General features: G+C 43.6%; 2 protein-coding genes across 5 annotated transcripts; both read left to right on the forward strand.

The window, feature by feature from the left end:
* Positions 1-19,199: 19,199 nt before the first annotated feature.
* Positions 19,200-63,573, forward strand: RAB8B (RAB8B, member RAS oncogene family). Of its 2 annotated transcripts, none has more exons than XM_044980227.1 (8): positions 19,200-19,466; positions 45,743-45,803; positions 51,713-51,773; positions 52,970-53,047; positions 54,119-54,208; positions 55,243-55,308; positions 57,797-57,847; positions 59,330-63,573. In XM_044980227.1, the coding sequence occupies exons 1-8, from the start codon at positions 19,343-19,345 to the stop codon at positions 59,420-59,422; spliced, it is 624 nt and encodes a 207-aa protein (XP_044836162.1). In that variant the 5' UTR covers positions 19,200-19,342; the 3' UTR covers positions 59,423-63,573. The 2 variants fall into 2 exon arrangements, with proteins under 2 accessions (XP_044836162.1, XP_044836163.1); XM_044980228.1 differs by lacking the exon at positions 19,200-19,466 and adding an exon at positions 41,148-41,199.
* An 11,463-nt stretch (positions 63,574-75,036) lies between these two features.
* On the forward strand, positions 75,037-96,038 carry APH1B (aph-1 homolog B, gamma-secretase subunit). Of its 3 annotated transcripts, none has more exons than XM_044978639.1 (6): positions 75,041-75,287; positions 76,707-76,877; positions 78,901-78,974; positions 80,315-80,437; positions 93,532-93,659; positions 94,228-96,038. In XM_044978639.1, exons 1-6 carry the CDS (start codon positions 75,175-75,177, stop codon positions 94,393-94,395), a joined length of 777 nt encoding a protein of 258 aa, XP_044834574.1. In that variant the 5' UTR covers positions 75,041-75,174; the 3' UTR covers positions 94,396-96,038. The 3 variants fall into 3 exon arrangements, with proteins under 3 accessions (XP_044834576.1, XP_044834574.1, XP_044834575.1); XM_044978640.1 differs by lacking the exon at positions 75,041-75,287 and adding an exon at positions 75,440-75,743; XM_044978641.1 differs by lacking the exon at positions 80,315-80,437 and having other exon boundaries at positions 75,037-75,287.
* The last annotated feature ends 8,542 nt before the right edge of the window (positions 96,039-104,580 follow it).

Here is a 104,580-nt window from a genome sequence, read left to right on the forward strand (position 1 = left end):
TTTCGGGAGGAGGATTATAAAATCCTTCGACCAAGACAATACCTTCATTATCCATAACACAACAAAGGAATGACAAAGAATTTGAAATATCCTCCTTTTCCCCTCCTACATTACCATTCCCTTCTTATAATTTTTCTCCTGCTAGGACAGTCTAATGCTATATGAAGATTTTTGAGTTAGCGTTTACCTTAAAAATACAGGTTTTTAGGGAAGGAGAGGCTCAGCGGCATGGTCCAAAAGCAGGATGTCCACACCACAGTTGACCTGGTTCTCTATTTTGAGTTTATTTGGAGCTTCATTTTGTAGTGTTCACTGCTTACTGTGTGAAAGTGTGAGTGCCTGCCACTGTCGGCTCAGTGCTCAGAATGTCTCCGTAGATCCTTCTATGCACCCCCTTAAAAACATGCATCCAACGTAGTGGGTATTCACCCACAAAAGCTCATGCTGTTAGTCTATAAGGTGCCACAGGACTCTTTGCTGCTTTTACAGATCCAGACTAACACGGCTACCCCTCTGATACTTAAAAGCAAAGACTACAGCTACAATTCAAACGTTAAAAAAATAAAATACAAGTTTATTTTGTTACAGAATAGGAACAGGAAATTAAAGATGTTGAACAGCAACTGTGTAAAGAGATAACTTGAAAGATTCCTGAAGACGGACTGGAAACATAAAGGCCCAGTATAATAGTAGGTATGTTTAGGAAAAGATGACTGAAAACTTTTTGTTGTCTAACAGCTGAAGCTGAGCTTCTCTAAACACATGCATCATAGTGTCCTTTTTCTGGACTATCCCTTTTTGCATAGAATCCTTTTCCACTGCCTTCTGGAGCTGGGATATTTTTCTGGTGTTTGCTCCCTGGTGTTGTCAGTGTAGTTAGGGTGACGTAGTGTCCGTGTAGACCAGGCGTAGGCAACCTATGGCGCGCATGCCGAAGGCAGCACCAGGGCCGCCCGGGGGGGGGGGGGCAAGTGGGGCAATTTGCCCTGGGCTCTGCACGGGCCCCCAAGAGAACAGCTGAGGCTCCCGCCTCCGCCCCTCTCCTGGAGCCTTAGCGCATCAAGCGGCGTCCTCAGCGCCGCTGCGTGACTCCGCCGGGGCCCCTGAGCCCCGCCCCGCTCAGAGCCGCGTGGTCAGGGGGCGGGGCTGCGAGCTCCAGGCTGAGATCAGCTCCCTCCACTTGGCGTGGAGCTCGCAGCCCCGCCCCCTCACCACGCGGCTCTGAGCGGGGCGGGGCTCAGGCCTGGCCGGAGACACGCTGTAGCTGTTCAGCGACGCGCTGAGGCTCCGGGTGAGGAGGGAGCCGGGGGTAAGAGGCTGGGGCCACGGGGGTTGGCTAAGGGGCACGGAGTCCTGGGGACAGTCAGGGCACAGGAAGGGGGCGGAGGTTGGGGGGGCGGTCAGGCGGCAGGGAATGGGGGGGTTGGATTGTGGGCGTTCTGGGGTGGGTGGATAGGGGTTGGGGCAGACAGGGAGCAGGGGTGGGGTCCTAGGGTGGTGTGGGGGGTCTCTGGGAGATGGTCAGGGGACAAGGAGCAGGATGGGTCAGGGATTCTAAGGGGGGCAGTTGGGGGCAGGAAGTGGGTGGGGATCGGATAGGGGGCAGGGCCATGCTGTTTGGGAGGCACAGCCTTCCCTACCCTAAAGCTCATTCAGCAGTTTGAGGCTTGCAGAAGAGCCAAGCTGTTAGCTTTTCCATTAGGGCTACCATCCCTTTCACTTCTCAAATGCCAAATTCTAGTCTATATGTAATTTCAGTGCCATAAGGAGATTCATGGCAGGGGAGGGTAGCTTCATTTAAAATTAGCCACTGGGGGGAGGGATCACATGAGAAGAGCAATATCCTTCCCAACCCTACCAAGGGAGACCCCCCCCCCTTCATTCCCTGAGGCTTCAGAGGGGTTAATTCAGTGGTTCTCAAACTTTTGTCCTGGTGACCCTTTCACATAGCAAACCTCTGAGTGCGACCTGCCCCCCCTTATAAATTGAAAACATTTTTTAATATATTTATCACTATTATAAATGCTGGAGGCAAAGCGGGGTTTGAGGTGGAGGCTGACAGCTCACGACCCCCAGTAATAACCTCGTGACCCCCTGAGGGGTCCTGACCTCCAGTTTGAGAACCCCTGGATTAATTTAATTTTAGCACCCTGTGTCCATTCACATGCATGTGCTATTTTGAGCATTTCAGTTTTGACAACATAGGCTCATCCCAGATTCTGGAACAAGCTCAAATGCTCAGTTCGTGGAGTATGTACATAAGCTATACTAAAGACAAACCCACAGTAACCATCTCCAGTTTGTGAGGGACCACATGGAGCCAGTCTCTAGGAAACAGATAAATACATGGAGATTAAGTCCATTAATAGCTATTAGCCAGGATGGGTAAGGAATGGTGTCCCTAGCCTCTGTTTCTCAGAGAGTGGAGATGGATGGCAGGAGCAAGATCACTTGATCATTACCTGATAGGTTCACTCCCTCTGGGGCACTTGGCATTGGCCATTGTCAGTAGACAGGATACTGGGCAGGATGGCCTTTGGTTTGACCCAGTATGGCTGTTTTTATGTTCTAACCTAAATGAACCCAAAGTTATGGAGACAGATATGAGTCAAGGAAGCCAGCAGAGTATCAGAAACCTGGAAAAATCTCTGCCTGGATGGGCTCAGGTGTTTGGTTACAAGCTGAGGTGGTTCAAAAGTTTTGGATTTTTTTTTAAGCAGAATTTTTTTATTGTTGCTTTAAACAATCAAACACAGCAAGCAGCAAATATTTGGCCACACACTTCTGAAACCTCAAACCATGTTCAGGTTTTGGCAGACTAATTTCAGCTTTTCAATCAAAAAAACCACAACAAATTTTGAAGGAAAGCAGACATTGGCTGTGATTTTTTTCTGCTTTTAAAAAACCCCTAGTTTTCGATCCAGAAAAAGTTTTGATGGAAAATATTTGTCCAACCCTTTTAATGAGCTTTAGTGCCTTTTAGTGCTAGCTGATGCTGAGAACCAGTGATACCTTGTAAAGAAGTTTTCTTAAAACTGGGTTTGTGCCGAAATGCGGAAGGTTTATTTTTCCCAGGGGCGCCCGTGGGGGGAGCAAGTGGGGCAATTTGCCGTGGGCCCTGCAAGGGCCCCCAGGAGAATATAGCATTGCAATTTTTTTATAGAAGGGGCCCCCAAAATTTATTTGCCCCAGGCCCCCAGAATTCTCTGGGCGGCCCTGGGCAGCACGCGAGCTGATTTTCAGTGGCACTCACACTGCCCGGGTCCTGGCCACCAGTCCAGGGGACTCTGCATTTTAATTTAATTTTAAATGAAGCTTCTTAAACATTTTAAAAATCTTATTTACTTTACATACAACAATAGTTTAGTTATATATTATAGACTTACAGAAAGAGACCTTCTAAAAATGCTAAAATGTATTACTGGCACGTGAGACCTTAAATTAGAGTGAATAAATTAAGACTCAGCACTCCACTTCTGAAAGGTTGCCGACCCCTGGTGTAGACACTGCCTTACTTACACTGGCTGTTGGCTGTCATTCTTGTCAGTTTCAGGGCTACCTCTGGCTAAGAGCTGCATGGGGCTCCTAGCTGGAGCTGTGAAATTGACTAGAATATCAGTTTCACAGCTGGAAGGCTCCTGGTGTGAAATTGAGTGGTGTTCACAGCAAACTCTCCTGGTGAGGACATGCACGACCAGCAGAAGGAGGGTAGTGTGGGCACCAGCAGATGATTAAATTACTGCTGTGGCTGTAGCAGATTGGCCTAAATTAAGTCAACCTAATATTGTACTGTAGACAAATCCCTCGAAAGAAATGCGTATTGACTGATAATTAAAATAACTTCACAATAATAATTTAATTTCTAATAGCTTGTTTAGAAGAGGGAAATGTATAGGTGTAACTAGATTGATGTTACAGGCAGATTTCCACACTGTAGATCTAAGTTCAATTAATACTTAAGTTCTTCTTCGAGTGATTGCTCATGTCCATTCCACAACATGTGTGCCTGCTCACCATGTGCACCGGTGCCGGAAGCTTTTCCTCTAGCAGTACCCGTAGGGAAGCACCCCTAGCGACCCCTGGAGTAGCGCCACCATGGCGTGGTGTAAGGGATGCTGCGCGCTTCCCCCACCTTCAGTTCCTTCTTGCTACCAGTGACGGTGCTTCAGAATTGCTGTGCTCGAGCTCTTCTCTGTGGCTTTCCCTGGTTGGACTGTCATTTAGTTCTGTAGATAGTTAGTACCTATAGTTTTAAAAAAAAGAAGTATAGATAGTAAAGTAGAAGAACCGCGCCCGGGTCAGGGCATGCCCTGTGCCCCAGGCTTTAAGTCGTGCGATACTTGTAAACGGCCTATGCCCATAAGCAACCCTCACACTAGCTGCTTACACTGTCTTGGGGAAACCCACATCAGTGCTGATAATTTAAGCCTCGGACCAAGAAGGAGCAGGATATACAGCTCCGAGCTATATTGATGGAGTTAGCCCTCACTCCGACACCGCAACGCCGCTCAGAGTTGGCACCGAGCACTGTAGCATCGATGCGCAGCAGCCATGTGGTACCTTCCACCCGGCAGCACTGCTCCCCATCCACGGGACACTAAGAAGATCCTCTTCGTCAAGGCACCAGGGCTGGGCTGAGGGTGAGACTAGACCCACACCAGGCAGCTCTCGATCCCCCTCAGCCTCGCGGCCTCTGACTCAGGCAGAGCGGAGTAGCCCAGCCCACTCTGAGCCAACCTCCCAGATGCCAGTGGCCACACATGGGTGTCCTCCACGCCGGTGGCCCTGCAGGCAGCTCGAGATGTAATGTCTCTCCCGGTACTGGCTGCACTGACCCCAGCAGCTCCCTGGTCCAGAGGCAAGCCCACCACCCGGGCGGTACCAGTCGCAGGAAGGTTCCCGAAGCCACTCTTCACCGAGTGACCACCTGCTCGCAGCCTGCACCCCTCTCCGTCAACCCCCACCCGATTGTTTGGCTGAGTGCTGAGCAACAGGGAATCGAGGCACCGCTCCGCATCTAGGGAGCGCAGGCCTCAAGGTCAGAGCATGCCCCGCTGGGACTGAGACCGACAGCACTGGAGGTCGCTAACTCCGAGAAGCCACCATAGCTCCTCGCGGTACTGATGTCAACACCGCTCATGCTCTTCGCCCTGGTCAAGGTCCCCAGCACGGCACCACTCCCGCAGCCCCAGGTGTAGATCGCCGGCAATGGGCCACCGCAGATCCGCCCGATGGAGCCATTCACGGAGCAGCCATTACAGATGGCACTCCCACTCCTCTACACTGGACTCCCGGTCTCGAGCCCAGCACCACTCATGACGCCGCTACTCGTCCCCATCCTGGGATAGCAGTTATTCGTATGCCAACCTAGCCTCCCCTTGGAGCCGGCAGTCAGCGGTCCACACGAGTCTGGCAGGGCAGCCTGCCCCGATGGTGCTGCAGCAAGTGCAATGGCACCAGGCTCCTTGGCCAGCGCCCTGGTACCAGTGGACCCCATAGGCCCCGACGTAGCCCCCACAGGTGGCTCGCTTGGTAGCCGGGGCTTCAGACAGACCATCAGCCTCCCTCTCTCAACCCCCCAGGCCCCTCCTCAAGACCCCCCAGGTAGGCGGAGCGCTCCTCCCTGGCCCTGCAGTCAAAAGGGGACCAAGCGCCAGGGACTGCGGCACCGGTGGGAACGCAAAGCACCACGCCTCCATCCTCATCATCCCCAGATGAGGCCATCACGGCACCTCCTCCTCCTCCTGTTCCCCAGGAGGACACAAAAGCCCATCAAGAGCTCCTAAAGAGGGTGGCCTCAAGCCTCAATCTACAGGCTGAAAAGGTGGAGGAGCCTTCGGACTCCCTCTTTGATGTTCTCTCAGCCACAGTGCCAGCCAGGGTGGCCCTCCCTCTCCATAGAGGGGTGGCAAAAATCTCCACTGCCCTGTGGCAAACCCCGTCTTCCTTGCCCCCCATCTCTAAAATGGCAGAGCATAAATATTTTGTGCCCGCTAAGGGGCACGAATATCTCTACACTCACCCAGCCACCAACTCCCCTGGTGGTTGAGGTGGTCAACCATAAAGAGCGCCAAGCCCAGCCTGCTCCCACCCCTAAGAATAAGGACTCAAGGAGGCTGGACTTGTTTGGTAGAAAGCTTTATTCCTCTTCAGGCTTCCAGCTGAGAGTGGCAAACCACCAAGCCCTGCTGGACAGGCATAATTTTAATCTATGGGTCTCAGTGCCAAAGTTTACGGACTCTCTCCATCAATGTGATAGGAAGGACTATAACACCCTTCAGGTGGTGGTGCCTGCGGAGTTCAGGTACAAAGGATTCTACTCCCACTATTTCCTTATCCTGAAGGCCAAAGGGGGCCTCAGGCCCATCCTGGACCTGCGAGGCCTAAACCAGTACATAGTAAAACTCAAGTGCCGCATGGTCTCCCTGGCCTCCATTATTCTCTCCCTGGATCCCAGAGACTGGTACGCCGCCCTCGATCTCCAGGACGTGTACTTCCACATTCACATATCTGAGGGCCACAGGCGTTTCCTCCACTTTGGGGTAGGACAGGAACACTATCAGTTCACCATCCTCTCATTTGGCCTCTTGACGGCACCCAGAGTCTTCACAAAGTGTATGTCTGTGATAGCAGCCTACCTCAGATGTCGCGGGGTCCAGATCTTCCCCTATCTCGACAACTGGCTGGTCAAAGGCAGCTCCAGCCAGGTCTCAGGTACAGGACGACGTAACACTCCTCCTGTCCAAATATACCACACTGGGGCTGCTGGTAAACAACATCAAATCCACGTTGGTACTGGTTCAACAAATAGAGTTAATTGGTGCAATTCTCAATGTGACATTGGCCAGAGCTTCCCTCCTGCTGGACAGGTTCGAAACCTTGAGGGATCTCATAAGGGCAATCACGAGGTTCCCTGTGACAACTGCCAGGGCATGCCTCCAACTCCTGGGTCACATGGCAATATGCACGTACGTATGCCATGCCAGGCTCAGAATGCGGCCCCTTCAGCTCTGGCTGACCTCGATGTTCTCCCAGTCCAGAGACATGTTGGACAAAGTCCTCACTGTCCCCGAATCCATACTAGCCTCCCTCCTTGGTGGACCTCCCTGGACAACATGCTCCAAGGGGTCCCATTCAGGAGCTGCTCCCCCACCATAGAATTGATGTCCGATGCGTCAGACTTGAGGTGGGGAGCCCAGCTGAGAGACCTCCATACCCAAGGCCAGTGGTCCACACAGGAACTAGACCTGCACATAAAAGTCAAAGAACTCCAAGCGGTCCGTCTGGCTTGTGTGGCCTTCCACTTGTGCCTATGGGCAGTGTGGTCAGAGTTCTCACAGACAACACGGCCTTGATGTTCTACATGAACAGGCAACGCAGGGCCTGCTCCACAGCCCTCTGCCAGGAAGCCCTCTGGCTGTGGAATTTCTGCCCACAATATCGCCCACATTATCAACTTGGAAGCCCACCACTTACTGGGCATCCAGAACTCTTGAGCGGATCGCCTGAGCCAGGACTTCTCCTCCCAGCACGAGTGGTCGCTCCACCTGGAGGTGGCTCATATGATCTTCCGAATGTGGGGCACTCCCCAAGTGAACCTCTTCACAATCAGGCAGAACCGCCGGTGCCCCCGGTTCTGCTCTAGGAGGGGCCTGGGCAAAGGCGCGATTTCCAACGCCTTCCTTCTGTCCTGGTTGGGTCAGCTGCTATATGCCTTTCCCCCAGTTCCGTTGATCAGCAGGGTCCCGGAAAAAATCAAGACGGACAAGGTTCGTGTCCTCATGATTGCCCAGGCATTGCCCAGACAACATTGGTACAGGACTCTTACAACCCTGTCCATTGCCCGCCCGTGGCCGCTGCCAGCCTGCCCAGACCTTCTCTCTCAGGACCAAGGTCGCCTCCTCCATCCCAACCTTGCAGCCCTCCACCTCACGGCGTGGCTGTTCAATGGTTAGATCGAGAGGAAAGGACCTGCTTGGAGGGTGTACGACGAGTCCTACTGGAAAGCAGGAGGCCCTCCACGCGTCAGGCTTACCTGGCAAAATGGTCAAGGTTCTCACGATGGGCCGCCAATCGCGGTGTCTCACCAGTGGCTGCCCCACTCCAGTTAATACTGGATTACCTCCTTCATCTCCGAGCCCAAGGCCTAGTGCACTCGTCCATCAAGGTGCATCTGGCAGCCATATCAGCCTTTCACCCGCCTGTGCAAGGCCACACAGTATTTTCTCACACCATGACCGGTCGATTCCTTAAGGGCTTGGATCGCCTCTTTCCTTACATTTGGCCCCGTTCCACAGGGGGCCCTGAACTTGGTTCTGGCCAGGCTGACAGGACCTCTGTTTGAGCCGCTTGCCACATGCTCATGGTCCCACCTTTCTTGTGGCAATCACATCTGCTAGGAGTGTCTCGGAGCTCCGGGATCGCTAGGGGTGCTCCCATATAGGTACTGCTAGGGGAAAAACTTCCGGCACTGGTGCACGTGCAAGCACGCACACCTACTGTGGAATGGACATAAGCAACACATCTTGAAGAACACCAGTTACGGAAAAGGTAACTGTCTTTTCACTTAAATGGCATGTTTGATCTGGAGATTCTGCTGGCCTGGGGTCTTATCTGTATTACAAGTTGAAGCAGTTTAAGAAAAATCTGTTTTTAGATTGATTTTAAGTGGACTCTTAAATGGATTTTAACTTGTTATATTGATTTAGCTTAAATTGACAAGGAAATTTTAAGCAGTTTTAAAATTATTTGAGTGTCCAGGCAAAGTTAGCATTGATTTAACTGAATTGATTTAGTAGCACACCAAAGATAGCACTGGTTTAACTAAACTGATTCAGTAGCACACACACACATGCAATTTGTAGCATTTATAAGATTCAAAGTAATGCTTTTCCTTCTTGGGGTATGGGCAGATTGAAACGTGTGCATATTTAATTAACTTTGCATTGCATTACTAAATGAGTCGATGTAACACCTTCTTAGATAGAGTTCTCTTAATAAGCATATGAAAAGAGTTCACACTTGCCCATCGTTTGTGTAATGAAGAGCACATCTCTGCTTAAAGACCAAAAAATTAAGAATACAGATAAATCCATTTGCAAGTAACAACAGGCCTTACAGAAGGCACTGTCACAAGGCCTAGAATGAATCCAGAAGCACCTAGATGCAATGCAGGACCTGCTTACTACAACTGAGAAAAAGATGGCAGATTATTTTGAAGTAATAGATGTAACAATTTCAGGTGATGGCTACCAACTTGTTTTAACTCATAATAGCATCTTCCCAAAACAGTCATTCTTAAGTGCAGAATACTACTATATTTAGTTAGTAGAGTCCAAAAGCTGGAGAACAAAGCTCATAATGATGTGCAGGTAGAAGGTGTTCGTGGAAGGTTGAAGCAGTTCTGGGACCTGTGGATTCCACAAGTGTTTAAAATAACAGCATCTAGAAGGGTTCCAGAGCTACTCGTTTATTTCAAACCATTCTGTTGGTGTTTAAATCTTATAGTCTTACAACAAAGAATTAAAAGCTCCCAGAATTTCTGACCCCTTGAGCAAAAGATCTTGATTTTCTGAGTTTTGCCACTACTGAACAAGTTCTGCATTCAGTGGGCCTAGTGGTTTTGTATCCAGTCAGGCTTTCCCTTGAACAAAGAGGAAAGAGATTTTTGAAAATTGGGAAGTGATGGTATTTGCCAACCAAGACAGTAGAAATGGGAATGAAAGTTGAATTAGATGCATTACTCTCATAAGGATTTCAGATAATTCGAGTATGTGCAGACCAGTTACAAACATTTTGTATTTTTCCTCTGTACCTAAAATCATTTATTTAGATTTTATATTTGTGACATTTTATATTATATTAGTGAGCATCAAAGGACTATTTTGCTATGCACATCTTTCATGCCTTTCATCCAAGGATCCCCACCCCAGTGCTTTACAAACCATCTGTACTTCATTAAATCTTACAACAGTTCTTTGAGGAAGGTAAGGGCTACATATGTATTACTTCATCCCTGATGAGTTGTTGCCATCTCTTGGGTGGGATTTAGCAGCTGTTTAACAGTACAAAAAGATAAGGGTTAACTTAAAACTATTTATAACCAGATGATATGACCAGGGGAATTTAGTTTAAAGTTGAAATTGACTAGGGTTAATATATGATTTGGGGTTTAAGAAAGACTGCATTACCATTTCTTCAACCTACAAATCAGCACTACAGACAATCTTTTCTATTTTGTTCCTGTGGAAGTGTAACTCTTTAGATGGCTCATAATATTAACTTTCTTCTACCTCCCACCATCCCTAAAAACAAAACAAAAAAACCCTGTAGGCTCCCATTAGTAGATAGAAATTTATCTGTCAAACACAAATAAAATTTTCTGTCATTACTCACATTTGTCTAGCATGTGACGCACAACATTTTTTAAAAAAATGTAATGCTATAGCAAAGATTGGGTTTGAAAGAGTGAAATTTTTATAGGGCAAATGTCACAGTAGTTGTTAAGGCCTAACAGTCTTAAGAGCCTTGTGAAGTTTACAGTTTGTACAGTCGCAGTTTTTACATACTAAACAAAGGCAGGAAAAAATGTAAATATCAGTGAGTTTTCACATCTTGTTTTTAAGATAATTTTTAAGTTGGTGATTAAATAAACATCTGTCTTGCCAGTCTAGCAAACTGGCACTTTTCCCATTCAGAACTGAGTACAATATTGCAAAGCACCGCAGTAATTAAAGAATGAAGTAATTTGCATTATTTTTCTATAAAACTACTCTTGAGTAGCAGATGGTGAACACAAACGTGTTGCTCCAGAGACAAATGAAAACCTATCTGTTCCATAAAAGCCTCAGTGACTCTCTTCGTTGCTGAACTAAGCTGATGTGGTAATCTTTAAAAAGGCCCTAATTAGGCTATGTAGCCACTCAGGCCTCAGAAAATAAAGTAAATGGAAAATGTTTCAGTGATTAGTTTTTCATTAGTAGTTTCCCCTAATCTGATGGTTCATGCTAGTCTGAAATAATTAATCTATTTGGTTTTATTGCTTCAGTGCCAGATTAGGCTGTCATCATTTATAATCTTAAATTTTGTAATAAATAGCCTAAGAGCCCATCTTAATAACACACACACAGCCCACTACCATTGATGTAGAAAGAAAAAAACTAAGCAACCATATTCCAGAATTTCAGTTTGAACAATGCTAAGCATTACAAGTGTGAAAAAAATCTTGTATTGCTCCATTGTCTTGGCTCTGCAGATGATATCCTGATCTCCCTGAGGTGTTCGTCAGCTGAACAGACTGAGATTTCTGCTCCACTTGTTGACATGATATCCAGTTGTGGAGGTCATATAATGTTAATCCTAATATAGTAAACCAAAGATTAGTTCCAAGTTCTTGTTGAAACAGACTTCCAACTTGTAGAGAATTTGAAACCAGATTTGTAATTGGATTTGTGTTCATAGTATGTAACTAGTACATCTTGCTCCCATGTCAGGAATCTTACCATGCTTAAACCTTTATTTAACAAGAAAGGTTTGGAATCATGCTGATTCCATTTGTTTCTTCAAGACTACTTATTAATGTATTTCATTGTTTGGGGCAGCTCCTGATTATATTTTATCCAAATGCAGCAGTCCATATTTTTGTAGGTGGCCAATTAATAGAATGTTTTGGCCCTGTTTTAAGACCCGTACGTTGATTCCCCCATCAAATTATGGTTTAATTTCAAAGAGTGATTATAATGTTTGATGCACATGATGTATGTCAGCTACCTATGTATGACTGAACCCCATGCATCTGAAGTTCTTTACTTAGTTCAAAGTCAGCAGGTATGAGCTTTTCCTAATGTACATTTGTGAGAAAGGACCTTTAGCAACTATGGGCCAGGTCCTAGCCCTGTAATCTTGGTGCAGTTGGGACACTTGTCACACACATTGGCCCTAGACTACCTGTTAGGGAGGGTTTTCCCCATCCTCTCCCCCACATTTCTGGAACCCCTCTTCTCCCCGCAAAGGACTTGAGAATCTGTATGCGATGAGGGGTCATGGATGAACATCATCTCCACCAGTACTGTGGAAGGCCTACTCAGAGGTTAGTACAGATTAACTATTGAGCAGAATATCCTTTAAGAAGGGTACCAGGCACCACTGCTTTGTCAGCAGGGCCCCACTGGAGCCATAGTTACAGGAACGTGAGGGAGAGCTCATACGGGATTGGAAGGGAAACCTGGGGTCTTTAAGGCCAGACTCTTCCCCTCCAGTTAAGGGGCAATCCTTAACTGAATTATTTGGAGCAAACTGTCCCAAAACCATTTCCTGTAGGATTTCCCATGGGAGAGAACAATCTGTCCCAATGATTTACAATTGTACAGCTCCCTCTTTCTTTTCATAGGGCTCACTTTGTTACAGCTTTTGAAACTAAATTAAAGCAGTAGTTCTTTCCTATTGCTGTCAGTTGTTTTTATAGTTTTGTTTATTTTGATAGAAACCTGTGACATCCTGTGAAGGACACTGTAGAAGTGCATAATTATGCTGACTCACTCCAGAACATTACAGATAGCAAGTGAAAGAAAAAAATACTGACATATTAACGGTACTTAAAAGACTTTGGGGGAAAAAAATCTATGTTACAATTCTTATCTCACTTTACACAAATATATCACCATTTAAGGTGGCTAAGTGAAACATTTACTGCCAAAATTAAATAAGCTTTCACCAGATCTCTTTTTGCACCGCAAAATTTTATGTGCATATAACTGAAGTATTATGTCCTCATTTATTTGTGGATATAGCTTCTATCACTTGAACATCTAACTACCTGATTATGCCCACAAATTTAATTTAGATATTTAGATTTCCAAGTGGCAGAAATTGTGGATGCAAAATTGACCCTAGTACCTCACAAGATGAAGCCGTATGATCCCAGGTGGCAGCCAATTATCCAAGTGTCATTAAACCCTGAGTTCTTGTGTCTCCATGTACAAACCTCATATCCCTGGGAAGTGTAATCAGAGCACTTACAAAAAAAGAACAAAGGTTAGTATGTTGACAAGTCATCATGCTTACCAGTAGTATCAGAGATATATAGGTATTGAAAGAACTGATAAACCCCATGTTCTTGGTGCGCATTTTTGATACTGTACATGTTGGTATCTTTATGGGATGCCTCAGCTCAGAAGTGAAATTTCTACTCTGCAGTTTCTGGGTTTCTAATTTTTTTCTAAATTCTAATGTTTATGAAAGGTAATACACACCCAAAACACTGATATGTGCCTGAAACCTTTGCATCACCTTAAAAACAATTTTTGTGGAGGATTGTCCTATACAGATAAAAACAAATATCTGATGCAGTACTTTTTAAAGTTTATATACAGGCCGTTGGTGAAACATTGCTATACACAGATATATCCACAGCTATTTAAAACAGTATTGTTGTGCATTGTAGGGTTTACAAGCAGTCAGTATAATGTTTGTATACATAGGAACTCTAGGTACATAGCAGTTATGCAGGTGCTCAGATACCAGAGTGATGACTGTGTTATAAAAATAAAATTAGATAATTGATGCAGAATTGCTAGGAGAGTCTGTATGAATGTAATTTTTCATGCCCAAACCAAATACGCTTTATAGAAGGAAGCCATGGGTTCTATAAGTAAGTGTAGGTATCTAAATGTATTTACCCAAACCACAAAGTCTGCAGTTGGCTCACTTCTGCCACTGGATGCAAAGAAAGCCTTTCATATGATGAAATGGACACATCTGTTTGCAGTGCTCCATCACATGGTATTCAAAGATGCATTAGTTAAAAATAAGCTTGATAGTAACTGAAAGTCACTGCCACCTCACAGATATTTTGTGTCAATGTGAGATGTATGCTGATCCCTGTCCTGGGTCTAGTGCTAAGGGATCCATATTACCAGGAAAATCTCGTAGGGAGATTAAGGCTTGAATAGTCATGGAGTGTGAACTCTCCATTTTTTAGGTGGTTCCACAGACACATTTGCAGCACAGGGCCACCACTAGACTCTATGATACTACACATATTCTGAAAAGAGAGGGATAGCTTGTGTCTTCACAGCTACCAAATCATGAACATCCACCACAGCTAATGCCACTGACATAAAATTATTTGAGGTGTTGGTAACATTACACTCAAGGGAAGGGCAGATGCAGTTGGAGCAGGGCAGAAGCCCCCATGTTCACCATTTCTAACATTTCTCCTGATGGCAGTGGAGCAACCCGGCAGTGACAGCCTCTGAAATTAATCCCTCCTGGGGGTGGGAAGGAGGGAGAGAGTCTAGGGCCTGGTCTACACTAGGCGTTTAAATCGGTTTTAGGAGCCTAAAACCGATTTAACGCCACAACCGTCCACACTAGGAGGCACCTTATATCGATTTTAATGGCTCTTTAAATCGGTTTCTGTACTCCTGCCCGACGAGAGGAGTAGCGCTAATATCGGTATTAACATATCGGAATAGGGTTAGTGTGGCCGCAATCGACGGTATTGGCCTCCGGGAGCTATCCCACAGTGCACCACTGACCGCTCTGGACAGCATTCTCAACTCGGATGCACTGGCCAGGTAGACAGGAAAAGCCCCGCGAACTTTTGAAATTCATTTCCTGCTTCGACAGCGTGGAGAGCTCATCATCACAGGTGACCACGCACAGCTCATCAGCACAGTTAACAATGCAGTCTCCTGAGAATCGAAAAAGAGCCCCAGCATGGACCGCTCGGGAGGTAATGGATCTGATCGCTATATGGGGAGAGGATTCAGTGCTAACAGAACTGCGTTCCAAAAGACGAAATGAAAAAGTATTTGAAAGAATTTCTAAGTCTATGACGGATAAAGGCCACAGCAGGGACTCCGTGCAGTGCAGAGTGAAAGTTAAGGAGCTCAGACAAGCCTACCAGAAAACCAAAGAAGCAAACGGAAGGTCCGGGGCAGGTCGAAAAACATGCCGCTTCTATGATGACCTGCATGCAATTTTAGGGGGCTGCGCCACAAGTACCCCACCCCTGACCGTGGATTCCGAGGTGGGGGTTGTAATCTCTGCCATGTCAGACGGGGAAGATGAAGAGGAAGAAGAAGAGGAAGACCTCGCAGAGAGCACACAGCACTCCGTGACCCCCAGCAGCCAGGAGCTTTTTATCACCCTGACGGAATTACCCTGCTCCCAGCCCTCACAAGCAACTATTCCAGAGAATGACGCCATGGAAGGGAGCTCTGGTGAGTGTACCTTTGCAAATAGCAAACAGTGTTTTTTAAGCAAGCCTTTTTTAATGATTGATTTGCCCTGAGGACTTGGGACGCATTCGCAGACAGTATAGTTACTTAGAAAAGTTTGTTAACATGTCCGGGGATTGAGAGGACATCCTCCAGGGACATCTCGATGAAGCGCTCCTGTAGGTACTCCAGAAGCCTTTGCAGAAGGTTTCTGGGCAAGGCATCCTTGTTCCGCCCACCATGGTAGGACACTTTACCATGCCATGCATGTAGCAAGTAATCAGGTATCATTGCGTGGCAAAGCATAGCGGCGTATGGTCCCGGTGACTGCTGGCATTCAAGAAGCATGCGCTCTTTATCTTGTTCTGTTATCCTCAGCAAAGTGATATCGTTCAGGATAACCTGGTTAGAAATCAGGAATTTAAGTAAGGGGGGGTGGCCATTTTTCTACTGGGTTCATGGAATGCAGCAGCTTAAAAAAAACACTTTCCTGCACGTAGCGAAGCGGGGGGAGGGGAGGAGTGAAATGCCGATGATCTTTTCTGTTTGGTCACCGGCGAGGCGATCTTCCCCAAGCTACCGGACAAGCAGTGGGTGGTGGGGAGGGGGAAGGTTGTTGATTAGCAGGGAGCTAGCGTGGTATTAGCCATGCGTTGGGGGGGGAGGGGTAAATCACTGAGACAGTGGCTTACCATGGCCGCATGCAAGCTGAATCCTGATGCCTGGACCTGTGTCTGAGATCTGTAACCCAAGAGTTGCAAGCAGGCACTATTAAGATGAAAAATGCGACCTTGTAGGGAAATCACATGTGCTATGTAAGGTGAATAGTGCTTTTCACTGTGAAAGAGTATAACCATTGTTCTGTAAAATGTATCTTTCTAAATATTTATCTCCCTCATGCAGCTGCAAATATTTCAAGCGTCCCTCCTCCATCCCAAAGGCTAGCACAGATAAGGCGGAGGAAAAAGAAGACGCGAGATGAGATGTTCTCGGATATTATGGAAGTTACACGCAATGAAAGAGCTCATCTGAATGAGTGGAAGGACGTGGTTTCAAATTACAGGAAAGAGGCCAGTGAACGTGAGGACAGGAGGGATGAACGTGAGGACAGGAGGGACAACCGAGATGAGAGGTGGCGGCAGGAAGACCGGCAGGAAAATCAGCGGTGGCGGCAGGAAGATCAGCGGTGGCGGGATGCAACTCTGGGGCTGCTGCGTGATCAAACTGACATGCTCCGGCGTCTTGTGGAGCTTCAGGAACGGCAGCAGGATCACAGAGTGCCGCTGCAGCCCCTGTATAACCACCCTCCCCCCTCACCATGTTCCTTAGCCTCCTCACCCAGACGTGTAAGAACGCGTGGGGGGAGGCTCCGTGCACCCGCCCACTCCACCCCCGTGGACAGCCCAACCAGAAGGATGTCGTTACTCTGAATTTTATTTTTTTAATGGCCTTCTCCATCCCTCCTTTCCTCCTCCCAAAGCACACCCTTACTTCTCTCCCTCTTTTTATAATGAATCAATAAAGAATTCATGCTTTTTAAATGAGAGTGACTTTATTTGCATAAGTAAGCTGTACTCGAAGGGGGAGGGGGAGTTGCTTACAGGGACTGAGTCAATCAAGGGGGTTGGGTGTTCATCAACAAACACAGCAGTCACACTGTACCCTGGCCATTGATGAAGCTCGTTTTCAAAGCTTCTCTGATGCGCACCGCTTCCTGGTGTGCTCTTCTAATCTCCCTGGTGTCTGGCTGCGCGTAATCAGCGGCCAGGTGATTTGCCTCAGCCTCCCACCCCGCCATAAAGGTCTCCCCCTTACTCTCACAGAGATTGTGGAGAATACAGCAAGCAGCAATAACATAGGGGACATTGGTTTGGCTGAGGTCTGAGCGAGTCAGTAATGTGCGCCAGCGCGCCTTTAAACGGCCAAATGCACATTCCACCACCATTCTGCACTTGCTCAGCCTGTAATTGAACAGATCCTGACCACTGTCCAGGCTGCCTGTGTATGGCTTCATGAGCCATGGCATCAAGGGGTAGGCTGGGTCCCCCAGGATAACGACAGGCATTTCAACATCCCCAACTGTTATTTTCTGGTCTGGGAAGTAAGTCCCTTGCTGCAGCCGTTTAAACAGAGTAGTGCTTCTGAATACGCGAGCGTCATGAACCCTCCCTGGCCATCCCGCGTGGATGTTTGTGAAACGTCCCTTGTGATCCACCAGTGCTTGCAGCACCATTGAAAAGTACCCCTTCCGGTTTACGTACTGGGTGCCCTGGTGCTGCGGTGCCAAGATAGGGATATGGGTTCCATCTATCGCCCCCCCCACAGTTAGGGAATCCCATTGCAGCAAAGCCATCCACTATGGCCTGCACGTTTCCCAGAGTCACAACCTTTCGTAGCAGCAGCTTAGTGATTGCTTTGGCTACTTGCATCACAGCAGCCCCCACAGTAGATTTTCCAACTCCAAATTGATTCCCGACTGACCGGTAGCTGTCTGGCGTTGCAAGCTTCCACAGGGCTATCGCCACTCGCTTCTCTACTGTGAGGGCTGCTCTCATCTTGGTATTATGGCGTTTCAGGGCAGGGGCAAGCAAGTCACAAAGTTCCATGAAAGTGCCCTTACGCATGCAAAAGTTTCGCAGCCACTGGGAATCGTCCCACACCTGCAACACAATGCGGTCCCACCAGTCAGTGCTTGTTTCCTGGGCCCAAAATCGGCGTTCAATGGATAGAATCTGCCCCATTACCATCAGGATCTCCAAAGCGCCGGGGCCCGCGGTTTGAGATAATTCTGTGTCCACGTCCTCAACACTGTCATCGCCACGCTGCCGTATCCGCCTCTTACTCGCCTCGGTTCGAAGGTCCTGGTTCAGCATATACTGCACGAGAGTGCGCGAGGTGTTTAAAACATCCACGATTGCGGTATTGAGCTGAGCAGGGTCCATGCTTGCTGTGCTATGGCGTCTGCACGGTTCACCAAGCAAAAAAGGCGCGAAACGGTTGTCTGCCGCTGTCAGGGAGGGAGGGAGGGGTGAGGCTGTACCCAGAACCAACCGCGACAATGATTTTTGCCCCATCAGGCACTGGGATCTCAACCCGGAAATGCCAAGGGGCGGGGGAGGCTGCGGGAACTATGGGATAGCTACGGGATAGCTACCCACAGTGCAACGCTCCAGAAATCGACGCTAGCCTCGGACCATGGACGCACACCACCGATTTAATGTGTTTAGTGTGGCCGCGCACACTCGATTTTATAAAATCTGTTTTACAAAACCGGTTTATGCAAATTCGGAATAGTCCCGTAGTGTAGACGTACCCTAGGTCAGGGGTAGGCAACCTATGGCACGGGAGCTGAAGGCAGCACATGAGCTGCTTTTCAGTGGCACTCGCACTGCCCGGGTCCTGGCCACCGGTCCAGGGGACTCTGCATTTTAATTTAATTTTAAATGAAGCTTCTTAAACATTTTAAAAATCTTATTTACTTTACATACAATAGTTTAATTATATATTATAGACATAGAAAGAGACCTTCTAATAACATTAAAATGTATTACTGGCACATGAAACCTTAAATTAGAGTGAATAAATGAGGACTCGGCACACCACTTCTGAAAGGTATTTCAAGCTGATGTTTAGGCAAGGTCGTCTGGCAACTAGGTAACATTCATTAGAACTAATTCAGTTAATGAGTTAGGCGATATTAAATTGCAGGGCTCGTTCCCTGCCCCAGAGCCACTCAGCTCAGCACATCCAGGCTCCTTACATCACCGGGGCCTTGCCCCAGCACCTCTGGCCGCAAGGCGCCTCGTTGAAGCAGTGCCTGTCCTCCTCCTCCCCGTAAAGTGAGCGAGTTTTCACACTACACGGCCCTTCCCAGGCAGCCTCCCGCTCCAGCATTAAGAGCCACTGCTCCCTGTTCCGGAAATGAGTCTGGGCGGCCTTTGCTCGGGAGACTACATAGCCCATCAGCCCCGTGCGCACTTCCGGCGCGTAGTGATGAGTCTCGGGGCGTTGCCGGGGGTGATTGGATGCCGGCTTTGGCGCGTCAGTGTTGTGGGCGGGGAGTGGTGGTGGAGTTTCCCCCTCCCCAGCTCCCGGTAAACCAGAGCCTTGGCTGAGCGAAGATGGCGAAGACCTACGACTATCTCTTCAAGCTGCTGTTGATCGGCGACTCGGGCGTGGGCAAGACCTGCCTGCTGTTCCGCTTCAGCGAGGACGCCTTCAACACCACCTTCATCTCCACTATCGGTGAGGGGCTGGGCGGGAAACGGAGCCGCGGGCTGCCCCGGACCCCCCCCCCCCCCGATCACTTCCCGAGCGGAGCGGAGCCGGGCCGGGCGGGGAAAGGGACACGGGCTGCCTAGGCACCCCCCGATCACCCGTCGTGAGGGGCTGGGCTGGTGAGAGGAGCCCGAACGCGGAGAGCGGGGATGGGGCTGCCACCCCTCACCGTTGTCCTCTTCCTCCTGGTGAGGGGCTTCGCGGAGTGGCGGGGGAACCGGAGCGGCAAGGGAGGGCGGTTGGCTGCCCGAATGCCGCCTGCCCCCGTTACCGCTGTGGGGGCTGGGCAGAGAGAGTCGAGTGGGAGGGGAAGCGGCCCGGGGTTTCCCTCTTGGCGCTGGTTCCCCGCGGGGACAGGCGGGTTCGTGCTGGCCCGGCCGTCGGGCTCGCTGTCATGGAGCGAGCGAGTGCCCGTGAGGTGGGTCTCCGCCTCGCTCGGAGCCAGTCAAGTGCGGGGGAAGCCGGGTCCTTCTGCCCTCAGGGGGGTCGGGGGAGATATGCCAGCCAGGGGCACTTCCTCTGGCGCCGTGGAGCCTTCTGGTCGGGCCGTCCCCTCTCCACGGCATCCCGCAAGCTCGCCTGGCTGTGGCCGCCGGGGGCTCTGCCTGTCGGCGGGAGGCAAGAGGGAGTGAAACTTCCCCCCCTTCCCTAGTCCCCGTTTTTTGGCTCAGCTGCTCAGCCCCTTCTCGGCCGCCTCCTCGGAGCTGGCTCTAGGCTGCGGTTCGCATTATCTCTGGCGAAGTGCATTACCGTGGGCTGCCTTGCTCATCTCCGGCTGCGGCTTCGAGATCGCTATGTGCATTTCCCCCTTGTTTAGCAACTTGACAAGTCATTAGGGAGGTGCCCTTTGCTGAGCTCTCAGCCCAAACCTTGTAGCAGTGACTGGCAGTCTGCTCAAAACATTGAACTTTGCTTGCTTCGTTGTTAAATCAGGAAAATAAGACTTAGGAGTCCTGATCAATGACTAGGGCTCCTGTGTTTGTGTAGCACCTAGCACAATGAACAAAAACTCCCCATACCCCTAAGGAGTTAAATTCTGAGGACAAATTCTGGGCTCTCTAAATGGAGTGGAGACCATAATGGATAAATATAAACTATCCTAGTTCAGTCTTGCAGGAAAACAAATATCTACACCTTCTCCCCCCCCCCCCCCAAAAAAAAACAGTTTCTCTGACACTTACAGTCCTAACTCTTTCTTCAATGTGATCATCCAGTTTTGAATGTAAAATGTTTTCATGTGACTTGAGAAATGACCAACTGTTGACAGTTGTACAAACTCCCTGGACCGTCTTGGTCTCCCAGTAATGGAAATCACTTTAATGGGTTATGATGTTGTAGAAATGCTCTTTAAAATATTGACCGAAGACTGAACTGAAAACAAAATCCAGAACATGACACTAATGGATTTGGGGGAGGCCTTTTCTAGGCTGTTCAGGAGCTGTTCTCATAACTGTTTCCCTGTTGCTTGCTAAATTCTTTGTGATGTGCATATGCAAGTTATCAGGAAATGGAAGAAAACTCAAACTGCTTAAACTGGGTATTGCTCAAGTTGTATTAAAAAACAAACAAACCCCAAAACCTGCTTGATTACAGGGAGTAAACAATGTTAGCAATTAGTAGTCATAGTTGAAGGTGAGTTGATTTTATTAGTTATGGGTAATATTAATAATTGTCTTAGACTTTAGTTCCATAAAAGTAGAGTACATATGAATGTGTATATTGAGTTCCTGAGATTTGGAGTGGCGTTTCTTGTGATTAAAGTTACTGTTTTTTATGTAATGAAGATACTGCCTTGAGAAGTTTTTTCTTTTTTTTAATAAAAGCAGATACTTTTTCAACAGTAGTGTCCTTAAAAACTACTGAGCTATGCATGACTTATCTAATACAACAGACTCTTATGTTAAACATTTTCACATTGACTGTCAGTTTTAAATTGAACAAAGAGAATTTTTATAAGACCTTTACTGTATTAGATGTAAATATGGTGTTACTGAAATATTAGGCTTATGTCCCAATCCTCCAAACACTTAAATTCATGCTTAACTTTATTAATATAAGTAGTCTGATACTACTTGCATGATGAAAGCAAAGATATGCATAATATCTTTACAACTGAAGATTAAATCTTTATGCACATTGCTAGTGCTTGGCAAGATGAAATCCATGCTCATCTGAAAGATTAAAACTTTTTATTTACTGGAGACATAAATAAAGGTGATCTGGAGTGGAGAAACAAAGTTTGTACTCCTTGTGTTTTGTGAATAAAGACAACCTGAAATGTTTTCTACTCTAATGATTCATGTTCTGTTATCCTGGAGACTTGATGTACTGCTGGTGTTATGAGATGCTGGCTATGGAGGAAGTGAATTCTGACTAAGATAGGAGGTAGCCTGAAAGATATTTTTTAGTTAGGATTAATTAACTACCGTTTGGGAGAAAAGATGTCTCTTTTAAAGATTAACACTCTCCCCTTCAGTTAAGGACTGAGAGCAGATAATCAACATCAGAGTCCCAAGAAATCTCCAGAGAAGACTAGACTTTTTTTTTTTTTTTTAGGGGAGGGAGGTTAAAACAAAGCACAAAGGTTATATATTTTTTAAATTCTTTGTGAGGAAGGTAAAAAATTCCTCGTTTCTTCTGCAGCCATCTTCAGAATGTAATCTAAGCAATTCTGTTGACCAATAACAGTTTGATTAGTAAAAGGAGCAAAGAGTCCTGTGGCACCTTATAGACTAACAGACATATTGGAGCATGAGCTTCTCTGGGTGAATACCCACTTCGTCGGATGGCTTTTCTGAAGGTTTTTTTCATTGTGTATTCAGTTGAATAAGAAGGTTTGGTCATAGAAATGTTATTAACAAGCAGCATACTCACCTCCGAAAAACCCATGCACAGGTTAGACACTGAACATATTTTTGTGTTTATAGTTACAGAAAGAACTGGATAAAGTAAATTGAACTGCATTCAGAATTCTCTCACAACCTTTCCTGGTTATACTTCATGGCCTTCTGCTTAGTTCCTTAAAGCTTAAGTGCAATTTCATTGGTCTGCTTTGGATTTTAAAGATACTTTGTATATATGACACTACTTTTCTCTATCTTGCCTACCTCAGCTTAATGTGTTCTTTCCCTCCCTGTTTTTTATTTTGTGTTTTAAAAGGATACTAACTTTAAGTCTCATCAATTTGACAAAGTTACGGGTAGTTTTAAGATCTGCCTCGACTACCCAGTTGATTGGGCTTTTACAATCTCATTTTCCTATTTTTTGTAATTGTTTCCTCCCCTGTTGGTTTATGGAAGACCTCACAGAGGGAAACTGAGTTACTCTAGGGGAAACTGACTATGCAAAGTGCTGACAAATGCCCAAGCAGAATGCTTCATTTTGTGCAGTCTTTCTCTAATCTCAATTGTAGGTCAGTGTTCTAACACCTGAGTGTATGCCGTGTGGTTTTTGCTTGTTTGTTTGTTTAGAACAGTGGTGGGCAACCTGCAGGCTGCATGCAGCCCGTCAGGGTAAGCCGCTGGCAGGCTACCAGACTGTTTGTTTGCACAGCTGCCTGCAGCTCCCAATGGCCGCAGTTCGCCATTCCCAGCCAATGGGAGCTGCGAGGAAGCAGTGTGGGCCTGACCACCGCTTCCCTCAGCTCTCATTGGCCAGGAATGGCGAGCCATGGCCATTGAGAGCTGTGGGCGACTGTGCAAATGTAAACATACGGTCTGGTGGCCTGCCAGCAGCTTACCATGATGGGTTGTAGGTTGCCCACCACTGGTTGAGAACAATGTCCAGACTTCTACTTAAATGGATGGTATCTTCTTAAAAGCTTGCTGTCTGATTTAACTTAATCAGTTCTACAATGCTAAATAACACATCATACATGTAGTGCTGGCCATCCTGAAGGCTCTTGAGTGCAGTGTATAATAAATTGAATTATTTCTCCCATGATTAAAATGCAGCTATTTCAAGGGTGGAACAATACAATGCTGTATGTAAATGGGAGTAAGTTGGGTAAAATGTAGCTACAGGAATTGAAGCTGTCAGAATACTGGCTTCACATGACCTCCAGAAGATGGTATCTCCAACAACATGGTGTCCTAGCATCCATGTTGTGCATGGAATCTACCATAATTTGGAGCACCATCTAATACTACTTGGTGGCACCCTTAGTAGAAATGGGATATGTCTACACTTTGAGCTGGGGGTGTCAGTCCCAGCTCAAGGAGACATACTTGAGCTAGTTCTTATCAGAATGTAGCTGCTATCTGCCCTGAGTGCAAGCCTGCAAGCTGGGAATCACACACACACACCCCTCCTGCTTTGAGTGTAGACATACCCTTACTTAGTCTCTGTTCAAGGACTGAGCTGGAGCTGACTTAATTTTTTAGATCTGACACATCTTGTCTTTTTACTGTATGAATTACCCTTATGCTAGTCCCCATTTGTGCAGGGGTGGGCAGAAGAGGGTTTGGTGAGGTGTTTTGTGTGTGGATTTTTGGTTTTGACTGCATTGTGTTACTCTTTTTAAATTTTTCTTTTCAGCCTCAGATCCATTCCTAGCTATGGAATTCTGCCTTCTCTGTGTCATAGCAGCTTAGGCCTTCCTAGTGCTGTTGCAAGACATTTCTCTGGTTGCTCCTACTGTTTCCTAATCACGACTTAGCAATTTCAGTCACCACCGCATTGGAAGTTATTCGGTCCGATTTTTTTTTTTAAAGTAGCTGAGAAGAAGGTGGGGAATGTGGTAATCCGTCAATTTCATTTCTACCAATTGTAGAATTGAATCACCACTGAAGTTATATGCTTGTGTCCTTGCTGTCTTTGTATGGGCCTTTCAAGACTGAAGGTGCTCTGTTGATGTGCCCAACCCTTGGTTTTATGGATTCCTCTCTCTCTTTCTCCTGCCCACACTGGTGATGGGGTGGGAGGAGGGGAATATACCTCATGCTGAATACAGGTGTTTGCCTGGATGCTTGCAACTTGTGCCCCATATTTCTTGGCTCCCCCCCTTTTTTTCTCTCCCTGACTACAATTGTGTTCATGCTGTCTCTTTACTTAGCTACCTTTTTGTCTTTCTACCTCTTAGAAAGAGGTCCCTTTTCCTCAGTTACTCTAATCATTAGTAGGGCTCCACTCTTCACATCTTAAAAACTTTTTCCTGCAGGGGAAACTCATTGCTAACATGGACTTGTCACTACTACTTCCTTGAGTGGAAACTCTTGCTTTCATACAGAACTAAAAGGGAAGTAAAACTCAGTCAAATAAATTGAGCCAGTTTGCTCAGCCCAACAAGTCAATATAGAAACTTAAATTCCTGTTAAAGCTGATAAAAAGATAATTTATCCAAAATATAGAATATGTAGTTTGCTGGTCCAATTACTGATTCTAGAGTCTGGGCCCTAAAGTGCATACAGTCCTGTTACATAATTTACTTGTGCACAGTATTGAATGACAGTCTAATAGTCTGAAATTCTCTAGCTTGCTGTTTGAGTAGTGCTGGCCAGCAGAACGGGATCCATTTTATTTAGAGTTAGAAAGCTTATTCTTTAGATTTCTCTGGGTTCCTTTCACTCTTTTGTATAACTGGATTTCCACGAGAATAGTAGGTCATCTTTCTCTTGTTTAATAGTGATTACTGATTGCAAAATAAAGTTTTTTACTTTTTATCCAAGATATCAACATGTGGCAAAAAATCATCCAGAGTGTACAGTATCTGATGGTTAGAACCAATTGCCTCACTTTTTTTCTTGGGCTTCATGCTTTAAAAACAGGGCCATCCAGAAAAAATTAAGCACATGTATGCTGACTTTAGCTTGTCAAATTAGTTTAATTCAAAGTATACAAAACTATCCACTTCTTCCTAGAATGAAACTTCAGCCCCTGTAATAGCCTTTAATAGAAACTATTTCAACACATTTTATTGTTAAATTATACCAGACTGAATATTCTAGTACAAGTTAGTGAGGCAGAGTTATGTAAAGAGAGAGTGAATTGTCATAGGCCAAAAAGAGGAAGTGCTGAAGCTTTAATGAAGAGGAAAATTTCAGTTGGGCTATTCTTGATGGCCAGGAGCTTTAGATGGAAAGTTAGACATTGCTGGTGAGATGGTGGAAAGAGACAGTGATGGAAGAACAGGGAAATAATATTCAGGAGTGAGTTGGTGGCAAGAACTTGTAGCTTCTCTTTAAAATTAGGGTTTTTGAAATGAAGGAGACACTGAAACTGTCTGGAGGGGGTGACAAGGTGGTGCTGTTTTTGCATTAGTAAGCTATGTGTGCAGGAGTCCTGAGGAGTAGGACTTGAAGACTGGTCAAAGTGTGAGGAGGTGAAGGCTTGCTTGTGAGAAACAAACAACATTACTGGGGTAGGTTTCAGAGTAGCAGCCGTGTTAGTCTGTATCCGCAAAAAGAACAGGAGTACTTGTGGCACCTTAAAGACTAACAAATTTATTGAAGCATGAGCTTTCGTGAGCTACAGCTCACTTCTTCACGAAAGCTCATGCTTCAATAAATTTGTTAGTCTTTAAGGTGCCACAAGTACTCCTGTTCTTATTACTGGGGTAGTAACAGGCAAATATGTGGCAAGAGGAAGATTCAGAATGATGCTTCAGAGACAAATGTGAGGCCTGAGTCAGCAGGAAAGATGACATTGTGTTGTTTAGGAGACTTCTCTTCGTCAAGAGAAACAGTCTTCCGTGTACATTATAGGTGAATAAACATATTGAGGTTCATAGAGTATTTCACTTGAGCTTTGAATGTTCCACATTGTACATTAATCAGTACAGGGGACATCTTAGGTTGCAATCCTTTTTTATTATTAAAATGACACTACTTTCCCTTTCTATGCTCTACAATAAGAGCAAATCAATGTTGAGTGAAATTGCTTGGTTTGTATTAAAAATAATATTGCCGCTTGGTCTTTGCGTGTTACCCTCAAATAACATGACAGATGTCTAACTGTTTTATCCCCATTTTTAACTGGCAGATGGAGCTGTCTTGGTTATGTGTTGCCTGATTATTTGACCAACAGAGGGGCAGATTGAAGTAGTGCTGGTAGCCTGCTCTGAATAAACAGTTTTTGTTTAAGAATAGATTAACACTTAATGAATTTAGGAACAAATGTGAAACTTGTAGGTTGTTAGCATATGCTATCAGGAAAGTATTGTAAAGCATTAAAAAAGTGATTACTATTATCTAGGCTCCTTAAGTCTTGTTCCTGTTTTAATAACAGTTGAAAATAACAGTTCTGCAGTTTGTCACTTTAAGCTGTCTTTTTAGTGGTGGTATTTGTCTTGACCTGGCTTTCTTTCTTAAAAGTTGGCTGAAGTTCATACTATGATTCACATAGTGAAGAACACATTCTGTGTTTAAAGTGAGGTATTGCTTGATTTTAATCTTTGAGATTGCAGTACAAATTAATATTTATGTAAACATGTAAAATCTCCCGTTGAAGCCTCCATGGATGAACTGTCACTTAACTTTTATCTTCAAAATGTTTCAGTGTTAGATGAGTTCTCACTTGGGGTAAATTGGGAGTAACGCCATTATTTTTAAGAAGTTACATAAGTGTAAAGCTTGTGTGTGAATATAGAGTTGAGCCTCCTTCATTTTAGCTTCTTGACTTTGAACTCAAAATCAAAAAACCCAGATCCTCACATTGGAAGGAGTTCTTTCTTGTCCTTGGAGAATGTAGTAAGGGACTTTGTGGTCCTGGGGTGTGTGTGTGTGTGTATTTTTCCCTAGAGCTTTCTAACAACAGATAACCCTGTTGCATAATGGCCTGTAGGAAGCTTTCATGAACAGCTGTCAAATTCTATACAATCAGATCTCAATTTAAAAAACAATAACAAAAAAACCCTCACAGTTGTAAAGATCACTCCTTCGTTTCTCCCAAGTTGAAACAGCAGAGTATAAAATGACTGGTATTAGTTGCTCAGTGTGTATCAGCAGGCAAAATGCTAACAATGTTAGGAACCGTTAGGAAAGGATAGATAGAAAATATCATACATGCATTATGCATGCAGTTCTGGTCATCCCATCTCAAAAAAGGTATATCAGAATTGGAAAAAGTATAGAGAATGGTATCAGAAATGATTAGGGGTATGGAGGGGAGAGATAAATAGTCCCAGTCTTTTTAATCTTAGAAAAGAGATGTCTATAAAATCATGAATGTTGTGGAGAAAGTGAATAAGGAAGAGTTTTTTACCCATCCACATAACACAGCAACCAGAGGTCACCCAATGAAATTAGTAGGCGGCAAGCTTAAAACAAACATTAGAAAATACTCCTCCTCACAATGCAGAGTCAACGTGTGGAACTCATTGCCAGAGGATGTTGTGAAGGCTAAAAAGTATTACTGGGTTAAGAAATAATTAGATTGGCTATTAGCCAAGAGGGTCAGGGATGCAATCCCATGCTTTGGGTGTTCCTAAATCTCTGACTGCTAAAAGCTGGGACTGAATGACGGGATGGAGGGATCTCTTTCCCTCTGAAGCATCTGGCATTGGCCACTGTTCTCAGAAGATGGGAAACTAGGCTAGATGGACTATTGCTCTGACTCAGTATGACCATTCTTATGTTCTTAACAAGTGTTATTGGGAATCCATTGCTGTTGGAAACTGTGTAATTGATAAGAGTGAAGTCAGTTTCACTCTGTTGTGGCTTTGGCAAGATCTGAGCGAGGTAAAGATGCAGGATTTGATGTTCATTGGGGTTAGTAACCAAAAATGGAGGCCATGAGGGAGTGGTAAAGTAGCAGATATGCCTCGCACAAACCTCTCGCAAGAACTAATGTTTCCATTGGTGGTAGGGATTAGAAAACGTCATCTTCCTGCCAAAAGGGGTTGGAAGGCTGTACAATTCTCACACTGATTAGCTGAAGGCTACAAAAAATAAGTGGTGAAACCCTGGCTCCATAATTTAACTTCCATTGACTTCAATAAAGCAGGATTTCACCTATAGTCTCCAAGGTCAATCCTGATGTGATTCCCAACAACTAGGTTGTATGGCTTTGCTTTTTTACATGAATGGTTTATCTGTATACCCTAGTAGGACACTCTGATGATCATAGGGCTCAGTTAAGGTTTCCAGTGACATGTTCAGCTCTTGGAGATGCAGTGAAAAATGGAGCTACTCCTTTAAAAGGCTGTTGGAGCTAATTAAGTACTGTATTTAATTGTAATACATTTTCAAACAGGCTTATTCCTTTAAACTTCAAGAGATTTGGTGACATGGGTATCTTTCACCCTGACTTGCAGGCTTTCTTTGGGTTACAGTTGTCAGGTAAACTTTGATCATCAGTAGAACTTTAATTCACATTTTGTGAAGATAAACCAGAGAAATAGCTTGTTCAGTGTGATACTGAAACATAAAAGGGATGAGGTTTCCTCTGAACATCTTCACATATTAGTATAAATGGACACAAATCTGATATTAGGAATGGCAATATACAAAAACCTGTAGGAGAAAACTTCAATCTCCCTGGACACACAATAGCAGATTTAAAGGTAGCCATCCTGCAGCAAAAAAACTTCAAAGGACCAGACTTCAAAGGGAAACTGCTGAGCATCCGAAGAAGTGAGCTTTAGCTCACGAAAGCTCATGCTAAAATAAATTTGTTAGTCTTTAAGGTGCCACAAGTACTCCTGTTTTTTTTGCTGAGCTTCAGTTCATCTGCAAATTTGACACCATCAGATCAGGATTAAACAAAGACTGTGAATGGCTATCCAACTACAAAAGCAGTTTCTCCTCCCTTGGTGTTCACACCTCAACTGCTAGAAGAGGGCCTCATCCTCCCTGATTGAACTAACCTCGTTATCTCTAGTCTGGTTCTTGTTTGCATATATATACCTGCCTCTGGAAATTTCCACTACATGCATATGACGAAGTGGGTATTCACCCACAAAAGCTTATGCTCCAATACGTCTGTTAGTCTGTAAGGTGCCACAGGACTCTTTGCTGCTTTTACAGATTCAGACTAACATGGCTACCCCTCTGATAGTTCACATATTAGCTGGCTCCAAGTTGTGGATGTCTTTTATCCTTTGGGAATAAGCTTTTGTGGGCTAAAACCCACTTCATCAGATGGGAGTTGCCTTACCAAGTGGGGGATCAGTGCTAATGAGCCAATTCAATTGAGGTGGAAGTGGCTTATTCTCAGCAGTTGACAAGAAGGGGTGAATACCAAGGGAGGAAAAATCACTTTTGTAGTGCTAATGAGGCCAGTGTAATCAAGGTATCCCATTTCAAACAGTTCACAAGAAGGTGTGAGTATCAGCAGAGGGAAATTTGTTTTTGTAGTGACCCATCCACTCCCAGTCTTTATTCAGGCCTAATTTGATGGTGTCCAGTTTGCAAATTAATTCCAGTTCTGCAGTTTCTCGTTGGAGTCTTTCTGAAGTTCTTTTGTTGAAGACTTGCCACTTTTAAGTGTGTTGTTGAGTGTCCAGAGAGATTGAAGTGTTCTCCTACTGGTTTTTTAATGTTATAATTCCTGATGTCTGATTTGTGTCCATTTATTCTTTTGTGTAGAGCAGGGGTAGGCAACCTATGGCATGTGTGCCAAACACGGCACGTGAGCTGATTTTTTTTCAATGGCACTCTCATTGCCAGGGTCCTGGCCACCGGTCCAGGGGGCTCTGCATTTTAATTTAATTTTAAATGAAGCTTCTTAAACGTTTAAAAAACCTTATTTACTTTACATACAACAATAGTTTAGTTATATATTATAGACTTATAGAAAGAGACAGTCTAAAAATGTTAAAATGTATTACTGGTACGTGAAACCTTAAATTAGAGTGAATAAATGAAGACTTGGCACAGCACTTCTGAAAGATTGACTCCTGGTGTAGAGACTGTCTGGTTTGGCCAGTGTACATGGCAGAGGGGCATTGCTGGCACATGATGGCATATATCCCATTGGTAGATGTGCAAGTGAACGAGCCTTTGGTGGTGTGGCTGATGTAGTTAGGGCCTATGATGGTGTCCCTTGAATAGATATGCAGACAGAGTTGGCAGAGGGTTGGTTGCAGGGATTGTTTCCTGGTTTAGTGTTTTTGTTGTGTGGTGTATAGTTGCTGGTGAGTATTTGCTTCAGGTTGGGGGGGCTGTCTAACCAATTTAACCATTTTGTTGTGCCACCTGTGGTGTTCCAGGATCACTTTACTATAACAAGTTTAATTACAATATGTGATGAACCTTTGGCCTCTTTTCAGGTAGCATTTTGTCTTCTGAGGTCCTAATTTTATTTGAGCCTTATTAAAAATCCTCGTAAAAAGTCCTTGTCAGGAATCTATCAATATGTTTTCTTATGACTGTATATATTTTCGTATATTTCTTAGACAAGAGCTTGACCTTTACAAATGTGGGATATAGAATAATAAGATTTTCATACCCTCAGTTTGACATACTTTATAACCTCAGCTAAGCCAATAGGTGGTTTGGATGGTTCTTCTCTTTATATTGCCCTCATCTACCTGCTTCAGTAACTTTTATTTAAAACTAAAACAAAAACCTAACAGCTCAGAACCAGACATAGGCAGGATTGTTACTGTGAAACTAAAGTTCCCATGGAAATAGTCTCTAAACATTCCCCTGCAGAGTTTGCAAACTCTGCAACTTGGTAGGAGAATATGAGATCCAGAAGTGAAATTAACTAGATAAAACTGAAACATTATGCTGTCTTCATCCTCCCAACTGAGTAAAAAATATAAATGTTGAAGAATTAATTTCTGATTGTAATAATCAGAAACCGTGTGGGTAACATAGGCAAAGAAAACGAGGCGTCCTTGTGGCACCTTAGAGACTAACATGTATTTGGGCATAAGCTTTCATGGGCTAGAACCCACTTCATCAGATGTATGAAGTAAAAGATACAGGAGCAGGTATAAATACATGAAAGGATGTGGGTTGCTTTACCAAGTGTTAAATCAGTCTGAGATAAATCAATTAACAAGGACTCCTGGTTTTTTTTGCTGATACAGACTAACATGACTACCACTGAAACCATAGGCAAAGAAAACAGCTTTTCAAAATGACTTTTAGCCTGTGCTTTTCAAATGTGTCACTTTACTGCTGAGGGAGGAAGCAGACAGGGAATAGGAAGAGTGGACTGGACTTGCAAGCAGTTCTGTTACCAAAAGGTGCTTCGGAGCAATTCTACTTGAGTACTTGCCTAAAAAATGTAAAACAAAGGCTGGTATCTCTGCAGTGATCCTGACTTCAGCTGGCTAGAGGGTGTAGTCAAATTAACTGGTGACTTGGGGTCCAATATATGCCATTCTGATGCAAGAGGCCAGTTCTTGTCATGCCCACTAAAGGATGTGGTTAAATCCTTGATTCAGAAAGCTTTAAAGTTTCTCTGACGCAAAAGTAATTTTCTACAGAATTAAACTTCAAGGCCAGTGTCCTGTGTTCAAGACCTAAAATTTCATGTGCTGCATGCCATCCTGTTTACGCAATGGGCTTTTCTCAGAGTGGAATCTTCATACATTTTATTGAGAGGTCACTTGCATGCATGATTATATTTGAACAATACATTAACTGTTTGAAGCAAGCTGGTTGACTTTGGAATGTTTTATGAAAATTGCATGTCGCATTTTGTAGGGACTACTTCTCTTAATGTTTAAGTTAGTGATGCCATCTTAAAGGGTATTGAGCTAAAAACAATACACCCAAAACAAGCAATCACTTATTTGTTGCTAATGCTTTCGTAAATTATTACAACATAAAAATTTCAGGCTGAGATGACTTCTCCAGTTGCTGTTTGATTACTCTGTTTTGCTCATGAAAATAGACAGCGAAAACAGATTAGCTGCTTTTCCTTTTATAATGCACTAGCATAATGTTGCGGTACCTCAGTTGCAGACACTATGGGGAGTTGTTCAGAGGCCAGAAATCCTGTTTTTCATATGAAACTTCTATTCTGTACATGTTTGTTAAACCACCCTTACCCTAAAACATGTTTTAAAAAGTGTTGCTGAAGGGGGACAGTGAACTTTGACTCATGTCGAGCAAAGTTACAACCAAATGAAAGTTCCTACTGATATTGTGGCTTGCAATTTGAAAGCTGGACTCAGCTTGCTTTCAGTGTCTCAAATTATTTAGTGCAAAGGTCACTCCAAGGTATGGTGTGTGAGCTCTGCTTTCTGCCAAAAGACCTTTTTGGAGAGGTTTCCCTGGCTATGCTCCTTGCTTGGTAACTGAATTTGCTTCTGGATGGGCCTCTCCTGTTCCTCATAGTAGAACACTTGGTACATGCATTCCTTTTGGTAGTGGTCCTGACAGGATCACTGATGTAAATAAGAAGCTGAGCCATGAGACAGTCCACTGAACACTAGATTTGAGATCATGGTATTCTGACCAGTTTATGCTGTAGGTCACTGACATGTAAAAGACTAACAGTTTCCAAGTATACCTTAGGGGAAAATCCTAGTTCTGTGCTGATGGTTATAGACTTAACACAGAAAGTATGTCACTTCCCTTCACTGAAGATAGATTTTTTCCTTTTTCAAACCATAGTAGGATAGCTTCTCTTAGCCAAGGAGACAGGTGCTAGAGGAAGCTACGGCTAGCTTTACTCCATTGTAAGCATTGGTCTGATCTGGTTAATGAGTCTCAAGTGCTTCAGAGTAGGGAATCTTTTCATATTCTACATACACATACCTGCATTCTTTGTCATCTTATCTGAATTGGCCTTAACTATATCTATTTTATGTCTTCCCCCTACTCCACCTTTAACCTTTTTCTCCATGAAGTGGAAAGTTTTATAGTATCTTGCAAGGTGAGATAAATGTGGCTGAATGGGAGGTAGGCTGCCCTCATGGAAAAACTAGTCCACTGAGGGGTTCAAGGCACTGAACCATGGCCATGATCAGGGCTCTTGAAATATCAGCTTCATCAGGCCTCTCTTGTGTTGGCTAGGTGGTAGCTGCTCCATCCACCATCATGTGGGAACCCAGAGTTTTTTTTGTCCTGATTTTCTTGCTGCCCAAGCTCAAAGTGAGATGAAGGGGAGGGAGTGCCTAAAGTTGCTCTTGGCTGACTAGTGCTGATTGTCATTTTAAAGAGCATTTTACTGAGTCCTCCAGAGTATAGAAGTAACAACTATTCTTTTAAAACAAAATACAAGGGGAAAAAACCACCAAAAACATGGGTCCCTAACTTTCAAAAGGCTGAATAACTGGTTGCATTTGTGTCTCAAATGTCTTGCAGATGTTTGGGAGTAAACCCAAATGTTAAAGTTCAAAAGGATTAGACTTTGTTCTTCTGCATTCAGCACTGTATGACGCTAAGATGTTGCAAGTGCACTCCACCCTCACTGTTATACTCTGACCATGCCTCCCATGCTGTAACTTTCTTACATGCCATTTCATTACTCAAAGCCCTGTTAGGATCTAATATAAATGCAATTTTTGTGAGGAGACTTTATTTTATTTTATAGGCCCAGTATATCTTGTGTCCGATAATGAGGCAGAGTAAGATGTTCCCTAAAACTTTCCTTTTAATACAACTTAGTTGATGCTTCTGAGAATGTATCAAAACTAGGGTAATATATATCTGCTTCAGAGAGTCTAAATTGGAGCAGGCATGTACTCTTTCCTTACAGATTTCCCTTTAAGGAAATGAAGCAGACATCCTCAGCTCTTTAGAAATGGTGTGAGGAGTGCATGTAGCAAGTAATGCATTCTTGAATATCTTGTTGTCCAGAGAGCAACACAACTGGCTGTCTGGTGCTTGGAATCTGATTGGAAGGTATTAGAACTTCTTCTTCGAGTGATTGCTCCTATCCATTCCATTGTAGGTGTGCGCGCCGCGCGTGCACGGCTCTTCGGAACATTTTTAGCCTAGCAACTCCGGCGGGCCGGCTGGCGCCCCCTGGAGTGGCGCCGCCATGGCGGCGCATATATACCCCAGCCGGCCCGTCCGCTCCTCAGTTCCGTGCTTGGAATCTGATTGGAAGGTATTAGAACTTTTCAACTGTCTCCCAAAAGACTCGTGTGTGTATAATCATGCAGATACATCTGCACATGATTAGTACTCCTGCACTGAGCAAGGCATGTAAATTAGAATCTGCTTAGGGTTTAGCGTTGCTTACTTGCAACTCTTCAAAGTATAATTAAAAGCAAATGTCACTGGCAGCAGTTTGTTCTGAGATTCATGCTTTAGTAATATGTTGAAAGAACAGGAGTACTTGTGGCACCTTAAAGACTAACAAATTTATTTTAGCATGAGCTTTCATGGGCTGCAGCTCACTTCTTCGGATGCATAGAATGGAACACACAGACGGGATATTTATACATACAGAGAACATGAAAAGGTGGAAGTATGCATACCAACAGGCAGAGTCTAATCAATTGAGATGAGCTATCGTCAGCAGGAGGAAAAAAAACTTTTTGAAGTGATAATTAAGATGGCCTATAGAAGGTGTGAGGAGAACTTAACATAGGGAAATAGATTCAATTGGTGTAATGACCCAACCATTCTCAGTCTTTGTTTAGGCCACAGTTAATAGTATCTAGTTTGCATATTAATTCAAGTTCAGCAGTTTCTCTTTGGAGTCTGTTTTTGAAGTTTTTTTGTTGCACAATTGCCACCTTCAAGTCTGTCACTGAGTGGTTAGAGAGGTTGAAGTGTTCTCCCACTGGTTTTTGAATGTTATGATTCCTGATGTCAGATTTGTGTCCATTTATTCTTTTGCGTAGAGACTGTCCGGTTTGGCCAATGTACATGGCAGAGGGGCATTGCTGGCACATGATGGCATATATCACGTTGGTAGATGTGCAGGTGTACGAGCCCCTGATGGCGTGTCCGATGTGATTAGGTCCTATGATGGTGTCACTTGAATGGATATGTGGACAGAGCTGGCATCGGGCTTTGTTGCAAGGATAGGTTCCTGGGTTAGTGTTTATGTTGTATGGTGTGCGGTTGCTGGAGAGTATTTGCTTCAGGTTGGGAGGCTGTCTATAAGCGAGGACTGGCCTGTCTCGCAAGATCTGTGAGAGTGAGGGATCATCTTTAAGGATAGGTTGTAAATCTTTGATGATGCGCTGGAGAGGTTTTAGTTGGGGGCTGTAGGTGATGGCTAGTGGTGTTCTGTTATTTTCTTTTTTAGGCCTGTCCTGTAGTAGGTGGCTTCTGGGTACTCTTCTGGCTCTGTCAATCTGTTTTTTCACTTCAGCAGGTGGGTATTGTAGGTTTAAGAATGCTTGATAGAGATCTTGTAGGTGTTTATCTCTGTCTGAGGGATTGGAGCAAATACGGTTGTATCTTAGAGCTTGGCTGTAGACAATGGATCGTGTGGTGTGTCCGGGATGGAAGCTGGAGGCATGTAAGTAAGTATAGCGGTCAGTGGGTTTCCGGTATAGGGTGGTATTTATGTGACCATCGTTTATTAGCACAGTAGTGTCTAGGAAGTGGACCGCTTGTGTGGATTGGTCTAGGCTGAGGTTGATGGTGGGATGGAAATTGTTAAAATCACAGTGGAATTCCTCGAGGGCTTCTTTTCCATGAGTCCAGATGATGAAGATGTCATCAATGTAGCGCAGGTAGAGTAGGGGCGTTAGGGAACGAGAGTTAAGGAAGCGTTGTTCTAAGTCAGCCATGAAGATGTTGGCATACTGAGGGGCCATGCGGGTACCCATAGCAGTGCCACTGACTTGAAGATATATATTGTCCCCAAATGTGAAATAGTTGTGGGTGAGGACAAAATCACAAAGTTCAGCCACCAGGTTAGCCGTGATATTATCGGGGATACTGTTCCTGATGGCTTGTAGTCCATCTTTGTGTGGAATGTTAGTGTAGAGGGCCTCCACATCCATAGTGGCCAGAATGGTGTTTTCTGGAAGATCACTGATGGATTGTAGTTTCCTCAGGAAGTCAGTGGTGTCTCGAAGATAGCTGGGAGTGCTGGTAGCATAGGGCCTGAGGAGAGAGTCCACATAGCCAGACAATCCTGCTGTTAAAGTACCAATGCTTGAGATGATGGGGCGTCCAGGATTTCCAGGTTTATGGATCTTGGGTAGCAAATAGAATACACCTGGTCGGGGTTCCAGGCATGTGTCTGTATAGCTCTGTTCCTGTGCTTTCTCAGGGAGTTTGTTGAGCAGATGGTGTAGTTTCTTTTGGTAATCATCAGTGGGATCAGAGGGTAATGGCTTGTAGAATGTGGAGTTAGAGAGCTGCCTAGCAGCCTCTTGTTCATATTCCGACCTATTCATGATGACGACAGCACCTCCTTTGTCAGCCTGTTTGATTATGATGTCAGAGTTGTTCTTGAGGCTGTTGATGGCATTGTGTTCAGCACGGCTTAGGTTATGGGGCAAGTGATGTTGCTTTTCCACAATTTCAGCCCGTGCACGGTGACGGAAGCAATCTATGTAGAAGTCTAGTCTGTTGTTTCGACCCTCAGGAGGAGTCCATGTAGAATCCTTTTTATTATAGCGTTGGTAGGAAGGATTCTGTGGGTTAGTATGTAGTTCAGAGGTGTGTTGGAAGTATTCTTTGAGTCGGAGACGGCGAAAGTAGGATTCTAGGTCACCGCAAAACTGTATCATATTCGTGGATCTGGAAGGACAAAAGGAGAGTCCCCGAGATAGGACAGATTCTTCTGCTGGGCTAAGAGAATAGCTGGAAAGATTAACAATATTGTTGGGTGGGTTAAGGGAGCTACTGTTGTGGCTCCTTGTGCCATGTAGCAGTTTAGACAGTTTAGTGTCCTTTTTCTTTTGTAGAGAAGCAAAGTTTTTGTTGTAAATGGCTTGTCTAGTTTTTGTAAAGTTTGTCCATGAGGAAGTTTGTGTAGAAGGTTGGTTTTTCATCAGAATATCTAGTTTAGAGAGTTCAGTCTTAATCTTCCCCTGTTTGCTGTATAGGATGTTGATCAGGTGGTTTCGCAGTTTCTTTGAGAGTGTGTGGCACAATCTGTCAGCATAGTCTGTGTGATATGTAGATTGTAATGGATTTTTTACCTTTACTGCTGAACTTGAATTAATATGCAAACTAGATACTATTAACTGTGGCCTAAACAAAGACTGGGAATGGTTGGGTCATTACACCAATTGAATCTATTTCCCTATGTTAAGTTCTCACACTTCTATGGGCCATCTTAATTATCACTTCAAAAAGTTTTTTTTCCTCCTGCTGACGATAGCTCATCTCAATTGATTAGACTCTGCCTGTTGGTATGCATACTTCCACCTTTTCATGTTCTCTGTATGTATAAATATCCCCTGTCTGTGTGTTCCATTCTATGCATCCGAAGAAGTGAGCTGCAGCTCACGAAAGCTCATGCTAAAATAAATTTGTTAGTCTTTAAGGTGCCACAAGTACTCCTGTTCTTTTTGCGGATACAGACTAACACGGCTGCTACTCTGAAACCTAGTAATATGTTGGAGTGTGCTATAATCTTGCAGAATTCAAACCTGCCCACTTAAGAATCAGCAAAAAATATTAACTGTATTGTGAACATACTTTGACTTTCAGAAGAATCTAAACTATCATTAGTATTACTGCTGAATAGCACTGATTTATGTGCACATCTAACAATTGCTTGCTGTCACGAAAAGGCAGAACCTGTAATGAGCATATGTCCTCGAAGTATTTTTTTCATCAAGAATTCTACAACAATATTCTGTCTCCAATCTATTGTGATCTTAAAAGTGAAGAGTGGGAAGAGAACATACTTGATTATCTTTGAACAGCTGACTTAGACAAAATCCACAACCTCATTTCTATCACTGCCACTGTAGTAGGTTGATAGACCCTCAGTAGCCCCAGGGCCGGCTCCAGACACCAGCTTATCAAGCAGGTGCTTGGGGCGGCAACTCCGGAGCGGGGTGGCACTTTCAGGTATTTGGCGGCAATTCGGCAGAGGGTCCCTCACTCCCACTCGAAGCGAAGGACCTCCCGCTGAATTGCTGTAGATCGTGATTGTGGCTTTTTTTTTTTTTTGGCTGCTTGGGGCGGCAAAACCCCTGGAGCCAGCCCTGGTAGCCCTCTTCCCAGCTAATTTCCTTAGAGGTCTAGATTGGTAGATTTATGGTGTTCACATGCTAAAGTAGTGGGTGACCTTTTTTAAATAAAGAAATAAAACCTAAATAGGTTAGGCTGGGTAGCTTTTTGCTTCTCCTTAAAGTAGGCCCAAAGCTTAGATCTACCTTTAAAAGTTGTTTAATTTTACATTGCCAGTATTGTACTACAAGTGGTAGAGTTCTTCAGCTGTAACTTGATGCCATACAAAAGCTGGGGGTAGAACCCTTCAGGGTGCTGTGTTTGTGCATGTACCTTTTCTCGTACTGTGCTCTGGTTCTGAGCAGGCCCATACAACAAGCTAATAATCTTGCTCTCCTGAAAAGCTCCAAGACTTTTTTGTAAATTTCACTCTGGCTGCTTACAAGAGCCAAAGGAACACAAGAAAGCTATGCTAGTTGCACCATGTTCCCCCCCCCCATCTCCCTCCCCTCCCCCCAGTAAAAATATGCTGACTTAAAGTGCAAATACTCTAAACTTAAAATTAAGTGAAAACTTCCAATTTTGAATGGAAATGCAACTCACTAGAGCCCAAATTCTGTCTGAAGCCTTAAGATGGGACTCTGGCAAGTCAGGATCTAAGTCTCAAATCCCAGTGGCCCGTGAGCCTCCTCAATGTGGTCCGCGGGGCTCCAGCAGTTTTGGGGCCAGGTCTCTCCGTTGGCCCCACCTGCTGCCCCCAGGCACTCCCCCTCAGGAGCCCCAGCAGTGCAGTGGAGCTGAGCGGCATGTGCTTGCTCACTCCAGTGGCTGCCAGCCCCTCCGTGCAGCCCAGGGACAGGGCAGGGCTGTGCCTCCATGTGCTGCCTCTGTCCCGAGCGCCCCTGCGGCCAATGGGACGTTGCTGGGGCGGTGCCTGGGGGCAGAAGTGCGTGGAGGCCACCTGGCCTGCCCTGCCTTGGAGCCCCAGGTAAGGGTCGCACCCCCAACCCCCTTCCAGAGCCCACACTCCCTCCCCACATACCCCCTTCCCCCACACACCCCCAGCCCCCAAACTCCCTCCCAGAGCCCAACCTCTCACTCCTGCACCCAAACTCCCTCCCAGAGCCTGCACCCCAATCCTCTACCCCAGACCTCCTTCCCCACCCAAACTCTGGCCCAGAGCCTTAGGCAGGTGGGGGATGGAGTTTTTTTTGGAGGGAACGGGTTCTGGGTGGCATGAATGACATTGGCTCTCTGGGAGGATTTGAGGACTGGCACTGGCCCTAAGGTAAATTGAGTTTGAGACCCCTGATCTAAGTGGTAAGGAAATCTTGTGTGTTCAGGAGCTTGTACAGCTTTTTAAAAAAATCACTCAAGGCTTGCTGCCTTCCAGTCAAACAGCAGTGGATATTTCTCCTCTTGTTAATGGTTCTGATTTCCTGTTTCAGTAAGTCTTACAAACTTGCTGGTGTAGGTATCCCTTGTTTGCTGTTACTGCAGTTTCTCCTCCTGTTGTGTTCCTCTGGGTGGCCCAAAAGTGACTGCTTGTCCTATTTATTAACAGGAGACGGCAAGCCTTGTCTTCCTCTGCCTTCTCAACCCTGTCCTAAAAACACAAAACACACACTTGAGGGCAAGGCTATACAAAGACCAGAGACCCCTGAGGGGTGAAACAGTGTTAACTTGGAGGCTGCTGTGTGGACTTGGATCATAGTGCTGTCACATCCCTTAAAGGGGAAGGCAGCTTTCTATTTTGAGACTCGGTTCCCCTCTTGTAATTTCCCATTTATTGCGGCCCATATTCTCTGGTAATAGGCAGTAGAGCATTGCTGCCCTTCATACTGGGGAAACTCCCACTGAAAAGTCCTCTTAGTTTTTCTGGTCTATAGTCTGTCAATTGACATTTTCAGAAAAATAAGGAGAGAATGGTCTGAGAATGTATAACAAGAATCCTAATAGAATTGTCAAACTGCCTATTTAAAAGGCTGGGGTTGCATTTATATGTACATCTCATGCGTGACGATCTAATGGATTTTACTTGGAGAAGCAATGATATGAAGTCCATAACCAACTTCTAATATTAGCTGTGCATGGGATGTTAATTCAGCACTAAACCTACACATTGTTAATCTGTGGAAATCCCAAAGGGAAGTTCTTAACTGAGTTTCTAGTCTAGCCATGATGGCCATCCTAAATGTTCCATGATACACCTATTATGTAACAGCAGTATATTGAGTTACACTAGCTACTTGACTGGAACTGCTGTTGCTGCAGCTGGAGTTCACAGGAGCATCCTGTAAAAGCTGTACCCAGAGGCACTAGCAGTTCATGGCGAACAGCTAATAACAGGACTTGATAGATATTTAACCTAACTTCCCTTCCCTTTCCACTACAGTGGCTGTGTGTGTTTATGCAGTTGAGGTCCTCACCCAAAAACAAATAAAATGCCATCCTCACGTATGCTGTAGTTCAGATATGCTGTTGGTTGTCACTGTTGAAGGCTTTTATTTCTCTTAAACGAAGGATGCTTTCATAGTCCTTTCTGACCAGGCAGCTTGGAAATAGTTACCGCTCTAAATAGCTGTGTCATATTCTGCCATTTACAATTTTGCTATATACTAGGATTCTGAGCAAGCACTGTGCAGTAGTTGAGCCTTGAATATTTAATCAGTAAATCAAAAACTGGTTCCTCACTGCTTCCATGCAGATGGTTGGCAGTTACATGGACACTTGTTTCTGCTACACCAACTTGCCAAGAAGTAAGTATTGGCTCTTTAAATATCTAACACATTAGGTGCTAGGAGTTTCTTGGGCATGTATCCCACTGCTAGAAATGGGAAGCATTGTGACTGTTTACACTATGTAGCGTGTAGGTCAGCATACACCATGACAGATGGGTGCAGTTTCCCTGCATCATTGAAGGTTCCATTTCCTGACAATACTGACTTCCTATAAAGACTGCACCAAATAGTAAATGCGTGATTACTAAATGTGAATACTCTGTAGATTTGTTGAAATAGGAAACTAAGGATTAAATCAGCTTGAGTAAAGAGCAGACTGAAAACTGATGTGGCGTTTTCACAGGATATGCTCCAGCTGCTGTGATGCTAATGGTGAACTATATGAAATATTAGCATGAGCTACTAGATCGTTAGCTTTGATCCACAAAAATGTAAAACCTCAAATGTTGCATGTTGCTCCCCTGTGACTTTTCTGGAGGGGGTGTGTGAACTTCTTCTGATTTTTCTTTTTGATTATTTGAGGACTGGGCTCCTGCAGTTCCTCTTGCTGCGTGCAGATCTAAGGCAGGTGCTAACCTAGAAAAGGTTTGCCGTCTGTACTAGCAAACCTTGCTAGTGTAGCTGCAGCTTAAACTGATTCCCTGAGTGAAATAAGCTATACTGGCACAAGCACTTTTATGCTGGGGTAATAACTGCACCTTCATTAGGGCTTTAGTTGCTATAAAAATCATACCCCAAATGACATTACTATACTAGTAAGTTTATAGTGTAGACCTGGTCTACTGTACTTGGAGTGTGTCTGCAGTATCAAGTGGAAACAAGAGTTCGGCCTTTGTCATTTAAGGGGTTACATTCTCCCAGTCATGGGATTTGACTAGCACTTCAGAGTTATCTTTCATGTAATAGTAATGACAAATTAATACAAAGCCTTCTCCACTCCAATTAACTTATTGAATAGAAAGAGTTGGATTGAGGCTGGCTGTTTTTGTTTCACTGCCTTACCCCCGTTGAAAGCGTTACACAACTTCTTTAAAGATAAACTGCAAAGGAAAAAGAATTGTACCCCCTTGTTTGGTTGTGGAAATATATCTGTGATTCAGCTTGATGCTATCAAAGTCAACCAGGCCCCCAAATCTTGTATAATTCCCCCAAAGGAAGGAAAGGGATGTTACCACATTGCCTGAAACTTGGGCTGAACTTGGGCTCAGTGGATCAAGATATCTACTTTTCTAATCCCTTACTTGGGATAAATATGATGGCATGGAATCCCAAAGTAATATCAATCCTCACTCTTCTCTGCTCCAAATCTGAAAGGCTTGTCCAGAGGTGTTGGATTTTCTTCTAGTTAAGTTTTGGCTGGCCTGTGTGGTAGGGAGCTTATTATTCCTGCAATAAATACCCTGTTCTACAGGAAAAGTTGATATGCCTAGCTCTGATGGAGTTCTTCATCTGCCAATCTCAAAGCACTTTCCAAAGATCATTAACCCTATTTGACAGAAGGAGAATAACAGGCCTGGAGGTGAAGACTTGCCCAAGATCACCCAGCAGAGCAGTGGCATGTGTATACCAAACATGTTTTTCTTTAAGGCTGTGTAACATTACATATTGTATTTTAGAGCTGAAGCTGTTATGTGCCCCCTTTCAGTTGCAGCATTGCTTTGTTTATCTCTGGTTACAGTTTAAAAAAGTGTAGGGAATCTTCCAAAGAGGTTTTTTTTATTTCCAGTGGATGGAAGTGTGTGTGTGTGTCTGTAAATCTGCTGTTACTGAAATGAAAATGTGGTTTGTTTTTTTTTAAGTGTTGGTATGTCAGCTATGAAATGTTGTTAGAGCCTCAGCTATGTTACGCCATCACCTGACTTCAGTAACCAAAGTGCTGCACATGCTTAGCTATGCAGTGTATACAGCAGGAAGTGGTAGCACATGTCACTAGATCGACACTAAATGGGTGCAGCTCACCACTTCCTGTTACTGTAGTGAAGAACAAAGGAAATGTCAGTGTCTAGTTCACTTTAGCCTCTCAGAATGCTGCAGTCACTTATTTGATTTTTTTTTTCACTTTTCATTGTAATTGTGAGGCTCATGGTTTTTCTCACTACCTGTTGTTCCTTGTTTTTAGATTAACATTTTTCACTTTTGTGCAGATACATTTAACATGGTCTTTTTTTTTTTTTTTGGATTCTGTGGAGCTGTTCTGTGCCAAGAAATCCTGAGTTTTAGAGTAGGTCAGATTATGGTTGTATAAAGCTTTTCATAGTACATGGGGAAAATACTAACCATAAGAGAATATCCAGTGTTCACCAGAGTGGATTAGGGCACACAGTGTGCTTGGTTTGCACGGGTAACATATGCCATTCCTCAGGAAACCTGCCCCTTCTGGGGCTTTATTTGAAACATCTTAAACTCAGTTCTTGTTGGTGTGGTGTTTTGTTTCTTGTGCATTGTGAACTAATGATTTTAAACCACACTAGTTTCAGAACCTTTTTTTTTTTCTTTGCATGACCATTGTTATAATTAGCATTAAAACTTCAGGCCTAGAGATGATGAATAAGGAACTCTTAAAACCCTCTGACTTAAATTGCTATAGTCCATAATATTCTTTTTTTAGAAGAGAAGTGGATATTGCATTTGTGTGTTCAGTTTTACTAAAACATTTAAATTTAAATTCCAGCATCTGTGAAGGGCTTTGCAATGGCATTCAGAATGTTTCCAAATGTAGAAACTTTTTGAATTTTTTTAAAATCCATTCATAGTTTTAACATGGTGGGTTTTTTTTTCCTCTCCTCTGTTGCTGTAAACACACATCTCTCCAATAAACAAGAGACTCTGATTATAGAAACTAACAGGGTGCAGGGGACACAGTGCCATCAAATGTTAAGTGAAAATGTATATCTTTTCTAATTTCAGTTATAGTAGTCTTGGGTGTAACTTATAAGGACATGAAAATCAGTAACAGGAGTGCCCCACTAAATTGACATAAAAGTGAAGTTCATGAACTTCACTAACTTTGAAACTTGTTAATGAATCATGAATAACTTAAAAAAAAAATCTGGAGTTGACTATAACTAGAGTCATTACATTAAGTTAAAACACTTATCAGTAAAAGTTCATACAGTATCAAAATATTAATGTGGTGTTTGTAGTGACAACATACATTCTTACAAACTAGTGTTGCTTTAAATTTCATATCCTCACTTCATTGCACCTGATATTGGACAGCTGAAATTTGATGGCATCTTCATTAAATCAAAATGTTTCCACCTCCTGAGTGTGTAAGTCAAAGTTCAAGTGATTCATGCATTTGTATACTGATGTGTCCTCTTCAAACTCAATTGCAATATAAAAAATGCTGTCACTTCCTGTTTTTAGCTGTATATAAGCCCTTGATGCTAGAAACAGAATTTTCTTCACTAAATGTAGTTGTCCATTAAATGGCTCTTGTCAAATGTATGTTAGAGGAAAATCCATGTGGATCATAGACCATGATTAAATGTTGGTAATTTATTTAGGAAAAGAAATGGGGCCATGATTTTCAAAATGTATTGGTAATCTAGGGACTGTAGCAGACTTAAAAGAATTCTGACTTACAAATGATGGGTGCTTGGTGCTATCAGAAAAATCAAGCTATCTTAAGTTATCAAGTTGGACATCCAAAAACCAAGATGCCCAAATCACTAATCAGTTTGGAAATCATGGTCTTAATGTCTAGATCTGTTTTCATAATTACATTCTCAAACTCTAATAGGTGATCTTGAAAATTCTGCCCATAAGTTATATTGGAGTTACTGCCAGTTTTACTCAGTGAATGCAACTTATTTTATTTTTGTAACTACAGAACTAAATGTAACATTTCCTTACTACATTTGTGAGGTTGACTTAAGTTAGAAAACAAGACGTAGGGTAAAATTTTGAAAAGTGAGCGTTGAGTGCTTTTATATACTGTGTGTGTGTGTAAAATCCATGAAATGTGTATAATATATAAATATCCATGATCTATTGCAATAGGCCTCATTTATGGACCAGCCTATATATTTGGTCTGCAGATAAAAGTAACACTTTTTTTCCTTTGTTTGGCTATGAAGTGCCTTTCCCCTCTATTGCAGCTTCTGATTTGAAAGTTTGGGCTTATTTCATTCTAAAGTAGCCACTAATGTTAGAAGGCCAGTTTGAGGTACTGTAAGGCCTAATTTTTCAGCAGTGTTGAGCACCCAGGACTCCCATGGTCTCTGGTTAAACTTCAGGGTAGTTAAAACTTCTGACAGTGGGCCTTTCTAATTGGGCACCCAAAATTAGTGGCTACTTCTGAAAGCTTTGGTCCTACAGTATAAATAAGTAGAAGGATCTTGGGGTGAGATCTTGAACTGGTGTAAACTAGCATATCACCATTAACTTCAGTGTCTGGTTTTCTGTACAAATTCAGCGTAGTAATTTTAAGAGCAACAGCTTCAAACTCTTTACTGCTTGCCTACCATGACCCGTACTTTATTTCAGAGCAATCAATAACAAATTGAATATTTATTTCCTTTTGTCATTAAACTTAATATGTTTTTCTCTTTGCCAGGAATTGATTTTAAAATCAGAACAATAGAACTAGATGGAAAGAAAATTAAGCTACAAATATGGTAAGTATTGCAATACAATTAATAAAATTAATACAATTAAATAAAATAAGTTTTCAGTCAGGCTAAATTACTCATGGGCAGTACAGTGTGATAGTGATGGAGAAGCTGTAAAACTGGTGGTAAGCTCTACACGATAGCTATTGCCACCTTGTTCTTGGAGCAAAGGTTCTCATAGCATTTGTGCGTGTGCGAACACATTGAGTCAGTTGTCTTTTTAGTTATGACTATGAATGCTCCTGATAAAAAGGGAAGTTGTTAAAACTGCATTTAAAGGGTTTTGCTACTCCAGAGGCAAGAGAGATCCTAACTGCATCATCATAGACAAAGTAGCGAGAGCTGCTAGGGTTTTTTTTTTTGTTGTATTGGTGCCTGGAGTCAGACTGCATAATGGGAAATGAGGATTGTCTAAAGTTCTTGTGTTGTGGGGGAAGGAAGGACTGGTGTCCACCAGTGTTGGTCTCATGCCATCTCAGGGAATTGTCAGATGGGTGCCGGCAGACTTCTAACAGATGATCCCTGGAAAATGCTACAACAGTTTTTCCCACTTAAAATAGCAGGGGCTTGCTGATATATTTTAAGGGGGGCAAAGCTGGAATGAGCCCTTTCTGACACTTGGTTTAACACAATGATACTCAGACTGAGGCTTGTGAGCCGCAAGTGGCTTTTTAATGTGTTGCCTGTGGCTCTTTGTAGCACATGATATTCAAACACTGTGACTTTAATTATTAACCAGTCACGGTGCTTTTACTATGTTGTTAACTTAATGCAAGTTGATAATGTAATTAGTTATATTATTCTCACAGAAAATAAGTTATATAGTATTATAGAAAATGAAACCGTTAATTCACACTACTGTGTCTCTCTTGGGTAATGTTGATGGCTAATTTAGCTCCCGAAACACTGATTTCTGAGTGTCAGTGGTTTAACATTTGCATGTAATCAAAAATCATAATCACTAAATAGCTAAACCTTCTTTTATCTGTTGGTGTCCAACTGTTATCCATATCCATACAGTGTTGAGAAATCAGCCAGCAGACTTCCACAGACATCTGGGATTTAGCTGTCTCTGGATGCGATTGACATTCATAGACTTCCTGATCTCACTAGTCAGAACTGGTCTTATCCTCAGATGGCCAGATTCTTTGAAGCAGCATCCAAGATACTATACTGACTGCTATCCTATGGTGATTGGTTCTAATACTTAATTTTGCATTAAATTGGCCTATCCTATATTTGTTTTTAGTAACTTCTTGGGGCACATGTTTTTGTTTAATACAGGGCTAAAATGTATAAAATCTGCCTCAGAAGAATTGCTTACACTTGTTACTGTAAGCAGGGCCATGCAGTACTGAGCCTCAGTTGACTGATGCTGTGTCAGTTTCTTAACTGAAAATTTGATTTCTCCTTTTACTATTTCCCAGAGTGGATTTGATTTAAATCACTAGTCAGGAAGACTTGATTTAATCATGGATTTCTACATAAAAGTGCATTCTTGCTGGTTGTTATAACCTTAATACATATTCTTCACAACTCGGAGATGTAGGCTTCGTTTTTAGAAGGTACACGGTACATTTTTTTAAGGGATTTTTTGGAAAACTTTTCAGATTAGTTTTACAGCTATATCAGAAAATGAATGAATGGTTATTTCATTTGCTAAAGGTAATTGAAGCAGATATTTATGAAGTCACTGGGAGGTGAACTATCTCCAATTCAACAGACTAATCATTAATATTTGGAGGCTTTTCTTGCCATGCTTTATTAGGAGGACAACGTCACCAGACAGACATGTAAATTGTTTTATTTAACTAAAACAACGTTATGTATTCTGGATTTTTTTCTTCAACAGCAAACATACAATTTTAACAAAACAGGCATATTAATTTTTGAATTTAGTAAACATTCAAGTTTTTTAAAATGAGGGTTTTTTTGTTAATTGTTTTTAACTAAGATAGTCGATAGTTTAAAAAAAAATCATTTAACTAGGACAGCCAGGTCAACATGAGAAACTTAAAATATTGGCTTCTACAGCTAACTCAGTCATCTTCACCTTCATTTTCCTGTTTGTTCATAATCTGAAAAAGAAAAACAAGCTTTCCTGCTTTTTTCAGGTCCCATAGGATTTCTCAATTTGGAATGAATTAGTCCAAAGGAAGAAAATATTTTTTCTCCACCAGCAGAAGAAGCTGCTGCTGTTAAAAGTGAGATTATCACTTCAACAGTCTCTGAATCCAAGTACTTAAGTCATTTCCACCAGTTTACTGGTGTGACTTTCTTTTAAACATCAGCAAACATGTATTTCTTGAATGGTTCACCTTTAGCTCAGAAGTTTATTATAGTTGGCATTATGGAGGGATGATTGCTGGATGTCCATGTCATAGCCAACTCCTCTTCTTCAGCAGTTAAGGTTTGACCCTGGTACCGAGTATTGAGAATATTTGCAAGAAAATGAACTTCACTACAAAAGGTTTTTTTTTCTCTTAATTAATTAGCCTGTTAGAGTTGGTAGGACAACTTCCACCTTTTCATGTTCTCTGTATGTGTATATATAGCTCCTGTGACAAGGTGGCCAATGTAGTATGGTGGGTCCTGCACTTTTCTTGGCGGAGGGCTAAGATGCCACCCCTTGCTCCCTGCTCTTGAGGCACCGAGGGCCCCACTAGTGGCCCAGGAAGGTGGTAAAGGAGCGAAGCAGGGGACAGGTCTGGGGTTGCTCCTTACTCTGAGCCCCGTCGCCTCTCAACCCCTGCGGGTTCTTACCCTCTTCCCCCTTGGGTGGGGTACCTTTGGCCCTTAAATACTGGGGGAGGGAGTCTCCCTCCCCTGCTGGTGCAGGGTCTCTCTTACTCCAGTTTTCTGATCTTCCAAGTCTTACAGCACACCTCCAATCCTCTCTCCTTCCTCCTTCTCCCCTGACTGCCTGAAGCAGGGGGTTTTATTAAGTTACTAACAGGGCCTTAATTGACTACAGGTGCTCCAATTAACCTGTAGCAACCCTCCCTAGTCTACAGGGAACCATGCCTTCATTAGCCTAGGGCTTTTGTACTTCTCCTCTACCACTCTCCCACTGCTCCCTGGCCCTCCTGTATCACTCCTCACTATATGTTCCATTCTATGCATCTAATGAAGTGGGCTGTAGCCCATGAAAGCTTATGCTCAACTAAATTTGGTAGTCTCTAAGGTGCCACAAGTATTCCTGTTCTTTTTGCGGATACAGACTAACATAGCTGCTACTCTGAAAGCTGGAGATAGTGCTTGTCCCATTCATTTTTTTAATGTTTGTAATTTAACTCTGTCACTGCATATTTCTCTTTTTAAGATCTCACTCAGTTCCTTCCAAATTTAAACAGCGTCAGCAATAAAACAGCTATTTCCCTGCATTTTGGTCAAGCCTACAGAAATAGGCTTCAGGGTACTCAGCATGTGTTCAACATTTCTCTTGAGCCCAATGTTGAGAACTTTGGCTGTGACAGTGCCATCTATTTTTTCACAATTTTGTTCACGCACTGTCGTCATATTAGGCCAGTTCTTGATATAGTGCTCAAAACCGTCCACTACTGTGTTTCATCACATGTCTTGTGGGAGAATTAGCTTGGTTCCTCCCACTTTTTTCAGAGCAGCTGCTGCAAAGTGGTTGTTACAGAAGCATTTTGCAATTTCAACAACATTGGCCTTTATTTCTGGAATACTGAAGTCTTTGGCTAGGAGGTGCATCAAATAGCAGCGCAACCATATGTTAGCTTGGGACTCTCTTCACTCTCTTCTAAATAATTTCTTCTCATCTTGGATACATTTGCAGCATTGTCTGTGACCAAGCTGTGTACTAGACATTTGATTATTTTTTTCCAGTTTGTTATAGCTTTTACTGCTACTTTTTGTAAGTATTCTGCTGTGTGTGCATTTCATGATGCATCGATTGATTGATTCTGTAAGGAAAACATTCTCTTCTTATGTTATTACACAAGCACATACAACACGATCATTGTGGACGTTGCTCCACCCATCAAGACTCAGGTTAACAATTTCACCCTCTAGACCTTTTGCACACTGCTCGATTTCTCTTTCATACACTTTATCCAGCAATTTGCCTGCGACATCTACTCTGTTGGGTGAACCGTATCCTGATCTTAATGACTGAACCATGTTAATGAAGTGTGGGTTCTCAATCATACGGAAAGGAGAGTTTGTTGCATAAACAAACCGGGCAATTTTTTCATCAGTTACCCTTTTTTGTAATCTGCTGGTTCTTATCACAAACTTATCTATGGTTGTTTCTGGATGATGGAGTTTTTGTTTTTCTTTTTGCTACAGGTGATATACTGTGGCTATGTGACATACATGATGTGACTGAAACACTATCATTGGCCGATAACTCTGAAACTATAGAAAATGATGGTGATCTTGAAGGTGGATAGTCTTCAGAATCCTGTATGTTGAGGATGGATTCTCCTAAACAAAATAAGTCAATGTAGTTAGTTAATTATTACCATATTGCTCATTTAGTATTACTTACTCGTTGCATTCACTGACACTCAGTACTACTTTAAAGGTGAAATTGTGAAAGGAAGATCTGCCTATTTCAGCTATTTATTTTTTATCATAACTGCATCTAAAATGATAGTACCAAAGAGTAACAACTATATTTTTTTGCTCAGACATGATGATTCAAGGATAGTCCAGAAGGAAGACAGGCAGTCCTTAAGAAAGAAGTATGAAATAAAAAAATTTACCAACCTGAAGATCCTGCATGTTCAGACATGTTCCTTTCATCATCTCCAACACAGCTTCCTCCTGAGAAGGAACACTTCTCATGATGTTGTTTCATTCGAGCAACTGGCCTTGCGTTTCTTTGTTGCACTGTTTTGCATTTTGCAGGCATGTCTTACCCACAGGTAGAGGAACTTCATTAAAATATTCCCAAACTGGGTCTCTCTTACGGATTGCTGCCATTATCAGTCTTCCCCTCTAGTGAGGGAATGGTATGGTAGATCTCAAATCAATGAAGGCTACACTCAGAACTCAAGACTTCTGGCATATGCTGCCCAAATAGTTTCATTTTTGTTTCTACTGCCTGTCCCTCCTTTCTCACATTTATCTCCAGACTTCTTGTCCTTGTCCAGATTTATTCCGCCCCCAACACTCAAAGTTCAATGAGTAGAAGAAACGTTGCACCTTTAGAGAGAGGTAAAGGATTGACTCTGTACACAAATTTGCAGAGGGACAATAGGGTTGAGGTCTGTTATTTCTCACCTCTATATATTATTTATTTAATTAGTTAACATGCTTGTTAACAACAGCAAAAAATGTTTTCTCTCTGGAGACACAAATCCACAGTTTGAGAACTGTAAAACTAAGCATCTCTGATGGTATCTTCTAGACTGAGCTCTGAGTCCCATGGGTAGATAGAAAGATTAATTTAAATAATCTATACAGAAGCCCTTGAAACCCCATAAGATTGGGTCCCTAATCCATGAACTATTGGAACTCATTTATACAAATTTTCTTCAACATTACATGAATATATTGTCTCTTACTACAGAATTAGAATTTATAATCCCTATTCCATGATGAGATATCTTTGAGCTATAATGTATCTTAATTAAAACTATCTTTAGAGAAGTTTTTTCCTCAAAAAGCATTTTATCCAAAAAATCCAGTTTAAAAAAAAATCTTTTTTTTTCTTATCCACTCTTTCCCCTCATAAATATCAATCTTAGTATAGTGGTTTGTTGGTAACTTTTTGAGCACAAAGGAGAAAGATATACTTATTTAACTTTTTAAAGGGTACTTTTCTTTTTATCTAGGAGTATCAACACATTCATTACCTTTTTGTTTTTTATGAACTCTGAAAGTAGTGAAAACAAGGTTTAAAAACAATAAACAAACAAGTGTCTATTTTCACCAAATTCTAGGGATACAGCAGGTCAGGAGAGATTCCGCACAATCACAACAGCATACTACAGAGGAGCCATGGTGAGTGAGTGTTCAGAGTGTATCTGTTCAGGTGTGACTAAAATCATAATTAGTTTGCTTCCTTAGGTTTAAAGGGTTCAAGCTGTCTTGCTGGAGAGAAATTATAACTCAAAGGTAGGGGATAACAGATTATTTCGGGACCATTGCTGTTTTCTGTGAAGTCTTTTTCTCCAGTTTTCTGCCCCTCCATCTTGTATATAGTCACAATCTCTCTGTGGACATATAAAAGGCTTAATTCACCAAGTTTTGTTTGAGAATCTTGTTTTTATACAATCACAACACTTTCCTTGTCTCAAGTGATAGCAGGATAGGTGATATGTCTGCTAATATTAAAAGTGCATTTGACTGAGTTGGTTTTCCTGCTGTGTCCCCCCTTCAGCTGCTCTAGAATGCAGCAGCTAGATTCAGACATGATCAAGTATATACTGTCTCTAGTGCAACTGCTACTGATTCTAGTTAGTCAACTATTTGACTTCTGAATAGTTCCTTACATTTTGACACACCATACGTGACAGAGCTATGCACAACATACCATCACTGAGACATCCTAGGTCAGGCATTAGTGCAGTTGTCTGGTTTTACTTACTTTACTGCCACCATATTATAGGGAGATGCACGTGCATACACACAGCTATGGAAGAGCAGACTTGCTTTGACAGCATTCAGCATCAGCCTTGCTGTGAAACTCTACTCATTTGTTAAGTAGAGCTACTTGCCCCAGGCAAGCAGAATCTTACAAAAGCTTTTCCCAGGCCCTTTGAGAGGTGGGCTGATGCATAATGAGCACTGAAATACATGTTGTAAACATGGCTTACTTAAGACAAACAGGATATCAGGTCATGATTACTTTATGGTGATCACAACCTTTCTTTCTAGTAAGACCAACTGCTGGCTGCCTTTTAGTTATAGAATTTACAAATTCTTGCTGATCATAGTTTAGCTAGTTGTAACTTAATATTAAGAGCATAATTATGCTATGTTTAAAAACAATTGGTGACAATTAATGGATATTTATTGGGTCAAGACCATTCAAAATTTAATCTAAGTGAGATCATATAAAATCTTCAGAAAGGGCCATTAATTATAAAGGTACATGTGGCTTACTGACATTTTAGGAGTTTTAACCACAAACAAGCAATGTGTACATCAAATCTAAACTAATATTAAGATTAGCTTGTTTTTGTTTTTACCCATAGGGAATTATGCTGGTATATGACATCACAAATGAGAAGTCTTTTGACAACATTAAAAACTGGATAAGGAACATAGAAGAGGTAGGTGATTGGGGAAAATAAGCTGCATCTGTTGATACTCTCTAACTTCTCCAAAGCAATAACCAACATCCGAGCAATTTTCTTTTCTTTCAAGGGAGGGGTGTATATGTGTACCCAAGTTAGAATGGATGTAAACCAGAGCAGTCGTCCTTGAGCACAGGGTGGCTTTCTGGTTTACCATGGGCTGGAAAGAGGAAAGTTTAGAGACTTTCATTCAAAAATGATCATGCAAAGCAAGGATTTCAAAACCACTTGCATCCAGTGGGTGCCTTTACCTTAACCTTTGCTTTGAAGAGATGAGAAGGCGAACTCTTTTCAGTATCTCTTGTTGAAGTTGAGAAATGCCTAACACTACTTTGGTAGTGTTAAGTGTAGATTTACCTGCTTGTGTGCATTCAATACCTGGTTGTCCAAATTTTGGCTTTGGTCTTATGTTAAACTTCAGTTGTGTGTGTTGGTTTTCCCTCACCTTGTAAGTTATTTGAATAGCAAATACATTGACCATACTTGAATCTGAAGGCAGTGCTAAACAAATTGGGAATAGGAAGCCTTGAGCATTAGATCCAAGCAAAATAAGGCTTAATCTGGTGGTGACAGAAATTTATTCTACTTGCTCTCAAGAAAAGAAACCTGCCACCATTCTCTGGTTACGTTTAACTGTTGGACCTTGCAAAGAAGGGACTTTCCCAAGGAGACTTCTAATACCATCACATCAGACTGGTCACTGGTGACAAGGGTTAGAAAAGCCTTCCACTCTAGTCAAGAATGGAAGCACACTGATCTAATCAGGCAATTTGTGACCATTTTGCAAGCCAGTAAACATCAGTCTTGTTTTAATAACTTCATTTTGAAGTCAAGCAAAGCATCTACATGCTGATGCCCTAGACATTCAAAATTAAGAAAAATACTTGATTAAGCCTTTCAAAAAGTTTATTCTTCTCTTTCCCCACTGATGCCCTTATTAGGGTTTTATTAGAGCTCTTATTGTCTAATGTGAGGATCTGTTTCTGATAGGTGAAGATTTATCTTTAACTCTATGCTGCTTTTACAAGAGCTTATTTTTCCCTTCAGCATGCCTCTTCAGATGTGGAAAGAATGATTTTGGGTAATAAATGTGATATGAATGAAAAGAGACAAGTCTCAAAAGAAAAAGGAGAGAAGGTAAATTTTTGGACTACTAAATTCTTTAGTAAAGAATTCTTTTTCTCTGATCTACTGTTCCTAATGATGCTGCTTCTTCTACTCTACTTTTAGCAACACCAAACAAAATGAGTCTTGAACTCCTTTATTCTTTAGAATCTTCTACTCATCCTAGGATGTCAACCTATTTTTAAGATGGTACTTAATATATGGACTCCAATTGAGCTTCAGTACTCGTCTCAAGTGATATGTTCTAAATGTTGGCCTTCCCTATGATAACACAATTCTTTCCTTTTGAGGGAACCTGAAAAGGATGATGATCAGGATGTCATTTAATTGCATTGTGGTTGATCATTCTCTGAATCAGACTTTTTTGCAATTGCTAATTATGAATGTTAAATTAGCCATACTAAGGGTAAAGTTAGTAGTTTTGATGTTCTGGGACACTTTCTAAGGATCCTGAAGTAAGGCTGCACACATGAAATTATAGTTTACACAATCCAAGTATTGTGATACTGGCTAGGGGTCACTAGTAGGATTATCTACACCTGCATATGAATGTCTTAATAGTAGTCTGACTTTTTTTCTTAATTAAACTTTTGGTATAGATAGGAAAAGTCCTTTTTAACTTGAGTGATTTCCATACAATAATTCAAAAAAGCTACAGAATAGACAAGATTTACATCCGGTTCTGCCTCTGGGAGTATTCTGTGGTGGGGATACAATTCAGTGCCGCTACATCCATTTACACCAGCAGAAGGTCTGGTCCACCATGTTCAGAAAACCCTTAAGCTATTCTCTCAATTTCTGTAGGAGCTATTCAAACGTCTATAGCAACTGTTGATTTAGTCCTTCATTAAATGCTACACAGCTCTTCAGTAAAAAGGTAATGTTAACATTTTTCCAGGACAAAGAAAGTAAATTTGGGATTATGATATAAACTTGGTTACACCCTTAATGGAGCCACTGCTCCATTATTAGCTGACCTAAAAATGTCTTGTCACTTTGCAAATTTAATTTATAAATACCAAAACTTTTTAAAACCTGTCTTCCAGTTAGCAATAGATTATGGAATCAAGTTTCTGGAGACAAGTGCAAAATCCAGCATAAATGTGGAAGAGGTAAGATTGGAATTACATTTTTTTTTTTTTGGGGGTCAACTTAAATACTGTTGCCTAGTGTTGCTTGCAATGTGATTTCTAACTATTAGCTTTTCTGACCTGATGCATAATGTGGTATTGACCACTTTGCTCTTGTGTCTTCATGTGCTGTCAATTTTGCTTTATTTGAGTATGTCCTTGTAGCATCCAAATCACCAGATGTCTTCTGGTAATATTTCTACATTTGTAGATGGGTGTTAATAGTGACTTTTTATTAATGTTGCGGATAGTATAGTCGTACACTTACTAGTAACTAAAAGGTGTCTAGATACTTAAATTGTGCATGGTTTTTGGAACAGACTTCTACGTTTATACAGTGTATAAAATGTACTAGGGTACAGTAGGGTCTTGGACTCTAGGTGCTACCACAGTACACTAGTATTTTCTCTTTCCTAGAGAGAGATTTCATATTATTATTGGATATACGCCGTACATATGCATCTTCTCCCTGTCGTTTGCCAAGAGGACCAAATATATCTTGGCTAGCAGTTGGTCTGCTGACTAAGTTGAAAGAGTAGCTCAAAGTATGTCAGGCTGTCATATAGCTTCACTTACTATAATATTTTCCTACTTTTAAATTATGATTGCCGTCCTGCAGGACAACTATATATTTTTTGCTGCAAATAGAGTTATGAGCTGAACTCACTGAGTGGACCACACCAGCACAGATATCCTCTTCCTGTAAAGGTCTGAGGAAAGGAAATGAAGCTTGGGTCTGTCAATGCTGAATTGCCAGAGAATCCCACACAGCAGTGATTATATAGACCCACACAAAATAACTTATTTTCCTCTTTTAGGTAATTTTAAGACAGTAAGGACTCCAAGAGTAGTTGCTTTGATGCTTTCTTTAGGGAGGATTAAGCTATCCGTTCATTCCAGGTGTCTAGTCATTAACAGATCTGTACGTTTAAGCCACTAGTCATGACATATAGAAATCTTTTTAGAGTGTTTTTTAAAACTAATATTGGTTGAAGGTTTAAAAAAAACATAGGAGGCAGGACAGCTGGTAAATTCTCTCTTCTGGAGGCCACTGTGTTCTAAAAGCTTTCCAAAGTATATGAAAAGGGAGGGCGCACTTTTTTGTTTAAGGCTTCAATAAGCATTGAGTTAATTTCCACAATTGTAAACATGTGCATTTTTAAAAATAGCTCAACTGATATAGGATACCACTAAAGTAATTTTGTAAATTGAGAAATCAGTGTATATAGTTTATAGCTAGAATAGATTTCTGTTTTCATTGTCCTGCATTGGGGATAGTGTTTGACCTATTTAAGGTTATCACTATACCAGTGCTTTTTTGTTTGTAATGGTCTTCAGAATTGTGAGAATAAAAGTAACATTAAATAGTGGATAATAAGGAGTGGACTTTAGATAAAAGCATATCCCTTATTCCAGTTGTTCACCCACTGTGGTATTTTTTTGCTGCTTAATTGTCAGGAGCATCCTGCAATTTCATCATTATTCCTACTCTGCATAATTTAAATGCAGGGAATACATTGGCACCGAGAGCCAGAGTGCCAAGCTAGCTGCCTGAGTAACTTTTTAGAATTTTCATGTTTTTCCTCTCATCTTTATTACATAGCTGGCCTAGACATGTCAGACTCAAATATAATGTGTAAATCTTGAATCTTATTTCCAACCACTTAACTTCTAGAGGTAATACTTAATTCTGTTAATAAGTGAATCATGTATGGAACTCAGTTTGTGTTGTCACTTTTTTTCTCCTTTATAAATGCATGCTTCCTCTCCTCAGCTCCCTGATACATAATCACTCCCATTCTTTCCCTTGAGAACCTTGTCTCCAGTTCTAAGCCCTTCCCTGAAATTCCACTTTCCTTTTGGTCCCTGAGAATTCAAATTCTCTCAAGGATTTCTGTTGCCTTAAAAAATAGACTCTGGCCATCACTCAACTTTTGTATCCGTGTCTGATTAGCCCAACTTTCAAACACAGCATGGCACATACAAGCCAAAGTGGTTTTTGGTTGTGGGAGCAGGAGGTGGGTTGGCTGGGAACCCATGCACGAGCATTGGCAGGGACAAAAGGAAATGGAGCTTTGAATTTTCTGTTACAGGCTAACTTTTGAGCTTTTCCACCTTGAATGGTGCTTCTGAAAGGCTAGATTCTAACCACAGCACTCAACTTGATACGATGTGGCACATGCTGCATGTTTGAATTTGGACTCTGGCCCTGAGTCTTTGCAAAGCAGTCTAATGTACAACAGTGGTCTGCCTCAGCAGAAGAGCTGCTCAACAACAGAAGATGAGGTGAAGGTTGCTGACCTAAACACCAGATTATAAAACAACTATTGACGAATGAGAGTATCCATTGCACACTTAGTGCTTTTGATATAATTTTTTTAATATTGCATATTTTGTAGACCACTGTTACTAAACGTGTTAGACCATTCAGTCTATTTTGTCTCTAATGTTCCCTTCTCCTTGGTTTCAGGCATTCTTCACACTTGCACGGGATATAATGACAAAACTCAACAGAAAAATGGTTTGTACCTTTTACTTTGCAGTATGTTAACTTTTATGCATGGTGCAGGCTGTTACAAGGACAGTGTTAAAACATTCAGTTTTATACTTCTAGGAAAACCTACTGTTTCTACGGTAATCTAACCAGCAGCTTTGTGACTGGCAAAAGAAGCAGTCTCTGCATAGACTTGTGATTACAAGTGAAGGCAGGCAATGCTGCTCTTACTGTTCAGCACTTGTGATTAAATTCTCTTCAAAACTATGTAGAGAACTTCAAAGTTGCACAGAAACTTTCTTTAAATGAGAAATGCCAGAGTTAAGGTTCCACTCTGCCCTCTTGTGTGCATTCATTATAGCAGTCTCTATTGCATGATCACACATTTCTCAGATACAACTCATTTGCTCTTTCTGTTGCTAAGACTAGGGGACTATGCAAAATATATTATATTGTACAAGTTTCTAGTATGGTGCTATTCTAATAAATAGCATATTTTTTCCCTTCAGGAAGTGTTCATTTTCCTTCTCGTACACAAGTAGCTGACCCTCTTTTGCTCACTTTCAAAAAAATAGAAAACACCTTCAGGCAGATATCATGCCTGAAAAGCTTTGTTAAAAGAAACTGTTTGCAAAACTACATGCATTTGACAATGAGCTATTTAATATGGAAAATGTTTACCCTTAAAGTTTCAGCTATAGTTTGCTTTAATGACTCTTGAACATGAGAGCTTCAGAATTGACCCTAAATTTACATGATCAGTAAGAAGTGCCCCTCTCTATATGGGAGGGGTAGGATACATAGAACAATGATTAGTCATCATTACCGATTTCTAAAAAAAGGCTTGTCCAAATGTCCTATGGGTAAACTACTTAAGTGACAAATTACTGAAAATTGAAATCAGTGGACAAGAATTTAGCTATGCAAATCCTATTAATGTTATGCAAACTATTTTTGCAAACTTTGTTGTTCAGATATCTTCCCTTGTTAAACAAAACTTCAGAAGAACAAAAAATGTTGTAGTGTGATAAATTCTGTGGATCCCATAGCAGTCTACATCTTGTGTACAGATTATATAGAGGATCTCTTTACCCACCATTAAACAACCATCTCCTGCTAAGAGGTGCATAGTAGTTGTTGAATTTATATTTATAAATCTTAGAACACGAAGTGAACACTTAGACTTTAAAAGTCCTAAACTGTGCTGCAGGCTTCACGTAAATCATAAAGGTGGTCCTTGTCCCACTAAACTGTCTTACGAACTCAGTTGGTTATTCTTTCAGGCTGGGATTTCCATATGGATGCATTAATAATGTGGTAATTTTGAGTTTCCAAACTATCCAGCTCCCAAGAGATTGTCAGTTACCCAATAAAAGTGCCCCTCTGCTTACAAAAAAAACAGTAAACGCCAATATTTCACTTATGCTTTGGAGGCTGGGGAGTGAAAGAGAAGGGGGAATGCTAAGGCTGCTTTTCTCCATTCATAACATAGTTGTTTTGTTTTTTCAGAATGACAACAGTTCACCAGGGGCTGGTGGGCCGGTGAAAATAACTGAAAATCGATCGAAGAAGAGCAGCTTCTTTCGATGCACGCTACTTTGATGAACTCCTAATGATAGACTGCAGCACACTTAGAAGAACCTTTTCTGCTTCTTTGAAAGCACAGGGTCACAAAGCCTCAGAAATTATACCACCAAGCTGCTGCTGAGAGCTTCAATGAACATTGACTGCGTTAAACAAAATACCAAGTGGATTTTGCTCACTAAGCCCATTGACCTGTCAGGCTCCTTTTTCTCAAATGTGGAAGCAATGAAGTGGAGACACACAAATGCAGGATTTAATTTTCTTCATTACTTTCTGTTTTAATGCCTGTTGCAAAAGCTGCTACATTTCTTTTAACTTTGCACATCCATATTAGCCTTTTATTGCCTGTTACCGCACAATCTAACACTTGTGTTTGCACAGGTTATTGTCCCGTAAGCAAGTTCTTTAACAGATTTGTGCATTCTTTTAAAAATTTATTTTAAAAAGCGAGAAGGAATAGATTAAATCACCTCTTCATTAGTCTTTTCTCTACACATGTGATCATGTCTGCCATATGGATATGTTTAACGTAATGGCGCTTATTAAAACAAGTTGGCATTTAAGAACTTGTATAGGTTTTTATTCAGTTTTTCTCACAAATGCACAAATCCATTCATACAGAAACTACTGCGTCTTCTGTTCCGAATGTAGGCTGTTTCTCTTCTGTTGGTTTTTACCAAACTTAAGAGAATCTTTTTAGAGCAGAGTTGTCTTCTAAATAGACCTAGTTTTTGTTTAATTTGTTGAATGCACCCTTAAAGCATGTGAATGAACCCCAGTGGTCATTCATTTTTCACCTAGTTTTCTTCTGTTAGCCCAACTCATCTGCTCCTTTTGTTTTTGTTCTTGTTTCTGATGACACTTTAGTTGAAATTTTCAACATAGCACAGGTGGGCATCCTAGCTCTCACTTAAGTGACTTGTGGTAGCTAAACTGAATTATTCTGTTCTCCAGTGTATGAAGAGTAATTAGTGATGCTGAGGATGTTTGTTTCATACCTCTAAACCTTGACCCTAGCTTCCTGTGTAGTCACTATAGTTATTAAGCCCCATCAGTAAAGAAAATGGCACACCAAGGCTTATAATGCAATATTATGCAGCTGATACTGAATGTGTAATGCTTTCTGTCATCCCAGGCGATTATAGAAGTTAATCATCAGAAACTGGTGCAGTGATTTAGCCCGCTAGAAGCCGAGTTGAAACTTAATTGCCTTTCTCACTCCTCTGAACATCTGCAACCTAGCTTATGTATTTTATCACTTGCTTATTTGTTTTTCAAAGATCTCTCTCTATGAATGATTAAAACTGATGCTTTAGTTTGTTGTGCCAAACTTGGACCATTGTTAGCTTTAACTACAAATTTAACAGAGTCCACCACTTTGATTATAAGGTGCAGATGGATTGTCTTGTTGACAAACTGCTAACTTTTCTGAAACATCTGCTTGTTTCACTACAGTCACTTAACTTTGTGGGAACAACCAATCCACTGGTTAATATGTTAATGTTTCACTCTGCTTCAGTATGGGATATCTGATATTGAATTTGTCATCTTGGGGTCTATCTCAAATATTTTGAAACTAATTCAGTGGCTTTCTACACATTCTCCCCACACCTCTACTTAATTACAATTTAAAATGGATCCTTGTAATTAGATTGAGTCACAGTCTCCTATTCTTACTGAACTAGAAGGCACAGCAAAATATTTGAGGTAGCAAGAATGTTCAAAACAAAAACAACCCTAGCTGCTCTGGCCTACACTTTGCATTTTTCTGGGACAGGCTAATGCAGTTAAGTTTTCTGTATGATAACAAAGTGCTTTCTATACAGCAACCGTTATGACGTCAGTTATGAATGTTGTTTAATTTTCAGTAATTTACCTCTGACTGACTTGGTGTCGTAACACAGATTTTTATCTTGGGGTTGTCTGCAAACCAAAACTGACATGTTCTGTGGTTGGCAATTTTTACAGAATGCTTTGCTTATGTTGTATTTCCTCTGTCTTCTTTCTGTTTGGTTCTGTGTACAAACAAGATTAGTCTCCATGAACTTCCTTTTGAAAGAGCCTGTAAGTGAGAGTCTATAAAGTGCTTCTTGACGCAGCAGCAAATTAGGGTATCTGCTCTGTTGTATTAAAAAGAGAAAAATCCTTGCTATTTTCTTACATTTAGCTATGCTAAACTGTACATAAATTTGAGGTAAGACCATAGGAAATTCACTTTATGCATGATAAAATGATGCAGTAAATATTTCACTTTGCTTAATGTTCGTATAATGCTCATCTTTCTCTATTTGTAGAAGGACTTAGTGACAGATAATTTTGTCTGTCCCCTGCTGAAACTGAATTCCAGTTTCATGTAAAAACATTATGGTCTTATGGATAAGGTAAAACAGATTTTTTTTGCAGCAGTATTAAGTGGTTGAGGGGCCGCACTTTATCAGTATATTAACTTTTGATAATGGTCAACATAGACTTCTTTACTCATACAGTCTGTTGTCAGACACTGAAAAATGTGCTGTATTTTAGCATGTAAATCAGCTGATTATGTTTCACTGGGAACTTTTTTCTAGCTATATTTTGCTTTAGGCTAGCAGACAAATAATAACTGTTATATCTGAGCATCAGTTGCTGGGTGCTGCAGGTTTTCTTAATACCAGAATGATTGGTTTGTGCAGTCTTTTTTGTTCTAACTTTACTCAAGACAATAATCTTAACTTTGAAAAACTCTTTAACTATACCTCAGCTAACAAATATTCTAATATCCATTAAAACAAAGGTGATCCAACTATTTTTCATTATACGAAGCAGAAAATGTGCAGCCTGCCTTGCTCTAAAGACCTCCATTAGCCTTTAAGGAAAGGCAGGCATTTCTTTGGGTTTTGTTAGGAATAGAAGCTACTTGCTGTCAAGTTGGGGTTCCCCCCCCACAACTCTCTTCTTCCCTCCCAGTTTGTGCAGCGTGTTCTGTTTTTTTTCTTCTAAATGGTGAGAAAATAGAACCTGAAAATATATGGTCTCAGTGCTTCTTTTGTTATAGCTTTCAATCCTGTGATCAGCAAACCATGCACATAAAATGCTTAGTTCTTGTTGAGTAGACATAGAATATTTGATTTAGGTTTAGTTAGTAAATCTCTTGAAGTTTAATTAATGTTAAAACTTTGAAACCACATATTAAATGTAATGCAATTTACCTTTATTGAATGTGGGGGTTTCTACAGTACTAGTCAAGGTTTTTTAAAAGTGCAGTTTTATAAATGGGGTATTTCCTGTCACAAGTGCATTTCCTCTTTTTAGTCTTTTGTTTGTCAAATAAAATCACGTTATTTTCACAAGCCAAAAGTTGAGGCGAGTGTATTTTTGAGGGGGGAAAAAATTTTTTTTTTTGAGAAGAACTCTTGGTGGGTCACAACTTGGAAGATACACCAATAGTATATAACATGCATAAATGTGTTGCTAATTTGTGGAAATACATCAGTCATCTGATGTAATCAAGTGAAATTTGCCATGTTAAAGTTTTAAGAACAAGCTGTCTACAGATACTGGCTCCTTCTCTCTACTGCCCCTGAGCTGCTTATGCCACATTACTCTTAGTAATGTACCTTGTATTTCAAAATGCCATGTAAAGGCAGGACTTCCCACTTTCTCTTTGTTTCCAGTGAATTTAAACATGTTAGTGCATTCCTATGGCCTTATAAACATATATTTTGCAAATGACACTTTTACTTGGGATTACAATTATTTTAATGCAATATACAGTTACTAAATTCAGACTAAAAAGTATGGCCCTAAAGAAAATGCTAAATTTTCAAATAGAATTGTTCTACCGTGTGTGTGTGTTTAAGCACATTTTATCTCTGTTCCAAAGGCGTAATGTGAATATCCTGCAGATAAAGTGGACTTGTCATGTTAACTTGTAAACTTAATCATTAATTGTGTACTGATACTGTGTTAAAAAAGAATGGTTTTATTATTCCATGTGAACTTTTTTTACAATAATGTGCATCTCAAATAAAATTACATAATGAAAAATATTCAGCTTCTTCTATGAAGTAACTCCATGTAATCAATCTTATGCAAGTTGCTTTTCCACTCTATTCTAACACATGATTATGTTGGGGAGCGTCCAATTTAACTTATGCCTGAGGTTTTGTTTAACTTCAATAAACTTCCTGAATAGCTTGCCTGCTTGCTTCTGAAATTGACTCTTTTGGGAGTAGCTTCTTCAAGAACGTCTATCCCTATACTAATTCCTTCTGCATCAGAACAAGGGGAAGTTTTAAGGTAATTACTGGGAGGGAACACTTGAGTATCTTAAAGATATGTTTGAGTAGCAGCCATGTTAGTCTGTATCCGCAAAAAGAACAGGAGTACTTGTGGCACCTTAGAGACTAACAAATTTATTTCAGCACAAGCTTTCGTGGGCTACAACTCATTTCTTCAGATGCATAGAATGGAACGAACATACATACATACATACATACATACATACATACAACATGAAAAGGTGGAAGTATGCATACCAACTCTTCCATACTTTTTTAAAGATGTGTTAGGGAGTGGGAATATTCTCCCAAAGCATGTGTTGAAAGCAAGACTAGACAAACACTAGTAGATATAAAGAGAGGTGCAATCTTCCATTACCAGAGAGACGAGTGGGGTGGGGGAAGAAGTGGAAAGTATAGTCAATCTCTAACATCTGTGATTTAAATAAACTTATGTGAGGGGGAGAAAAGTCTTTCATTCTCCAATAGACTTTGACCTTCTGAGGCACATACAATTGACTGCCCCCAGCAAATACTAGGACTGCCCAGGCTAATTCAAATGCTGAATGAGTATTGAGGTGTCTGACAAAAGTAATTGCTAACAATTACATTACTAGCAGTACCGAACTTGGCAGTTAATACAGTTAACTTTGTCACCCGTATCTAAGCAATGCACTTGTAATTTTAAACAGGGACTGTTCGGGAAAGGATTGAATCTATTGCATCAAAATGGGAAAATGAACGAACAAACAAAAGACATCTTGTCTTAACACTTTTCTATAATATCAGTATCTTTTATTTTAAAGAAATCTTCCCCAGAAGTCATGACCGTTATTTCTTGTCTCCAAACGTAAAACCTCTACTGAATTCAGATTCTGCCAATGACATCATAACATACCCACTTATCTAACTTTTCTGCCTCCCAGCAGGGTGGATTTGATTTACCGTATGTACTCGTTCATTAGCCCATTTGTTTATAAGCTGACACCACCCCCCCCCCAAGATGGTTAGGTAAAAATAGCAAAAACTGTATGACCCTTTCATAAGCCGACCCTATATTTCAGGGGTTGGCAAACGTTGGCTCCCGGCCCATTAAGGGAAGCCTCTAGCGGGCTTGGATGTTTTGTTTACCTGGAGCGTTCACAGGCACAGAGCCCCTCAGCTCCCAGTGGCGGTTTGCTGTTCCTAGCCAATGGGAGCTGAGGGGCTCCATGCCTGCAGACACTCCAGGTAAACAAAACGACAGTGTATTAGATATTCAATTCAATGATTCCATAGAGTTTAAAATCCATCAAATTTTGGTGTAGACTGGTTTATAAGCCAACCTCTGCTCTTTTCATCACTTTTGGTTAAAAAAAAGTATTCAGCTTATGAATGAATATATACAGTAAATCAAATTGATTTAAATCCATTATTTCAATCACTAGTCAGGAAGACTTGTTTTAATCATGGATTTCTGCATAAAAGTACATTTGTAATTCATATTCTTTGGAACTCACAGATGTAGGTTTCATTTTTAGAAGGTATACACTATACGTTTTTTAAGTGATTTATTTTTAAAACTTTTCAGATTAGTTTTACAGCTATATCTGAAAATGAATGATTGTTTAGTTATTTCATTTGCCAAAGGTAATTGAAGCAGATATTTATGAAGTCATTGGGAGGTGAACTATCTCCAATTCAGCAGGTTCATCATTAATATTTGAAGGCTTTTCTTGCCAAGCTGTATTGGGAGGACATCACCAGACAGACATTTAAATTGCTTTATTTAACTAAAACAATGTTATGTATTCTGGATTTTTTTTCTTCAACAGCGAACATAATATTTTAACAAAACAAGTGTATGAATTTTTGCATTCAGTTTAAACAATCAAGCTTTTTTTTAAAACCCAAGGGTTTTTTTTTGTTTTAAATAGGTAAATGATTTTAAAAAAACACAAATTAAATCAACTATGACAGCCAGGTCTACATGAGAAACTTAAAATATTGGCTCTGCAGGTAACTCAGTCGTCTTCACCTTCATTTTCCTGTTTGTTCATAATCTGGAAAAGGAAAAACAAGCTTTCCTGCTTTTTCAGGTCCCATAGGATTTCTCAATTTGGAATGAATTACTCCAAAGGAAGAAAATTATTCTTTCTACACCGGCAGAAGAAGCTACTGCTGTTTAAAAATGAGATTATCACTTCAACAGTCTCTGAATCCAAGTACTTAAGTGAGTTCTACTGGTTCACTGGTGTGACTTTCTTTTAAACATCATCAGCAAACATATATTTCTTGAATGGTTCACTCTTAGCTCAGAAGTTTATTAAAGTTGGCGTTATGGAGGGATGATTGCTGGATGTCCATGTCATAGCCAACTCCTCTTCTTCGGCAGTTAAGGTTTGACCCTGGCATAACGGGTTTGATCACAGAACCCCCCCCTTAGGAGCTGCCACCTGATGTGCCAAGACTGCTTCTGCCCCCGTTTTCCTGCCCTGTCAGCTTAGGACTTCAGTGCCCTGCCTGGTTTGAGCCAGACTCACTAGCCTGCTGCAAACCCAGACTCAGGTCACATCCCCTAACAGCTGTAGGCTTACCTGAAAGCAGCTAACAGAAGCGTTCTTGTCTTTAACGCTCAGATGCCCAACTCCCAATGGGGTCTAAACCCAAATAAATCCGTTTTACTCTGTATAAAGCTTATACGGGGTAAACTAATAAATTGTTCGTCCTCTATAACACTGAGAGAAATGCACAGCTGTTTGCCCACCCAGGTATTAACACATACTCTGGGTTAATAAGTAAAAAGTAATTTTATTAAATACAGAAAGTAGAATTTAAGTGGTTTCAAGTAGTAACAGACAGAACAAAGTAAGTCACCAAGTAAAATAAAATAAAACATGCAAATTTATATCCAAGCAAACTGAATATAGATAAGATCTTCACCAATTCCAGAATGCTTCCTTTGTTCCAGTTTCTTTCAGGTATTTTTGGCGTGGAGAGGCTCTCTTTAGCCAGCTGAAGACCAAATGGAGATGTCTCCCCTGAGCTTAAATAGACTTGTGGATGGAGAACCCCTCCTCTCTCCTATGCAAAGTCCAGCTACAAAATGGAGTTTTGGAGTCACCTGGGCAAGTCACATGTCCATGCATGACTGAGTTCCTTACCAGCCAAGCCACATTTCCAGGAAAGCCTAGATGTCCATTGGTGTCTCTAAGTTCATTGTTGGCTTAAGTGTTTCTTGATTAGACGCTTACTGAGAATAGTCTTCTCAGGAAGCTGACCAACTGCTTCACTACAGCCTACTTAGAATCAAAAGTATGCAGCCAATATTATAACTTCAAATACAAAAATTATACATGCATACAAATAGGATTAATAGATTCAGTAGATCATAACCTTTACAGAGATGTGTTATAAATAAAGAATATTTCCATAAAGCCTTATGGGGGGTACTGACCATCACACCTGGTACCTAGTATTGAGAATATTTGCAAGAAAATGAGCTGTCCCATTTGGTTTTTTTAATGCTTGTCATTTAACTCTGTCATTGCATATTTCTCTTTTTAAGATCTCACTCAGTTCCTTCTAAATCTCAACAGCGTCAGCAACAAAACAGCTATTTCCCTGTCCCTCCCTTCTCACATTTATCTCCAGACTTCTCCTTGTCCAGACCTATTCCACCCCAAACAATAATCTAGTCATTGGACTTTCTGAAACTTTGCACTGTTAGAGAGAGGTAAAGGATTGATTGTGAGTACACAAATTTGCAGAGACACAATAGGGTTGAGGTCTGTTGTTTCTCACCTCTATATATTTATTTAAAAACATGTTTGCTGTTAACAAGCATCTTACTCGGGAGACACAAATCCACAGTTTGAGAACTGCAAAATTAAGCATCTCTGATGGTATCTTCTAGACTAAGCACTGAGTCCCATAGGGGAGATAGAAAGATTAACCTAAACAATCTATACAGAACCCCTGGACCCCCATAAGATTGGGTCCCTAATCCATGAACTATTGGAACTCATTTATACAACTTTTCTTAAACATTACATGAATATATTGTCTCATGCTGCAGAATTAAATTTATAATCCCTATTCCATGATGAGATATCTTTGAGCTATAATGTATCTTTATACAGAACTCCTTCAAGCATAATAAATGTAGAATTACCATAACATGCTTATGTTAAAATTTAGTGAATCCCAGTTGCATTGAAATGTACTGTTCTTTTCTGGTTGGCTCTTTATAAAACTAGTTTAATAGATTTGCTTAGCATATTGCTTAAGTGGGATGTAATCAACTACTCTGGTCACTTAAAGTTTTCTCTCTTGTATTTCAGAGTGGTAGCTGTGTCAGTCTGTGTCAGTAAAAAGAACAGGAGTACTTGTGGCGCCTTAGAGACTAAGGCCTTGTCTACACTACAAGACTATTTCGAATCTACTTAAGTCGAATTTGTGGATTCGACCTTATGAAGTCGAATTTGTGTATCCACAGTAAATACACTAATTCGAATTTCTGAGTCCACAGTAACGGGCCTGGCGTCGACTTTGGAAGCGGTGCACTGTGGGAAGCTATCCCACAGTTCCCGCAGTCCCCGTTGCCCATTGGAATGCTGGGTAGAGCTGCCAATGCCTCCTGGGGGAAAAATGTGTCGAGGGTGGTTTTGGGTAACTGTTGTCATTGAACCGTTAATCATGCCCTCCCTCCCTGAAAGCTCCGGCGGGAAATCTGTTCGCGCCCTTCTCTGGTCGGTTACAGCGCGGACACCACAGCACTGCGAGCATGGAGCCCGCTGCTATCATCGCTGCACTTATGGCCGTTGTCAACTCCTCGCACCTTATCGTCCACCTCTTCCACAGTCAGCTGCTGAGAAATCGGGCGAGGAGGCTCCGGCAGCGCGGTGAGGACAGGAATTCACAGAGTGGCGCAGACCTCTCACAAAGCAGGGTACGCCGCGCCGTGGAGATCATGGTGGCAATGGGTCAAGTTCATGGTGTGGAACGGCGATTCTGGGCCCGGGAAACAAGCACGGACTGGTGGGACCGCATAGTGCTGCAGGTCTGGGATGAATCACAGTGGCTGCGAAACTTCAGGATGCGTAAGGGCACTTTCCTTGAACTCTGTGACTTGCTGTCCCCTGCCCTGAAGCGCCAGGACACCCGGATGCGAGCAGCCCTGACTGTGCAGAAGCGAGTGGCCATAGCCCTCTGAAAACTTGCAACGCCAGACAGCTACCGGTCAGTAGCGAACCACTTTGGCGTGGGCAAATCTACCGTGGGGGTTGCTGTGATTGAAGTAGCCCACGCAATCGTTGAGCAACTTTTCTCAAAGGTAGTGACTCTCGGAAACGTCCAGGACATCATAGATGGCTTCGCCGCGATGGGATTCCCAAACTGCGGTGGGGCTATAGATGGGACTCACATCCCTATCCTGGCACCAGCCCACCAGGCCAGCGAGTACATTAACCGAAAGGGCTACTTTTCAATGGTGCTGCAAGCACTGGTAGACCATAGGGGACGTTTTACCAACATCTTGGTTGGGTGGGCGGGCAAGGTTCATGACGCGCGTGTGTTCAGGAACTCTGGTCTGTTTAAACCCCTCCAGGCAGGTACTTTCTTCCCGGACCACAAAATAATGGTTGGGGATGTGCAGATGCCTACAGTGATCCTCGGGGACCCAGCCTACCCGCTAATGCCCTGGCTCATGAAGCCCTAGGACAGAGAGAAGGAACTCTTCAACTACCGGCTGAGCAAGTGCAGAATGGTGGTGGAGTGTGCTTTCGGACGTCTCAAGGGGAGATGGCGGAGCTTACTGACTCGCTCAAACATCAGCGAAAAGAATATCCCCGTAGTTATTGCTGCTTGCTGTGTGCTACACAATCTCTGTGAGAGCAAGGGCGAGACCTTTTTGTCCGGATGGGAGGTTGAGGCAAATCGCCTGGCTGCAGTTTACGCTCAGCCAGACACCCGTGCCGAGAGAATATCCCAGCGGGAAGTGCTGTGTATCCGGGAGGCTTTGAAAGCAAGTTTCCTCGGAGAGCAGGGTAACCTATGACTCTCCACTTGCTTTCAAGAGAAACTGACCCTGGGCCTGTGTCTGTATGTGTCGATTTCGATCTGCGGTTACATACCCCGTTCTCCAAGTTTCCCCCACTTCCAAAGCACGTTTTAAAGCAAATTAATTGTTACACTCATTATTAATAAATCTTTGTTTTACTTTGCATTTCTGTTCAGGTGTTGAAACATGGACGCATACTGTGCTGGGCACGGTGTGCACTGATGTACAGACCGCTTGTTCCATAGAGGAATGACATCCTCCTGCTCCTACATAGGTCTCTGGGGTGGGGGGCGGTTGCAAGTGGTTGTGCATGAAGGGGAGGGATTGCAGGAAGGGGTGGGTTTGCAGGAAGGGGCGAGTGGTGCCTTCTTTGGATAGGGGTTTGGATGACGGCAGTGGGCTGCGGGTTTGGGCGTAGGAAGGGGTGAGGGGTGTGGGGGAAGGGTGAGTATCTGTCCGTGGATGAGGGCTCTTGTTGGGGCTCAGGGCAGCGGAGAGGCTCGTTGCTACGGTGGAAGTGCATGGTAAGGGCAGCGTGCCTTAACATTAAGGGGGTGGCAGGCGCTAGGACCCTGGACAAGCATACACATCACAGAATGACCCGGGGCAGCATACACCACACAGAGTGACCCTGGTGCCTACTGACTGCAGTGTGTGTGTGCCCTGCAGTTGATCATGCCCCCAAGTCTGTACCCTGGTAATGTAGGCTATACCGTGCAATTATAAATCCCCTCCCCCCCCCATACACAAAAAAATCCTCTGACACGAAAGACGTGACCGAAACAGTGAATAACAGCAAACAGCTTTTAATAATCTAATACACAGTGGGGGGATGAAACTTGGATTTGGGACTGGGTGAGCCTGTAAGGGAAGCACTTCTACAAATGTATAGCGTGAGAGGTGTGTGGTACATTAGCGCTATGCAGTGGTGCAGTGACAGTTCTCACGGCCCCTACCGCCCCTCCGTCTTGTACTTTTGGGTGAGGGGGGGGGCGGTTGCAGATACACTGCAGGGGGGCTCTGTCCTCCTGCCTGCGGTCCTGCAGAACATCAACAAGGCGCCGGAGCGTGTCCGTTTGCTCCCTCATTAGCCCAAGCAGTGTTTGAATCGCCTGCTGGTCTTCCTGCCGCCACCTGTCCTCCCGTTCGATGTGTGTGCAATGCTGTTGACATAGGGTCTCCCTCCACTGTCTCTGCTCTGCCGCCTCGGCTCTGGAGCAGGCCATCAGTTCCGCGAACATCTCGTCCCTAGTCTTTTTCTATCGCCGCCTAATCTGCGCCAGCCTCTGCGAGGGGGATGCCGGGGCAGTCCGGGAAAGAGCCGAAGCTGTGTGATGGGAAAAGTAACTGATTTCCTTGAACAGATACATGTTTGCGAACAGTGAACACAGTCTAGTCAGTTTCTCTGAACAAGACCATACAGGGCAACAAGTCTCACGAGATCTCAGGACAAGTTCGAGTTTTCGGAATACGCTCTCATTGGCTGCGGCATTGCACAGGAGAGCGGACAAGTGGGGAGAGATAGCTGAATCCGTCTAGCAGACAGTCCTGGTAAGCCTTACAGTACATTCTGCTTATCAGTTAATGGATAGCTGTGCCCTCCCGCTAAAGGCAATCTGGAAATCATATACTCTGACCCTTTTCCAGCCACTCCCGCCAGTGCACGTGAAAGATCAATGTATGCTTTTCCTATGTGGCCTACAACACGTGGCTGTTAAGCGAGGGTCATTGTTATGCAAAGTAAAAGTCAACCATTCACAACAGTAACAATACACTAATTGCCCTAATTAGATGCAGCATTTCATGAACGAGATCACCCTGATGCGGGTCCCTCGGAGTCACAAAGAGCGGATGCTAAGGGAAGCCCTGCAGAGACCAGGACCATATGCGGCCATGCTTGTCGAGGCGATGATTCCCATCTACATAAGGATGTCCTGGCGCGGAAGAGTGTGCTTCCACGGAGCACCCAACAAGGCACCTCTCCCCAGGAACCTCCAGCGGAGGCTTTTCGAGGACCTAAATGAGACCTTTCTTGAATTGTCCCTGGAGGATTATTGTTCAATCCCTATATGTGTGGACCTACTTTTCATATAGTTTTTCATTGAAAATTTTATATATAGTATTTCTATTTTTTTATACCTGTTTTATAAAAAATAAATGTTTACATGTTTATAGCACTTACCGCCTGATCCTTCCCCTGATTCAGAGTCCGTGTTAACGGCCGGGGAGGGTTGGTAGGGGATCTCTGTGAGGGTGATGAAGAGATCCTGGCTGTCAGGGAAAGCAGTATTGTGTTGGCTGTCGCCTGCGCCGTCCTCCACAGACCCTTCCTCATCTTCCCCATCGGCGAACATCGAGGAGGAACTGTCCAGGTTCACTATGCCATCCACTGAGTCCACGGTCACTAGTGGGGCAGTGGTGGCAGACCCACCTAGAATGGCATGCAGTGCCTCGTAGAAGCGGCATGTCTGGGGCAGGGCTCCGGAGCGTCCGTTTGCCGCTCTGACTTTTTGGTAGCCTTGTCTCAGGTCCTTGATTTTCACGCGGCACTGCATTGCATCCCGGCTGTATCCTTTCTCTATCATTGCTTTGGAGACCTTCTCGAAGGTCTTTGCATTCCGCTTGCTGGAGCGCAGCTCCGACAGCACAGACTCCTCGCCCCACACACCGATCAGATCCAGGACTTCCTGGTCTGTCCATGCTGGGGACCTCTTTCTATTCTTGGATTGGCCGGACTCCTCTGCTGGAGAGCTCGCCTCGATGTCCAGCCAGGACGTCAGATTCAAAGTGCCCAGACAGGAAAATGAATTCAAATTTTCCCGGGTCATTTCCTGTGTGGCTGGTCAGAGAATCCAAGCTCCGACTGCTGTCCAGAGCGTCAACAGAGTGGTGCACTGTGGGATAGCTCCCGGAGCTACTAAGTTCGATTTGCATCCACATCTAGCCTAATTCGAGCTAGCCATGTCGAATTTAGCGTTACTCCACCTGTCGGGGTGGAGTACCGAATTCGAACTAAAGAGCCCTCTAGTTCGAATTAAATGGCTTCCTGGTGTGGACGGTTGAGCGGTTAGTTCGAATTAACGCTGCTAAATTCGAATTAAAGTCCTAGTGTAGACCAGGCCTAACACATTTATTTGAGCATAAACTTTTGTGGGCTAAAACGCACTTCATCAGATGCATGAAGTGGAAAATACAGTAGGAAAATATATATACACAGAGGACATGAAAAAAATGGGTGTTGCTATACTAACTATAACGAGAGTAATCAGTTAAGATGGGCTATTATCAGCAGGAGAGAAAAAAACTTTTGTAGTGATAATCAGGATAATTGGGGGGGGGGGGGAATTAGCATGGGGAAATAGGTTTTACTTTGTGTAATGACCCATCCACTCACAGTCTTTATTCAAGCCTACTTTAATGGTGCCCAGTTTGTAAATTAATTCCAATTCTGCAGTTTCTCGTTGGAGTCTGTTTTTGAAGGTTTTTTGTTGGAGTATTGTGACTTTGAGGTCTGTAATTGAGTGACCAGGGAGGTTGAAGTGTTCTCCGACTGGTTTTTTAATGTCTCTACGCAAAAGAATAAATGGATACAAATCAGATGTCAAGACTTATAACATTCATCATATAGCTACTAGTGATTTGTCAGGGATTGTTGTTCTAAAATCTTAGTCAATAACAAAGAAGCCATAGTTCTAATTTAAGTGAACACATAGCAAAGTGTGAAATTTCAAGTACTCTCTTCTTCCACCTACTTCACTCCAAACCATCTTAACACACTTTAAATTCTTCATGCTGTAGATCTCTAATCTGAGGCACTAAAGACAATCTTGTCCCTTACTTAAGTCTCCTTCAAACTTTAAAAGAGGAGGTTGAATATTGTGTCTTTTAGGGACCCCTTCTATGGCCTGTTCAGTGGGAGGAATGGTACCAAAACAACTTGGTAAAATAGGGGAATTTAGCTGACAAGAAAAATGGATTCAACCCAAACTTAGCCCTATGGGGCCTGTGGCTAGAGAACTTCACTTAATTAATGGGACACAACTGAAAGAGTCTTGGCTGAAGACTGAGGAGTAAAAAGGTGTGCTTGCATTCCCTTAATCAGAGATAAAAGTATCCCTTCCCCTCATTTGGGGGGTATATGTCATATGGCTTATAGTCTGAGTACTTCAGGATCCTTGACAGCTCTTGAAGTTGCAGGCAGATAGTGTGGCTATAAGTGCTTTTTTAGGGGTGACACAAAGATTGTAATGATACCCCTTATGTTTCTGTGCTCTGTGTTCACTTCTAGCTTAGATCATTTAAGGTACTGCAATTAGGGCTACACTACACAGAACAGGAGTTCTCGTATTTGGGGTTAGGATCCCTTAGGGGGTTATGAGGTTATTACTGGGGGAAGGGGGCGAGCTGTCAACCTCCACCCCGAAGCATGCTTTGCCTCCAGCATTTATAATGGTGTTAAATATATTTAAAATGTGTTTTTAATTTGGGGGGGGGTGTCACACTCAGAGGATTGCTATCTGAAAGCATCCGAAGAAGTGAGCTTTAGCTCACGAAAGCTCATGCTAAAATAAATTTGTTAGTCTTTAAGGTGCCACAAGTACTCCTGTTTTTTTTGCGGATACAGACTAACACGGCTGCTACTCTGAAACCTATCTGAAAGGAGTCACTGCTACAAAAGTTTGAGAACCACTGACATAGAAGCTGTAGGGGGGGGTAGAGAATGCCTATGTAAAAGTGGGTATGTGATGCCAGTCCTAAGAAACATGCTACAGGCCATGCAATGTATTGTATGGACTGTGAAGTCCTGTAGTGTGAGGTCCTAGCGCCCTGTGAGACTGTTTATCTCTTCTGTAAAGGCAAAGATGTGTTCTTGTTCATTGTGCTTAAACGTTTACCCAAGAAGTAGTATGATTTGGAATGCATAATTTCAGGAGGAGGCTAGAGGAAGACTGTAAGAGGAGAGAAATTTTTGTCCCTGCTGGGGGTCATCCACCTGCACCTAGTGACCATCTTACCTAGTAAGCAAAACCACTGACTGAGCTGGCCCTGTAGGCTTTACAGCCAGCAGCTTGCTGGGAAGGGGGTTGGGATCGCTCCTACTGTCAACGGACTATTGCAGGAGCTAGTGAGCGCTAAGCCTACAGCACCTCAAGCCAGGAGCGGTGAGGACTGTAGCAGAAAGGGCTAGTCCAGCCCCCTGCTTCAGCCTGACGCGTGACTCCAGTAACACAGCCAGAGCTTGTGTCAAGTCCTCAGGCTCGCCCTGAGCCCGCCCCACGTGCGCGGCGTCTCCCACCTCCCCCTGCTAGCCCTGGTCCCAGCAACAGGGCTGCGGGCCTGGGGAGAATGCGCTGCTCTGAGGAGCCAGCGGGAGGCCGAGGCCCTGGTTCGGGCTCCCGCCCAGCAGAGGGCGGTGGCAGCGGTGGGCTTTGGGTGGGGGCGTGTCCGGGTCTGGGCCAGGTTCCTCCGCCATGACCGCGGCCGTGTTCATTGGGTGCAGCTTCATCGCCTTCGGGCCGGCACTGGCCCTGTGCGTCTGCACCATCGCCGCCGAGCCGCTGCGCCTTGTCTTCCTCATCGCTGGGTGGGTGAGCCGGGCCGGGCCGGGCCGGGGAGCGACACCTGCCGGGGCCTCCTGAGACCGCTCGGCGCTCATGCAGCGTCTGTGCAGGGGCAGGTGGGGAGGAGCCTCTAGGCGCCTCCCCCCCCGGGCGTCAGCCCATTTTCCCCCCTCGGCGGGAGGAGCCCCCAGTCCCCTCACTCTGGGTGTCAGCTTCCCCCCCCCCCCGACGGGAGATACCCCCAGACTGTCCTAAGCAAGGGGCTACCCGCCCTCTGCTGTCGATGGTAGAAGCCCCCTGACCTCACCCCGTGGCACGAACCTCTCCCCCCACCTTCCGGCGGGAGAAGCCCCCAGACCCAGGTGGATTTGAGGTTGTGACCTCAGATCCCACCTGAGTGTATCAGCCTCCTGTTCCCCTAAAGCCGGAGAGAGGATGCATCTCTGTAAAACAGCAGGACCCACCCGCCCCCTGCAAAGGTCTGACACACACATCCCAGTGAGGGAGAAGTTAGGTGTGTGGGGAACACCAGCCTAGTACTAGGGCATGACCCCCCAACTCAGGGTGTTGGGTTTAGTGGCACATGTGGGTGACCCCAGCCCCCACTCCAGATGTGGGCAGCACTAGGGGACCAACCCTTATTAAAGGATCACCTCCTCCAGTGATAGCCCCTAGTCATGTTTATATGAACCAGACAACAGGAGTAGGGGCTATTACTGGAGAATAAGATTGGGGAAGGGGGGCGGGGGGACGAGTCTCCAGACAGTTGTGCTTCTAAATTGGGCAGACTGCCGGGTGCGCTCTCTAGACCACATAGCCATGATGACAACCCTGTGCTAACAAGAATTTGCTCCCAAAGGACAGGATTAAAACCATATTTAGCAGCCATTCCCAAGTGCTTTGGCTATGGTAGGAAATAGATGTCAGCAAAAATAGTTTTTAGCAGCAGTGCCCCCATAACTCATATTGAAAATAAAGTAGCCTAGTCAAAACCTTTTCACTGTTGTCTCAGGAAACATGGTTGAGAGTGGTCAGTCCACTTCCTGCAACAGTTCAGTTTCCTTGTATAGTCAAGGCTCTAAAATGGTTTTCTGAAACCATTTTAATCACAGTATGCTCTGTCTACATTGGGGGTAAAACCGGTAGTCTAAGCTAACTATTATTATTTAAAATTAGTTTTTCAAATAATTTACAGTATTAGCATGGTAAATGGGGTTTGTGGGAGAGTATTGTCTGCTTTGTCACCCACTTCAAGACAGGTCTTCCTTGTCAATGCATCTGCTGCATTGAGGAATCCCTTATTAGAGATTTTTAAACACAAGCTATGGAATCTTTATTTATTTATTTATTTAGGTAATTGGTAGTATGCATGATGGGTTGTCTCCTCTCTCCCCTGCTTCCCCTTCCTTCCTTTATTTTATTTTATTTTTTTAAAACTCTAGAGGTTTCTTCTGGCTGGTCTCGTTGCTGCTTTCTTCCCTTGTATGGTTCATTGCAGTGCAGATTGGTGGGAGCAACAATGCATCAGTAAAGAAAAATTTGCTCATCTTTGGTGTGGTGTTCTCTGTCCTGCTCCAGGAAGTCTTCCGATTTGCCTATTACAAACTGTTAAAGTAAGTTAAATGTTTCTGGTGTCTCTTAGGCCTTGCCTACACTGCCACTTTATAGCGCTGCGACTTTCTTGCTCAGGGGTGTGAAAAAACACACCCCTGAGCGCTGCAAGTTTCAGCGCTGTAAAGTGGCAGCGTAGCCAGTGCACCTGGTAGCTACTCCCCGGTGGGGGTGCTGGTGCTGCAACTACACATCCATGTTAAAGTGCTGTCGTAGCAGCGCTTTAACATTGCTAGTGAAGACATATCCTTACTCTTTCGAGGATCATACTGAATAGGTAGCCTGTAGTATGCCAGCACTCCTCTTATGGCCTCACCAGTTTCTGCATAATTGGGGATTTAATAAGAAGTATGAAGTCCTTATGTTACAAAGAAAACTTTCTAAACGTGACTTGAAAATCAGATTGGAAAGTGTTGTATTATATGATGCATTCAGATAAAAATAATAGGCCTAATAGACGCATTAATGTATGACTGTTTTCTCTCCTATAATAAGACTATCCTTGGGTATAGAAAGAATTTAAAAATAAATAACTTGGGTCTCATCTGTCAAGGATCTCCATTAAAAAAAATTTGATTGTTAATTAGAACAAACTCCAGTGTTTCAGCATTGTATTTTGACATTTTCGTGAATTATTGTCGTCCCCTGCTTGTGAGTTTTCCAGAATTTCTGATTCCTCACTGCTATATCAGTAATTTAGTTATTAAAAACTCAGATTAAATCTTTGATCCTATATCCCTAAGCAAAATGAAATCTGAGAAATATAGCATCTAGGAAAAAGTTTTAAAATACAATGTTTTTATTTCTTTAAATTCCATCTAATCTGAATACAAAATTAATACAGGCTGGAAAACTGGGGGAACTGAGTAACAGTGTCATATGGTGGCATTTTAGATTATGATAATTTACATCCTGTGAATGCTGTAGAAACAGCAGTTGAGTGAACATGGCTGACTGCAAGAACAACAGCTTGTCTCACTGACCTCAATAAGAAATGCATTACATGATGATATAAGTGGCGTCATTTCATGTGACACAAATGTTACTCTACACTGCTACCATTTCTGCAAAAGAATCAGATATCAAATTCTTCTTTTACAAGTGGCATCACAATTTAGGTGTTGACTAAAAATACTTGCAAAATAATCAAGGTATCTGCTTAGGCAATTTTATTTCAAAGACCAGTGAATGGGGGTAGGTAAACCAGAAGAAAATCTTTATTTTGTCCTTGGCATCAAAATAATTGGTGTAAACCCTGTAACAAGTTCTAACAAATTTTTCCAAATTCTTATTACATTAGTAAATTGAATTTTGCTTGGATAAAGGTTCTTAAGGTACTTGGAATTAATTTGAGGTTTTAACATTTGAAAAGAGTGTAGACATGGGCACTGATCCTGCAAATAATTAAGCATGTGTTTAGCTTTATGCACTGTGAGCAATCCCAATGCTTAAGTTAAGTAACTTAAATATATGAGTAAGTCTTTGCAGGATCAGAACCAAGATATAGTAACTGTTAGAGCTAAAAACCCCCATTAGGAATTCCGCTGAACAGGTTGAAATGTTTGGCTTAATTTTTTCCTGGGTCTGTTTATCCAGAACTAAAATACTATAGGAGGGGCTGGTAACACTCCTCTATTATGAAGGCTGCTCAACAATACTTTTGTTATAATATCCTGTTTTCAGGTGTGTATAACTTTTCCTCTCTTCATCCATATGGTCCGAAATTTTCCAGGCTGGATGTCTACCACAGGGTGAATTTTTTAGAGGAAATTTCAGCCAAAATATTTCAGCCATTTCTGAGAATGAGACTATGAGAAAATAAGTTGTTTTGCCCATGTTGAAAAATTCTGGTGACCTTTGCTTTGAAAAGCCTCCCCCCATCCTTTGCATATAATTATTTAAGTGGCTTTCTTGTTTCATTTAGACATTTAAAAATAAGATCTGACTAGTTTGAAGTAGCAAAGTTGAAAAATAGAATGTATGGACATTAAGGTATTACTTTTAAAAATATTGTCTTTATTTCAGAAAAGCTAATAAGGGCTTAATGACTATAAGCCAGGAGGAAACCATACCCATCTCTGTCAGACAGTTGTCCTATGGTAAGTTGAAATGCAGTCAAAACTATCTAACTTGTACCCTAAATAGTCATGTTAGAAAAAAAAGTCATTTGTAAAATTTTATAGCCACAGAGAACATTAACTTTTGCATGCAGATTGTGTTTATTTGCTTCTCCATTTTTATTTGTTTCTCAAAGTCTTGTAGACTCCAACAGGCATGTAAAAACTTACTTTATAGATGTTCAGTTTACGTAAGGCAAAAGGTATCAAAATAATTTTACCATTAACATCAAAAGGAAGTTGTTAATGAAAAGCACTACAATTGCTAAGAATTATTTTCTTAAATTCAGAGCCATTTTACAACCATTGACTAATTCTTACAAACGCTCCAGGAGCTAGGTAATTATTTTAATCCCTACTTCATAAATAGGACTTTAAAAAAAAAAAAAAGTGCCCAAGATCCTAGAGGCAATTACTGTGAGAATGAGGATTAGAATTCAGGAATTCCATGTTTTCAGTTCTCTGGTTAATGTACTAGACCACACTGTTTCTCAAGATCTTTTTTTGAGCTCAGTTAATTTGTGTGAAGATGATCAGGGTTGTGCTGAAATATGAGATGCAGTAAAACTATGATTCTACTTTGTCATGAAGCATTATGTTAATTCTGTATATTTCTTTAAATAAAGTTCAGTCTCTATAGTTTGCAGAAAAAAATATATTATCCTTTTAAAAACAATCATGTGGATTTAGCACTTGTGAAAGATAACATGTTAACAGCTCTGAAAAATGAAGTTCTCTCTCTACGGAAGAGATGTTATATAATAGAGGTAATATCAGTGACCACATAACCCAGCGAGCATACCTCAACCTTGATCTTCCAACATACCTCTTATCTTTTGGGGTGAGATGGTGCTTCAGTCTCCAAGCCCATTTTGTCCTTGTCTCTTCTAATAAAACTGCCATCAGTTGAGAGGAGACAATAATATCTGAGTTCTGATTCTAGCTCTGACATGGATTCGCTCTATGGTCTTTGAAAAATCACTTAACCTCTCTCTCCCATTTCCATCTTGAGGCAATGGGAATAATTATATTTGTTCACTTCACAGCAGAATTGTGAATGTTGTTTGATGTTCGTAAAGCACTTTGAAGATGTAAAGTCCTCTGTAAGTTCTAAGTATTATTATTCTCCTCTATCACAACCAAAGAATTAGTTGGTTTCCAATAAAAATATAATGTAGGAATGAAATGGAGAGATTCCTTAGAATTCTTTTGTCTTTGAATATGACTTCACTTATAAAATCTTGCCACCTGCAGGTAATGTGAGGATTTGTCTAAAGACTTGTAATTAGTCTCTTGTGTGTTTGTGTGTGTTCTTTGCATAGTGTCTGGCCTGGGTTTTGGGATCATGAGTGGAGTATTTTCTCTTGTGAATATCCTGACTGACTCCTTGGGACCAGGCACAGTGGGTATTTATGGAGATTCTCCTCAGTACTTCCTGTCTTCTGGTAGGTAAATCTGTGCATGGGAGTGTGGCCTGGTGATTGTTGTAGGGGCTGAGGGGCAAGTGAAGACTGAATGTATTCAGTCATTTTTTCTGACAAGCTCCTAACATTTCCTGGTATAAGTGGCCCATGGAAAACTTTATTTAACCCATTATGAGGGCTCTAACTGTACTGTGAGATATTTGTGTGTATCTTAGTATACATTTGAATAAACATAACTTTCACTAAACGGTTACGTTAATTTTTGGCTCATGAAGCATAAGATTAATTAAGAATTCAGCTTTTTAAGAAATATTTTACTAGTTTTGCCTCTAGACATTCGGGGTCCCAACCACCAACTGATTGGAAGTCAATCTCACATTGGTAAACATCCAGCATTTGGTGTGTTATTTTTCTGCAACTTAAAATCTGTTGCAAATATTTAAATTTTGGTGTACTTTAAAAAAGTTTGTTTCAGTGTAATAAAATAGAGGTTGCAATGACATCAAATTATAAAGAATGTAAATCACTTGTATTTATTTATGTATTTTCCTTTTCCTGTAAGGGTATTCCTCCCATATATGAAAGTCTAAAAGGACTATAACATAAATTAGGGCTTTGGCACTGTTCTTTCTGATTTTACTATTTCTTTGAAGTCAGATCTGTTTGTCATTCTGATCTCGATCATTGCAAAACTAGAGTACCTCTTTAGGTAACGCAAAGCTAAGGAAAACACATTTTTCTGAATGAGGCTTGCTGGACACCTTGGGTGTTTATCTCAAGGTTGATATGTAAATCAGATCACCCAGATCTTGTATAAATAATACCCCTAGTAATATGAAAACATCAACTTTGAATTATTGCAGAAGAATAGAACAAGAGTAAGAGAGATTTCCAAAATGTTATGTTTTGAAAAGCGTATACGCTTTACGTTATCCGTGGTCTCTGGTGGTGTTTTCAAAAGAGATTGATTAGGGGATTCTTTCTTTTAGTGGATGCAAGCAGTGTACATTCATTAAAACTTGCCATCCTGTAAGGCAGACATTTCATCTGGAATTGAAATAAAATAAAAATTAAAGGACCATACTTCAGGCCAGACTGTTTAAACATATGCTCGCTGCTAGACTCTGGTAGAGAAAAATAAACTCTCTCTGCTGGTGTGGTGGCTGGTAGAGAGAAACAGATTCTTTGTGCAAGTTCAACTGGGTACATTACAAATTGGTAGGAGAAATTAGGTTGTTTGACTGCAGCACTGACTGAGTTTGGCTAGGTCCTTGCCTCTGTTAGGGCCAAATATTGTTCTGCTTTGCAGAAATACCAACTCACTCATCTATTGTTTTCCTTAATGGCTTTTGATCTCTCCACCATAAAGCAGATTCTATAAGGGTTGCCAGGAAGGAAATCACTCCAGGCCCTGTTACGAAAGCGTCAGTTATCCATAGAGGCATGAATAGTGGAGAAGCAGAGCAGAACTGTTGGCCTATCATAAGGTTCGCCCATGAGTTTAAGGAATGTCCACTCATTCGTGAATAATTTTGGCAGTGTAGGACATGACAGGGTGAAAGGTACAATAGGTTTGATCAGATTTAACAAATTTTAAGTTGTCCCTATTTGTTAATTGCCTTACTTCCTAATTATTACCATTAATTTGAGTTGCCAGGGACTTGGTTTTGCTTGTTGAACATCACAGAACAATAAATTGTTCTTTTTGTGTACGCAGAAAGCAAAGAACCGGGCAGAAAAATTTTAATGAAAAAGTTAAAAACAAAGTCTTCATTTCAACACATTCCCTTATTCCCTCTCCCTCTCTTTGCATAGAGACTTACAAAAGGTAAAATGCTTACTTGAAATTCCCTTACACATGGCATGATATCTTGTTGAGAAATAAGTGGTTCAGTCACTTTGTGATAGGTGTCTGTTGTTCAGTCCTTTTTCTTAAACCAATAGAACACAGAGAGAGAGGAGAGTAGCCCCCCCCCCCCCCAAAAGGCAGCACTAGTCTCTGCTGGTTGTAGGTCCATTGCTGAAAGATCACAGAAAAAGTACACAAAATATCACCCGATTTTATTGATTCTGAATACCCTATATCAGTGGTAGAAGCCTGTAGAAGATCTTGGGAAGAACAGTAGAAATGATGAATCCATAAATGTATAAAGTCAGTCTAGATCCTGACATATTTAAGAACACCATATGTGTGTTATTGATTGTATAGAAAGCGCCATCATTTTTAAACATTTATATTCGTGTTGAGGTAAGATGTGTCCAAAATTATGCACATTGTATACAAAAACAGACAGTGGCTACAGTGTTACAATTAATCTCCTGATGCCTCTTTAATTAACTATTGTTGCCACTTTACAAAGTGTAAGTGTGTGTTTGTGTGGAGAGAGAGAATAAAGTGTCACTGCCCTTGGCTTTTTCTTCAAAACAACCATTAGACCAGGGGTGGGCAAACTTTTTGGGCCAAGGGCCACATCTGGATGGGAAAATTGTATGGAGGGCCAGGGCAGGGAGTTGGGGTGTGTGGGAGGGGGTGTGGGGTGCAGGAAGGGGCTCAGGGCAAGAGATTGGGGCAGAGAGGGGTGCAGGATGTATGAGGGGGCTCAGGGCAGGGGGTTGAGGTGTGGGAGAGGGTGCGGGGTGCAGGAAGGTGCTCAGGGCAAGGGATTGGGGCAGAGGAGGGGTGCGAGGTGTATGATGGGGCTCAGGGCAGGGGATTGGGGTGTGGGAGAGGGTGCAGGGTGCAGGAGGGTGCTCAGGGCAAGGGATTGGGGCAGAGGAGGGGTGCGGGGTGTACAAGGGGGCTCAGGGAAGGGGTGCGGACTGGGGGAGGGGGATCAGGGCAGGGGGTTGGGGTGCAGGAGGGGTGCGAGGTGCAGGCAGGCGGCTTAGGACAGGGAGTTGTGGGGCGGGGTGCAGGAGGGATTCGGGCTCCGGCCTGGAGCCGCTTACCTAAAGCGGCTCCGGAGTGGCAGCGGCGCGCACCCGGGCCAGGGCAGTCTCCCTGCATGCCTGCCCTGGCCCCGGCCCTGCGCTGCTCCAGGAAGCGCTGTGGCCCCTGGGGCAGAGGAGGGAGGGCTCTGCATGTGCTGCCCTTGCTGCGCCTCCAGGTACCTCCCCTGAAGCTCCCATTGGCTGCGGTTTCCCGTTCTCGGCCAATGGGAGCTGCGGGGGTGGTGCCTGGAGGCAAGGGCAATGCAGGGAGCCCTCTGCGCCCCCGCCCGGGGGCTGCAGGGAAGTGGTGCCGGCCACTTATGAGAGTGGTGCCTGCGGCGCCATGGGGGGCAATCCCGCTGGCTGGATCCAAGGCCCTGAGGGGCCAGATCCAGCCTGCAGGCCATAGTTTGCCCACCCCTGCAATAGACACTTTGTATTGTGATTAGTATACATTTATATGGTGTATATTGCAACCCCACAGCACTTTAAGGAACTGTAAACTATAAATACACAAGAAAGTGTCCAGCTTTCTTGTTGCATAACAGGTGTTCCTAAATTTCCTGTTGTGGTTACAACTTTAAATCAAACTGTTAAGATGTGTTATGAAGAAACTGAAATGTTCTTAACTAAGTGTCCCAATTTAATGTTGCAATATTTAGTCACTAGATGGCGCCATCTCACATCATTGTGATTTCAAATGGTTCTGATTTCATGTAATTTCAATGTTGCTAATTTTGTTTTAAGAGAAAAGATAAGAATTAAACTCTCCATTTCCGTTTTAGAGGTCCCACTTTTCTCAGATTGCAAAATATAAATATTTTATTCAAAGAAGAACTGTGCATTATTGAAATGTTATATTTGATTTCTTTGAGAGCACTTGTTTTAATCGTACCAGATGCTTTTGACCTTAACTTATACTTTTGAAATATGAGATCTTTTTGATTAAAAAGACAAGGGTTTTTAATATGGATTTGTTTGATTTTTTTCCCCCTTGAGATCTTGTGAACGTGCTCAGTTGGAGTAAACTGATAGCTCAGTTATTTCAGTTGTCTGCCTCCTGCTTTCTAAACTTGGTTAGTTGTATATTAATTGACTAGATTAATAAAACCCCCAATCTAATGGAGTGGGGAGAACAGTGACTCAGATACATGCTTTCCTCTTGTCCTAAGACACCACAGAAACAACTCTATGCAGTAAAGGCAACACAAAGTGACAGCTGAAAAAGGTGAGCTTTCAACTTCTGTGTCAAAATTTCATAGAGGAAGTTCCAAACCTAAAGTCCCTACACTCTTTTTCTGAATAGCCCTATTTTTAATATGAACATTTTCCAACTGGCTGCTTAAGTGGTCAGAAAACAAAATATGAGAGGTTTTTTTGTCAAACGGTTTTGACACATTTTCTAAGCAGCTGTAAAACTCAGTATTGTAAATGGAATCTACCTTAGTGCTTACCTGAATGTTTGTTATTAGTAAGATGATGTGTTTCAAGTGACAAGTAGTAAAATACTGATGAAAAAAATGCAACAGCTTCGGCCTCACCATTAACATCAAGAAGACTGAGGTCATGCACCAGCCAGCTCTCCACACTCTGTACTCAGAACCATCCATCACTGTAAATGGACAGAGACTTCAGGCAGTGGACCACTTCACGTACCTGGGCAGTACCCTTTCTCGAGCAGTGTCAATCGATGAAGAAGTAAAGTGCAGAATTGCTAAAGCCAGCTCTGCATTTGGCCGATTGCGCTCCAACGTCTGGGAACGTCGAGGGATCAGCCTACCAACGAGGCTGAAGGTCTACCGAGCAGTGGTGCTTCCAACTCTGCTGTACGCCTGCGAGACGTGGACTGTCTATCGGAGTCATGCACGAAGGCTCAATCACTTCCACACTTCCTGTCTGCGAAAGCTTCTAAAAATCAGATGGCAGGACAAAGTGCCCGATACTGAAGTCCTTATCAGAGCCAGTCTGCCATCAGTTCACACACTGCTGATGAGAGCCCAGACCAGATGGGCTGGACATGTCGTGAGAATGTCAGACGAGCGCATTCCTAAACAGCTCTTCTACGGAGAACTCGCCCAGGGAAAGCGCTCCCATGGAGGACAAAAGAAGCGGTTCAAGGACACGCTGAAGACCTCTCTGAAGTCCTTTGAGATTAACACCACCACATGGGAAACCCTCGCACTGAACCGTCCAGCATGGCGCAGCCTCATTCACACAGGCAGTAATACCGCTGAGGCGAGGCGTACCGCTGAGGCTGAAAGAAAGCGTGAGCTGCGCAAGTCCAGAGCTGCCCGCACATCATCGACAGTGCCATCACATGTCTGCCCAATGTGTGACAGGACGTTCCATGCCCAAATCGGACTGATCAGTCATCTTCGGACGCACAGAGTCCGGTCATCGAAAGAATGAGTTGTTGAGGTCTTCATCGACAACGATGGACGAACATCATCATCAGTAAAATACTATGGTATTCAGCTGTTTGTTTAGCTAAACTCTTACAATATGTAAGAATAATGTAATCATTATACAATCACGGATGTAGAGTTGTGGTATAACTTCTTTCATTTTTGCAGCCTGGCCAAGGTGAAGTGAGTTAGGTGAGTATTAAGACCACTTGATAGACATCAGAAATTAAGATATCGAGAATAAATTACTTGACCAAGGCCACAGAGTAGGTCCGGGGCAGTTCTGGGTTAGAACTCAGGTAGTCCTTGAGCCCAGAAACAAGACTTCTGTAGGTGGATGTTACAAATCATCAGTCGTCCTTGGGAGTGGGTGTGGTCTAATGGATAGGGCGTTGGACTGGGAGTCAAGAGATGTGGATGTCATTCCCAACTCTACCAGTGACCTTCAATGTGACCTTGGGCAAGCCACTTCCAGTTTCTGTACCTCTGTTGTTTCTTCAAGTGATTGCTCATGTGTATTCCCCAATAAGTGTGCGTGCTCGCCACATGCACCGGTGCCGGAAGTTTTCCCCCTAGCCCCAGCGACCCCTGGAGTGGCGCCTCTATAGCGCGGTGAAAGGGGCACTTTGCGCTCCCCCACACTCTCAGTTCTTTCTTGCCGCCAGTGAAGGTGCTTTGGAACTGTTCTGCTCCAGCTTGTCTGCAGCTTTCTTCTAGACCTCTTGTTCGTTCATTGTAGTAGTACCTGTAATTGAAGATTAGTTTAGTTTAGTGCGCCCGGGTCGGGGCATGCCCCATGCCCCAAGTCGTGCGACACTTGAAGGCGGCCGATGCCAGTGAGTGATCTGCATGCGGACTGTTTACGCTGTCTGGGGGAAACCCATCTCAGCGATCACTGCGAGATTTGCAGGTCTTTCAAGCCTCAGACCAAGAGAGAAAGGGACATTAGGCTCTGGGCTATCCTGATGGAGTCAGTGTTGACTCCGACTCCGGTGCGCTGCTCCAAGTCAGCACCAGGTGCTGCGGTGTCGGTGCGCGGCGACCCCTTGGTGCCATCTACCCATCGGCACCGCTCCCCGTCTGTGGGGCATGCCAAGAAGGCTAAGAAGAGGCCTTTGCCGCCGCGGCACCGGAGCAAGACTTGGGGAGAGGCTAGACCCATGTTGGGCAGTCCTCAGTCCCCATTGGCCTCCAGGCCTCCAACTCAGGTTGAGTGGAGTAGCCGGGCTCAGTCGGAGCAGGCTTCCCTGGATGTGCGGATGCCCTCCACGCCAGAGGCCCTGCAAGCGGCTCGGGACATTATGTCCCTGCCAGTACCAGGGGCACCACCAACACTGGGTCCCCGGTCCAGAGGCAAGCCACCCGCGGGGATCTCCGCAGTTGCCCCCTGCTTGGTACCGATGCGGTCGAGGGAATCTTCCCGACGCTGTTTGCCGCTCAGCGACCACCCCATGCGTAGTCCACACTGGTCACCGTCGACCCCCACCAGGAGGTCTGGCTGAGTTCTGACTAACAGGGGTTCCAGGCACTGCTCTGCCTTGAGGAGCAGGCCCCGTCGAGACCGAGACAGATGGCACCGAAGGTCCTCATCTCCGAGGGGCTACCGTAGCCAGTCGCGACATGAACGTCGACACTGTTCCCATTCATTGTCTTGCTCCACAACCCCGCCATGGCACCGCTTCCGCAGTCCTGGGTATCGATCGCGGGCACCTTGCCGTCACAAATCCTCCCGCCGGATCCGATCGCGGAGCAGCTGCTACCGGCGGTACCATTCCTCCACATCAGGATCAGGGTCTCCTGCTTGGCACCGTTCCCGCTGCTGCCGCTTCCCCCAGTCCAGGGACAGCGACAGGTTGTACATCAGCCTGGCCTTCCTTTGTAGCCGTCGATCGATGGGACAGGCCAGTCAGGCTGAACAGCCTGCTGTGCTGGTGCCACAGCAGGTGCAGTGGCACCAGGCTCCTTGGCTGGCACCGTGGTACCAATGGGCCCTGTGGCCCCCGACGCAGGGGGGGCTTGGTTGGTGGCCGGAGCCTCGGAACAGCCGTCAGCCTCCTAGAAAGGAGTCGATGGGACGTGCACTTTTGGTTCAGTGCTCGGAGGGCGACCAAGTGGTGGGACCCCCTGTACCGGGGGGTACGCAGAGTACTGCGCCCACCTCCTCACCCTTCCCTGATGATGCGATTACGGCCCCTCCTCCCTCTGTCCCACAGGAGGACTCTAAAGCCCAGCAGGAACTATTGAAAAGGGTGGCATCAAGCCTCAAGCTTCAGGCCGAGTAGGTGGAGGAAACCTCTGACTCCCTCTTCAACGTCCTATCGGCCTCAGTACTGGGCAGGGTGGCTCTCCCACTCCATGAAGGGATGGCAAAAATTTCAAACGCCTTGTGGCAAACCCCAGCTTCTTTGCCCCCCATCTCTAAGAGGGCTGAATAGAAGTACACCCACTCTATCCCCAACTCCCTGATGATCAATTCGGTCAACCACAGGGAGCGGCAGGGCCAACCAGCCCTAACTCCGAAAAATAAAGACTTAAGGAGGCTGGACTTACTTGGGAGAAAGGTTTATTCATCCTCGAGTTTCCAGTTAAGGGTGACAAACCATCAGGCTCTCCTGGGTTGGTGTGAGTTAAATCTGTGGGGTGCTCTTCCCAAATTTGAGGACTTCCTCCAGGAGCGTGACAGGAAGGAGTTCAAAGCTCTGGTGGAGGAGGGTACAGCGGCTGCCCTGGCAACCCTGCAGGCAGCCTCGGATGCAGCGGATACAGCTGCATGGTCCATGGCCTCCGTGGCATGCAAGAGGAGGGCATCATGGCTCCTGCTGTCTGGACTGTCCAGTGAGGCGCAGAACTCCTTGCAGGACCTCCCGTTTGATGGCAAGGCCCTGTTTTTGGAACAGATGGACGTGAAGCTGCATGGCCTGAAAGATTCCCGCACTACACTTAAGACCCTGGGCGTCTATGTTCTGGCTCCGGCTAGACCTAAGTTTAAGCCTCAATAGGCTCCCACCCAGACCACCCACTCTAAATATGAGTGCCCTTATAAAAAGTCACAGGACTATAAGAAATGCCCACAGAAGCAGTCCCGGTCTGCCCCCAAGCCTGGGTCCTCCAAGGGTAAACAGGTGGGGATCCAACAGCAATAAAGCTTCCCTTCTCCAACCAGTTTTGTGCTTTTCTCCTGGAGTGGTCACGGCTGACCTCAGACTGATGGGTCCTCAACACCATCTCCCAAGGCTACACCCTCCAATTTATCTCTAACCCGCTCAACCACCCTTCGTCCCGTCCCTCCTGGGGGACCCCTCTCACAAGGCCCTGCTTGAGCAGGAGGTGGGGTGGCTCCTTGGCTTAGGAGTGGTGGAAGTGGTGCCAGTGGAGTTCAAACGCAAGGGGTACTATTCCCACTATTTCCTTATCCCGAAGGCCAAAGGGGGGCTCAGGCCCATCCTGGACCTGCAAGGCCTGAACTAGTACATGGTAAAGCTCAAGTTTGTCATGGTCTCTCTGGCCTCCATCATCCTTTGGATCCCTGGAACTGGTACTCCACCCTCGATCTGCAGGACGTGTACTTCCACATCCATATATTCGAGGGGCACAGGTGCTTCCTCTGTTTCATGGTTGGACAGGAGCACTACCAATTTACAGTCCTCCCGTTTGGCCTGTCCACTGCTCCCAGGGTATTCACAAAGTGCATATCTCTGGTGGCGGCCTACCTCAGATGTCATGGGGTCCAGATCTTCTTCCCCTATCTGGATGACTGACTAGAAACAGAAAACAAAATATGAGAGGGTTTTTTATGTGCATAATTTTGGACACATCTTACCTCAACACGAATATAAATGTTTAAAAATGATGGAGCTTTCTATACAATCAATAACACACATATGGTGTTCTTAAATATGTCAGGATCTAGACTGACTTTATACATTTATGGATTCACATTTCTACTGTTCTTCCCAAGATCTTCTACAGGCTTCTACCACTGATATGGGGTATTCAGAATCAATAAAATTGGGTGATATTTTGTGTACTTTTTCTGTGATCTTTCAGCAATGGACCTACAACCAGCAGAGACCAGTGCTGCCTTTTGGGGGGGGGGGGGGCTACTCTCCTCTCTCTCTGTGTTCTATTGGTTTAAGAAAAAGGACTGAACAACAGATACCTATCACAAAGAGACTGAACCACTTATTTCTCAACAAGATATCATGCCATGTGTAAGGGAATTTCAAGTAAGCATTTTACCTTTTGTAAGTCTCTATGCAAAGAGAGGGAGAGGGAATAAGGGAATGTGTTGAAATGAAGACTTTGTTTTTAACTTTTTCATTAACATTTTTCTGCCTGGTTCTTTGCTTTCTGCGTACACAAAAAGAACAATTTATTGTTCTATGATGTTCAACGAGCAAAACTAAGTCCCTGGCAACTCAAATTAATGGTAATAATTAGGAAGTAAGGCAATTAACAAATAGGGACAACTTAAAATTTGTTAAATCTGATCAAACCTATTGTACCTTCTGCACTTCAAATAATAATGTTGCTGCCTCTTTTATAACTGCTCATTCTGCTGCTCATAATTTGGTTATTAAATTATGGCACTTGTAGCATGCTATTGGGAAGCTAATTACATCCAACATGGGTCTCTAACTCTGAAAATCAATGCCACATCAGTTAAAAAGCAAATTAAGTACTTTATCCCCAAATTTAACAATTTTCCAATGTGTTTTAGCACCCAGTATCTCCTGACTGCATAAGCAGAGCATAACGTATGCTATGTACTACATAAATAGTGTCTAAATATTTCATGGTAACATGCTGGATGTGTGTGTGTTTGTTTAAAACATCTTTACCATCCAGCGTCAGTGATCACCAGATTTTAGCAATTTTAAAATGGATGAAATGCCCTTTTTTGTTTACTCCTTCCTATAATGCTCATATTCATGGTTTAGCATGTCCTAAAAGCGATCCAAACTAGGCAACCTGGACTCTTTTGTACCTTTCCATTTTAAGTAGTACATTCAAGAGGTAACATTTAAAAACAAAGATTTATTTTCACTTTTTTATACACAAATATGAGCAAAGTCTGTAAAAAAAAAAATACACTAGAAGACTTCGAAATTTAACAAATATACATGACCCCCAAACCTAACACTAACTATTGTGGGTTCTCTCAAAAGATTTAACAATAAATCCTCTTGATACCTATATCAGTTTGCTTTTTGTGCATGCAGTAACTTGGACCAAGTCAATGGACTCCTCTGGAGTAAGATCTTTCCCAGTTCTCCTCGTTTGGGCTGTAAAGGGAGGCCTTATTCCTCTCTGGTTCAAGTTCAAGACACAGCTAACTCTTTTTTTTCTTCACTAGCTCATTCCCATTTGAGTTACCTTCCCTGAAAGGAAACTGTAAGCATGGTGTGCTCCTAAAGGAACATATGTGATGTTTCTAATCCTTTGGAAATCAGAACTGTCACTTCATTCAATTATGTAACTGCCTAGTTGGCATGTTTGATTCCCTTATGTTTTCAAGCCACCTCTCCGCTACCTTATTGTTTATCAGGAAAAAATAGTGTTCTCTGCATTTAACAAACATTCATGTTAACAAAGTGAAATTTCAGTGTGGTGTGTTGTCTTGCAGTAGGTACCAGACATCCTGCACCTGCCTGCGCTATTCCTGGCATTTGAACGTTTTCATCTTAAAGTGGCATATGACTGTCCATCACATTACTGATTTTTTTTTTGTGGTGCCTGGGGGGGGAAAACATGGGATATTTTTGTGTAGTTTGTGTATTATTGTATTTGCTTTTACTTGTGTTTTAATTAAATCACAGGGTATCCAAAAATTGTCCTTGTCTGTTTACTTGACTGAGTTGGGAACTAACACTGGTACCTGATGTCTTGTTTGATTTTCCTTTAATGGTGCCAGTTACATAGCACTTTTTATAAAGCCTTTAATCTTGAGAATATTTTAAAATGGCTTCCTTTTAAAGGGGTGTTGCCACGTGGATTATGCCTGAAGTTTACATTTTCTAAAAATATAGAGAAATTTATACTATGTGGTTATTTAAAAAAAAACCCAAACCCTAAATACTATAAAGCAAAATAGTTATTTGCATTTAAATTATTCCTCTGCAGTTTGGCCATACAAACCTTGCAGCATTTGCCCCTGTATAATTATGGCCCAAGCTACGTGAAATGCAGAAATAAACAGCAATAATTGTAAGAAGTAAATTTGATTTTTAAAAATAGTAATTGGACCAGAGTGTGTGGGAGTGAGTGTAGAGCCCACCAGTTAGGGTGCTCACCTGGAAACGGAGACCCAGGTTCCAGTCCCCCCACTCCATTGACTATTTAATTATTTTTATGCAATGGAACAGCTTCAACAGGAGAGAGTGAGAGAGCTCTGCCCCAGAATACCCCATACCCCAATGATTAGGACACTCTCCTAAGAGGTGAGACACCCCAGTTCAAACCACTTCTCCACATCAGGCAGAGGGGGGAATTAAACTTAGGTTGCCCACATCCTGGGTGAGTGCTCTAACCACTGAGATAAAAGTTACAAGAAGGGGCACCTCTTCTTCTCCCCCCCTCTTTTGCGTGGGATTTGGTGTGCTCTGAGCATGCCTACCATATCTGTCCTCTCATGCAAGATAAATTGGGGAAAGCCTATTTTGAGAATCTGCTGGGGCTGAGGTGCACAATAGTTGCCCAAGTGCCTAGACTGAGGCAGTTGTGCTCACTGGCAGAAACTTAGGCACCCAGGGTCAGGGGCGGCTCTAGCAATTGCGCCGCCCCAAGCAGGGCGGCACGCTGCGGGGGGCGCTCTGGCCGTCGCCAGTCCCACGGCTCCGGTGGACCTCCTGCAGACATGCCTGCGGAGGGTCCGCTGGTGCCGAGGCTCCGGTGGAGCGTCCGCAGGCATGCCTGCGGCAGGTCCACCGGAACCGCCGGACGACCGGACCCTCCGCAGGCACGCCTGCGGGAGGTCCACCGGAGCCGCCTGCCGCCCTCCCGGCAGCATGCCGCCCCAAGCGCGCGCTTGGCGCGCTGGGGTCTAGAGCCGGCCCTGCCCAGGGTTCTTTCATGGTGGAAATTTAGGTGCCTACCAACTTTAGGCACCTACAGAGCTAGGCAGCAGCTGAGCAGACATTTGGGGGATCTCGGTGGCACATAAATGTTGGATTGAGGTGCCTACATTGTCAGGTGCCTAAGTTCTTTTGTGCACCTAGTCCTTAGTTCCTTTCTCCTTTTTGCTGTACAATACTAGTAAGCAGGATTTTCTTTCTTTCAATTAGTTTTGAAGTTTAAAACCCATTTATTTATTTTTTGTCTTTGCTTCAGGATATAAATGTTTTTTCAGGTTATAAATGTGACTTTTACCCACTTTCCTACCTCTTCCAAAATATGGATTTGAAATCCTCTGCTGGAAGACAAGGAAAACAGTCCCTATTTCTTATGCATAGTGAAGGAGGAGCAGTAGATCCAATCAGTTGTGTGAATAGTTTTGCTATGATGCTGTATAAGTCCTGGGATAAGCACATCAGAACCAATCATTTAGGTAAAAATGTATGTGTTTTTGGCTGCCTAGCTATATTACATTTACAGCTGTTGCTAATGTGTGTGCAGAATACATGGAGTTTTGTGTTCTCTTGTGTAGACTGTTGTACAGGTATTAATAGATACTCATACTACAAGTTTGAACCAGAGGTTGTGTGGATGAATGAAAACTATGTGTGTTTGTACATTTAATGTCTTACCAGTAATGAGGACTAATGATATACTGTCTTTCAGCATTCATGACTTTGGCCATTGTTCTGCTGCACGTTTTTTGGGGCATTGTATTTTTTGATGCTTGTGAAAAGAAGAAGTGGTGGGCACTGGCACTAGTCATCCTGAGCCATTTGCTGGTATCAGGTCTGGTGAGTTCACCTGTTGTGATATATTCTTAAAGTCTGCTAGATTGATATGAGGGGAGGGGAAGAAGTGAATACATTTCTGATTAGGACTGCTGATCATGGCTTTAATAATCAAACAAAAATGCTAATTAATGAATTATCTGTAGGGTGAAAGCCAAACAAGTGTTTTCACTGAAGCAATTGTTTGTCTGATTCTAAATATACAATAACTTTCCAGTTAGGGGATATATTTGTCCTTTGCATTATTTGCCTACCCCGTCCTTCTTAAATTGTCTTTTGTAAGCAATTTTGGTACAAAATAATCTGGGGCCACAAGATACACAGCGGCTAACTGTTGAAATGCAGCAACATTTGCAATGAAGAGCTGCAGTTAGAGCACTGCCAAATGCAGAATTTTGGCCAAGACACTTGGCAAACTCTTGATGTCTTAAAAATTATCCTCCTGGCTTGTTAGTATCCAGACAGAGCAGGCAGCCTGGATTTCTAAAATCTCATCTGATGAAAAGAACTTTGGATGTTAATTTAATTGTTGCTGTTCAACTGAACTATGATTTTTCTTTTCCTTTTGCAGACTTTCCTGAATCCTCAGTATGAAGGCAGCCTAGTGCCATCTTATATTATCATGATGCTTATGGGTACCTGGGCTTTCTTCACTGCTGGTGGCTCCCTTAGAAATCTGAAACTGTGTCTGATGTGCAGAGACAAGGACTTCCTTCTAGCCAACCAGCGCTCCAGATAACCTCTAAGCATCTGGATTTTACCCATCCATCTCTCTACATGTGCTTTCACTAAACAACTGGTGCCTTCTTGACCTTTCTTGAATGCTAAGTTGAGATATATATGTATTCCTGTGTAACTTGGCTTCTTTCAAGCAACTGTCTGAACTGCATATGTGAGTGAAATCTCTTTAAGAGTATCCAAAAATTAAACAGTTTACATATTAGCTGCTGCTTTATGCACTAAGTTTGGGCTGAGTTAATAGAACAAATGAACACATATCAAACATGGATAGACTCGATTTAAAACTAAAAGGCTATCTGCTAACTTCAGTTGTGAATTACACATCCACTTTGCTATAGAGTTAATAAAGATAACATTTTATTGTGCCACAATGAACTTCTCGATGCAGTAATGAAAAAACACAATTTTCCTATGGTGTTTTAGCCAAAGTTAAGTTGTTTCCTATTTTAAAAAGCTATAATATTTAATAGTTAGGCTTTCTGAATTGTTAAAATATGTTTTAAAGCATAGGGCAATAACTTCTCTGTGTAAATATTAGAAATATCCCTTCAGGACTATGTTGTTTGTATAGTTGAGATGACACACAAAGGACCATAACTTTTTCTGACTCCTGAAAATGTACTCAGGGTATGTCTACACTACAAAATTAGGTTGATTTTATTTAAGTTGACACTGAGCCTCTGATTTAAGCAAGTCGATTCTGCATGCCCCACTATGCACATTGCGTCAGCGGAGCGCATCCTCACTAGCAGGGGTTGCATTGATTCACGGAGCGCTGCACTGTGGGTAGCTATCCCACGGTGCATGGAGCCGAATGGAATGTTGGGTTGGGCTTGCAATGCCTCATGGGACCAAAACATTTGCACGGGTGGTTATGGGAACATGGCATTAGCCTCCCATGACGCACTTACCTCCCTCCCTCCCTCCCTCCCTGAAATCAATGGCAAACAAACCAAGCCTTTTTTCCTAAGCCTGAATTACCTGTGCAGACGCCATAGCATGGCAAGCATGGACCCCACACAGCTGTGCACTGTTGTGAGTATTACAAACACCTCATGCCTTATCCTGCAGTATTTGCTCAGCCAAAGAAGGAGTCACCGTGCAGAACAACGTGATGCCACTCAAGCAGCCCTGCTTGAAGCCACAGAGTGGAGCAATTTGCAGATGCTGGTGCCAGTTGTGTATCACCTTGACACGGTGGAGTGCTGCTTCTGGGCCCAGGAAACAAGCACTAACTGGTGGGTCACATAGTTATGCAGCTATGGGATGAGGAGCAGTGGCTGCAGAACTTTTGAATGCGCGAGGCCACTTTCATGGAACTGTGTGAAGAGCTTTCACCAGCCTTGAAGTGCAGTGATACTAAAATGAGAACTGCTCTGACAGTTGAGAAGCGAGTGGCGATAGCTCTGTGGAAACTTGCAACATCAGACTGCTACCAGTCAGTGGGGAATCAATTTGGAGTGGCTAAATCTACCATGGGGTCTGTTGTGATCCAAGTTGCCAGGGCAATCAATAGATTTCTGCTAAGAAGGGTAGCGACTCTGGGAAATGTGCAGGACATAGTGGATGGTTTTGCCACGATGGGGTTCCCTAACTGCAGTGGGGTGATAGGTATATGCGTTCCGTCTATCTTGGCACCAGACCATCTTGCCAAAGAGTACATAAATTGAAAGGTGTACTTCTCAATGGTGTTGCAAGCACCGGTGCATCACAGGGACTATTTCACCGACATCAACATGGGATGATAGGGAAAGGTGCATGACACATGCATCTTTAGGAACTCCGGTCTGTTCAGAAAGCTGCAAGCAGGAGCTTTCTTTCCAGACTGCAAAATAACTGTTGGTGATGTTAAAATGCCAATCATGATCCTGGGAGACTCAGCCTACCCCTTGCTCCCATGGCTCATGAAGTTGTACACAGGCAGACTGGACAGCAGTAAGGAGCAGTTCAACCATAGACTGAGCAAGTGCAGAATGGTGGTGGAATGTGCCTTTGGACGTTTAAAAGCCCACTGGCGTAGCTTGATTACTAGGTTAGACCTCAGTGAAAGCAATATCCCCATTGTTGTTGCTGTGCGCTCCATAATATCTGTGAAACAAAGGGAGGAAAGTTTCCGGCAGGATGGGGGGTGGAGGCAGATCGCTTGGCAGCCAATTTTGAGCAGTCAGACACCAGGGCAAGAAGAAGAGCACATTGAGGTGCACTGCGTCTCCGTGAGGCTTTGAAAACTAGTTTAATCAATGACCCACAGTAATGTGACACTCAATGTTGTTACTTACTTAGCTGTCCCCTTCATTGCATGTACTCCCCTGTAAACTACAACCATGCTAACCGCTGTGTGCTTAATGAATAAAGAGCCTTTTCTCCTCAATCCATTGATTTTTATTATGCTCACAAACACTGAGAGACCGCAAGAAAAGTAAGATAACCTGGGGCAAAAGGGCTGATAACATGGGGGCGGGGGGAGAAACAAGGACAGCTTGCTTACATTTGCACTGCAATAACAATCAAAAGTGTGGGAATGTGCGCCTTGTACCCTCCCCTGGAGTTGAGTGCAAGGGATACATGGAACTTGGCGATGACGGCAGCAGGTTTACCATAGGCTGCAGCAGGACTCTAGCGTTCAGCTGCCTTTATTGAACCTCAGCCAGACGCCTCAACATGTCTGTTTGCTCTCTCATAATCCACACCATTTCATCCTGCATGTCACGCCTATCTTCCCTGCATGCTCTTCTGTCCTCATGGTTATTGTGCAGGCTTTCCGACAGTGCAGTGCTCCATGCGCTGAGCTCTGTTTTGTCACTCTCAGAGGTATGCATTAACTCATTGAACTTGTCTCCCAAGTCTTCTTTTTCCATCTTCTAATTTGGGAAAGTCTCTGTCCCGGCGTGGAGGATGCACTTACGGACAAGGTTTCAGCTGCAAAGAATACAAAGCACAAGGGTTGCATTGACAGTTCATACATTGTTTCTGGTGCAAGGTTAAATCTTTTTATAAAAGAAACATCCCTCAATGCACTTCCCTGCAACCCACAACTTGAGAACTGCTGGCTATGGCAAGAGTCAGTTTGCTGCTACAGCCATGGTGAGTAAGGCCACAAGGCATGGGCGAGAGGTCTTGTGCTGCAACTTTTGTTAAGACATCCTTGGGATCAGTGGTTGCAACCTCAGCACAACCCCCTTTCCCATAGCAACCTGGATGGTGCTAGATGACAGGCACCAGCGTAAAGGTCCACAAATAGTTTGATTGTTACAAAAGCAGCACCGGGTTGGGGTGGAAGGGACACAAACAGAAAGCGTCGCCCCCCCTCCCCTTTTTAAATGTTATCTGTAATACGTGGTGATCCCTTCCAAGCACACACGAGGACACTCTTGGGAAAGTATGGTTGTGTGATCAAGAATTCACCAAACAGTTGGATTATTTATCGAATTGCTTGCAGTTTAAAGACTAGCGTTTAAAACCTTCTCCTATGTGACGATAAGTGATATCACTTTCCTGAGGGTAACAAAAGTGGAAAGGGAGCAGATGCAGCAAGTGTCTGGGTACAGACCTGGTCCTTATGCTGCAGTGCTGTGTGCCGCAATGATGCCAAAAGAGTTAATACTGGAGTGTCGTAGGAAAGTGTCCTACCGTGGTGGAGGAAACAAGGCAGCCCTTTCCAGAAACTTTCTGCAAAAGATTGCAGAGTACCTCCATGAAAGCTTCCTCGAGATCTCAAGGGAGGATTCCCAGGCCATCCCCGGACACACAAACATTTTTTAATAGAGAGCACCCTCTACATAGCTGGAGTGGCCTCCAATAACTTGTATCCCATTTTTAAATTCAGATTCAACATTAAAAAATAATAGCAAGTAACCCCTACAGTCTGATTGAAAAAGTGTACTCACCAGAGGTGCCTTCCCCGGCATCACAGTCTGCCGACAATTGGTCCTGTGAGGGGATGGGCTCCAGAGTTAAAAAAATTCTTGGCTGTTAGAGAGAATGGATCTTCTGCTTGCCTCCTCCTCCTCTTCCTTGTCAACAGTGTCCTCCTTGTTATTGCCTGAGGTCGCTCGGGGCTCCTGGGAGGTATCCACGGAGCGTTTTGAGGTAGTAGTGGTGGGGTCACCGCCTAGAATCACATGCAGCTCGTCATAGAAGTGGCATGTCTGTGGCTCAGAACCAGAGCAACTGTTCGCCTCCCTTGTCTTCTGGTACGCTTGCCGAAGCTCCTTTATTTTCATGCGGCACTGTTGTGTGTCCCTGGTGTAGCCTTTCTCCCCCATGTGTGATTTTTGGCATAGATGTTAGCGTTACTTCTCCTGGTTTGGAGCTCTGCCTGCACAGACTCTTCTCCCCACACAACAATAAGATCCACTACCTCCTGTGGCCTCCAACATCCATTGACAGCTGTGCTGGCGAGCTCTCCATGCTGATCAAACAGGAAATGAAAATTCAAAAGTTCCTGGGGCTTTAATGGGGGGTGGGTTGTTTCCTGTGTACTGGCTGAAGTACAGTGGAGTTGAAACCGCTCTCCAGAGCGGTCACAGCAGAGCACTGTGGGACACCTTGTGAAGGCCAATTCATTCAAATTACACGGCGCAGTGTCTACACTATCCCCTGTGGCAAAATACCTTCTTCTCCTCAGCAGGCTCAGTCCTTTTTAGCCTTGGAGACACAGGCTTGGGCAAAGCAAATCCTTCTAGGTAGCACAGGGTCTGGCTATTCCTTCCCTCAGTCAGTCCCTTGTGCTTGTTTTCTTCCCTTCTGGGGACAGAGTGCAGCCTTCCTTGCTGGAAGGGTTCAGAGCCTTGCTGCACCTAACTTGCTGGCAGCTTCCCTGCTTCTCTCACTTTCACGCCCCCCCCCCACGCCAAGGAGGGTTTAAAAAGGTCTCAAACAGTTGGAGCCAGCTGAACCCAATTAGTTCCCTGGTAACTCCTTTTCCAGCTGAACCTTATTTCCCCATGGTTATCTCTCCTCAGTGGATTGGGAGAGGCCTTTTAACCCCCTGGGACTAATTACTCTCCCCTCCTTTGTAGCCGTTTGTCCTGGATCCGGTATGGCTTGACGTTCCTTCACTCCAGGCTCTGTGAAGATGTGATGGTAAACCTCAGTAGTCCTGCCTGGCTTTTCCGAGAACACATCCTGGTTGCGTTTGATCAGGCCGATCACTTCTGATTGTTGTTCCGGAGTCAACTCCGGGGATATTCCCACCAGGTCGGGCTGGTTGCTTTTAGGGGATGGTGCCCCCAGTGCAACCACCGGAGCTTCTCTATCCTGCCAAGGTTTCAGCAGATTTATATGGTAGATCTGCTCCAGTTTCCGGTGACTCGGCTGTCGGACCTTATAGTCAACTTCTCCTATAGCTTCTATTACCTCGTATGGCCCCTGCCACCTGGCCAGGAGCTTGTTCTCTGCCGTGGGTATGAGCACCATCAACCGGTCCCCCACCTGGAACTTCCAGGTCATTGCTTGGTGATTGTAGTATGTCTGTTGTGCCCCTTGGGCCGTCTCCATGTGTTTGCGCACAAGAGGGGTGACTCGGGCTATTCTATCTTTCATCTGCAGCACATGTTCAACAACGTTTCTCCCAGGGTTCGGCTGTTCTTCCCAGTCTTCTTTAGCCAGGTCCAGTATGCCCCTGGGGTGGCGACCATATAACAGCTCGAAGGGGGAGAATCCAGTGGAAGCCTGAGGAACCACCCGTACAGCAAACAGCACATAAGGCAGCAGGGCGTCCCAGTCTTTCCCGTCATGACTAATCACTTTCTGTAACATGTTTTTCAATGTCCTATTAAAACGTTCGACAAGGCCATCGGTCTGGGGATGGTAGACCGATGTTCTAAGGGTCCGTATGTGGAGAATTGTACATAGGTCCTTCATCAGCTTAGACACAAAGGGTGTCCCTTGGTCTGTCAGGATCTCCTTAGGTATTCCTACTCTGGAAAAAATCTGGACTAATTCTTTGGCTATGGTCTTGGACATGGTATTCCGTAGGGGTACGGCCTCGGGGTATCGGGTAGCATAATCTAGTAGTACCAGAATGTACTGATGGCCCCGGGCTGACTTCTCCAATGGCCCTACTATGTCCATAGCTATTCGTTCAAATAGGATCTCAATAATTGGCAGAGGGGCCCTTAAGTGTGGTTGGGGCCCATATATCTGGCATTCCGGACAGGAAGTACAATATCGCTGGACTGCCACATAAATGCCAGGCCAAAAAAACCTCTGTAGGATCCGATCAAGGGCCTTATCTACCCCTAGATGGCCCCCGGACAGATTGCTGTGGGCCAGATCCATTACGGCCCTCTGATGCTTCCGTGGGACCAAGAGTTGTTCTGTGACTTGCTCTTGGACTGGGACTACTCTGTATAGCAGATCGTTCTTAATCATATAATATGGCCCTGGGCCCTTAACTCTCCCCTCCACCAGGACCCCATTTATCTCAACAACTACTTTATGAATATTGTGGTATATGGGATCATTGGCCTGATCCTGACCAAAATTCCTGAGTGTGGTCCCCATTTGTCCAAACTCAGGGTGGGGTCTACCTCGGTCTTCCCCTCGGGGAAAGCCCCTGGGGAACCAGGTCCGGCGATAGGGTTGTTGATGGCCAACCCAGTCCCGCTGTCAGTTGAGCCCCTTCTTTCCCTTACAAGCGTAGACTTCTGGTACTGTGTCAGAATCCTCGTCTCCCTCCTTTTATCCGCCCTCCGTTCCCTCCGAGTCTTCCTGGACTTCCCTGGCAGGGAGAACAAATTCTGGCTAAATTCATGGAAGGCTGGGGGAGGGTTAACCATCTGGGCCACACCCTGGGTCCCAGGGTCCTTATTTTCTTCTACCTCCTCCCCGGGAAGTAGGCTATCAAACCTAGTCTAGTCTGATAAGGACAGGGTAGGGGAGTTTCAGAACTACTCCCACCGTTAACTTAGTGGGGTTTCCGAGAACTTCTATTTTTACGGGGATGGTTGGATAATAGTTGACATCCCCATGCACGCAGGATATTCCTGAGTGTTTGGCCCGGGATAGTTGGTCCTGCCCGACCAGCTTCTGCGAGACTAACAGGAGTCTCCCACGTCTCAGGAGAGGTGCTTTAACCACTTAGCAATGGGATTTCTGATGTGGGACACTTCAGTCTTTTCTGTTGAAGTTGCTCCACTTTGTATAAATAACCGAAAGAGTGATTGGAGCAGAGGGACTGGACCTGGGGTCCGTCATTTCCCAGGTGGGTGCCTTAGCCTCTGGACTTCAGAGTCAGTCTCTCTCTCTTTGGCTCAATGACTGTTCCACTGTGGATAAAAACTTTCAAATGATTAGCTAGCTTAAGCAGCTCCCTGCCTAGCATGCTGGTTTTTGTGGATCACATTCTTTGGCACCTGGCTCTTCCCGTTTATTGTATAGGGAATGTAGGCACCTAACCCAGAGGGCTTTGTGGATTGCAGTGCGTTCCTGTGAATTTCTTGGCACCTTAAAGTTAGGCATTGTGAAGATCAGTGTTGCAATACCCAAGTCTCTTTTGTGGATCTCACCCATAGAAGCACTATATAAATATTGTTGCCCTTCTGCCCTGGCGGGTACAGGATTTACTGAAGTATTTTGATAAATTTGGTAGTACTTAAAATATATATAACTGTGATGCAACTTCTGTGGTTTTAACCTAATTTTTAGATATATTTTGTTTCTTGAAACTAATGTGGAAAACCTGTATTCTTTGTGCCTTTGAGTTGACAGTTTTTAATGTAGCTTTTACATAACACTTCCTTCTTTAGAAGCAGCAAAGAATCCTGTGGCACCTTATAGACTAACAGACGTTTTGCAGCATGAGCTTTCAAAACGTCTGTTAGTCTATAAGGTGCCACAGGATTCTTTGCTGCTTCTACAGAACCAGACTAACACGGCTACCCCTCTGATACTTCCTTCTTTGTAGATCTTAGTGGTCTACAAAGGAAGGTCATTATAATTCTCTTTTGTATAGATGGGCAAACTGTGGCACAGAGGTGCTGTGATCATCCCAGGATCATACAATGAGTTTGTGGTAGAGACAAGAATAGAATGCAGGTCTCGGATTCTTAGTATAATGCCCTGTTCACAGGACACACTGCCTGTATCTTCCAAGAATAGGACAAACAGCTGATAGAGATTTTTAATGTAATTACTTAGGCCTTGTCTACACTACAGGACTATTTCGAATCTACTTAAGTCGAATTTGTGGATTCGACCTTATGAATTCGAATTTGTGTATCCATACTAAATACACAAATTCGAACTTCTGAGTCCACATTCACGGGGCCAGCGTCGACTTTGGAAGCGGTGCACTGTGGGAAGCTATCCCACAGTTCCCGCAGTCCCCGCTGCCCATTGGAATGCTGGGTAGAGCTCGCAATGCCTGCTGGGTGAAAAAATGTGTCGAGGGTGGTTTTGGGTAACTGTCATCATTGAACCGTCACTCACAACAGCCCTCCCTCACTGAAAGCGCCGGCGGGAAATCTGATCGCGCCCTTCTCTGGTCAGTTACAGCGCGGACGCCACAGCACTGCGAGCATGGAGCCCGCTGCGATCATCGCTGCACTTATGGCCGTTGTCAACTCCTCGCACCTTATCGTCCACCTCTTCCACAGCCAGCTGATGAGAAATCGGGCGAGGAGGCTCCGGCAGCGCGGTGAGGAGAGTGGTGCAGGCCTCTCACAAAGCAGGGTACGCCGCGCCGTGGAGATCATGGTGGCAATGGGTCAAGTTCATGGTGTGGAACGGCGATTCTGGGCCCGGGAAACAAGCACGGACTGGTGGGACCGCATAGTGCTGCAGGTCTGGGACGAATCACAGTGGCTGCGAAACTTCAGGATGCGTAAGGGCACTTTCCTTGAACTCTGTGACTTGCTGGCCCCTGCCCTGAAGCGCCAGGACACCCGGATGCGAGCAGCCCTGACTGTGCAGAAGCGAGTGGCCATAGCCCTCTGGAAACTTGCCACGCCAGACAGCTACCGGTCAGTAGCGAACCACTTTGGCGTGGGCAAATCTACCGTGGGGGTTGCTGTGATTCAAGTAGCCCACGCAATCGTTGAGCAACTACTCTCAAAGGTAGTGAACCTGGGAAACGTCCAGGACATCATAGACGGCTTCGCCGCGATGGGATTCCCAAACTGCGGTGGGGCTATAGATGGGACTCACATCCCTATCCTGGCACCAGCCCACCAGGCCAGCGAGTACATTAACCGAAAGGGCTACTTTTCCATGGTGCTGCAAGGACTGGTGGACCATAGGGGACGTTTTACCAACATCAACGTCGGGTGGGCGGGCAAGGTTCATGACGCGCGTGTGTTCAGGAGCTCTGGTCTCTTTAGACTCCTCCAGGCAGGTACTTTCTTCCCGGACCACAAAATAACGGTTGGGGATGTGCAGGTGCCTACAGTGATCCTCGGGGACCCAGCCTACCCGCTAATGCCCTGGCTCATGAAGCCCTATACAGGCGCCCTGGACAGAGAGAAGGAACTCTTCAACTACCGGCTGAGCAAGTGCAGAATGGTGGTGGAGTGTGCTTTCGGACGTCTCAAGGGGAGATGGCGGAGCTTACTCACTCGCTCGGACATCAGCGAAAAGAATATCCCCGTAGTTATTGCTGCTTGCTGTGTGCTGCACAATCTGTGTGAGAGCAAGGGCGAGGCCTTTTTGTCCGGATGGGAGGTTGAGGCAAATCGCCTGGCTGCAGTTTACGCTCAGCCAGACACCCGTGCCGAGAGAATATCCCAGCGGGAAGCGCTGTGTATCCGGGAGGCTTTGAAAGCAAGTTTCCTCGGAGATCAGGGTAACCTATGACTCTCCACTTGCTTTCAAGAGAAACTGACCCTGGGCCTCTGTCTGTTTGTGTCGATTTCGATCTGCGGCTACATGCCCGCATTCTCCAAGTTTCCCCCACTTCCAAAGCACGTTTTAAAGCAAAGTAATTGTTACACTCATTATTAATAAATCTTTGTTTTACTTTGCATTTCTGTTCTGGTGTTGAAACATGGACGCATACTGTGCTGGGCACGGTGTGCACTGACGTACAGACCGCTTCCTCCATAGAGGACTGACATCCTCCTGCTCCTACATAGGTCTCTGGGGTGGGGGACGGCTGAAAGTGGTTCTGCATGAAGGGGAGGGTTTGCAGGAAGGGGCGAGTGGTGCCTTCTTTGCATAGGGGTTTGGATGACGGCAGTGGGCT

This window comes from Mauremys mutica, chromosome 11, assembly GCF_020497125.1.
Source record: "Mauremys mutica isolate MM-2020 ecotype Southern chromosome 11, ASM2049712v1, whole genome shotgun sequence".
NCBI lineage: Eukaryota > Metazoa > Chordata > Testudines > Geoemydidae > Mauremys > Mauremys mutica.

Bases quoted from the DNA above. Each gene is read 5' to 3' on its own strand.
- APH1B (XM_044978639.1), top strand. From the start codon at position 75,175: ATGACCGCGGCCGTGTTCATTGGGTGCAGCTTCATCGCCTTCGGGCCG. The intron at 76,878-78,900 runs GTAAGTTAAATG...TCTTTATTTCAG, and splicing joins GCCTATTACAAACTGTTAAA to AAAAGCTAATAAGGGCTTAA. The intron at 80,438-93,531 runs GTAGGTAAATCT...ACTGTCTTTCAG, and splicing joins TCAGTACTTCCTGTCTTCTG to CATTCATGACTTTGGCCATT.
- RAB8B (XM_044980227.1), top strand. From the start codon at position 19,343: ATGGCGAAGACCTACGACTATCTCTTCAAGCTGCTGTTGATCGGCGAC. The intron at 45,804-51,712 runs GTAAGTATTGCA...ACCAAATTCTAG, and splicing joins AAAATTAAGCTACAAATATG to GGATACAGCAGGTCAGGAGA. The intron at 57,848-59,329 runs GTTTGTACCTTT...TTGTTTTTTCAG, and splicing joins CAAAACTCAACAGAAAAATG to AATGACAACAGTTCACCAGG.